At 41.2% G+C, this 114,956-nt stretch overlaps 2 protein-coding genes across 6 annotated transcripts; both read right to left on the reverse strand.

Annotated features, from left to right (window-relative positions):
- Positions 1-26,624: 26,624 nt before the first annotated feature.
- Positions 26,625-55,285, reverse strand: LOC109871174 (G-protein coupled receptor 39-like). The gene is made up of 2 exons (XM_020461999.2): positions 54,044-55,285; positions 26,625-28,571 (listed from the first exon to the last, which is right to left on the reverse strand). The coding sequence occupies exons 1-2, from the start codon at positions 54,828-54,830 to the stop codon at positions 28,069-28,071; spliced, it is 1,290 nt and encodes a 429-aa protein (XP_020317588.1). The 5' UTR covers positions 54,831-55,285; the 3' UTR covers positions 26,625-28,068.
- Positions 55,286-57,508: 2,223 nt separating this feature from the next.
- LOC109871059 (solute carrier family 35 member F5) lies at positions 57,509-90,907 on the reverse strand. 5 transcript variants are annotated; one of them, XM_020461851.2, is made up of 17 exons: positions 89,862-90,137; positions 89,338-89,428; positions 88,839-88,911; positions 88,592-88,733; positions 87,942-88,091; positions 87,709-87,774; positions 87,475-87,556; positions 80,294-80,484; positions 79,620-79,701; positions 79,277-79,364; positions 79,125-79,189; positions 78,633-78,737; positions 64,977-65,136; positions 64,060-64,150; positions 63,443-63,600; positions 63,010-63,110; positions 57,509-60,045 (listed from the first exon to the last, which is right to left on the reverse strand). In XM_020461851.2, the coding sequence occupies exons 4-16, from the start codon at positions 88,724-88,726 to the stop codon at positions 63,029-63,031; spliced, it is 1,455 nt and encodes a 484-aa protein (XP_020317440.1). In that variant the 5' UTR covers positions 88,727-88,733; positions 88,839-88,911; positions 89,338-89,428; positions 89,862-90,137; the 3' UTR covers positions 57,509-60,045; positions 63,010-63,028. The 5 variants fall into 5 exon arrangements, with proteins under 5 accessions (XP_020317440.1, XP_020317441.1, XP_020317443.1 ...); XM_020461852.1 differs by lacking the exons at positions 89,338-89,428; positions 89,862-90,137 and adding an exon at positions 90,439-90,907; XM_020461854.2 differs by lacking the exons at positions 89,338-89,428; positions 89,862-90,137 and adding an exon at positions 90,153-90,907.
- Between the last annotated feature and the right edge of the window lie 24,049 nt (positions 90,908-114,956).

A 114,956-nucleotide genomic window follows, 5' to 3' on the forward strand; every position in this document is an offset into this window, starting at 1 on the left:
AGCTGTTGGGCCCACCCTGCAACCTCATTGGATAACGCAGGGCAGGCCAACTTGTCACTCAAAATCGAGGTGCTGAAGCCAGAACTGGAATTTGCACGTGTGGGAAAATGAAGGGAGAATGGCATGGCACAGCTTCAAGAAAACATACTCTTTCAAACTAGAATTTTTGTGGCTAATTGAGATAAAACACTAATTCTGCTCATGGATTAGGCATGCATGTATGAACTACACATTGACACATCTAGCACAACGCAGGAGGTTTAAAAAAAAAAATTATTAGACGCCAAAGTACCGGAGCAAGATTTTAGATTGGTGTCCACATGAAACATGATATAGTACAGAATATTATTAGTCAAGGACTGAACTACATACATTTAAAACATTTCACACAGCCTACATATTAATACATAATACAGTTCAAATTACAGTACAATATATATAAAATGTTTGAGTCTCTTCACAGTCCCCTTTTTGTGCAGTAAGGTTCTTTAATCTGTTTTTTAAAATCTGGTTTTATTGCTAGTTTGAGTTACCTGGGGTGGTAGAAAGTTACATATAGTCATGTCTCCATTTAATACTGTGCGTTTCCCAGCCTCTGTTCTGGACCTGGGGACTGTGAAGAGACCTCTGGTTGTCATGTGTTGTACCAATGAGTGTCCAAACTGTGTGCTAACTGCTTGAGCAGAAAATTCGGTACCTTCAACACATTGAAACCTTGCACAGAGACCAATAGTGATGCAGTCAATCGCTTCTACACCTGCATTGCTTGCTGTTTGGGGTTTTAGGCTGGGTTTCTGTACAGCACTTTGAGATATCAGCTGATGTACGAAGGGCTATATAAATAAATTTGATTTGATTTGATTCACAACTTTGAGCAAGTAGAGACTGACATGTTCCCTTCGTGTACATCTAAGAGCGATATGTGCTGCTTTGATCTGAACCAACTGCAATTGACCTATGTTCCTTTTTGCTGCACAGTTGGGCAGTAGTCAAGGTAACAAAACTATGGCCTGTAGGACCTGTCTGGTCGACTGAGATGTCAAGAAGGCATCTACGCCCGAGGGTATCATGGACCAACCTCTTACCATTTTAGCAACAATTGAGTCTATATGTTTTGACCATGATTGCTTGCTATCTAGGGTTACACCCAGCAGTTTAGTCTCCTCAACTTGCTCAATCGCCACATTATGCAATAACAGATCTAAATTAAGTGATTTATCCCCCAAAAATATGCTTCTAGTTTTGTAGATATTTAACACCAGCCGATTGTTAGTTACCCATTAACAATAATGGCCCTAGCTGGCTGCCCTACGGTACACCACACTTAACTGAATTTACATGAGAGAGGCTTCCATAACGAAAAGCCTCTGTGTTCTATTAGATCGGTAACTCTCAATCCATAAGAAGGCAGAGAAGGCAGAGTGTGCTCTGGGTGTTCGTAAACTCAGAGTGTTTCGCTCTTGTAGTGTTCAGAGCACACACTGGATGCTCTGGCCGAGGAGTAGGGTTGATCTGAGCGTTCTGACCAGACAGCAGTCAAGCACCCAAGCTAACTGGCTAACGTTGGCTAGCTTGATAGCTATTTCCAGACACAAATAAAAGAACAGCACAAGCTGACCATTTTACTCTCCCTAGCAGAGCTGGTGGGGCAGTTTATATGTTATCCAGAGCGTAACTGTGCTGCTGGCAACAATTTAATTACACTTTTTTTTTACAACGTTTACTGACACCGGCCATATTCAACAGGTGTTGAGCGTTCATAAATTCGTCAGTTATTCTGTGCTCTGGCACACTCAGACGAGACTGCTCTTAGACTAGATAGCCAGAGTGAATTTACCAGCTACGACTATCGACAGTTGTCGCAGTGACATCATGAACATTCTATTGAAATAGTTACTGTCATAGTGGAGTCTGTAAAACAAAATTGCTAGCTAGCTAAACAATGAACCATAATCCCAGCATGAATCTGCAGGTAACTAACCAACCAGGTTCAATGATAGCTAGCTATCTAACATTAGGCTATAACTAGCAATGCAAATGGCTCTTAGATAAGAATAATATTACTACACAGATCATACACGTAACGTTAGCTAGCGAGCCAGTCAGCTAATGTTAGCTAGCTAGCTAACAATACACTTTAACTTGAAATGAAACAACTTTCTGACAAAATTAGAAATATGTCATATCTGAAAATGTAGCTAGCTAGACTATCTTACCCGTTTACATGTGTGGACGCTTCTCCCCATCTGTCTCCGATGCCATGGTTGCCCTTAGTTTGAAGATGTAATCCGGAAACAGGTGTTTTATACAACAGCCTTCTATGTGTTCTATTTTCGACTCCCTCTGCATATTTGCAATCAAACGTCAGAATTTTCTCCATCTCCTTAGCTATCATACTCCAATTCCACTGATTTCAAAACTCATGGCTAGCGGGAAGGTTCTTGTCTTTTTCTGAAACTTGTAATTTAACAATTGTATTCGTATTTACAGATGGCATAAAAGTTTGTTATTAAGGCACACAAAAGTTCACATGTTCCAGAAGGCATTTCTGCCCAAAAACGCATTTTGATAAAAAATGTAAAAAAGGTTTACATTCAAATGGCTCTCCTGTGAAGTAATGACATATGCCTAGTTTCCTGAAATGAATCACAATTTGAATTCAGCGAATCATCAGTCATTTGTGTCAGTTTGCTAAGCACTTGTAACAGGCTAATTGGTCAGCTGTTTGAACCATTAAAGGGTGTTCTGCTCTTCTTGAGTAGATGAGTGACCTTTTCCTCCCTCCATGTCTGAGTCTTCTTGGCTTAAATTGAAGATGTGGCAAACAGGAGTCACAATTTATTTCGCTACCAACCTCAGCAATTTACCATCCAGGTTGTGGAAACCAAACCAGGTGGTTTGTCCTTATTTATAGATAGGAACATTTTTTCCCCCTCTTCCACACCCAAATTGTGGAACTCAAAACTACAGTGTTCATCTTTCATTATTTGGTCCATTATGCATGAATATGAAGGCTCAGCATTTGTTGTTTGCATGTCATGCCTATGTTTGCTAATCTTTCAAAAAAGAAGTTCTTACTGGTAGGTAATATCAAAAGGTTTTGCTATGAACAAGCCACCTGCCTCAATGAAGTATGGAGCCGAGTTTGCTATTTTGCCTAGAATTTCATTTTAAGTTCTCCAGAGCATTCTTTATATCATTTATCTTTGTTCCATAGTATAGTTTATTCGTCTTTTGGTTTAGTTATGTGATTTCTCAATTTACTGTATGTTTGCCAGTCTGCTGTGTTGTCAGACTTATTTGCTATTCCCTTTGCCTCATCCCTCTCAGCCATACAGTTTTTCATTTAATCATCTAGCCATGGGGACTTATCAGTTCTAACAGTGTTTCTTGATGGGCCCATGCCTATCATTAACCGGAAGAAGTAGTTTCATAAATGCTTCAGGTGCAAATTCAGGATGTTCCTCATTACACTCATCAGACTAACAAATATTTTTCACATCTTCGATGTCATTGCAAAATTATAATTTATACACAATTTTAGGCCCCGGCTTTGTAACTCTGGTTGGTTGATTGATAACATGAACCCGATTGCAGATGTTTGAAAGCATAGTGATAACACACTGGAAATTCAACTAACTTTTGACTGTCTTTGGAGTGGATGAATAAAGGTTGCAATCTCATTGATCAACGTCTCAACCAAATATTACCCAATTATCCATGTTGAAATGACGTGGTTTGCCCAGTGGGCTATTACGCTCAGTCTTGAACTTTGGATAACAAAATTAGGCTGTAATGATGAGAGTATAAAACTATTGACTATAAAAGTGCGCTGTTTTGTCGATTTGTACAGTATGTGTCATATCGGCAGGTTGGATTAATTTGCATACAGGGAGGGAACCAGGGAATCTGGTCACAATACGGACTAAATGTTATTACCATGTGTCGAAGCAACAAATCTCAATCAGATAGTGATCGGATCATCTCGTTCGGATTTGAATAATCCTCAAAGCACCGAATGCGTCCCCTTATATTTCAGTCTCATCAGGCTCATTTCCCTTTCGCACCGAAATCGAGCGTGATTCATCGGTTGTGGGAAGGGCCTCCTCAGGGCTGGGAGCTGGAGTGTCCTTAGGAATATGTAAGGTAGTGAACGTAGGCATCTTGAACTCCATGCTCTGAGTCTGAGTAGACCTGCCGCCATGACCACAACGCAGCGACTTTAGCAGGGGCCGCAACGAGCGGGTCAAGTTTTCCTCTGAGCTCCTCAGAGTCCGTTTGTTGACATGCTCAATGGTGAGGCGGCAGCGCAGCACCTGGACAAAGACCTGTTGGAATTGGCTGGAGGAGAGGTTGTACAGGAAGGGGTTAAGCACGGAGCTGAGGTAAAAGAAGGTGTCGGCCACAGGGTGCAGCGCCACATAGCTGCGGAAGTAGGGCATTGTCCAGCTGGACTTGGGCACGGCGGCAGTCATCAGGCGACGCACCTGGTTGGGAAGCCAGCAGACGGTGAGGGAGCCCACTATTAAACCTGAGAAAAGAGGGATGGAGACAGGGAGTGAGAGAGGGGGAAGAAGAGAGAGGGAGAGTAAGTAATTAAGAATAGGGAAGTAGACTAATGAATAATGCTAATAAATGTCAGTGCATGGAGGTCTGTGCTGGTGTACAAAAATCAGCCAGTTAGTTCTTAGGGGATTGCGTTGATTTCAAATTACATTTCAATAATTTAGTTGTATTTATATTCATATTGGCATACTACTAAATGGTCCACTGATTATGAATTGAGGGCTTGAAATGCTGTGAAATCCGAAAATAAATTATGAGCTACGTAAATATTTTATTCAGCCCTGTGTCACAGTGAAGTGGAGTTGAGAGTAGAAGAGGTGCATTATAAGTCGACAGTGAGTAGTCCATTAGAGAGGGTAATTACACATTCTTACTGACTCCTTGATTGTTTTAGTGAATCTCAAGACTACAACAGTACCCATTCTAATGGTAAAAATTATACAACATATAAAGAAAAAACATCAACGGGGAAATGTCTTTTATCCAATTCATATTTTCATTCATGGGGGTGTTATTTGATGTGTAACAATTATTTTAAAAGAAAACCCCAGAATAAAGGCAACTGCTGAAAAACATTGTTTGAACATTATCCTTGCCAAAATAAATAAAATGGGGTTTTAATAAGAATGAAAAAAAAAACATTAATTGAGTGTATAAGTTCTCTGTGATGATGAGGTTCAGGTTCTAGAAACATTCCCCCCTGGCGAATGTTGTATGTACTCTTTGGGGAAAACACTGATGAATAGGTTATACTCTGCATGAAAAAGTGGTAGAATAACTCCCACACACACAGTTACCTATCTTCGTAATTGATTTTTTAGTGTTTAAATTAAATAAGTATTAAACATACTGTAGTGTAACTATTTTTAGGTGTTACAATATATGTTTAACACTGTTTAATTAACTAACACTTTTTAAGTGTTGAAATAATTTAAATTGTTTAGTTTGCTTACCAACATGTACATGAAGTTGTTGATTCTAGACATACATATCTGCACTGTTCTTATTTCGAGTACATACTATGCTGCTTATCTAAAAATGTAAATGCAAATTGGTCAAATCTCACTGCATATGGGTCCCTTTGGCTTATACATCTTTTTTTTGTGCAGACTTGAATGCAGGTTGATCTTCCAAATTCTTCCAAAGTGTGAATGCACCATGAGGCAAAGTCATACAGTAGCAAGTGTCAGTAATGGGTCTCAGAAAACTCAAGACAGAGAAACTTTAAATGTGAAATGTACAGTATGCTATTTATGACTGGAAAGTAGGCTTAGATTATATGGCATCAGCCTGTTATGTCATGTGTATGCTATAGCAGGTGCATAAACCATGAAGCATGGTCTCAGCACATATTTATCATATGCTTTAAGCCTCATGCTAAAGTAGACTAAGCTGACAGTAAAGTATGTGGAGATTAAACTCCAACCCTTGGTGGTAGTGAGATTGGACTCTTATAGCTAAACTATTCTATTACCTACAAACATGCCGGAATTGTGTTGAAGATACAATATTCACACTCAACCATATTTCTAATGCTAAATGAATAATGCTTAGTTCCACATCAACAAATGCCTCCTGAAGAGACACATTCCTGAGAGCATTGATCCACTGCATCACAAACTCAAACGTAACAGGTCGATGGGCTACAATTTCCCAACTGAAATCAAGTTAAGGAAATAGAAATTGGAGGCAAAAAAAAACCATCTGGTTTTACTCAAATATTTTATTAATTTCTCAAACATGTCTCAAGACAATACATGCCTAAAGGGGTAAACAGAAAACTCATAGAGATACTATAAGTCAAATGGAAACTTCTCACAGAATATTGAGCAATGTCATGACTGTCCTGATCAGGTCACAACCCTACAGATTATCTCTCAAACAGAGGAGGAGAGATCTAGGGTTCTGAAGATGTGCGGGTTTTATGACCCTCTCACGGCCATGGTAATCTTAGGCCACAGACAACATTCCTGTGTCCTCTCACTATGGAGAACCAACCTCAGAACATTAAACATGCAATAAAGGGACTTTGGAACAATGGTTTCCGTCAGCCACAATGGATAGATGGAATATGACAATGTATGTCCTTTTTGTTTTGTTATTAAAGGTTAATAGATGACTTTATTGCGAAAACATTGTAACTGTAAGAGTTTTCCTAGGATATGCTTGATGTTTATACATTGTACGTTGTGTGTAAAAATGTCCAAATCAAAGAGAATGTTTTGGTAAAGATGAAATGTGAAGTTAGTTGTCTAAAATTGGATTTGAGTCAAATCTAGACCTTGCCTATTAACTTGGTATGCCCAGAGAATTGCCCTAATGGCGGTTACGCCCACTTCTGACCCGAGGGTATAAGACTGCAGCCGAGGTCTAAAAACTCAATGAACCCAAAACTCAACCCAAGATTGAAGACAAAGAAATATTTTTCTACCCATGCTACTGATGAGTAGCTGTGTCTAAGCAAGTGAATTCAAGCCAGACCACCTAACCTCCACTATCCATCGAATCGTGGTATCTACACAGTTTCATTCCTATGCTGTGAGCCCTGAGCTACAGAGCTGGCTGTCCTCAGAAGAGCCCTCCTGGAGAAAGGGTGAGGAATCAGACCAAAGGGACACTGACATTGTGAGGACGACCAGAGAGTTGCACCCGAGAAGTGCGTCATTGAGAAGCCTAAACGGCCCACGCGGAGCTTCCCATCTGAGACCTCCCACAGAAACTCCTCCCATAGAAACTCAATAAAACTAATTTTCCCATGGTGCCCCAGGTTAATAATTGCTTGATTCAGTTAATCACGCAATTAGAAACCTTTAATCATTCGATGAGCAACAGTCATTAACATTAACTAACATTAACATTAACTAATACAACGCCACGACAGCGGGAACATATGAATATCAAAACTTTCAAAGCAGGATTTGCTTATTTCATCAAAAAGACTCCAATGGTGTTAGAAACTTTCTTACATTTGAATATACACATTATTAATGAATGGATATGAATGCTGTTATGAGTCCTAATGTAAGACAGTTTTGTCAAAATGTGTCAAGTTTTTCAGTGTGTACGGCTGTGCATTAATATTTAAGAGATATCTTGACATTATTATAACAAACATTATGTCCAAGGGTTTTGTGGTAATTTGACGATCAATAATAGATCTGGCTATTTGTTTTCCGCAGACCGAGTTGTTCTTGTGGAAGTTGGCCTTAAAATTAGCTTTATAATCCCGAGAGGTGTTTTTCATTCCTCTCATTCAACTGTCATGTGGTTTGAGCCATATCATTTTTACAGACAAGTAATGAAATTAGAGAACAATGCCTGAACTGGAACGAGTCTAATCTGCTCATAAAAGCCACTACTTGACTTATACTTTCCCTCCTAACAGCAAGGTCCTGAGCTAGTCAACACACAACATGCAGACAGCTACCAAATGCCATCAGTGGCCACCCTTCCAACAATGCAGTAAAGGGACAAATGGGGCTGGAATTAAAGCACTGTATACACTGCTCCTGTGTTTTATTCCTACACATACACACATTACTCATCATACATATGGGACTGGAGCTTGGCATAAGACCCAGTGAAACTGCTGGAGGTGGGTTTTGGGACATGGAAATGCACCACTCTGTGGTACAGGTTTGATGGAACATAATTATTCATTTATTTGATTGTGGAGACATCTATGCAGTCTGAAAATGATTTAACCCCCTTTGTGTGGAATATTTGTTTTTGTTAGTTCTGCACAGGCTATGAATTGCCGCCTATTCAGAACAACATGGCTCTGCCAGTGCCAGGTCCAGGTGTTGGCACACTATTGTCAGACAGAGCCCCTTGGATGTCAACACTGGTTCTCCCTGACAGGTTTACCATTCTTGTAGAATCTATTACGTCTATCCTTCGCATGACCTTTTAACTAATACCATGTCCAAATGTTGAGCAGAGAACCATGAAGACAATTCCCGACAGATATTTGCTCCAAATTCCTGGGGAGGAGATCGATTCGAGTTTGGTTCTTCCTATCCCAAGGCTTCCTCATTCTAGAGTGGCCAGTCACCTGGACAATTGGCATTGGGCCAGCATGGATTGGTGCAGTAAAACCCTAAAATAATTAAACTGTAAAACATTAAAATTTTATAGCTTCCATAATGGTAGTTGTCAATGACTGTTGATTGATGTTTTATTCTTATGTATTTTTTTGTTGTGGGTCTTTGGTTGAATACAGTGTCTAGTATCTGTCTTATGCCATAACAATATAACACATAATGACAAAAACACACACACATACACCTCAAAACATGTGTAGTAAGATTTGGTTGTCAAGGCACACAAAAGGTACACACATGGTGCACATCTACACATCTACACACACACACACACACACACACACACACACACACACACACACACACACACACACACACACACACCACACACACACACACACACACACACACACACACACACACACACACACACACACACACTGTACACCACCACCATTCACCATTATCACCCTTTAAAAGGGGCTGAGTCACTGGCTTGCTGGGGCTCTCTCATGCCGTCCCTGGAGGGGGTGCGTCACCTGAGTGGGTTGATTCACTGTTGTGGTCATCCTGTCTGGGTTGGCGCCCCCCCCTTGGGTTGTGCCGTGGCGGAGATCTTTGTGGGCTATACTCAGCCTTTTCTCAGGATGGTAAGTTGGTGGTTGAAGATATCCCTCTAGTGGTGTGGGGGCTGTGCTTTGGCAAAGTGGGTGGGGTTATATCCTTCCTGTTTGGCCCTGTCCGGGGGTGTCCTCGGATGGGGCCACAGTGTCTCCTGACCCCTCCTGTCTCAGCCTCCAGTATTTATGCTGCAGTAGTTTGTGTCGGGGGGCTGGGGTCAGTTTGTTATATCTGGAGTACTTCTCCTGTCCTATTCGGTGTCCTGTGTGAATCTAAGTGTGCGTTCTCTAATTCTCTCCTTCTCTATTTCTTTCTCTCTCTCGGAGGACCTGAGCCCTAGGACCATGCCCCAGGACTACCTGACATGATGACTCCTTGCTGTCCCCAGTCCACCTGGCCATGCTGCTGCTCCAGTTTCAACTTCCACCTGACTGTGCTGCTGCTCCAGTTTCAACTGTTCTGCCTTATTATTATTCGACCATGCTGGTCATTTATGAACATTTGAACATCTTGGCCATGTTCTGTTATAATCTCCACCCGGCACAGCCAGAAGAGGACTGGCCACCCCCACATAGCCTGGTTCCTCTCTAGGTTTCTTCCTAGGTATTGGCCTTTCTAGGGAGTTTTTCCTAGCCACCGTGCTTCTACACCTGCATTGCTTGCTGTTTGGGGTTTTAGGCTGGGTTTCTGTACAGCACTTTGAGATATCAGCTGATGTACGAAGGGCTATATAAATAAATTTGATTTGATTTGATTTGAAAAGCGAGTAATTGGCGAAACACACACTCATATTCTGGCTCAGGGTCTGTTTTTTCTTCGGCTATCCTGCTGGGCGCTCCTGCTGCCTCACACTGCATATGAAAGAACAGTCTGGACAGCCTGGTCCCCTGACACACACACAGGCATGCACAGGGTTGGGGAGAAACGGATTACATGTAAGTAACTGATTTGCTAAAAAATTTTAATCCAATTACAGACACTTTTTAAAAACTAAATTATTACTTCTAGGATTACTTTATATTCAGAACATTATTTTTCTCTCAATGACATTCAAATCAGCATAAAAAAGGTGCAAGTTTAAGTTTGTTCCACTAGTGTGTTTTATATATATACTAGATGACTGATAGGGAGGTGCTGTGTTGAAGCCACAATGCCTCCATATTAGCAAATCAGTGTAAAAAAATATTTTGGAAGCTATAGAAATGCATTTATTGATGTCTACATTTGTTTTAGCCAAGCGCACCATTCAGCGTGTAACTTGCTAGTGTTGGCATCGAGTAATTGTTCTGGCCCCCTCCCAGTAAGAGGGAGTGGTGAGCTCTACAGCAGCTCAATCGCTGATTGAAAACTGTTTTTTTTTCTGTCCCTCCCAAAAGAGAGAATTTGTAGATAACTGGCCTGCTGAGGAGTGACAGACTCCATCGAAGCTGGAGGGGTGTTCTCATCTTATCTATCAACATATATATGGGTCTAACTCCTATATGGGTCTAGCTCAACAATGATATAGGGTGCAGGCCAGGCAGCAGGCAGTTAGCCAGTCTGCCAGCTTAGTGGAGCCTGCCACTAGCACAGTCATGTAGTCAGCTCAGCTTTCCCCATTGAGACCGTGCCTAAGCCTCGATCTAGGTCGGCAAACTAAACATGGCGGTGTTCGACCTTAACAATCACACTGGAATAAAGACCTCCCTCCATTCCTGTCCATTATTGAAAGAGATTGTGACAATATCTCGCGTCTCAAAATAGGACTACTTAAGTTAGATCCCTCACTTCCAAGGCAGTCAGTCAATTAATTAATCACTGATCACAACCGGATGAGATTGGCCTGACTTGGTTCAAGCCTGATTATTTACTGTGTTAATTGAGGCCTCCCCTCCTGGTTACACTAGTGACCATATCCCACAAAGGCGGAAGTATAACATTTACGACAAGTCATTTTTTTTAATGGACGGTTTTCGTCTTTTGAGCTTCTAATCATAAAATCTATGCAGCCTACTCAATTACTTTTTATATCTACTGTTCAAAGGCCTCCTGGGCCGTATGTTTTGGAGCCATCATCAATTCAGTGGGTTTTGTCCAACATCTACTGTAGTTTTGTCCTGTGGAATAAATATTGTTGTATTTAAATGTTTTTCTCATAATCCTGGACTATTGGATCACAATAACAAATAATCCAACCATGAATTATCAAAAGCTGGGACAACCCAATTCTTGACAACATAAAGATTCCAAGATGCCCTCTTAGACTCCCTCCACCTACCCAAGGACGTCCACATACAAAAAAATCTGTTAACCACCTAACCAAGGATCCAAATTAAACCTTGCGTAATACCCTAGATGCAGTCGCACCTCTAAAAACAAAAACATATGTCACAAGAGATTAGCTCCCTGGTATATAGAAAATAACCGAGCGCGGAGGCAAGCTTCCAGAAAATACTTTTTTTTTTGAAAAATTAGCTGTAGCCAGCTAAAAAATAGAAAAACTAGCTGTAACGTCTGCTTCCAACTCACACTCTCAACACGTAGATCCCCCGAACGCAGCTCACTTTCCAACCCACTTTCCAACTCACACTCTCAAATACATAGATCTCCTGAACGCAGCTCACTCTTCAGATCCCAATCAACTGAATTCTGATCACCTGTTCACACACCTGTATGTCATTATCACACACTATTTAGTTCAGTTCTTTGCACCCCATCATTGTGAGGTATTGTTTGTTTTGTGACACACTTCTATTTAAGAGCGCTGGTTTCCCCATAATACAATCTTCCTGTGTATGATAGTTTTTGCCGCCTCACTAATGACGTCTTTTGCCTATTCCCTGCCTGTACCTTAGCCTATCGGATTTCCTGTTATCAACCTATTGCCTATTCTCCCGGACGACGTTACCAGCCTTTCCCTGCCTGTACTGTGGCTTTGTTGTGTATGACCTTCTGCCTGCCCCTGGACCCAGCTACCTGCCCCCTGTGGTCCTTTACAATATAGCTGCTGCCCTGCGCTTGAAACCAGCTCTCTGTCTCCCATCGTGTTCATTACACTAGCTTGATAAGACAGTACCGTGCAATATCAACAAGCCCTCACTGCTGCTCGATCAGTCTACTTTTTCAACTTAATAAAACTTAATAAAATCAATAAACATTTATTTTTGATACTGTCGCAAGCTAACTAAAAAGCTGCATCCCCCAAGATGGGATGGCCTTCACTTCAGCAGTGATGAATTCATTAATTTCTTTGACGAAAAGATCATGATTATTAGAAGTTATGGACTCTTTGAATCTGTATATGAATCCAAAACTGCGTTGTCCTGAGTCTGCACAGAACTGCCAGGATCTAGAATCAATGGAGACACTCAAGTTTTTAAATTCTGTATCTCTCGACACATTCATGAAAATAGTCATGGCCTCCAACCTTCCAGCTGCCTACTGGACCCTATTCCAACTAAACTACTGAAAGACTACCCTCCTAATTTGACGATAATAACGGGCTCCCTTCCTCCATATGTGTACTAAATTATGGCAGTAATAAACGCCTCTACTGAAAAAGTATAATCTAAGCCTACTTTCCAGTCATAAATAGCATACTGTACATTCACATTTAAAGTTTTCTCGTCTTGAGTTTTCTGAGACCCATTACTGACACTTGCTACTGTATGACTTTGGCCTCATGGTGCATTCACACTTTGGAAGAATTGGAAGATCAACCTGCATTCAAGTCTGCACAAAAAAAAGATGTAAAGCCAAAGGGACCCATATGCAGTGAGATTGACCAATTTGCATTTACATTTTTAGATAAGCAGCATAGTATGTACTCGAAATAAGAACAGTGCAGATATGTATGTCTAGAATCAACAACTTCATGTACATGTTGGTAAGCAAACTAAACAATTTAATTATTTCAACACTTAAAAAGTGTTAGTTAATTAAACAGTGTTAAACATATATTGTAACACCTAAAATAGTTACACTACAGTATGTTTAATACTTATTTAATTTAAACACTAAAAAAATCAATTACGAAGATAGGTAACTGTGTGTGTGGGAGTTATCTACCATTTTCATGCAGAGTATAACCTATTCATCAGTGTTTTCCCCAAAGAGTACATACAACATTCCAGGGGGGAATGTTTCTAGAACCTGAACCTCATCATCACAGAGAACTTATACACTCAATTAATGTTTTTTTTTTCATTCTTATTAAAACCCCATTTTATTTATTTTGGCAAGGATAATGTTCAAACAATGTTTTTCAGCAGTTGCCTTTATTCTGGGGTTTTCTTTTAAAATAATTGTTACACATCAAATAACACCCCCATGAATGAAAATATGAATTGGATAAAAAGACATTTCCCCGTTGATGTTTTTCTTTATATGTTGTATAATTTTTACCATTAGAATGGGTACTGTTGTAGTCTTGAGATTCACTAAAACAATCAAGGAGTCAGTAAGAATGTGTAATTACCTCTCTAATGGACTACTCACTGTCGACTTATAATGCACCTCTTCTACTCTCAACTCCACTTCACTGTGACACAGGGCTGAATAAAATATTTACGTAGCTCATAATTTATTTTCGGATTTCACAGCATTTCAAGCCCTCAATTCATAATCAGTGGACCATTTAGTAGTATGCCAATATGAATATAAATACAACTAAATTATTGAAATGTAATTTGAAATCAACGCAATCCCCTAAGAACTAACTGGCTGATTTTTGTACACCAGCACAGACCTCCATGCACTGACATTTATTAGCATTATTCATTAGTCTACTTCCCTATTCTTAATTACTACTCTCCCTCTCTCTTCTTCCCCCTCTCTCACTCCCTGTCTCCATCCCTCTTTTCTCAGGTTAATAGTGGGCTCCCTCACCGTCTGCTGGCTTCCCAACCAGGTGCGTCGCCTGATGACTGCCGCCGTGCCCAAGTCCAGCTGGACAATGCCCTACTTCCGCAGCTATGTGGCGCTGCACCCTGTGGCCGACACCTTCTTTTACCTCAGCTCCGTGCTTAACCCCTTCCTGTACAACCTCTCCTCCAGCCAATTCCAACAGGTCTTTGTCCAGGTGCTGCGCTGCCGCCTCACCATTGAGCATGTCAACAAACGGACTCTGAGGAGCTCAGAGGAAAACTTGACCCGCTCGTTGCGGCCCCTGCTAAAGTCGCTGCGTTGTGGTCATGGCGGCAGGTCTACTCAGACTCAGAGCATGGAGTTCAAGATGCCTACGTTCACTACCTTACATATTCCTAAGGACACTCCAGCTCCCAGCCCTGAGGAGGCCCTTCCCACAACCGATGAATCACGCTCGATTTCGGTGCGAAAGGGAAATGAGCCTGATGAGACTGAAATATAGGGACGCATTCGGTGCTTTGAGGATTATTCAAATCCGAACGAGATGATCCGATCACTATCTGATTGAGATTTGTTGCTTCGACACATGGTAATAACATTTAGTCCGTATTGTGACCAGATTCCCTGGTTCCCTCCCTGTATGCAAATTAATCCAACCTGCCGATATGACCATACTGTACAAATCGACAAAACAGCGCACTTTTATAGTCAATAGTTTTATACTCTCATCATTACAGCCTAATTTTGTTATCCAAAGTTCAAGACTGAGCGTAATAGCCCACTGGGCAACCACGTCATTTCAACATGGATAATTGGGTAATATTTGGTTGAGACGTTGATCAATGAGATTGCAACCTTTATTCATCCACTCCAAAGACAGTCAAAAGTTAGTTGAATTTCCAGTGTGTTATCACTATGCTTTCAAACATCTGCAATCGGGTTCATGTTATCAATCAACCAACCAGAGTTACAAAGCCGGGGCCTAAAATTGTGTATAAATTATAATTTTGCAATGACATCGAAGATGTGAAAAATATTTGTTAGTCTGATGAGTGTAATGAGGAACATCCTGAATTTGCACCTGAAGCATTTATGAAACTACTTCTTCCGGTTAATGATAGGCATGGGCCCATCAAGAAACACTGTTAGAACTGATAAGTCCCCATGGCTAGATGATTAAATGAAAACTGTATGGCTGAGAGGGATGAGGCAAGGGAATAGCAAATAAGTCTGACAACACAGCAGACTGGCAAACATACAGTAAATTGAGAAATCACATAACTAAACCAAAAGACGAATAAACTATACTATGGAACAAAGATAAATGATATAAAGAATGCTCTGGAGAACTTAAAATGAAATTCTAGGCAAAATAGCAAACTCGGTCCATACTTCATTGAGGCAGGTGGCTTGTTCATAGCAAAACCTTTTGATATTACCTACCAGTAAGAACTTCTTTTTTGAAAGATTAGCAAACATAGGCATGACATGCAAACAACAAATGCTGAGCCTTCATATTCATGCATAATGGACCAAATAATGAAAGATGAACACTGTAGTTTGAGTTCCACAATTTGGGTGTGGAAGAGGGGGAAAAAATGTTCCTATCTATAAATAAGGACAAACCACCTGGTTTGGTTTCCACAACCTGGATGGTAAATGCTGAGGTTGGTAGCGAAATAAATTGTGACTCCTGTTTGCCACATCTTCAATTTAAGCCAAGAGACTCAGACATGGAGGAGGAAAAGGTCACTCATCTACTCAAGAAGAGCAGAACACCCTTTAATGGTTCAAACAGCTGACCAATTAGCCTGTTACAAGTGCTTAGCAAACTGACACAAATGACTGATGATTCGCTGAATTCAAATTGTGATTCATTTCAGGAAACTAGGCATATGTCATTACTTCACAGGAGAGCCATTTGAATGTAAACCTTTTTTACATTTTTATCAAAATGCGTTTTTGGGCAGAAATGCCTTCTGGAACATGTGAACTTTTGTGTGCCTTAATAACAAACTTTTATGCCATCTGTAAATACGAATACAATTGTTAAATTACAAGTTTCAGAAAAAGACAAGAACCTTCCCGCTAGCCATGAGTTTTGAAATCAGTGGAATTGGAGTATGATAGCTAAGGAGATGGAGAAAATTCTGACGTTTGATTGCAAATATGCAGAGGAGTCGAAAATAGAACACATAGAAGGCTGTGTATAAAACACCTGTTTCCGGATTACATCTTCAAACTAAGGGCAACCATGGCATCGGAGACAGATGGGGAGAAGCGTCCACACATGTAAACGGGTAAGATAGTCTAGCTAGCTACATTTTCAGATATGACATATTTCTAATTTGTCAGAAAGTTGTTTTCATTTCAAGTTAAAGTGTATTGTTAGCTAGCTAGCTAACATTAGCTGACTGGCTCGCTAGCTAACGTTACGTGTATGATCTGTGTAGTAATATTATTCTTATCTAAGAGCCATTTGCATTGCTAGTTATAGCCTAATGTTAGATAGCTAGCTATCATTGAACCTGGTTGGTTGTTTACCTGCAGATTCATGCTGGGATTATGGTTCATTGTTTAGCTAGCTAGCAATTTTGTTTTACAGACTCCACTATGACAGTAACTATTTCAATAGAATGTTCATGATGTCACTGCGACAACTGTCGATAGTCGTAGCTGGTAAATTCACTCTGGCTATCTAGTCTAAGAGCAGTCTCGTCTGAGTGTGCCAGAGCACAGAATAACTGACGAATTTATGAACGCTCAACACCTGTTGAATATGGCCGGTGTCAGTAAACGTTGTAAAAAAAAAGTGTAATTAAATTGTTGCCAGCAGCACAGTTACGCTCTGGATAACATATAAACTGCCCCACCAGCTCTGCTAGGGAGAGTAAAATGGTCAGCTTGTGCTGTTCTTTTATTTGTGTCTGGAAATAGCTATCAAGCTAGCCAACGTTAGCCAGTTAGCTTGGGTGCTTGACTGCTGTCTGGTCAGAACGCTCAGATCAACCCTACTCCTCGGCCAGAGCATCCAGTGTGTGCTCTGAACACTACAAGAGCGAAACACTCTGAGTTTACGAACACCCAGAGCACACTCTGCCTTCTCTGCCTTCTTATGGATTGAGAGTTACCGATCTAATAGAACACAGAGGCTTTTCGTTATGGAAGCCTCTCTCATGTAAATTCAGTTAAGTGTGGTGTACCGTAGGGCAGCCAGCTAGGGCCATTATTGTTAATGGGTAACTAACAATCGGCTGGTGTTAAATATCTACAAAACTAGAAGCATATTTTTGGGGGATAAATCACTTAATTTAGATCTGTTATTGCATAATGTGGCGATTGAGCAAGTTGAGGAGACTAAACTGCTGGGTGTAACCCTAGATAGCAAGCAATCATGGTCAAAACATATAGACTCAATTGTTGCTAAAATGGTAAGAGGTTGGTCCATGATACCCTCGGGCGTAGATGCCTTCTTGACATCTCAGTCGACCAGACAGGTCCTACAGGCCATAGTTTTGTTACCTTGACTACTGCCCAACTGTGCAAAAAAGGAACATAGGTCAATTGCAGTTGGTTCAGATCAAAGCAGCACATATCGCTCTTAGATGTACACGAAGGGAACATGTCAGTCTCTACTTGCTCAAAGTTGTGAATCAAATCAATCAAATTTATTTATATAGCCCTTCGTACATCAGCTGATATCTCAAAGTGCTGTACAGAACCCAGCCTAAAACCCCAAACAGCAAGCAATGCAGGTGTAGAAGCGATTGACTGCATCACTATTGGTCTCTGTGCAAGGTTTCAATGTGTTGAAGGTACCGAATTTTCTGCTCAAGCAGTTAGCACACAGTTTGGACACTCATTGGTACAACACATGACAACCAGAGGTCTCTTCACAGTCCCCAGGTCCAGAACAGAGGCTGGGAAACGCACCAGTATTAAATGGAGACATGACTATATGTAACTTTCTACCACCCCAGGTAACTCAAACTAGCAATAAAACCAGATTTTAAAAACAGATTAAAGAACCTTACTGCACAAAAAGGGGACTGTGAAGAGACTCAAACATTTTATATATATTGTACTGTAATTTGAACTGTATTATGTATTAATATGTAGGCTGTGTGAAATGTTTTAAATGTATGTAGTTCAGTCCTTGACTAATAATATTCTGTACTATATCATGTTTCATGTGGACACCATCTAAAATCTTGCTCCGTACTTTGGCGTCTAATAATTTTTTTTTTAAACCTCCTGCGTTGTGCTAGATGTGTCAATGTGTAGTTCATACATGCATGCCTAATCCATGAGCAGAATTAGTGTTTTATCTCAATTAGCCACAAAAATTCTAGTTTGAAGAGTATGTTTTCTTGAAGCTGTGCCATGCCATTCTCCCTTCATTTTCCCACACGTGCAAATTCCAGTTCTGGCTTCAGCACCTCGATTTTGAGTGACAAGTTGGCCTGCCCTGCGTTATCCAATGAGGTTGCAGGGTGGGCCCAACAGCTCAGTGGACACAACAGAGAGAGAGAGAGAGCAATGACGTGGTGCACATATGTGACATGGAATGCAGTGTTCACAGCCAAATTCATATTTATTTTTTGTGCTTTCAACCATTTAAAAGCACATCAAAGTTCAAATGGGAATACAATGTCAGATGTTTTGTTTATTTATGGGATAAACGCCTGCATTACCTTGGAATAATGGATGATGACCGCCTCGTCCCTTTGCGGAGTTCATTTTTCTAAAGTAATGTACAGAACGGTGGCATTTATCACGCTTGTACCACAGTTGCCAAATAAAACAATATGAAAGCACACATTTACTGGTAGAAATACTTTTTATTTATTTATATAAGCAAATTCATACCTTCTTATCTTTTGGTTGCTCGTTCGAATATTTGTGAATGCGACCCAGTCATTCGATCTTTATGTTCCATTGCCATGCTCAGTGGCAATGTTCATATCCCTTGCTTGCTGCTAGCTAGCTACAGTTACACAACTTCTTCAGCCAGAATAGCAGTATATTTTATTCTGTTGCGTTTGTTTAAGCTTTTATCCCGCTTATAACACAGTTGCCAAAGAAAACAATATTATAAGCATACATTTACCAATACAAATAAAACATTCCGTTGATATTTTCATATTTTGGTTGCTTGAGACGTGACCCAGTCGTTTGTTCTAAATATATGGATACAATATCTCTGCAAAAACTAATCTATGTTAGCTAGCTACATTTTTTAGTCGTTGGACCTGTGTTTATAATGTATCCAATTTCAGTTTGTGTGATTGTTGGTTTAGCTTTCTGTAATTTTGTAGCAAGTACGGTCTGCGTGTAGGCGCTTATTGCGTCATGATTGCAAGGTGTCCCAATATGTCCCAATATCTCTTCGAACTGTCCTGTTATCTTGCTTTAATGTACATTCTAGATTACCGTTCTAGCCAATCAGAAACAAGTATTCAACAAAGCGGTCATCAAATAGCAGAACCATGATTGCAGTTGAGATTAAATTAAAATTACATAGTACAAGTGATCATTGTCCTTTGAGATTCTCTACAGATTATTACAGCAATTGTGAAGATCTCCACAGACCTGCGATGACCTATGCATGCTATCGTGAACATGCACGCATTATGAAGAAATTAATAGTTTGAGTGACCTCAAAATGTGTCCATGGATGTGTTACTCATTTAAGGTTGAATGTTACATTAGTCTTAACTTTAGACTATTTTCTGTATTACAAAGTTATATTGAATTGCGTTTGGTTAACACAACCAACTATCAACATTTAAGAAGATGTATCTACTGCTTAGATGGTACCATCTGAGCCACTGGCTTAATCCCATTCTTTAACCTTTGTTTTGGCTAAATTGGAGACGTTAATCCAACAAATAATTGGTTAACAAGTTAGTAGGCTATTTATTGAATTTCATAAGTTATATTGAATTGTGTTTTGTCAATTTAACCAAATATCAACATTTGAAGGAGTCGGACTAAGTCAAATCAAACTTGAAATGCAATTTAAATAAAAGGTTGATTTGATTTAGTGCTATTCTTTAACTGTTGATATTTGGTTGCAGTGACAACCAAACAATAAATATAATTAAATATCCTTCAATTTAAAATCAACCAGAATTTGAAACCCTAGGCCTAGGTTTATTTATAGTTGAATTCTGGGGTGAATTAAACAATAGCTGTTGATGGCTGTGCAAATGCTTTATAGGCCTAAATATACTTTTTTCAAAACCAATACATTTGCTAAGCAGATTCAACGTCACAATGCGTTGACAAATTACTTTCAAACAATGTTGATTCAACCAGTTTGTGCCCAGTGCGAGGCTACTGTCCCGATAACCTCGACCTGTCCACAGCCGTGCAAATAAATATTCAGAGTATCTCTCCCATCCATAAAACAATTCACCACACAGATGAGCTGAGTATCTGGTGTGTGTACAAAGTACAATTACTGCACAGTATAAATAAAATGACATTTAGGACCTAATGCACAGAGTAGAATAGGCTACAAAGTGTATCTCCAAATGACGCAATGCATTATCCAAACAGGTCTGGACAGGTTTGTTCTTTACGGCATGTATGTTTACATACACTACTGTTCAAATTTTGGGGTCACTTAGAAATGTCCTTGTTTTTGAAATAACATCAAATTGATACAGTGTAAACATCGTTAATGTTGTAAATTAGCATTGTAGCTGGAAACGGCAGATTTTTAATGGAATATCTACATTATCATCAACCATCACTCCTGTGCCACGTTGTGTTAGCTAATCCAAGTTTATCATTTTAAAAGTCTAATTGATAATTAGAAAACCATTTGCAATTATGTTAGCACAGCTGAAACCTGCTGTGCTCATTAAAGAAGCAATAAAACTGGCCTTCTTTAGACTAGTTGATTATCTGGAGCATCAGCATTTTTGAGTTCGATTACATGCTCAAATGCCAGAAACAAATAACTTTCTTCTGAAACTCAGTCTATTCTTGTTCTGAGAAATTAAGGCTATTCCATGCGAGAAATTGCCAAGAAACTGAACATCTCGTATAGCGCTGTGTACTACTCCCTTCATAGAACAGAGCAAACTGGCTCTAAGCAGAATAGAAAGAGGAGTGGAGCCTCAGGTGCAAAACTGAGCAAGAGGACAAGTACATTAGAGTGTCTAGTTTAAGAAACTCACAAAGTCCTCGACTGGCAGCTTCATTAAATGTACCAGCAAAAACACCAGTCTCAACGGTCAACAATGAAGCTGCCAGTCGAGGACTTTGTGAGTTTCTTAAACTAGACACTCTAATGTACTTGTCCTCTTGCTCAGTTTTGCACCTGAGGCCTCCCACTCCTCTTTCTATTCTGCTTAGAGCCAGTTTGCTCTGTTCTATGAAGGGAGTAGTACACAGCGCTATACGAGATGTTCAGTTTCTTGGCAATTTCTCGCATGGAATAGCCTTAATTTCTCAGAACAAGAATAGACTGAGTTTCAGAAGAAGTTATTTGTTTCTGGCATTTTGAGCATGTAATCGAACTCAAAAATGCTGATGCTCCAGATAATCAACTAGTCTAAAGAAGGCCAGTTTTATTGCTTCTTTAATGAGCACAGCAGGTTTCAGCTGTGCTAACATAATTGCAAAATGGTTTTCTAATTATCAATTAGACTTTTAAAATGATAAACTTGGATTAGCTAACACAACGTGGCACAGGAGTGATGGTTGATGATAATGTAGATATTCCATTAAAAATCTGCCGTTTCCAGCTACAATGCTAATTTACAACATTAACGATGTTTACACTGTATCAATTTGATGTTATTCAAAAACAAGGACATTTCTAAGTGACCCAAAATTTTGAACAGTAGTGTATGTAAACATACATGCGTAAAGAACAAACCTGTCCAGACCTGTTTTGGATAATGCATTGCGTCATTTGGAGATACACTTTGTAGCCTATTCTACTCTGTGCATTAGGTCCTAAATGTCATTTTTATTTATACTGTGCAGTAATTGTACTTTGTACACCACCAGATACTCAGCTCATCTGTGTGGTGAATTGTTTTATGGATGGGAGAGATACTCTGAATATTTATTTGCACGGCTGTGGACAGGTCGAGGTTATCGGGACAGTAGCCTCGCACTGGGCACAAACTGTTGAATCAACATTGTTTGAAAGTAATTTGTCAACGCATTGTGACGTTGAATCTGCTTAGCAAATGTATTGGTTTTGAAAAAAGTATATTTAGGCCTATAAAGCATTTGCACAGCCATCAACAGCTATTGTTTTAATTCACCCCAGAATTCAACTATAAATAAACCTAGGCCTAGGGTTTCAAATTCTGGTTGATTTTAAATTGAAGGATATTTAATTATATTTAATTGTTTGGTTGTCACTGCAACCAAATATCAACAGTTAAAGAATAGCACTAAATCAAATCAACCTTTTATTTAAATTGCATTTCAAGTTTGATTTGACTTAGTCCGACTCCTTCAAATGTTGATATTTGGTTAAATTGACAAAACACAATTCAATATAACTTATGAAATTCAATAAATAGCCTACTAACTTGTTAACCAATTATTTGTTGGATTAACGTCTCCAATTTAGCCAAAAACAAAGGTTAAAGAATGGGATTAAGCCAGTGGCTCAGATGGTACCATCTAAGCAGTAGATACATCTTCTTTAAATGTTGATAGTTGGTTGTGTTAACCAAACGCAATTCAATATAACTTTTGTAATACAGAAAATAGTCTAAAGTTAAGACTAATGTAACATTCAACCTTAAAATGAGTAACACATCCATGGACACATTTTGAGGTCACTCAAACTATTAATTTCTTCATAATGCGTGCATGTTCACGATAGCATGCATAGGTCATCGCAGGTCTGTGGAGATCTTCACAATTGCTGTAATAATCTGTAGAGAATCTCAAAGGACAATGATCACTTGTACTATGTAATTTTAATTTAATCTCAACTGCAATCATGGTTCTGCTATTTGATGACCGCTTTGTTGAATACTTGTTTCTGATTGGCTAGAACGGTAATCTAGAATGTACATTAAAGCAAGATAACAGGACAGTTCGAAGAGATATTGGGACATATTGGGACACCTTGCAATCATGACGCAATAAGCGCCTACACGCAGACCGTACTTGCTACAAAATTACAGAAAGCTAAACCAACAATCACACAAACTGAAATTGGATACATTATAAACACAGGTCCAACGACTAAAAAATGTAGCTAGCTAACATAGATTTAGTTTTTGCAGAGATATTGTATCCATATATTTAGAACAAACGACTGGGTCACGTCTCAAGCAACCAAAATATGAAAATATCAACGGAATGTTTTTATTTGTATTGGTAAATGTATGCTTATAATATTGTTTTCTTTGGCAACTGTGTTATAAGCGGGATAAAAGCTTAAACAAACGCAACAGAATAAAATATACTGCTATTCTGGCTGAAGAAGTTGTGTAACTGTAGCTAGCTAGCAGCAAGCAAGGGATATGAACATTGCCACTGAGCATGGCAATGGAACATAAAGATCGAATGACTGGGTCGCATTCACAAATATTCGAACGAGCAACCAAAAGATAAGAAGGTATGAATTTGCTTATATAATAAATAAAAAGTATTTCTACCAGTAAATGTGTGCTTTCATATTGTTTTATTTGGCAACTGTGGTACAAGCGTGATAAATGCCACCGTTCTGTACATTACTTTAGAAAAATGAACTCCGCAAAGGGACGAGGCGGTCATCATCCATTATTTCCAAGGTAATGCAGGCGTTTATCCCATAAATAAACAAAACATCTGACATTGTATTCCCATTTGAACTTTGATGTGCTTTTAAATGGTTGAAAGCACAAAAAATAAATATGAATTTGGCTGTGAACACTGCATTCCATGTCACATATGTGCACCACGTCATTGCTCTCTCTCTCTCTCTGTTGTGTCCACTGAGCTGTTGGGCCCACCCTGCAACCTCATTGGATAACGCAGGGCAGGCCAACTTGTCACTCAAAATCGAGGTGCTGAAGCCAGAACTGGAATTTGCACGTGTGGGAAAATGAAGGGAGAATGGCATGGCACAGCTTCAAGAAAACATACTCTTTCAAACTAGAATTTTTGTGGCTAATTGAGATAAAACACTAATTCTGCTCATGGATTAGGCATGCATGTATGAACTACACATTGACACATCTAGCACAACGCAGGAGGTTTAAAAAAAAAATTATTAGACGCCAAAGTACCGGAGCAAGATTTTAGATTGGTGTCCACATGAAACATGATATAGTACAGAATATTATTAGTCAAGGACTGAACTACATACATTTAAAACATTTCACACAGCCTACATATTAATACATAATACAGTTCAAATTACAGTACAATATATATAAAATGTTTGAGTCTCTTCACAGTCCCCTTTTTGTGCAGTAAGGTTCTTTAATCTGTTTTTTAAAATCTGGTTTTATTGCTAGTTTGAGTTACCTGGGGTGGTAGAAAGTTACATATAGTCATGTCTCCATTTAATACTGTGCGTTTCCCAGCCTCTGTTCTGGACCTGGGACTGTGAAGAGACCTCTGGTTGTCATGTGTTGTACCAATGAGTGTCCAAACTGTGTGCTAACTGCTTGAGCAGAAAATTCGGTACCTTCAACACATTGAAACCTTGCACAGAGACCAATAGTGATGCAGTCAATCGCTTCTACACCTGCATTGCTTGCTGTTTGGGGTTTTAGGCTGGGTTTCTGTACAGCACTTTGAGATATCAGCTGATGTACGAAGGGCTATATAAATAAATTTGATTTGATTTGATTCACAACTTTGAGCAAGTAGAGACTGACATGTTCCCTTCGTGTACATCTAAGAGCGATATGTGCTGCTTTGATCTGAACCAACTGCAATTGACCTATGTTCCTTTTTGCTGCACAGTTGGGCAGTAGTCAAGGTAACAAAACTATGGCCTGTAGGACCTGTCTGGTCGACTGAGATGTCAAGAAGGCATCTACGCCCGAGGGTATCATGGACCAACCTCTTACCATTTTAGCAACAATTGAGTCTATATGTTTTGACCATGATTGCTTGCTATCTAGGGTTACACCCAGCAGTTTAGTCTCCTCAACTTGCTCAATCGCCACATTATGCAATAACAGATCTAAATTAAGTGATTTATCCCCCAAAAATATGCTTCTAGTTTTGTAGATATTTAACACCAGCCGATTGTTAGTTACCCATTAACAATAATGGCCCTAGCTGGCTGCCCTACGGTACACCACACTTAACTGAATTTACATGAGAGAGGCTTCCATAACGAAAAGCCTCTGTGTTCTATTAGATCGGTAACTCTCAATCCATAAGAAGGCAGAGAAGGCAGAGTGTGCTCTGGGTGTTCGTAAACTCAGAGTGTTTCGCTCTTGTAGTGTTCAGAGCACACACTGGATGCTCTGGCCGAGGAGTAGGGTTGATCTGAGCGTTCTGACCAGACAGCAGTCAAGCACCCAAGCTAACTGGCTAACGTTGGCTAGCTTGATAGCTATTTCCAGACACAAATAAAAGAACAGCACAAGCTGACCATTTTACTCTCCCTAGCAGAGCTGGTGGGGCAGTTTATATGTTATCCAGAGCGTAACTGTGCTGCTGGCAACAATTTAATTACACTTTTTTTTTACAACGTTTACTGACACCGGCCATATTCAACAGGTGTTGAGCGTTCATAAATTCGTCAGTTATTCTGTGCTCTGGCACACTCAGACGAGACTGCTCTTAGACTAGATAGCCAGAGTGAATTTACCAGCTACGACTATCGACAGTTGTCGCAGTGACATCATGAACATTCTATTGAAATAGTTACTGTCATAGTGGAGTCTGTAAAACAAAATTGCTAGCTAGCTAAACAATGAACCATAATCCCAGCATGAATCTGCAGGTAACTAACCAACCAGGTTCAATGATAGCTAGCTATCTAACATTAGGCTATAACTAGCAATGCAAATGGCTCTTAGATAAGAATAATATTACTACACAGATCATACACGTAACGTTAGCTAGCGAGCCAGTCAGCTAATGTTAGCTAGCTAGCTAACAATACACTTTAACTTGAAATGAAACAACTTTCTGACAAAATTAGAAATATGTCATATCTGAAAATGTAGCTAGCTAGACTATCTTACCCGTTTACATGTGTGGACGCTTCTCCCCATCTGTCTCCGATGCCATGGTTGCCCTTAGTTTGAAGATGTAATCCGGAAACAGGTGTTTTATACAACAGCCTTCTATGTGTTCTATTTTCGACTCCCTCTGCATATTTGCAATCAAACGTCAGAATTTTCTCCATCTCCTTAGCTATCATACTCCAATTCCACTGATTTCAAAACTCATGGCTAGCGGGAAGGTTCTTGTCTTTTTCTGAAACTTGTAATTTAACAATTGTATTCGTATTTACAGATGGCATAAAAGTTTGTTATTAAGGCACACAAAAGTTCACATGTTCCAGAAGGCATTTCTGCCCAAAAACGCATTTTGATAAAAATGTAAAAAAGGTTTACATTCAAATGGCTCTCCTGTGAAGTAATGACATATGCCTAGTTTCCTGAAATGAATCACAATTTGAATTCAGCGAATCATCAGTCATTTGTGTCAGTTTGCTAAGCACTTGTAACAGGCTAATTGGTCAGCTGTTTGAACCATTAAAGGGTGTTCTGCTCTTCTTGAGTAGATGAGTGACCTTTTCCTCCCTCCATGTCTGAGTCTTCTTGGCTTAAATTGAAGATGTGGCAAACAGGAGTCACAATTTATTTCGCTACCAACCTCAGCAATTTACCATCCAGGTTGTGGAAACCAAACCAGGTGGTTTGTCCTTATTTATAGATAGGAACATTTTTTCCCCCTCTTCCACACCCAAATTGTGGAACTCAAAACTACAGTGTTCATCTTTCATTATTTGGTCCATTATGCATGAATATGAAGGCTCAGCATTTGTTGTTTGCATGTCATGCCTATGTTTGCTAATCTTTCAAAAAAGAAGTTCTTACTGGTAGGTAATATCAAAAGGTTTTGCTATGAACAAGCCACCTGCCTCAATGAAGTATGGAGCCGAGTTTGCTATTTTGCCTAGAATTTCATTTTAAGTTCTCCAGAGCATTCTTTATATCATTTATCTTTGTTCCATAGTATAGTTTATTCGTCTTTTGGTTTAGTTATGTGATTTCTCAATTTACTGTATGTTTGCCAGTCTGCTGTGTTGTCAGACTTATTTGCTATTCCCTTTGCCTCATCCCTCTCAGCCATACAGTTTTTCATTTAATCATCTAGCCATGGGGACTTATCAGTTCTAACAGTGTTTCTTGATGGGCCCATGCCTATCATTAACCGGAAGAAGTAGTTTCATAAATGCTTCAGGTGCAAATTCAGGATGTTCCTCATTACACTCATCAGACTAACAAATATTTTTCACATCTTCGATGTCATTGCAAAATTATAATTTATACACAATTTTAGGCCCCGGCTTTGTAACTCTGGTTGGTTGATTGATAACATGAACCCGATTGCAGATGTTTGAAAGCATAGTGATAACACACTGGAAATTCAACTAACTTTTGACTGTCTTTGGAGTGGATGAATAAAGGTTGCAATCTCATTGATCAACGTCTCAACCAAATATTACCCAATTATCCATGTTGAAATGACGTGGTTTGCCCAGTGGGCTATTACGCTCAGTCTTGAACTTTGGATAACAAAATTAGGCTGTAATGATGAGAGTATAAAACTATTGACTATAAAAGTGCGCTGTTTTGTCGATTTGTACAGTATGTGTCATATCGGCAGGTTGGATTAATTTGCATACAGGGAGGGAACCAGGGAATCTGGTCACAATACGGACTAAATGTTATTACCATGTGTCGAAGCAACAAATCTCAATCAGATAGTGATCGGATCATCTCGTTCGGATTTGAATAATCCTCAAAGCACCGAATGCGTCCCCTTATATTTCAGTCTCATCAGGCTCATTTCCCTTTCGCACCGAAATCGAGCGTGATTCATCGGTTGTGGGAAGGGCCTCCTCAGGGCTGGGAGCTGGAGTGTCCTTAGGAATATGTAAGGTAGTGAACGTAGGCATCTTGAACTCCATGCTCTGAGTCTGAGTAGACCTGCCGCCATGACCACAACGCAGCGACTTTAGCAGGGGCCGCAACGAGCGGGTCAAGTTTTCCTCTGAGCTCCTCAGAGTCCGTTTGTTGACATGCTCAATGGTGAGGCGGCAGCGCAGCACCTGGACAAAGACCTGTTGGAATTGGCTGGAGGAGAGGTTGTACAGGAAGGGGTTAAGCACGGAGCTGAGGTAAAAGAAGGTGTCGGCCACAGGGTGCAGCGCCACATAGCTGCGGAAGTAGGGCATTGTCCAGCTGGACTTGGGCACGGCGGCAGTCATCAGGCGACGCACCTGGTTGGGAAGCCAGCAGACGGTGAGGGAGCCCACTATTAAACCTGAGAAAAGAGGGATGGAGACAGGGAGTGAGAGAGGGGGAAGAAGAGAGAGGGAGAGTAAGTAATTAAGAATAGGGAAGTAGACTAATGAATAATGCTAATAAATGTCAGTGCATGGAGGTCTGTGCTGGTGTACAAAAATCAGCCAGTTAGTTCTTAGGGGATTGCGTTGATTTCAAATTACATTTCAATAATTTAGTTGTATTTATATTCATATTGGCATACTACTAAATGGTCCACTGATTATGAATTGAGGGCTTGAAATGCTGTGAAATCCGAAAATAAATTATGAGCTACGTAAATATTTTATTCAGCCCTGTGTCACAGTGAAGTGGAGTTGAGAGTAGAAGAGGTGCATTATAAGTCGACAGTGAGTAGTCCATTAGAGAGGGTAATTACACATTCTTACTGACTCCTTGATTGTTTTAGTGAATCTCAAGACTACAACAGTACCCATTCTAATGGTAAAAATTATACAACATATAAAGAAAAAACATCAACGGGGAAATGTCTTTTTATCCAATTCATATTTTCATTCATGGGGGTGTTATTTGATGTGTAACAATTATTTTAAAAGAAAACCCCAGAATAAAGGCAACTGCTGAAAAACATTGTTTGAACATTATCCTTGCCAAAATAAATAAAATGGGGTTTTAATAAGAATGAAAAAAAAACATTAATTGAGTGTATAAGTTCTCTGTGATGATGAGGTTCAGGTTCTAGAAACATTCCCCCCTGGCGAATGTTGTATGTACTCTTTGGGGAAAACACTGATGAATAGGTTATACTCTGCATGAAAAAGTGGTAGAATAACTCCCACACACACAGTTACCTATCTTCGTAATTGATTTTTTAGTGTTTAAATTAAATAAGTATTAAACATACTGTAGTGTAACTATTTTTAGGTGTTACAATATATGTTTAACACTGTTTAATTAACTAACACTTTTTAAGTGTTGAAATAATTTAAATTGTTTAGTTTGCTTACCAACATGTACATGAAGTTGTTGATTCTAGACATACATATCTGCACTGTTCTTATTTCGAGTACATACTATGCTGCTTATCTAAAAATGTAAATGCAAATTGGTCAAATCTCACTGCATATGGGTCCCTTTGGCTTATACATCTTTTTTTTGTGCAGACTTGAATGCAGGTTGATCTTCCAAATTCTTCCAAAGTGTGAATGCACCATGAGGCAAAGTCATACAGTAGCAAGTGTCAGTAATGGGTCTCAGAAAACTCAAGACAGAGAAACTTTAAATGTGAAATGTACAGTATGCTATTTATGACTGGAAAGTAGGCTTAGATTATATGGCATCAGCCTGTTATGTCATGTGTATGCTATAGCAGGTGCATAAACCATGAAGCATGGTCTCAGCACATATTTATCATATGCTTTAAGCCTCATGCTAAAGTAGACTAAGCTGACAGTAAAGTATGTGGAGATTAAACTCCAACCCTTGGTGGTAGTGAGATTGGACTCTTATAGCTAAACTATTCTATTACCTACAAACATGCCGGAATTGTGTTGAAGATACAATATTCACACTCAACCATATTTCTAATGCTAAATGAATAATGCTTAGTTCCACATCAACAAATGCCTCCTGAAGAGACACATTCCTGAGAGCATTGATCCACTGCATCACAAACTCAAACGTAACAGGTCGATGGGCTACAATTTCCCAACTGAAATCAAGTTAAGGAAATAGAAATTGGAGGCAAAAAAAAACCATCTGGTTTTACTCAAATATTTTATTAATTTCTCAAACATGTCTCAAGACAATACATGCCTAAAGGGGTAAACAGAAAACTCATAGAGATACTATAAGTCAAATGGAAACTTCTCACAGAATATTGAGCAATGTCATGACTGTCCTGATCAGGTCACAACCCTACAGATTATCTCTCAAACAGAGGAGGAGAGATCTAGGGTTCTGAAGATGTGCGGGTTTTATGACCCTCTCACGGCCATGGTAATCTTAGGCCACAGACAACATTCCTGTGTCCTCTCACTATGGAGAACCAACCTCAGAACATTAAACATGCAATAAAGGGACTTTGGAACAATGGTTTCCGTCAGCCACAATGGATAGATGGAATATGACAATGTATGTCCTTTTTGTTTTGTTATTAAAGGTTAATAGATGACTTTATTGCGAAAACATTGTAACTGTAAGAGTTTTCCTAGGATATGCTTGATGTTTATACATTGTACGTTGTGTGTAAAATGTCCAAATCAAAGAGAATGTTTTGGTAAAGATGAAATGTGAAGTTAGTTGTCTAAAATTGGATTTGAGTCAAATCTAGACCTTGCCTATTAACTTGGTATGCCCAGAGAATTGCCCTAATGGCGGTTACGCCCACTTCTGACCCGAGGGTATAAGACTGCAGCCGAGGTCTAAAAACTCAATGAACCCAAAACTCAACCCAAGATTGAAGACAAAGAAATATTTTTCTACCCATGCTACTGATGAGTAGCTGTGTCTAAGCAAGTGAATTCAAGCCAGACCACCTAACCTCCACTATCCATCGAATCGTGGTATCTACACAGTTTCATTCCTATGCTGTGAGCCCTGAGCTACAGAGCTGGCTGTCCTCAGAAGAGCCCTCCTGGAGAAAGGGTGAGGAATCAGACCAAAGGGACACTGACATTGTGAGGACGACCAGAGAGTTGCACCCGAGAAGTGCGTCATTGAGAAGCCTAAACGGCCCACGCGGAGCTTCCCATCTGAGACCTCCCACAGAAACTCCTCCCATAGAAACTCAATAAAACTAATTTTCCCATGGTGCCCCAGGTTAATAATTGCTTGATTCAGTTAATCACGCAATTAGAAACCTTTAATCATTCGATGAGCAACAGTCATTAACATTAACTAACATTAACATTAACTAATACAACGCCACGACAGCGGGAACATATGAATATCAAAACTTTCAAAGCAGGATTTGCTTATTTCATCAAAAAGACTCCAATGGTGTTAGAAACTTTCTTACATTTGAATATACACATTATTAATGAATGGATATGAATGCTGTTATGAGTCCTAATGTAAGACAGTTTTGTCAAAATGTGTCAAGTTTTTCAGTGTGTACGGCTGTGCATTAATATTTAAGAGATATCTTGACATTATTATAACAAACATTATGTCCAAGGGTTTTGTGGTAATTTGACGATCAATAATAGATCTGGCTATTTGTTTTCCGCAGACCGAGTTGTTCTTGTGGAAGTTGGCCTTAAAATTAGCTTTATAATCCCGAGAGGTGTTTTTCATTCCTCTCATTCAACTGTCATGTGGTTTGAGCCATATCATTTTTACAGACAAGTAATGAAATTAGAGAACAATGCCTGAACTGGAACGAGTCTAATCTGCTCATAAAAGCCACTACTTGACTTATACTTTCCCTCCTAACAGCAAGGTCCTGAGCTAGTCAACACACAACATGCAGACAGCTACCAAATGCCATCAGTGGCCACCCTTCCAACAATGCAGTAAAGGGACAAATGGGGCTGGAATTAAAGCACTGTATACACTGCTCCTGTGTTTTATTCCTACACATACACACATTACTCATCATACATATGGGACTGGAGCTTGGCATAAGACCCAGTGAAACTGCTGGAGGTGGGTTTTGGGACATGGAAATGCACCACTCTGTGGTACAGGTTTGATGGAACATAATTATTCATTTATTTGATTGTGGAGACATCTATGCAGTCTGAAAATGATTTAACCCCCTTTGTGTGGAATATTTGTTTTTGTTAGTTCTGCACAGGCTATGAATTGCCGCCTATTCAGAACAACATGGCTCTGCCAGTGCCAGGTCCAGGTGTTGGCACACTATTGTCAGACAGAGCCCCTTGGATGTCAACACTGGTTCTCCCTGACAGGTTTACCATTCTTGTAGAATCTATTACGTCTATCCTTCGCATGACCTTTTAACTAATACCATGTCCAAATGTTGAGCAGAGAACCATGAAGACAATTCCCGACAGATATTTGCTCCAAATTCCTGGGGAGGAGATCGATTCGAGTTTGGTTCTTCCTATCCCAAGGCTTCCTCATTCTAGAGTGGCCAGTCACCTGGACAATTGGCATTGGGCCAGCATGGATTGGTGCAGTAAAACCCTAAAATAATTAAACTGTAAAACATTAAAATTTTATAGCTTCCATAATGGTAGTTGTCAATGACTGTTGATTGATGTTTTATTCTTATGTATTTTTTTGTTGTGGGTCTTTGGTTGAATACAGTGTCTAGTATCTGTCTTATGCCATAACAATATAACACATAATGACAAAAACACACACACATACACCTCAAAACATGTGTAGTAAGATTTGGTTGTCAAGGCACACAAAAGGTACACACATGGTGCACATCTACACATCTACACACACACACACACACACACACACACACACACACACACACACACACACACACACACACACACACACACACACACACACACACACACACACACACACACACACACACACACACACACACACACTGTACACCACCACCATTCACCATTATCACCCTTTAAAAGGGGCTGAGTCACTGGCTTGCTGGGGCTCTCTCATGCCGTCCCTGGAGGGGGTGCGTCACCTGAGTGGGTTGATTCACTGTTGTGGTCATCCTGTCTGGGTTGGCGCCCCCCCCTTGGGTTGTGCCGTGGCGGAGATCTTTGTGGGCTATACTCAGCCTTTTCTCAGGATGGTAAGTTGGTGGTTGAAGATATCCCTCTAGTGGTGTGGGGGCTGTGCTTTGGCAAAGTGGGTGGGGTTATATCCTTCCTGTTTGGCCCTGTCCGGGGGTGTCCTCGGATGGGGCCACAGTGTCTCCTGACCCCTCCTGTCTCAGCCTCCAGTATTTATGCTGCAGTAGTTTGTGTCGGGGGGCTGGGGTCAGTTTGTTATATCTGGAGTACTTCTCCTGTCCTATTCGGTGTCCTGTGTGAATCTAAGTGTGCGTTCTCTAATTCTCTCCTTCTCTATTTCTTTCTCTCTCTCGGAGGACCTGAGCCCTAGGACCATGCCCCAGGACTACCTGACATGATGACTCCTTGCTGTCCCCAGTCCACCTGGCCATGCTGCTGCTCCAGTTTCAACTTCCACCTGACTGTGCTGCTGCTCCAGTTTCAACTGTTCTGCCTTATTATTATTCGACCATGCTGGTCATTTATGAACATTTGAACATCTTGGCCATGTTCTGTTATAATCTCCACCCGGCACAGCCAGAAGAGGACTGGCCACCCCACATAGCCTGGTTCCTCTCTAGGTTTCTTCCTAGGTATTGGCCTTTCTAGGGAGTTTTTCCTAGCCACCGTGCTTCTACACCTGCATTGCTTGCTGTTTGGGGTTTTAGGCTGGGTTTCTGTACAGCACTTTGAGATATCAGCTGATGTACGAAGGGCTATATAAATAAATTTGATTTGATTTGATTTGAAAAGCGAGTAATTGGCGAAACACACACTCATATTCTGGCTCAGGGTCTGTTTTTTCTTCGGCTATCCTGCTGGGCGCTCCTGCTGCCTCACACTGCATATGAAAGAACAGTCTGGACAGCCTGGTCCCCTGACACACACACAGGCATGCACAGGGTTGGGGAGAAACGGATTACATGTAAGTAACTGATTTGCTAAAAAATTTTAATCCAATTACAGACACTTTTTAAAAACTAAATTATTACTTCTAGGATTACTTTTATATTCAGAACATTATTTTTCTCTCAATGACATTCAAATCAGCATAAAAAAGGTGCAAGTTTAAGTTTGTTCCACTAGTGTGTTTTATATATATACTAGATGACTGATAGGGAGGTGCTGTGTTGAAGCCACAATGCCTCCATATTAGCAAATCAGTGTAAAAAAATATTTTGGAAGCTATAGAAATGCATTTATTGATGTCTACATTTGTTTTAGCCAAGCGCACCATTCAGCGTGTAACTTGCTAGTGTTGGCATCGAGTAATTGTTCTGGCCCCCTCCCAGTAAGAGGGAGTGGTGAGCTCTACAGCAGCTCAATCGCTGATTGAAAACTGTTTTTTTTCTGTCCCTCCCAAAAGAGAGAATTTGTAGATAACTGGCCTGCTGAGGAGTGACAGACTCCATCGAAGCTGGAGGGGTGTTCTCATCTTATCTATCAACATATATATGGGTCTAACTCCTATATGGGTCTAGCTCAACAATGATATAGGGTGCAGGCCAGGCAGCAGGCAGTTAGCCAGTCTGCCAGCTTAGTGGAGCCTGCCACTAGCACAGTCAATGTAGTCAGCTCAGCTTTCCCCATTGAGACCGTGCCTAAGCCTCGATCTAGGTCGGCAAAACTAAACATGGCGGTGTTCGACCTTAACAATCACACTGGAATAAAGACCTCCTCCATTCCTGTCATTATTGAAAGAGATTGTGACAATATCTCGCGTCTCAAAATAGGACTACTTAATGTTAGATCCCTCACTTCCAAGGCAGTCAGTCAATTAATTAATCACTGATCACAACCTGATGAGATTGGCCTGACTTGGTTCAAGCCTGATTTATTTACTGTGTTAATTGAGGCCTCCCCTCCTGGTTACACTAGTGACCATATCCCACAAAGGCGGAAGTATAACATTTACGACAAGTCATTTTTTTAATGGACGGTTTTCGTCTTTTGAGCTTCTAATCATAAAATCTATGCAGCCTACTCAATTACTTTTTATATCTACTGTTCAAAGGCCTCCTGGGCCGTATGTTTTGGAGCCATCATCAATTCAGTGGGTTTTGTCCAACATCTACTGTAGTTTTGTCCTGTGGAATAAATATTGTGTATTTAAATGTTTTTCTCATAATCCTGGACTATTGGATCACAAATAACAAATAATCCAACCATGAATTATCAAAAGCTGGGACAACCCAATTCTTGACAACATAAAGATTCCAAGATGCCCTCTTAGACTCCCTCCACCTACCCAAGGACGTCCACATACAAAAAATCTGTTAACCACCTAACCAAGGATCCAAATTAAACCTTGCGTAATACCCTAGATGCAGTCGCACCTCTAAAAACAAAAACATATGTCACAAGAGATTAGCTCCCTGGTATATAGAAAATAACCGAGCGCGGAGGCAAGCTTCCAGAAAATACTTTTTTTTTTTGAAAAATTAGCTGTAGCCAGCTAAAAAATAGAAAAACTAGCTGTAACGTCTGCTTCCAACTCACACTCTCAAACACGTAGATCCCCCGAACGCAGCTCACTTTCCAACCCACTTTCCAACTCACACTCTCAAATACATAGATCTCCTGAACGCAGCTCACTCTTCAGATCCCAATCAACTGAATTCTGATCACCTGTTCACACACCTGTATGTCATTATCACACACTATTTAGTTCAGTTCTTTGCACCCCATCATTGTGAGGTATTGTTTGTTTTGTGACACACTTCTATTTAAGAGCGCTGGTTTCCCCATAATACAATCTTCCTGTGTATGATAGTTTTTGCCGCCTCACTAATGACGTCTTTTGCCTATTCCCTGCCTGTACCTTAGCCTATCGGATTTCCTGTTATCAACCTATTGCCTATTCTCCCGGACGACGTTACCAGCCTTTCCCTGCCTGTACTGTGGCTTTGTTGTGTATGACCTTCTGCCTGCCCCTGGACCCAGCTACCTGCCCCCTGTGGTCCTTTACAATATAGCTGCTGCGCCCTGCGCTTGAAACCAGCTCTCTGTCTCCCATCGTGTTCATTACACTAGCTTGATAAGACAGTACCGTGCAATATCAACAAGCCCTCACTGCTGCTCGATCAGTCTACTTTTTCAACTTAATAAAACTTAATAAAATCAATAAAACATTTATTTTTGATACTGTCGCAAAGCTAACTAAAAAGCTGCATCCCCCAAGATGGGATGGCCTTCACTTCAGCAGTGATGAATTCATTAATTTCTTTGACGAAAAGATCATGATTATTAGAAAGTTATGGACTCTTTGAATCTGTATATGAATCCAAAACTGCGTTGTCCTGAGTCTGCACAGAACTGCCAGGATCTAGAATCAATGGAGACACTCAAGTTTTTAAATTCTGTATCTCTCGACACATTCATGAAAATAGTCATGGCCTCCAAACCTTCCAGCTGCCTACTGGACCCTATTCCAACTAAACTACTGAAAGACTACCCTCCTAATTTGACGATAATAAACGGCTCCCTTCCTCCATATGTGTACTAAATTTGGCAGTAATAAAGCCTCTACTGAAAAAGCCAAACATTGACCCGGAATGTATTAAAAACCCCTAGCGCAGCAACTCACTGCCTTCCCTAAGACAAATAATGTATATGAAATGCTCCAGTCTGGTTTTAGACCCCATCATAATACTGAAACTGCTCTCACGAAGGTGATAAATTACTTTTTAATGGCTTCAGACCAAGGCTCTGCACCTGTGCTCGTAATCCTAGACCTTAGTGCCGCTTTCGACACCATCGATCACTTTATTCTTTTGGAGAGATTGAGAACCCTAATTGGTCTACGCGGACAAGTTCTTGCCTGGTTTTGATCTAGCATCACCACCCTGGATGGTTCCGACCTAGAATATGTGGACATCTATAAGTACCTAGGTGTCTGGCTAAACTGTAAACTCTCCTTCCAGACTCATATCAAACATCTCCAATCTGAAAATCAAATCTAGAGTCGGCTTTCTATTCCGCAACAAAGCCTCCTTCACTCACGCCGCCAAATTTACCCTAGTAAAACTGACTATCCTACCGATCCTCGACTTCGGCGATGTCATCTACAAAATAGCTTCCAACACTCTACTCAGCAAACTGGATGCAGTTTATCACAGTGCCATCCATTTTGTTACCAAAGCACCTTTACCACCCACCACTGCGACCTGTATGCTCTAGTCGGCTGGCCCTCGCTACATATTCGTCGCCAGACCCACTGGCTCCAGGTCATCTACAAGTCCATGCTAGGTAAAGCTCCGTCTTATCTCAGTTCACTGGTCACGATGGCAACACCCACCCGTAGCACGCACTCCAGCAGGTGTATCTCACTGATCATCCCTAAAGCCAACACCTCATTTGGCCGCCTTTCATTCCAGTTCTCTGCTGCCTGTGACTGGAACGAATTGCAAAAATTGCTGAAGTTGGAGACTTTTATCTCCCTCACCAACTTCAAACATCTGCTATCTGAGCAGCTAACCGATCGCTGCAGCTGTACATAGTCTATCGGTAAATAGCCCACCCAATTTGACCTACCTCATCCCCATACTGTTTATATTTATTTACTTTTCTGCTCTTTTGCACACCAATATCTCTACCTGTACATGACCATCTGATCATTTATCACTCCAGTGTTAATCTGCAAAATTGTAATTATTCGCCTACCTCCTCATGCCTTTTGCACACAATGTATATAGACTCTTTCTTTTTTTCTACTGTGTTATTGACTTGTTAATTGTTTACTCCATGTGTAACTCTGTGTTGTCTGTTCACACTGCTATGCTTTATCTTGGCCAGGTCGCAGTTGCAAATGAGAACTTGTTCTCAACTAGCCTACCTGGTTAAATAAAGGTGAAATAAAATTAAAAATTAAAAAAAAAGGTCTGAATACTTACGTGAATAAAGTAATTATATTTACATTTTATTTTATACAATTGCTAAAATGTAAAAAAAACAACCTGTTTTTGCTTATTTAGTATGGGGAGTGTAGATTCATGAGGCATTTAAAAAATATATATTTTAGAATGTGTCTGTAATGTAACAAAATGTGGAATAAGTCAAGGGGTCTGAATTCTTTCACAAATGCACTGCATATGTGTATTTTCTTTTTTTATTCATGTATTTTTTACCCCTTTTTATCCCCAATTTCGTGGTATCCAATTGGTAGTTACAGTCTTGTCTCATTGTTGCAACTCCCGTACGGACTCGGGAGAGACGAAGGTCGAGAGGCCATGCGACCCCCGAAACACAACCCAACCAAGCCGCACTGCTTCTTGACACAATGCACATCCAACCCAGAAGCCAGCCACACCAATGTGTCGGAGGAAACACCGTACACCTGGCAACCTGGTCAGCGTGCACTACGCCCGGCCCGCCACAGGAGTCGCTAGTGCGTGATGAGACAAGGATATCCCTGCCGGCCAAACCCTCCCTAACCCGGACGACGCTGGGCCAATTGTGCGCCGCCCCATGGGACTCCCGGTCGCGGCCGGCTGCGACAGAGCCTTGGCTCGAACCCAGAATCTCTCGATGCAGTGCCTTAGACCACTGTGCCACCCAGGAGGTCATATATGTGTATTTTAACCCAATAATGGTTGAAGTGAAGAAGTTTAAGATGCCTATCAGTCATTGTTTTTGAGACTATTGGACAGCCAGTGAAAAATGTGCTCTTGCAACAGCTGCATAGTGCAGATCCCAGGCTATCGAATAAAGGTACTGTCAAAAATGACCTCGAGTGGGGCTTTTATTGCTCAATCTAATTCGTGCTGAACATACTGAAAACTTGTGCTGTTTTGATACACTTAAACAGCTGCAAATGATCAAGTTATCAAAGTGTTAACAAATGAACGTAAACAAAATGCCGATAGCAAATGCAGCATATGGCATTAATAAAAGCTCAATCAGACCTCCATGACAACAAAATCATAAACAACCGAGTAGGGCAGGCCAATAAGTTCTTTGCTGACTAAATTCACTCCATGGTAGTCAGCGTACAAGTCCATGACTTGGAATGATGGAAATCTCACAGACTTTGTTTTTCAATGTATTATGTTTTTTTAATCATATTATTATTTGTAGTACAATCAATGGGTTAGAAAAAGTAATGCAACATCCATTCAGGGCCAGTTATGAAACTCTAACATTGATTTGTCCTGCAATAGATGTCATTCAATTAGTAATATAGATTTTTGTCTTCTTCTAAAGTGTCTTAAAGGAAGAGTAATCTAAAAGTAAAGTAATCAGATTACGTTACTGAGTTTGGATAATCCAAAAATGATGTTACTGATTACAATGCTGGTTACAAGTAACTAGTAAGTGTGAGGGATTACATTTAGAAAGTAACCTGCCCAACCCTGCACATTAGAGGAGGGTGGTGGGAGGAGCTATAGGAGGACAGGCTCATTGTAATGGTTGGAATGGAATAAATGGAATGGAGTCAAACGTGGTTTCATGCCATTCCAGGCATTACAATGAGTCCATCCTCCTACAGCTCCTCCCAACAGCCCCCTCTGCTGCACACACACACACGACACCACAGAGCCCCGTAAATATGGACAATATGCCAAGCTACTAATTAGAAAGCAATTAAAGCTGATTATTCAACCAATTCATTCCATGTCTCTTCTGTAATTGGAATCTCTGATTGAGCCTTTTGTTTCTATTGTGTGGCCAGACATCGCTCTGTGGTGGTTACACCACAATTGTTACGTACTGCAAACAAGTTATAAAACCTGTAAGCAAATGTGAGGTGCAGAGATGCATGCAAATAACAGTTTGTGTTTAGGCCCTAAAGTTTGTAAGTGCTTGAGTATCACAGTGTAATAAAAAGCATAATATGATATGAAACAGCAAACTCACAGTGTGTGTGTGTGTGTGTGTGTGTGTGTGTGTGTGTGTGTGTGTGTGTGTGTGTGTGTGTGTGTGTGTGTGTGTGTGTGTGTGTGTGTGTGTGTGTGTGTGTGTGTGTGTGTGCGCTTATGCGTGCGTGCGTATGTGTGCGTGCCTGTGTGGGGAAGATAATATGTCTTCATTATATCTAAGTCTATGGATCCAGTAGGGACACTTATAAGCCTGGAAAAATCTCCAGTCTTTTTCAAGTCTGTCAGTCACAAATGTACTGGCTGCCCTAGCTACCGAGTGTGAGCAAATTCATTTGCTAGCTAGTAGAATATCCTCTGTCGTTAAACCACTCGAGCAACTTCATTCATTCCGAAGAGGATATTAGTGATATTGCACTGATCTTTTAAGAGATTTTGACACGCAACTGTTTGTTTTGATAGACCATCACTTTTTGTTCTCTCTATGTTGCATCTTTTCTCCAGACTTACCCAAGCAATGATACTGGACTGCAACGTCCAGAGGCAAACAGAGTTTCTACATTTGCTTTGGCCATGTCCAAAATCTTTCTTGCCTACTACTTACTAAAACGGCATACTGTGCTGTGTAGTAATCGTGATACATATTATTTAGAATGTAATGCTTAGCAGAAAAACGAATACAGCTAGCAACAAATATCAACATGCTACTACGGTCATCCATACTGATAATTTGTATCTAGTGTGCAATTTAATTGATTCCCGCCATTCGTTTGTTTTGAGAACCCTTCCCCCTCTCTGATTATCAGCTGTTTTCAAACATATGTGGGTCTGGAAAGATGATTCTCTTATTTTATAGTGTGCAGAGAATTTTACTTGATGAAGCCGAACTGAGTATGACATCCTGGCATTTAAAGCATACTACATTTTTCAAATTTCACGCTACAAAACATTCTATTTTTGCATGCCCAAAATGTCTACTATTCAGAACGAAAGTACTGGTATTTGGACACGGCCTGTGTGATTTCTTCGGAAGAATCACTAGGCATTGGAAAATTTCTGAATCGGATCTGAAAAGACTGGTAGTGTCATGTCATAAAAGATGTCATACCACATTAAAGTGTTTTTGATCAAGTTTACAACTGGCATAGCAGGCAGGATGTGACTACATAAAAGGTATAATGACAATACTGTCTTATTACAATGCCACAAAGCTGTTTTGTCAAGTTGCCTCAAGCCAATCGAGTTTCCGTGGATTCGGTGGTGCAGCTATATAAAGAAGGGGTACCGGTAGTATCTGTGTCATAGGATCACCAATCACGGCTACTGGCACTGGCACTGACACCTAACTACCTCACACCTCCAAATGAACAGAGAGGAGTAATGGCTCTGTATTAATCATGCTAATGCTGTAGAGGGAATCTGGGCCCTGGCTTCCATTGTTTTTACCCTGATTAAAACAGGAGGCCCATAACAATGCTTTATGGAAAACAATGACTGCGGGTTGCTGCAGTCCAGAGCAAAAAGAAGAATGCCTCCCTTGCTCCATCCATTCATCTCTCAATATGACTCATGCTGGTCCTCAAGGCATTTTACAGCTGAGTGGCAATACGGAACAGATTTTATTTCCAGGTCATTTCACAGTCACAGCCTGAAGGCGAAAGGGATGTCAGGAGCGAGAGAAGGAAAGAAATAAAGAGTGGATAAAAGTTGTTTGTAAGTTTACGGACATCTTGCTAGACGCTTCTGATATGCCAACTGGGAAGCTAAAGGCATACAACACACCTTTTGTCTGTTAAAAGCTTTGACTTCCAGAAGTGCTCTGGTAGGTATGATAAATCTCAACTATAACGCTTTAGGACTAATTGAACATGCCAACAGAAAAATTAGCAAACACTCCTCAATGCTAAGCTACTAACACTGTGGACTGTTCCATGATGCAGAAAATTAGACTATGTTACCTGTTGCATGACTGGAGCTGGCCATCTGCCTCTCTTGACCATATTGATGTGTTTAGTCTCTATTATTTACTCCTTCATATCTGACTAGACGAGATTGATATTCTCAAAAATCTACACACAAAGGAAAAGGCTTGAATCATATCTCTAGGAAAAACACAGCAGGTATACAGGACCCTCTGTTAAAAGAGAATATTAACATATAAGTGTATGTGTCGCCTTTAATAACAAGTAATACTTTTTCCCCAAAAAAGATAGGGGTCAAGATTATTGACACCCCATATGTCAATACTTTTCAATTCCTTACAATGCTTGGATAACGGCCCTGTGCGTTTTTCTCAAATGAGTTGGAGAACACATTGGGAGGGATTTTAGACCATTCCTCCATAGAGAATCCTTCCAGATGCTTGATATCCTTTGTCTGCGCTTATGGACTGCCCTCTTCAATTCAAACCACAGGTTTTCAGTGGGTTTCAAGTTACTGAGAGGATACTGAGAGGGCCAATTATCAACTTCTTTGTGGATTTTGATTTGTGCTTGGAGTTATTGTTTTGCTGGAATAACCAGTTATTCTAAAACCAAGTTTCAACTTCCTGGCAGAGGTAGGGTTGCAAAGGAAGGTTACAGTATATTACTGGAAATTGTATACATTTATAAGTAAACTACGAGAATGTTGGTAACTTTCAAGGAATATATGGAATTTTATTAGAGGACATCTAGTGACCTTTTAGGTACTTCAGAATTTCACTGGTGTCTGTAATTATCTCTGGCCCTCTGTGTGACCTTATCACATGTACAATATATATAGTACCAGTCAAAAGTTTGGACACACCTACTCATTCAAGGGTTTTTCTTTATTTTTTACTATTTTCTACATTGTAGAATAATAGTGAAGACATCAAAAGTATGAAATAACACATATGGAATCATGTAGTAACCAAAAAAGTGTTAAACAAATGTTATATTTGAGATTCTTCAAAGTAGCCACCCTTTTCCTTGACAGTCCATCATTACTTTAAGAAATGAAGGTCAGTCAATCCGGATACATTTTTTTATTTAATTTATTTAGCCTTTATTTAACCAGGAAGGGCTCACTGAGATTTTAAATATATTTTTCAAGAGTTTCCTGGCCAAGATAGGCAGCACCAAGTCATTACACAATTACAATTATTCTTATTTATCTTGCTCTTTTGCACCCCAGTATCTCTACTTGCACATCATCATCTGCACATCTATCACTCCAGTGTTAATGCTAAATCATAATTATTTTGCCTCTATGGCCTATTTATTGCTTTACCTCCCTACTCTCCTACATTTGCACACACTGTACATATATTTGTTCTACTGTGTTATTGACTGTATGTTTGTTTATGTGCAACTTTGTGTAGTTGTTTTTGTCGCAATGCTTTGCTTTATCTTGGCCAGGTCGCAGTTGTAAATGAGAACTTATTCTCAACTGGCCTACCTGGTTAAATAAAGGTTAAATAAAATACATTAAAATAAACAGACAGACAACATGAAAAACTACAAGTAATCTAGTAAAAACCATAGAAATCACAGGGAGCATAACAAAATACGTAAACAACAAATTAAAAACATTTTCCGGTCAAGGAATCAGTTTGGACATTTGAAACAGTTAGCAGGATAAAGTCCTGCGAACAAAGACAATACCCACCACATTTGTGAAGAATAAAAATGCCCAAATAAAATGGTAATAAACCAAATATGGCTTTGTAAATAAAATTATATCAGTGACTGAGCCTACGAGTGACCCAACCCTGGTATATAAAGTGCAGTGGTGCGTAAGGGTTTTGCAGTTTAAAATAAATCTCAATGATCCATGGTAAAAGGTGTCAATTGATCTCAAACACTGAGCGGAATTGTTCATATATAAAATATCACCACAGTCTACAATAGGTATAAATGTACCTAATACTAGCCTCCTTTTGGCTTCAAAAGAAAAACAGGCCTTATTTTTCAAAAACAGACCTCAAGTGCAGTTGCAAGAACCATTAAGTTCAATGATGAAACTAGCTCTCATGAGGACCACCACAGGAAAGGAAGACCCAGAGTTACTTCTGCTGCAGAGGATAAGTTCATTAGAGTCACCAGCTTCAGAAATCGCTGCCCAAATAAATGCTTCACAGAGTTCAGGTAACAGACACATCTCAACATCAACTTTTCAGAGGAGACGGCGTGAATCAGGCCTTCATGGTCAAATTGCTGCAAAGAAACCACTACTAAAGGGTGTGTGCAAAGCTGTCATCAAGGCAAAGGGTGCTTTAGAGAATCTCAAATATGAAATAAGTTTTAATTTGTTTAACACTTTTTTTATGTGTTATTTCATAGTTTTGATGTCTTCTCTATTATTCTACAATGTAGAAAATAGTAAAAAATAAAGAAAAACCCTTGAATGAGCAGGTGTGTCCAAACGTTTTACTGGTACCGTAAATCGAAACACAACAATGTTGTAGTAAAGACCCCTGCCAACTAATATCTACACATTTAGTTTTGGGAAAATTATTCGCCTAAGAAACGTTGCCATGATATTCTGTTACCAAATAATACCCACATATCTTTAAAAATATCTGAAAGTGACTAGGCAACAAGATAGATAATAATTGTACTGTACTGTACATATCTACTTCCCTGTACTATACTCTACTCTAAGATTTGGTCTTGTCGTCTTGTTTGGGGGCTGAACTCATTAAAATAATTGCCAATGTGTTGAACAATACTCAAATATGCAAAAGAAGGATATTGCATATTTCTACCTTAGTGTACCTATTCAGGATACATCACCATGAAGAGAATGACATTCATATCCATAATTATGCATTTCTGTATAATACAGATCAGGGACCCATGATGCAATTCCATTATCTTAATTCTGTTACCGGATGTAACTCCACTTAGCCTACTTCAGTTCAATAACCAAAATAAATGTTTTCTAATTTAAGGTGTCATGTCATCGCTGACACCTCATTCTTTCTGCAGACATCTTTGAATCCTAATTCAGAGTTTTTGGAAAATGTGGTTGCATAAAAAAACTGAGGGAGATTTTATCGTAATTCTGTTACCAAATTTGCATCTGCACAGTTCTTCCAGTACATGTGTTTTTGTGACATTTTCTGTGTTAATTGTTCAAGGTAGTCCTTGTACATAGTTGGTATGGTTTGTTAAACTTTGAAATCATTGGGTTGTTGTTTAGCATACATTTAAATGGAAAAATCTGAGTCAACGTGTAATTTTGTTACCGTGGAATTGCCCTCTACTATAAAAATAATAATATTGAAGCCACCAACTGAGAGAAAGGAATCAAACCAACCACTCTGTATGTCTATGCCTCAAAGCACTTACAGCTTTCACCACTCCACATCTCTATTCGACCAGTGTGAGATAATACACAGAAAGAGAATGTTCACATCAGGGCACGTGTCAAAGGCTAAAGGCGGCAAAACAAAATTTATATTCGTTTCAGATAAGCAAGCTGCCTGTGACTGACAAAAAATATCTAAAGCAATTAACCTTGTGTCCTAGCTGTGATTTGTGAGCAACTTAACAAGGTGGCACACTGCTTTTAATTACTCTCCAAAGTCACAGTCGGCTCGAGATTAAAAGTTATTTTGTAGGTAAAGTGGAACAGTGACAGGGGCGTGACTCGCCCTTTCAGAGATAATTGACAACGGTAATCACCACAGCCAGGGTTTTTTCAGTGAGCTCTTCGAATAACCACATACAGATACATTTTGACTACTCTCACCATCTGAGCTCTTATATAGGCCTTGCCTATACAGTACAAAACATTAAGAACACCTGCTCTTTCAATGACATAGACTGACCAGGTGAAAGCTATGATCCCTTATTGATGTCACTTGTTAAATCCACTTCAATCAGTGTAGATGAAGGGAAGGCAAGACAAAATATTTCAGCAACTCAATATTAGGAAGGTGTTCTTAAAGATTAACCATATTGGCAGTAGTAAGCAAGTTTGCCTACGAGATGGGAGAACTGCATTCGAAACCTGCATGCAGCAATGCGCTTTTACCATTCACTACAATATTGTCATGTCAGCTTGATTAACTTTAGTTGAAATCCTAGCAGAGAAATATACTATGATACACAAAGCTAAAACATATTTAAATGTGTAAGTCTCCTGTAGAAGGATGTCGCTTTGAGTTATAAAAAAAAAATCTACGCAAGCACAAAGTTGGCCCTAAACTCAATAACACTCGATAACACGGAGGAAAATGGTGCAAATGCATCTCTGAATGTATTGCTGCTGCACTTCCTGTCTCTCAATATTAAGCAGTTATGCATTTTATAGTAGCTGAGAGTGATATGATAATTCTATGATGCTGAGGTGAGCGAGGAAAAGCCAGGTGAAGTAGATTGATTAAAATAAGCCGGAGGCAATGGCACCCATTTTTTTTTTTACCCATGGCCATCATTTGCACTGAGGGTCTGTGTAGTGGCTCTTGTAATATTCCAGTTGCTTAATATTGCTTAGTTGCACTTAAGCTGTAAATCCAATTGAATTTCAGCAAAACTTGTTGGATTCAGTATCTTTCTAATTAGCTATGCATAATTTGATTGTTTTGTACTTTGATTCATGGGGAAGAAAGGTACAGATTAAGGCTATTGTAGGCCTATGTGCCACCCATTTAAAATTAAACAAATTACTATACACTGTTATCAACTAATATACAGTACATAGGGCGGTATATATGCCTACATCTTAGTAAAGTAGGCCTAGGAAAAGGCACTAATAAAGACCTACTGATAACATTCACACAAATACATAAGCCTACACATGCATAGACAATTTATATTTTTTCAATTGAAGTTTATTATAGGGAGTTTATTATATCTATTATATCTTCTGGTTAAAAGCAGTCGAGATTGACTAATGCACTATGTTAGTTTATAGGAGCAGAGTAAAGCAAGTCCCTCAACCGCTCAACACAAAACACAGTGATACAGCACAAAAAAAGCATTCTGAATGATTGATCAGTTTACAACGTAAGAGACAAGGTTCAACATCTTTGCACAAGGCAAATTTACACGCCAAAAAAGTCCAACAAATTCTAGTAAAGAATACAAACTTTTTCCCATGCATGAGCTTGACAGAGTATATACAGTAAATTATTTAGCGTATCAGTGGAGAATACTAATGGAGAACTGTTTTGCTCCGGTGCTGTAAATCAAATATACTGAAAACACAACACACTTTAGGGGGAATACATGGTCATGACTTTGCACATATGGCCTATGACTTTTTGTGTGTGTGTGTGTGTGTGTGTGTGTGTGTATTTTTACAGTTTTCTTGCTATTTAAGAGTTAGGCAAACATTAACCCCATTAACCATTTACAACATATAGCCTGGTAAAGAAACAATGGGAGAGAAACAGTGCTCTTCCATGCATTAATTTCAAGGTATGGAACTATACGACTGAACTACAGTATCACTGTAAAAACTTGCTGAAAAGTGGCATAAAATCCTTTTCTAATTTGGTTAAGTGGGGTTTTGCATATTCTCAAACAAACGTCACACATAGCTGTGATTTGCCTGCTGTTCTCTCTCAAGTGGGGGACATTAGTTTGATTGAGTATCTGTTGTAATCTGAATGAGAACAACTGTTCATCTCTGATCTCCACTTGAGAGAATAGTGGTGCTTTTCGAACAATCTCAGAATTCATCAGCCCTAACAAACACTGAGGTTTTGTTCAAAGATTAGATTTCCTGTGAAGTTGATCAGACAGCAATTAATGCAACATACTATTAGGCAACAATAATTGTGTATACTACTGTAATTTAATTTATACTCATAAAATACCATTCTCTTAAATGTGAAGCAGTACAATTAGACCTGCTATAGATTAATCCAAAGTAAACATGCCCAATCTAAGACGACTCCAAAATAAATATTTTACCAGGAATACACCGAACTCATTGACAAAGTTAGTTGTGTCAAAGAAGCATGACAAATGTACAGATCATCACTTAAAATAGGTTCCAGGTCATTTCTCCCCCAATGTCCATCCAACATACTCGTCAGGAGTATGAGTCCAAGAATTTGCCAGAGAGTCAGAGGGGCGATTTGCTTAAGGGACGAGGCTGGAGGCAAAGGCAGTGACTACGGTAAGAGAGGAAGAAGACAAAGGGGCATCATAAAACCGAGGTACCATGCAGGGGAAGAGCAGATTCACTGGCCTCCTCATCACAGTTACAGTATCTGTGGACTGGCCTCCGGTCTGGTGAGAGAGCTCTTCAACGTCAACACCCTGATGAACTGCACAGCTAGTCATAAATTCTACAGCGAGAGCACTGCACTGGCTTCCATCGAAAATGTAGCAGGTTTGGATGGATATTTGGATTTGTAATTTGGATTTGTAATTAGCTGCTATGACTTTTAAGGCAATAGCAGATTGAGAGAATATTCTTACTCATCCTTTTCATTATTTGCTAATTATATATTAAAATGTATAACAATCAGTTTGACTGTAAAAACAAGAAATGTATCATTATGTAAATACATTTGTATGAAATAGTTGATAGATATAGTTTAGTATAAATAATGATATCAGGGATATCATTATTAATACCTAGGGATGCAAAAGGGTAGTTTTGTAATTTCATATTTATTTTAATATGTATTCATATTTTTTTCATGATCTTTATATTTGTGTCCATGTTATCCATGTGTTTCTTATACATAGACCATGTGGTTCAGGGAAAAAAGCCTAAATAATGAAAACAATTCTTTCTGCCACCAGTTCGGCCCCAAAACATTTACAACAAAGATTATGTTGACATAGTAAAATAAAGTTGTGGAAAGTTGATGGGTTATATTTAGGATAATGTTTTACAGCCTTGTGACTATTATTTATTATTACTAAGAATATATTATTTTATATATTTTACATCTTATGGAAACTTCACGTAGTGCATCCAAATTCCGATATATTTGCCTATTAACTTATGATTGGTTTATTATACTTAGAATAAATTAAAGCTGGTGTCAATTTTATATTGTCACCCTTGTCTGTGTAGTTACTGATAAGCAATATTATCTCTACTAACACCGATAATATACTGAAGAAAAATATAAACACAACATGTAAAGTGTTGGTCCCATTTTTTCAAGAGCTGAAATAAAAGATCCCAGAAATTATCCATATGCAAAAAAAGCTTATTTGTCTCAAATGTTGTGCATACATCCATCCACCTGACAGGTGTGGCATATAAAGAAGCTGATTAAACAGCATGATCATTACAGAGGTGCACCTTTTGCTGAGGTCAGTAAAAGCCACTCTAAAATGTGCAGTTTTGTCCCACAACACATTGCCACAGATGTCTCAAGTTTTGAGGGAGCATGCAATTGACATGCTGACTGCAGGAATGTCCACCAGAGCTGTTGCCAGAGAATTTAATGGTAATTTCTTTACCATAAGATGCCTCCAACGTTGTTTTATAGAATTTGGCAGTACGTCCAACTGGCCTCAAAACCGCAGACCATCAATGCCCAGGATCTCCTGCGGGATCATCTGAGACCAGCCATCCGGACAGCTGATGAAACTGGGTTTTCACAATCGAAGAATTTCTTCACAAACGGTCAAAAACCATCTCATGGAAGCCCATCTGCGTGCTCGTAGTCCTCACCAGGGTCTTGACCTGATTGCAGTTTGGCGTTGTAACCGACTTCAGTGAGCAAATGCTCACCTTCAATGGCCACTGGCATGCTGGAGAAGTGTGCTCTTCACGGATGAATCCCGGTTTCAACTATACTGGGCAGATGGCAGACAGCGTGTATGGTGTTGTGTGGGCGAGCGGTTTGCTGATGTCAAAGTTGTGAACAGAGTGCCCTATGGTGGTGGTGGTGGGTTTATGGTAAGGGCAGGCATAAGCAATGGACAACGAACACAATTACATTTTATTGATGGTAATGTGAATGCACAGAGATGTTTCAGCATGAAAATGCATGGCCCCATGTCGCAAGGATCCGTACACAATTCCTGGAATCTGAAAATGTCCCAGTTATTCCATGGCCTGCATACTCACCAAACATGTTTGGTGAGTATGTTTGGGATGCTCTGGATTACATGTACGACAGCATTTTCCAGTTCCTGCCAATATCCAGCAACTTCGCACAGCCATTGACGAGGAGTGGGACAACATTCCACGGGCCACAATCAACAGCTTGATCAACTCTACGCATTGGAGATGTTATTCGTTGCATGAGGCAAATGCTGGTCACACCAGATACGGACTGGTTTTCTGATCTCTACGCCTCTCCTTTTTTAAGGTATCTGTGACCAACAGATGCATATCTGTATTCACAGTCATGTGAAATCCATACATTAGGGCCTGATGAATTGATATCAATTGACTGATTTCCTTATATGAACTGTAAATAATTTTTGATCAGTGTAGTAAGAAAGCCCCAACCTGTTTCAAAAGGTCGTTATCAATAAAAAAGTCACAATAGCATTCAATTTGGCTGCTGGGGGGCATTGAGACCACCAACTCCATTAAAACCAACTATGTGCCATTTTCAAGGGATGGTTAAATAAATCGCATAAATATTTGGTTTTAATATCATCACCTCTTGAAGAGAATAGTCAGAAGTACACATTCCCAATTGAAAAATAAAAAATATAAATATAATATATAATATAATATAAAATATACTATTATATATTGCATAATGCATGTGATATGTGCACATATGAGTGAGCTTGGGGGAAGCTGCTAATACATTTATATTTTTTGCTGAATTAGCTGCACAAGTTTAGGATAAGGTTTTAAAAGAGGATGCAACTGTTAAAACCAATGTGCTACTGTACATCAATGTGTCTGTCTTGTGTTAATACAGTAAAAGCACAAGTGTTTGATACGACAGCATCTTGTTACAGGTAAAGTGGCTAGAAATGGTAGCATTGCACGCTCTACTTAAATCAGCAGGCTGGTTGCATTAGTTATTCTCTCACATTAGCCTAGTTCGTGAGAAACACTGTTGTAGACTGGCTGAGGAATTCTTCCTTCCCCAACTTACTGGGAGGCTGATAAATTACTGAAGCTACTGGCTAAATTGCAGTCAAGCTAATGGAACATTATGTAGTCGAGCCCTTTCTAATGAAAAGAGGGAGCAGATGGTACAAATCCTGACAGGATAAATCATCCCACACAATTAAGACTAGATGAGACAATGAGGGTTTTATGAACACCCCATAGCAAATTTGGGCGGAAGCCCAGACTAGAATTTTACCCAAGACCAGCAACCATCAACCAGGGACTGTTTTACAGTTTTTCCCAAAATGGCACTTACTCCATGACACTGTTTATTTATTTTGACCATAGACTGGTACATAAGCTAACTACATTCTGAGTGGAATACAAACTCAAGGATGCTGTTGCAATACTAGCTGCTGAATACAACCGCACCACTCTGAAAACAAATGCACAGTGAGACCTGTCACTTGTCAAGAGGCAGCAGACCAGCTAGGCACTGAAATCTATACCTTGCAATCAGTTGAAACACAGCTCTTCAGGCACCACTCAATGAGCTGTTAAATCTTCAAGTAGTGATCACTGGGCTAGTAGTGGAATGGAAGCCGAGATGGCACCACCAATTGTGGAGATTGCTGTCGCCTGAAAGGGCTGTGATGGGATTTAGGAATGGAGAAGCCTTAGGATAAACAGGTACAAGGTAACTAAAGAGAATACTAATTTCTAATGTGAACACAATGATGATTTAGCATGGCTTACACAATATGGTTAGCTTGGATGCTACTGTAAGCATAGGCTACATTTGATTTCTTAGAATATTGGACATCCTGCAAACAGATTTAGTTGATTAATTTATAATAGATAAGTGGACAAATATGTTGACACACCGAAACGCAAAATAAGCAGGGATATGTTTTCTGCATTTTAAATATGAATATTTCCACTCTGAATGGGTCGAATAGGTGGTTGAGAAGAGTAGAGAGCAGTTATGAGGAGATATGAGGTTAACAATTCTCCGTCTACATTATCAAGTGCCAAACTTCCCATTTTCATTTAGGTTACACAGCAAGTACCCCCATAGAGAACTACTGAACCTGTAATTTCATACATTATGTTCACATTGGCTTCCGATTCTCTTCGCCATGCGGTAATATTTGCTGTTGGGATAAACTATTGCCTGAAAACCCTGTAACCAATTTAGAGCAAACAGTTTACATTTAAGTACATGCTGATTTGACTGCACGTAGCCGCACATGTTAATCCTATAGACATTGTTAACCTCTAAGGGATCGGTGTCCTTTCAAATGGTATAAAGAATATGCATATCCTTGCTCCAGGTTCTGAGCTACAGGCAGTTAGATTTGGATATGTCATTTTAGGCGAAAATTGAAAAAAAAGGTTGAATCCTTAAGAGGTTGGATTTACAGGCCTCCCATTCTAGACAAATGTCTCGGTCTTTGTGAACAAATGTATACAAGGCTACATGCTACCAATACCCAAGTACTTTACAACAATTCAACACAAGGAAATACAATAATACAGTCCAGAAAAAAATAAGAAATAACTTTGAATACTAAATGTTGTGTAGTATTTACAGTGCATTCGGAAATAATTCAGATCCCTTGACTTTTTCCACATTTGTTATGTTATGTCTTATTTGTTATGTCTTTTTCCACATTTTGTTACAAAGCAAAAACAAGTTTTTAGATTTTTTTGCAAATGGATTAAACCCTAAAAAACTGAAATACCTTATTTACAGAAGTATTCAGACCCTTTGCTATGAGACTCAAAATTGAGCTCAGGTGCATCCTGCTTCCATTGATCATCATTGTTATGTTTCTACAACTAAATTCAATTGATTGGACATGATTTGGAAAGGCTCACACCTGCCTATATAAGGTCTCACAGTTGACAGTGCATGTCAGGACAAAAACCAAGCCATGAGGTCAAAGGAGCAAAGTACATAGAAATCCTTTATGAAAACTTGCTCCAGAGCGCTCAGGACCTCAGACTGGGGCAAAGGTTCAACAGGACAACAACCCTAAGCACACAGCCAAGACAATGCAGGACTGGCTTCGGGACAAATCTCAATGTCCTGAAATGGCCCAGCCAGATCCCAGACTTGAACCCGATCCAACATCTCTGGAGAGACCTGAAAATAGTTGTGCAGCGACGTTCCCCATCCAACCTGGCAGAGCTTGAGAGGATCTGCAGAGAAAATTAGAGAAACTCCCCAAATACAGGTGTGCCAAGCTTGTAGCTTCATACCCGGGAAGACTTGAGGTTGTAATTGCTGCTAAAGGTGCTTCAAAGAAAGTCCTGAGTAAAGGGTCTGAATAGTTATGTAAATGTAATATTTCAGTTAGTTATTTTTATACATTTGCAAAAATGTATAAAAACCTGTTTTTGCTTAGTCATTATGGGTTATTGTGTGTAGATTGATGAGTGGGAAAAAATATTTAATCCATTTTAGATGTAAGGCTGTAACGTCACAAAATGTGGAAAAAGTTTAGGGGTCTGAATAATTTCCGAATGCACTATATTTATTTCCACACGTGAAATCAATATAACATGACCAAAACAAAGAATGTTCTTTGTGTGAGTTCTCTTGAGATTATCTGTGGACGGTAAATGGCACAGACCACCCCAAACAGAAGACGTGTGGGAAATCAATCATTTGAATGGTCATAACATTTCAAAATGGTTTGTTTCAACATGTGTCTTGTGGAGTCAATCAGAGGTTATGGCCCAGAGTGGTGTTTCCACTGTTAAGTAAACAAAGGTGAAGTCAGACAGACATATCTCAACAACTCCAGTTGGAATGCAATGGTGTACACCCCCTTTGTAACACAAACATGTACACGCACTCACACACATTGTGGCCACCAGCTGGCTTAACAAAATGTATCAACATCCATTCCAAATTGCAATCGGTAACATTTTAGATATTTTGGGTAGAGTATATACTGTAAGTGTTAACATACCTAGAAAAAGTATGGTTTGCTTCTTGGCGGCTTTGACCCGGGCACTCTCGTGTTTTGGTGTGCCCTCTGCTCCGTTGACCCCTCCTCCCATGGGCCTCATGGTTTTCTGAAGGACCAGGATCATGCCCCGACACATGACCCCAACGCTGACCAGCACCACTATGTACACGATGAACGCCACAAAGATACTGGCCCTGTACACCCCCCACCTCTCCCTCAGGTTGGTGCAGAATGTCAGGTTCTGGACCGGCCCAACGTCTGGCTCTATGACGTGGCCCTCCATTCCTGTGGTGAACAGCAGCGGGACAGCCACGAACACAGACGTGACCCAGGCGAGAGCAATGAGGCCCCCTGTTCGCTCTCCTGCCAGGGCCTTAAAGCGGAATGGGTGGCAAATGGCCATGTAGCGTTCAAAGCTGAGTGTCGCCACGTTCAAGATGGTGGCATAACTGCAGGCTTCGAACAGGAAATTGTAGATCTTGCAGGAAGCGTCACCCGAGGTGGAGGTGAAGGGGAACCATGTGGCGCTGTAGAGCTCCACGGGCATGCCTATGAGGAGGACCAGAAGGTCGGAGCACGCCAGGCTCACCAGGTGGTCCGTCACGTACTTCTGCATGTAGCCATTATGCTGCAGCACCTGCATCACCTGGATGGTGACTCCATTACCCACAATGCCTGTGAGCAGGATGAGGCTGTACAGGATGGTGAGGAAGATTTTAATGGCATAGTTGGGCTCCAGATCTTTCCAGTCTTTCTCCTTATAAATCTCGGCCTCCCCCTCATTCATAGTAACGGATTTATCTGTTAGAGTTTCGATTTCCAAATATATATACTTAAAAAAAAAAGCTTTTCAGATCAGCAGGGCAGAGTCTTTGTAATGAATTCCAAGAGGAAATCCAATCCAAGCAGCCAGGGAGAAATTTATTTTTCAGAGATAAAATAATAGATTTCAGACAACGTCGTCTAAAACTGTGATTGATTCCAAAAGTAGATTATCCCACGTTTGTTGCGACACAACACATTTCTCACCACGGACCAATTGGTTGCCCAGACAAACTATATCACAGAAGAATATTAGGATCACATTAGCCATACCAGAAAGTTTCTTCCTCATTTCAGGTTTTCCGAGAAACACCCCTGTGAATAAGCCCTCAAAGTGACAGGACTTGAGTTTTGTAGGCAGCCATAGGTGCAGTTCTTCCGTGCAGTTCTTCTTCCAGAAAGTGGATTTACATGGCTTGGACCATGCTTCAAGCTGCACTCTGACAGCAGGCACTGATCTCCTCCCTCCTACTAGTTAAACATTAAACTTCAGAGCAGGGGAGATAGATCACAGCCCTGTTCTGTTATCACTACTCAAGTCTAGTATGGCTCTACTTCAAGGTAGGGTGATTGTGTGTAGGCGGGACCAAGGGTTTCTACACATCTTTTTAGTCATACAGAGTTGTTCCTTACCCGAACATTATCACCTCCCATTTGGGTGAATAGGCCTTAGCCTATATGTAGAGGAGACTACGGGCCAGAACAACTCAACTATGGTCATGTCCTTATTCTTAGGCTTATTTACATACATTTAAACTATACTGAAAAAAGATATAAATGCAACATGCAACAACTTCAAAGATATTACTGAGTTACAGTTCATATGAGTAAATCAGTCAAATGAAATAAATTCATTAGGCTCTAATGTATGGATTTCACATGACTGGGGGAAGAAAATGGGCCTCTGGATCTCTTCAAGGTACACTACATGACCAAAAGTATGTGACCACCTGCTTGTTGAACATCTCATTCCAAAATCATTGGCATTAATATTGACATGCCCCCCCCCCCCCCCCCCCCCTTTACTGATTTAACAGCCTCCCCTCTTCTGGGAAGACTTTCTCAACAGTTTTTACCCCCAAGCCATAAGAGTCCTTATAGGGGGGCACACAATGCAATAATTTGATAATGGCTACCCGGACTATTTGCATTGTGTGCCCCCCCAACCCCTCTTTTTACACTGCTGCTACTCTCTGTTTATCATATATGCATAGTTACATTAACTATACATTCATGTACATACTACCTCAATCAGCCTGACTAACCGGTGTCTGTTTGTAGCCTCGCTACTGTATATAGCCTGTCTTTTTACTGTTGTACCTATTGTTCACCTAATACCTTTTTTGCACTATTGGTTAGAGCCTGTAAGTAAGCATTTCACTGTATGAGCTACACCTGTTGTATTCAGCGCACGTGGATGGATTAGATTGGATTTGATAGTTTTTTTGTTAACAGTAATATTAAAATGCCTAAGTTCTAGATTAATACCATATAATTTTATTTTATTTATTTAGTCAGGAGAAATCAGACTAGGGTCTCATTATCAAAGGTGCCCAAGCAGAGCAATACAACTGTAAAATTATGAAATAAAATAAACAAAACTTTCAAAATTAAAAGTTAGTTAAGAACAAATTCTTATTCACAATGACAGCCTAGGAACAGTGGGTTAACTGCCTTGTTCAGGGATTCGTTCCAGCAACCTTTCGGTTACTGGCCCAACACTCTAACCACTAGGCTACCTGCCACACCAAATTACAACCACAATTTCTTAATTCAGTCAAAACATATGCACCTCTCATTCAACAAATCTAATACTAGTCTCAAATTGCCCTGGCAGCAACAAGGAATCAAGATGCAAGGAGTTCTGCAGGCTATTCCAAGATGAGTCGTCTTCCCCATGAAGGGAATGATTACGCAATCATTGCGAGACAGAGGGAATGTTGGTCCTCAACTCGTGGCTCAGATACTTCTTTCAGGGTAAATGGGGTTAGCCCTGAGTTAACCTGCCGCGGAGCAGGTTAGTTCTGAAGGATTCGTTGCCATATAAAAATGTCTAAAAGGTAAACCACTTTCGTGTCACCAGCTATCCCGAGTTAAAGTCAGTTGACCAAAGTTAGCTCGCTATGACTCTTCTATCTTGTGTACAACACTCGTCCAGGGTTGAGCCTTGGGTCTTTTGTAGGCCGCCCTGTGTCCAGTAACAGAACACCTCACACACAAAATTGAAAAGTGTGAACCAACACACACAACACAAAACTGTGGCTAACAAATCCTAAGCAACCTGCCATGTAGTGAGTACATGTTGTTTGAAGCACAGTAGACCAATATAACTCAGTAATTTAGCAGGTGTCAAAGCTGCTGGAAAACCTTCCTAGTGCATAATGTGAATTTCAGGATGTGATGCTGATTTGAATTTCTTAGCTTTTCCAGCTTTTGACCAGTCAACATTTTTTGTGATTTTATTTAAATAGGTTTATATTTTAAGATCACAATAGTAAATGATATGGCAAAAATAAGTATCTTCATTTAGGCAGAAGGTGGGAATACCAGGACAAAAATCACTATTAAAGACATCATTCTTACAAAAAAAATAGCACTGGCGTCATGCCTACATTGAAAAGACAATTATGGCAGAGACAAGAATGAAAATACATCTTCACATAGTTTTAATAGTGCAGCATAACATTGAAAAGGGACTTACGGAACAACAAAGACAAAAGAAAGATTCACCTTCACCCATTTATTATTATTATTATTTTTTTTACATTGTTTTTGTGCATGATCCCAAGAATAAATAGAACATCGCTCAGAGATGCACAAAAACGATATAACATTCAAAATGGGTGAATCTTCCCATCAAAAGAGCTTGTGATGATACAGTAAACTATGATAATCACACTTTTATAAATCAGCATACATCTTTTAAAAAAGAGATCCATTTATCAAAACAAAATCTGATTGGACAAAGGAAAATAAAGTAAAAGTACCTGAGAAAAAAAGACTTTATACGATATATGCACATTCCGTAAGCACCATTGATTGTTTTTTTTCTTCGATTTTTGAAAACACACATTTTACAAACATAAGTTTTGAAAAAATTACAAACAATGCACTTATGTATCTGGCACCCTGCCCATCGATAAGAATCTCCATAAATGGATGATATGATCATTTGTTTTCATATCTACATTTTAGCTTACCAATTATCATAGGATGTACAGTTCCAGAGTTCCTGTTTTTGCAAATATAAATAGACTACAGGAACCCCATGAATTAAACAACCAAATACATCTCACAGCTGATTTCCTTTGTGCATTAATCACAGCTGATAGTGACAAAAGCTATTGGCTAAGGTATATATTTTTTTTGACAATGTGAAAGTTTAAACTGAGTTAGACAAAGTTAAAGATGGCTCAAGGGGCTGAACTTTTTTTGTTTTTTGTTTTGTTTTACAGGGCAAGTAATTACTTCCTGCAATTATCGCCAGTCATAAAATGTGTCCTATCCACCCGAGTACTGGGAAAACACTCCATAAAGTTCTGTACACAGGTTGACAGTTGATGGAAAAATATTGATAACATGCTCCTTGTCATGGTGTACATCAAGGGTTACGGAGACAAAAAAACTACAAATATATGCTTTTACTCATCAAATTAAATCAGCAGCAGAATAAGAGTGAGTGGGTGATTGATTTGCATTGTAGGTGCTGATCAAACAAAATGTGTCTAAAATACAATTGTTGGACATACAAACATTATCATGGCATAAATTTGACCATTAAAAATAATTGTTGAAAGATAATCAAATCAGATAAAGTCTCCATTCATGGCTCCTAATGCCCACCGAGGAGTGGTAGAAATGATAAAACAGATCATTATTAGGTAATGGTCTCTATTAAGACTAAGGGAACTTAATTGGATGGCAAATAGTGCTTTTGTTAAACATACTGCAAAATCGACTTACTTGGTCTGTCTTAAATCCATGCCACCTTTTTTAGTGTCATAACATAGTTAAGATTTACAAAAACAAGTGGAATAAAACATCTGAGAACATCTAAGCTATTATTTGTATAGAAGGGTCATTATGTGAAATACAAACTAAAGTAACAATTTATTTGCATTTCATGGCATAGTACAGTATTTACACCTGTTTGGAGATGGCATCTGTTTTCAGTTGAAAAGGCAGCAGCATTATAACTTTTGTATTGCAGCTTAGTTTAGGGGTTAGTCTTAGTTCACATTAGAACGCATACAAACGTCTTCATCGCAGATTTCCTTCATGATCTAGCATTGCCTGGCTGCCAGGGGCCAGAGATAGCAGAGATAGAGGGATGTAGAGTATGGGGGAGAAATCAAAGGCGGTAGTCAACAGCTGTGCTCAGCTCTCTTCTAATCTCAAACGCCAGATACTGCTTGTTCACAGTGATTCTGAGCAGGCACTGCACAAATGGACCTGTATTAAAAAAAGTGACCTAGAGTAGCATTGCTGATATAGTGCAAGTCCTCTGTGTCCATATAATCATAGTCATTATGATCTAAAAGGCTAAACAAATCCTATATCAATACTCCTACTCTGAGACCATTTATGAATATGGACAGATCTGTAAATCGGATTCGTAAATCACCTAAACAGCCTGATAATGAAGTACTTGACCAACTTTTTCCACCCATACTATTTCTAGATTAACAGGTCTGAATTGTGCTTGCTCCAAACCCACACCTGTGAACAAGCAGTGAGGCTATAGAAAACCAACAAGAGGATACATCTACATTAGCCAATCAGAGCACTTTTCCCCTCACAACAAAAACAATACCTTTGCTTTTCTCCTTATGGTCTGACTGAAGCCTCTGTCTCATTATTTAAACTTACCAAGTACCATTTCAAGAGGCCACATGACAGTATGAGCCATTGATAAAAGGCTGGCACTTTCAGTACCATAAAGTCCTTCTTTTTACACAACGAAATCCGACATAACAAAACACACACGGTCTCAGTCGACGACGAGTCGCGTCAACGTTGTACAAAGGAAAACGAATTCATCTTGTAGAGATGGATCGGTCATCTCCACACTGCAGAGAATATATAGGTTGAATGAGAGGCACTGGGGGTAAGGTCTCTGTTTGGTCGTTTTGAGATTGTCACTTCACCTTCCGCGCGCTGCTCTGCGCTGTATTCACCATCTGGTGAGAGAAAGACACACATTTGAGGAGTATACCTAGTTTTCTCTATTGGAGACCAATATAAACAGACTCACCCATGCACCGCACATTTTTCTGTAATGGACTTTACTCTGTTATAAAATGGGCGAGATGAGAGACAGCCATTTCGTGTGTCCGTTATTCACTCAAATGATCACATTTTTCATCTTGCCGGTGGTTGGGCTGTTTGATGCCCCAAGAAGGGTACAAATGGATGTACTCCTACATTTTGATCATAATCATAAGTCATAATTTTTGCTATGGAAACCACTGACAGCCTTCAGCTGGTTTCTTTGATAAAAACCTAGCTACATCATTATCAGCATAAATCCAGCAGAATACTAGGAGGGTACTTATCAGACAAATCCTGGATAAGCCTGGAACCGCAGAATAGGATAGGAATAAGTACTCAATATCCTTGGGTAGCTCTAATACAGCATTCACCAATGACACATATATGAGACACCATGTCTTCATTTACAATGTATCGAAAACCAATAACAGGGAAAACAAATAATATATATTTTTTCATGGTAAAATCCAGATTCCTTGGAGTGGGTGGGCGATGGTCTAATCTAAAATATTTACATTATGAACATCCTCTACGTCATGTCCTACCTCTCTCACTCGACACTATGTATAAACATTTAATAAAGTAGGCCTAGATAAATGCATAACAGATGCTCAAAGACAAACAAGTTGTGATTATAAGAAGCGAGTTAATCCAGTGTTTTCCTGATGATGTGGCAAATAGCATTGGACAAAAATAGATAATGTTTGTGTCTCTTACTTTTTTGCCCGCTTTGAGGACAATACAGTGCCACTGACACGGCCTGCAACGAAAACATGCGGTCTCTCCTTCACTGCAGCCGAAGTGAGTAAGACATTTAAACGTGTTAACCCTCGCAAGGCTGCAGGCCCAGACGGCATCCCCAGCCGCGCCCTCAGAGCATGCGCAGACCAGCTGGCCGGTGTGTTTACGGACATATTCAACCAATCCCTATACCAGTCTGCTGTTCCCACATGCTTCAAGAGGGCCACCATTGTTCCTGTTCCCAAGAAAGCTAAGGTAACTGAGCTAAACGACTACCGCCCCGTAGCACTCACATCCGTCATCATGAAGTGCTTTGAGAGACTAGTCAAGGACCATATCACCTCCACCCTACCTGACACCCTTGACCCACTCCAATTTGCTTACCGCCCAAATAGGTCCACAGACGATGCAATCTCAACCACACTGCACACTGCCCTAACCCATCTGGACAAGAGGAATACCTATGTGAGAATGCTGTTCATCGACTACAGCTCGGCATTCAACACCATAGTACCCTCCAAGCTCGTCATCAAGCTCGAGACCCTGGGTCTCGACCCCGCCCTGTGCAACTGGGTACTGGACTTCCTGAGGGGCCGCCCCCAGGTGGTGAGGGTAGGCAACAACATCTCCTCCCCGCTGATCCTCAACACTGGGGCCCCACAAGGGTGCGTTCTGAGCCCTCTCCTGTACTCCCTGTTCACCCACGACTGCGTGGCCACGCACGCCTCCAACCCAATCATCAAGTTTGCGGACGACAGAACAGTGGTAGGCTTGATTACCAACAACGACGAGACGGCCTACAGGGAGGAGGTGAGGGCCCTCGGAGTGTGGTGTCAGGAAAATAACCTCACACTCAACGTCAACAAAACTAAGGAGATGATTGTGGACTTCAGGAAACAGCAGAGGGAACACCCCCCCATCCACATCGATGGAACAGTAGTGGAGAGGGTAGCAAGTTTTAAGTTCCTCGGCATACACATCACAGACAAACTGAATTAGTCCACTCACACAGACAGCATCGTGAGGAAGGCGCAGCAGCGCCTCTTCAACCTCAGGAGGCTGAAGAAATTCGGCTTGTCACCAAAAGCACTCACAAACTTCTACAGATGCACAATCGAGAGCATCCTGGCGGGCTGTATCACCGCCTGGTATGGCAACTGCACCGCCCTCAACCGTAAGGCTCTCCAGAGGGTAGTGAGGTCTGCACAACGCATCACCGGGGGCAAACTACCTGCCCTCCAGGACACCTACACCACCCGATGCTACAGGAAGGCCATAAAGATCATCAAGGACATCAACCACCCGAGCCACTGCCTGTTCACCCCGCTGTCATCCAGAAGGCGAGGTCAGTACAGGTGCATCAAAGCTGGGACCGAGAGACTGAAAAACAGCTTCTATCTCAAGGCCATCAGACTGTTAAACAGCCACCACTAACATTGAGTGGCTACTGCCAACACACTGTCAATGCCACTGACTCTACTCCAGCCACTTTAATCATGGGAATTGATGGGAAATGATGTAAATATATCACTAGCCACTTTAAACAATGCTACCTTATATAATGTTACTTACCCTACATTATTCATCTCATATGCATACGTAGATACTGTACTCTATATCATCGACTGCATCCTTATGTAATACATGTATCACTAGCCACTTTAACTATGCCACTAGGTTTACATACTCATCTCATATGTATATACTGTACTCGATATCATCTACTGTATCTTGCCTATGCTGCTCTGTACCATCACTCATTCATATATCCTTATGTACATATTCTTTATCCCCTTACACTGTGTATAAGACAGTAGTTTTTTTGGAATTGTTAGTTAGATTACTTGTTCGTTATTACTGCATTGTCGGAACTAGAAGCACAAGCATTTCGCTACACTCGCATTAACATCTGCTAACCATGTGTATGTGACAAATAAATTTGATTTGATTTGATTTTTATGCAGCTATTCATCAATACTGTAAATTGACCATTCTCTGTATACTACTTGATTGGAAACACTAGTTTGTAAATAACAGTTCTAAAATAAAAAAATAAACATTCATTATTATTTCACAGGTAACCTCAGATTGTAACAGGACGTAAAAAAACAGGAAGTTGGATGTCTCCTTACCTAGTGATTGGCTGGTGCATCACAAGCAGAAGCTTTCATTGTCATGGGAGACGGTGTGTAAGGGAATAAGGCTTTCACACTGTTCGCAGTCTTCTGGCAATCTGACGGAAGAGGATTATCATGATCATAATCACTACCTGAATGGGAACAACTAGCATTCAGGTTAAAATTGAGGGCCATCATAATAATGCAAATAAATTAACGTCATAAAGGCAAACAAATTTAAATACAACGATCTCCACAAGCCTAAAAGTAACCAACGCTATCCATTGTCCTTGATTCAATGTCAGGGAAGAGACTTTATAACAAAGATTTGGATAATATAAGAGTGATTCTGTGTGTGTGTTTACAATTATTGTGAAAGTAAAATCTTGCATAGCATCGGCCAAGTTAACAGCACAATACAAAGAGTAGCAAGTGGTTTCCCTAGTACCTTTGAATCCGGTGTTTCGAGCGGCATATAAAGGCAAACACTCTTCGTAGCGCCACCATAACAGGGTCCCAGTTGTTGTAGTGACATAACAGAGTGGCGATGAAGAAGGAGAGGAATACGGGAACCGCTCCAGCGAAAAACAGCCAGGAGAAACGCACCTGGGGACAGAAACATAGCAGTGATAGCTGCTTAAATAGCACATTTATAGATGGAAGGGCCAGTTGCCTAACAATGGGTCAGAAACATTATCCGATACTTGCAATGAACTTACGCTTTTAAGAAAAGCTACAGGTATAGCAATCCCAACCATCTCAGGACTGATTCATAGAAGAGTAGTGCATTGTCTTGACATCTCAACTTTTTAAACTATTGCCACACAAAAATATATGCTAATTTGAAACTTTGCCTATACAGACAAAGCTTTCTCATCACATTGCTAGATGATACACTGTCACAAAACAGAATTACGCTAAGTGGCATGTGACATAGCATCCATCACAACCCAGTCCCACTATTAGACCAATTAACCATTTTTACACAACACCTTTGGTAGACCAGTCATGCTAAAGAGTGTGACGGCAACATGTGTGTCCGGCAATAATAGTGCCCCCTCTTACCTTCTGCATGCATATGTCTGCTATGATGGAGAGTGGGATAGTGAGGCTGAGGGCCAGTGTGCCTATTAGGGAGGAGGTGAGAAAGCAGCCCCTATGGAAAGAAGTAACAGACAACATTATAAAGAACACAAGCAATTCAATCAAATGCTAGCCTTAAGCAATAAATCTAATGTTTATGCACAACTCTGCATAACATCCTATAGCAGTCTTCAACCTTTTCTTGGCCAGGGACCCCTTCCCAGGCACACCACATACATTAGCAAAAATAAAACATTCCCGCATCTTGTCTTATCAGGTGAAATGAGCAGAGGGGCGGCAGGGTAGCCTAGTGGTTAGAGCGTTGGACTAGTAACCGGAAGGTTGCAAGTTCAAACCCCCGAGCTGACAAGGTACAAATCTGTTGTTCTGCTCCTGAACAGGCAGTTAACCCACAGTTCCTAGGCCGTCATTGAAAATAAGAATTTGTTCTTAACTGACTTGCCTAGTTAAAGTAAGGTAAAATAAGATACAAATTTGGTAGATAATTTTGACCTCCAAGAAAGGGAACTCCAAACACATTTTCGCTAAGAGCAGCTGTTTAGCTGGTTAAACAAAGCCCATGTAGTGGGTGTAATAGGCTCCAATTGGGGGCCCCAAGGGCTCTCTTGTGGGCCGCAGAACCCCGGTTGAATACCCCTGCCCTATAAACATGGGGCCGAATCTTAACTCGAGATCTGTCCGGGTAACTCGAATTTGTGTGAATATCTCCCATTAAATCAATGCATGACTTACATGCAAGGCCAATTTATGCACACAAATATCAAGTTTGGATTAAAGAAACAGGTTTTTGAACAGTGTGTTTCCACACAGTGTGAATAGCAGAGCGGACAAGGTGTATAATATGTGGCCGTTCAATCCATCCATCAACCGACACGCACCAGAGCCAGAGGAACTCGGAGAGCACGGTACCGATGAGGCCGTTGATGAGGATGTAGATCCACACTAGCTTGCTGGGCAGCTCAAAGGCCTCGAAGCCTGTGTAGTGAAGCACAAGGAACCCTGGCCACAGGAGGAGCAGGTTGAACAAACCCACAAACCCTAAGAGACACAGATAACAGAAAATAACAACTATATTACTACTTATATGTTATTAACATTTAGCACTAGTCACAGGTAAAAATGTTACAAGTTACATATTACTAACATTCAATAATATAATTAGGGCTGCCATAGGATTATTTTTTAAGTATCTAGTTAATCACATGCTTTTCTGTGCGATTAACTCCATCATCCATCTCTTTTTTTAAATTGTTCAAATTTGACCCTTAATTAACGATATTTCAAAAAAAAATATTTACATCCCATTGAGTTGTAGGTACACTGCATTCGGAAAGTATTCAGACCCCTTGACTTTTTCCATACCTTGTTTGACTATTTAATAAATGTTATTTATTTTTCTTTCACCTTCATTTAACCAGGTAGGCAAGTGGAGAACAAGTTCTCATTTACAACTGCGACCTGGCCAAGATAAAGCAAAGCAGTTCGACACATATAACATCAGAGTTACACATGGAGTAAAGCAAACATACAGTCAATAATACAGTAGAAAAATAAGTCTATATACAATGTGAGCAAATGAGGTGAGATAAGGGAGGTAAAAAGGCAATAAATAGGCCATGGTGGCGAAGTAAATACAATATAGCAATTAAAACACTGGAATGGTAGATTTGACAGTAGATGAAGTAGAAGTAGAAATAGAAATACTGAGGTGCAAAGGAGCAAAATAAATAAATACAGTAGGGGAAGAGGTAGTTGTTTGGGCTATTTATAGATGGGCTATGTACAGGTGCAGTGATCTGTGAGCTGCTCTGACAGCTGGTGCTTAAAGCTAGTGAGGGAGATAAGGGTTTCCAGTTTCAGAGATTTTTGTAGTTCGTTCCAGTCATTGGCAGCAGAAAACTGGAAGGAGAGGCGGCCAAAGGAGGAATTGGCTTTGGGGGTGACAAGTGAGATATACCTGCTGGAACGTGTGCTACGGGTGGGTGCAGCTATGGTGACCAGCGAGCAGAGATAAGACGGGACTTTACCTAGCAGGGTCTTGTAGATGACCTGGAGCCAGTGGGTTTGGCGACGAGTATGAAGCGAGGGCCAGCCAACGAGAGCGTACAAGTCGCAGTGGTGGGTAGTATATGGAGCTTTGGTGACAAAACAGATGGCACTGTGATAGACGACATCCAATTTGTTGAGTAGGGTGTTGGAGGCTATTTTGTAAATGACATCGCCAAAGTCGAGGATCGGTAAGATGGTCAGTTTGGCAGCATGAGTGAAGGATGCTTGGTTGGGAAATAGGAAGCCAATTCTAGATGTAACTTTGAATTGAAGATGTTTTATGTCAGTCTGGAAGGAGAGTTTACAGTCTAACCAGACACCTACGTATTTGTAGTTGTCCACATATTCTTAGTCAGCACCGACCAGAATAGTGATGCTGGACGGGCGGGCAGGTGCAGGCAGGTTGAAGAGCATGCATTTAGTTTTACTTGTATTTAACAGCAGTTGGAGGCCACGGAAGGAGAGTTGTATGGCACTGCAGCTCGTCTGGAAGGTTGTTAACAGTGTCCAAAAAAGGGCCAGAAGTATACCGAATGGTGTCGTCTGCGTAGAGGTGGATCAGAGACTCACCAGCAGCAAGAGCGACATCATTGATATATACAGAGAAGAGAGTCGGCCCAAGAATTGAACCCGGTGGCACCCCCATAGAGACTGCCAGAGGCCCGGACAACAGGCCCTCAGATTTGACACACTGAACTCCGTTGGAGAAGTAGTTGGTGCACCAGGCGAGGCAATCATTTGAGAAACCAAGGGTGTTGAGTCTGCCGATGAGGATGTGGTGATTGACAGTCGAAAGCCTAGGCCAGGTCAATGAATATGGCTGCACAGTATTGTTTCTTATCGATGGCGGTTAATGTATTGTTTAGAACGTTGAGCGTGGCTGAGGTGCCTCCATGACCAGCTCTGAAACCAAATTGCATAACGGAGAAGGTATGGTGGGATTCGAAATGGTCGATGATCTGGCTTTCGAAGACCTTAGAAAGGCAGGGTAGGATAGATATAGGTCTGTAGCAGTTTGGGCCAAGAGTGTCCCCCCCATGGAAGAGGGGGATGACCGCAGCTGCTTTCCAATCTTTGGGAATCTCAGACGTCACGAGAGGTTGAAACAGGCTAAGCCTGATGCCCTCAATCTCACACAAATGATCAGGGGTTGAAACAATTTCGGGGGTTGTAACAATTTCGGCAGATCATTTTTAGAATTAAAGGGTCCAGATTGTCTAGCCCGGCTGATTTGTGGGGTTACAGATTTTGCCGCTCTTTCAGAACATCAGCTGACTGGATTTGGGAGAAGGAGAAGTGGGGAAGGCTTGGGCAAGTTGCTGTGGGGGGGGGGATGCTTATCAAAACTCTCAATTATAGTGGATTTATCGGTGGTAACAGAGTTTCCTATCCTCAGTGCAGTGGGAAGAGGTGCTCTTATTCTCCATGGACTTTACAGTGTCCCAGAACTTTTTTGAGTTTGTGTTTTTAGGAAGCAAATTTATGCTTGAAAAAGCTAGCCTTGGCTTTTCTTACTGCCTGTGTATATTGGTTTCTAACTTCCCTAAAAAGTTACATTTCACGGGGGCTGTTCGATGCTAATGCAGAACGCCACAGGATGTTTTTGTGTTGGTTAAGGGCAGTCAGGTCTGGAGAGAACCAAGGGCTATATCTGTTCCTGGTTCTAAATTTCTTGATGAGATCGATATCCTTCCAGGATATGGTCGATTAGAAAGGCCTTCTCGCTGAAGTGTTTCAGGGATCGTTTGATAGTGATGAGTGGATGTCGTTTGACCACTGACCCATTACGGATGCAGGCAATGAGGCAGTGATCGCTGAGATCTTGGTTGAAAATAGCAGAGGTGTATTTAGAGGGCAAATTGGTTAGGATTATATCTATGAGGGTGCCCGTGTTTACGGCTTTGGGGTTGTACCTGGTAGGTTCATTGATAATTTGTGTGAGATTGAGGGCATCACAGTTTAGGTCACCTACCAGCATGACACAATAGCCCTTAATGACAAAGCGAAAACAGTTTGAAATTTTAGCAAATTTATAAAACATTAAAGTAAATGAGACCATTTGCCATTAGACTCTAAATTGAGCTCAGGTGCATCCTGTTTCCAATGATCATCCTTGATGTTTCTACAACTTGATTGGAGTCCACCTGTGGTACATTCAATTGATTGGATACGATTTGGAAAGGCACACAACTGTCTATAAAAAGGTCCCACAGTTGACAGTGCCTGTCACAGCAAAAATCAAGCCATGAGGTTGAAGGAATTGTCCATAGAACAAAAAGGATAGTGTCAAAGCACAGAACTGGGGAAGGGTACCAAATATTCTGCAGAATTAAAGGACAGAGCTCCAGAGTTCCTCTGCTGAGATGGGAGAACCTTCCAGAAGGACAGACAACCATCTTTGCAGCACTCCACCAATCAGGCCTTTATGGCCAGACGGTAGCCACTCCTCAGTAAAAGGCACGACAGGCCACTTGATCTTTGCCAAATCACACCTAAAGGACTCTCAGACCATGAGAAACATGATTTTATGGTCTGATGAAACCAAGACTAAACTCTTTGGCCTGAATGCCATGTCTGGAGGAAACCTGGCACCATCCCCAAAGTGAAGCATGAGTGGCAGCACCATGCTGTGGGATTGTTTTTCAGCGGCAGGGACAGTCAGGATAGCGGGTAAGATGAACAGAGCAAAGTACCGAGAGATACTTGATGAAAACCTGTTCCAGAGCACGCAGAACCTCAAAACTGGGGCGAAGGTTCACCTTCCAACAGGACAACAACCCTAAGCACACAGCCAAGACAACACAGGAGTGGCTTCGGGACAAGTCTCTGAAGGTCCTTAAAGTGACCCAGCCAGAGCTCAGACTTGAAACCGATCCAACATCTCTGGAGAGACCTGAAAATAGCTGTGCAGCGACTCTCCCCATCTAACCTGACAGAGAATGGGAGAATCTGCAGAGAATGGGAGAAACTCCCCAAACACACACTTGTAATGTCATTCCCAAGAAGACTTGAGGCTGTAATCGCTGCCAAAGGGGTTTCAACAAAGTACTGAGTAAAGATTCTGAATACTTTTGTAAATGTGAAATCAGTTCTTTAATTTTTAATACATTTGCAAAAAAACATTTAAACTGTTTTTTCTTTGTCATTATGGGGTATTGTGTGGAGATTGATAAAAAAAAAAAAAAAAAAAAAAAAAAATATTTAATCCATTGTACAATAAGGCTCCAATGTAACAAAATGTGGAAAAAGCATTAGGAACACCTGCTCTTTCCATGACAAACTGACCAGGTGAATCCAGGTGAAAGCTATGATCTCTTATTGAGAGATCTCAACCCCTCCCTGTGCAATTGGGTCCTAGACTTTCTGACGAGCCGCCCCAGGTGTTGAAGGTAGGAAACAACATTTCCACTTTGCTGATCCTCAACACTGGGGCCCCACAAGGGTGCGTGCTCAGCTCTCTCCTGTACTCCCTGTTCACCCACGACTGCGTGGCCATGCCCGCCTCCAACTCGGTCATCAAGTTTGCAGACGACACAACAGTAGTGGGCTTGATTACCAACAATGACGAGGCAGCCTACAGAGAGGAGGTGAGGGCACTCAGAGTGTGGTGTCAGGAACTGTGTCAGTCTCTCACTCAACGTCAACAAAACAACGTCAACAAAACAAAGGAGATGACACATCGAAGGGACAGCAGTGGAGAAGTTGGAAAGATTTTAAGTTTCTCGGCATGGAGGGCAGGTAGTTTGCCCCCGGTGATGCGTTGTGCAGACCGCACCACCCTCTGTAGAGCTGTTGCGCCTTCTTCACCACACTGTCTGTGTGGATGGACCATTTCAGTGGACCATTACGGACAAACTGAAATGGTCCACCCACACAGACAGTGTGGTGAAGAAGGCGCAACAGCTCTCCAGGGGGTGGTGTGGTCTGCACACAGCATCACCGGGGGCAAACTACCTGCCCTTCAAGACACCTACACCACCCAATGTCACAGGAAGGCCAAAAAGATCATCAAGGACAACAACCACCCGAGCCACCTCTTGTTCACACCACTACCATCCAGAAGGCGAGGTCAGTACAGGTGCATCAAAGCTGGGACCGAGAGACTGAAAAACAGCAATCTCAAGGCCACCAGTCTGCTAAACAGTAATCACGAACTCAGAGGGGCTGCTGCCTACATTGAGACCCAATCACTGGCCACTTTAATAAATGGATCACTAGTCACTTTAAATAATGGCACTTTAATAATGTTTACATATATTACATTACTCATATCATATGTATATACTGTATTTTATACAATCTACTGCACCTTGCCTATGCCGCTCGGCCATTGCTCATCCATATATTTATATGTACGTACACCCCTTTTAGATTTGTGTGTATTAGGTAGTTGTTGGGAAATTGTTAGATATTACAACACTGTTGGAACTAGATGCACAACATTTCACTACACTCGCATTAACATCTGCTAACCATGTGTATGTGACCAATATGATTTGATTTGATGATTTGGTTGATACAGTAGCCTATGTATTGAAATATATAAATAAGTAAGTTACGGTACTAAGACTGAACAGGACACGCCTACAGCTCGATGGTGGTTATACAAGGCTACTATACAAAGCCTACTAATGACAACAACATTACTTATTATTATAATGATGATCATAATAATAATTGTAATAATAACAATAAGAAGGAGATCGAGAAAAAGGAGGGTATAGGAGCGAGAGCTGCGTGCTTTTATTGTGTGACAAACAGGCGATGTTAGATTGCCTATTTGGAACAGTGTAAATAACACTAAATAAATATGACCAGTTTGTTCTAATGAAAGCCTTTATTACAGCATAGCATAGAGCAAAAACAGCCAAATCTGTGAAATTGCTTTATCATACATTTTACCGTTGCATGAGGCCTGGTACTCTCGGAATCAGTAGGCTATTAAACAACCACTCAAACAGGCAACAGGTGCAAGATCTGTCTTATTTTTGTAGATATATATGGATGATCATTAAGCCAGGCATATTTACCAGTTAGGGTATTGATTATAGACCTAATTAAGTTTGGTTTTCCTACATTTTCTTAGACAGGCTAAGTCGAGCTGTTTCCTCGCCTGTGCTGCTCTTCCTCCTCCTCACTGTTCTCAATCCCAATATACTGGTTAACTTTGCTATTATGCACATGGCAACGTAAGGAAAGATACCAATGCATTAGCAGCTGGGTCTGGTCTGCTTAGCTCACGTGCTGTAATGTAACCAGACATGTGATGAGTGGAATATCTCTCTTCCGTCTCTGCTGTGTGCGCTCGGTCTCGGCAACTAACAGCTGCTGTATAGCTGTCAGTTTCTCTTGTGATGCTTAAACATCCACTATGCGTGCAGCTTTGAGCAACAATCTTGAACGAAAACGTACAGAAAGTTCATCCATCAGCACATTCCCAGGCATTTCTTTAGATAACAGCAATACTTTTGAAATCCTCGTCACAACTCTAAATTTCCCACAATGATTTTAATCAGAATATCCATTCCATTTAGCTACTTTTTTGTTGTTGTAGTTCCGATGTCAAATGATTTAAGCCAATTATCCCAGTTCTAGTAGTATCATCTTGCAACTAGTGCATGTTGAAGAACATGGATAAGTAGGCTAGATCTATTAATAGTTGTATGATATTTTACAAGAACTTAGACCTGATCTGTTGTTATTGTCTTAGAATAGAGTTTATTTGGTGTTGTTTTCTTCCCCTATAATCAAAAGACAGTGTACAAAACATTAGGGACACCTTTCTAATATTGATTTGCACCCACATGCCCTCAGAACAGCCTCAATTCGTCAGGGCATGGACAACAAGGTGTCGAAAGCATTCCATAGTGATGCTGGCCCATGATGACTCCAATGCTTCCCACAGTTGTGTCAAGTTGACTGGTTATTCTTTGGGTTGTGGACCATTCTTGATACACACAGGAAACTGTTGAGCATGAATAACCCAGCAGTGTTGCAGTTCTTTACACACACAAACCGATATTTTGTCATGCCCATTCACCCTCTGAATGGCACACGTACACAATCCATGTCTGAAAGGTTAAAAATCATTCTTTAACCTGTCTCCTCCCCTTCAACTACACGGATTTTTGTGGATTTAACAGCCTCCAGATTGATGAGCTTGGAGGGTACTATGATGTTGAATGCTGAGCTGTTGTCAATGAACAGCATTCTTACGTAGGTATTCCTCTTGTCCAGATGGGATAGGGCAGTGTGCAGTGTGATGGCGATTGCATCGTCTGTGGACCTGTTGGGGCGGTACGCAAACTGAAGTGGGTCCTAGGGAGGCCGGCAAGGTGGAGGTGATATGATCCTTGACTAGTCTCTCAAAGCACTTCATGATGATAGAAGTGAGTGCTACAGGTGTAGTTAGTTCAGTTATCTTTGCCTTCCTGGGTACAGGAACAAGGGTGGCCATCTTGAAGCATGTGTGACTGGGATAAGGAGTGATTGAATATGTCCGTAAACACACCAGCCAGCTGGTCTGCACATGCTCTGAGAATGCGGGCAAGGGCTGCTGTCTGGGCCAGAAGCCTTGCGAGGTTTAAAATGTTTACATGTTTTACTCACATTGGCCACAGTGGCACTGTATTATCCTCAGAGTAGGGCAAAGAAGGTGTTTAGTTTGTCTGGAAGCATGACGTTGGTGTCCGTGACGTGGCTGGTTCTCTTTGTGTAGTCCGTTATTTCCTGTAGACCTGCCATTTCCTGCAGACCCTGAATTACGACTCCACTTTGTTCCTGCACTTCGCTTGTCTGATTGCCTTGCATAGGGAATAACTACACTGTTTATATTCAGCCATATTTCCAGACCTCTTTCCATGGTTAAATGCGGTGGTTTGCGCTTTCAGTTTTGCGCGAATGCCGCCATCCATCCACGGTTTCTGATTAGGGTAGGTTAAATAGTCACAGTGGGTACAACATCCCCAATGCACTTCTTTATAAACTCACTCTAAGTCAGCGTATAGATCGATGTTGTTATCTGAGGCTGACCGGAACATATCCCAGTCTGCATGATCAAAACAAACTTGAAGCGTGGATTCCGCTTGGTCAGACCAGCATTGAATGGTTCTAGTCACTGGTACAGCCCGTTTGAGTTTCTGCCTATAAGACGGTAGGAGCAAAATGACGTCGTGGTCAGATTTGCCAAAGGGAGGGTGGGGAAGGGCTGTGTATGCATTGTGGAAGTTAGCGTAGCAGTGATCGAGTGCATTAGACACGCGCATAGTGCAATCGATAAACTGATCAAATTTAGGTAGCTTGAAGGGAAATGTAGATGTAACTGACGATAATTATCTTGGAAAATAATATGGCCGGCATTTGATTGTAAGAAATTCTAGGTCAGGTGAGCAGAAGGACTTGAGTTCCTGTGTTGTTATGATTACACCATGAGTTGTTAATCATGAAGCATGATTAACCCTGCCCTTCCTATTCCCAGAGAAGAGTTTCTCTCTGTCGGCACAATGCATGGAGAAGCCCGGTGGCTGAACCGATTCCGACAACATATTCTGAGAGAGCCATGTTTCCGTGAAACAGAGGATGTTACAATCTCTGATGTCTCCCTGGAAGGCAACCCTTGCTCAAATATCTTCTACATTGTTGTCAAGAGACTGGATATTGTCGAGTAGTATACTCAGGAGCGGTGAGCAATGTGCACGTCTATGGAGCCTGACTAGGAGGCCGATCTGTCTGCGGCACCGTTGTTTTGGGGTCGGCTTCTGGGATTAGGTACATTGTCCTGGGTAGTGGTCCAAACAGAGGATCCGCTTTGGGAAAGTCGTATTCATGGTCGTAAAGTGGTCGTAAAGTTGACGTCGGTCTTATATCCAATAGTTCTTACAAGCTATATGTAAAAACACTTCCATTGTTACCATGCCATCACACAGCATACGAGATTCATGATTTGAAATGTAATCAAACATTTTAGTTTTAAAATTAAATAACAAAAAAGGGAGCTTTGAATAATTTGCCTAAACAATAAAAAAAACACAATTCATGAATCCATGCAACTGTTTTTAGTCTGCTGTAATAAAGCCTTTTTTTTTCATCATTAGAACAGACTCCGGTACACAAATTTATTTAGTGTTGTTTACACTGTTCCAAAATGTCAGAATAATATTGTAATCTAACAGCAACTGTTTGGCACGCATAATACTCAAACAACGCTTACTCCTGTACCCTCATTTTTATTGACTACCAGTAGTTTCCACAACTAAGTCAGACGTCTTCCACAGATGACTTCCCCTCCCCCTCCTGAGCAACCAGTAAACATTCTCCCATTGAGTTTATTTTTCACGTCCTCCGCATCCATTTTGCTTTCACGTTACTGTGTTCGGAGTTTGTTATAACCAATTTATTGATGTGATATGATAGGCTATAGGTCAGGTCCTATTAGTTCAGGTCCTATTAAATCACATAAATGTGATGATTGCATGCTTCATGGAGAAAGACCAAGGGTTGAGGGTTTAGGGAAAATGGCGCCGATAGATAGGGAAGCCGTGTTTCTAGCCCCTAGGGAACTTTGCAGCATTTTGATTTTTAATGTGTTATTTCTTACATTATTAGACCAGAATTGTTTTTGTGTTATTACATACCGCCAGATATCAAAGAGGCGATAACTCACCAGCATTACGACCAGGAATACGACTTTCCAAATCAGATCCTTTGTTTGCACTCCCCAGGGCAATTTAACTGATTCCAGAGGCTGATTCAAAACTCTGCCGGCGGAGAAGAGATATTCGGAGTGGACTTCTAGTCCGACTCAGGAGGTGTGCACACCACCAACTGCTTCAGAGTATATTGATCGCTAATGTTGAGTCTCTGGATAATAAAGTTGACGAGCTCAGGGCGAGGATTTCCTTCCAGAAAGACATCAAGGATTGTAAAATACTCAGTTTCACAAACACATGACTCCCTTGGGGTATACTGTCTGAGTCCGTACAGCCAGTTGGGTTCTCAGTTCAGTGCGACAGACAGGCATAAATATCTCTCCGGGAAAAAGGGTGGGGGTGTATGTTTCATGATTAACATCTCATGGTGTGATTGTGATAACATACAGGAACCCTAGAATACATCACAATCAAATGCTGTATTTACTTCCCAAGAGAATTATATTTGGTTATATTCACAGCCAAGTATATTCCCCCTGAAGCAGATAACACAACGTCCCTCAAAATAACTTCACCTGACTTTATGCAAACTGGGGCAATAAATGCTGAGGCCGCATTTATTGTAGCTGGAGATTTTAACAAAGCAAATGGGGAAATGCTACCGCAGTTCTATCAACACATTGACTGTAGTACTCGCGCTGCTAAAACACTCGATCACTGCTACTCCAACTTCCGAGATGCCTAAGGCCCTCCCCCGCCCTCCCTGCGGCAAATCTGATCACAACTCCATTTTGCTCCTCCCTTCTATAGGCAATAACTCAAACAGGAAGTACCAGTGCTAAGGACTAGTCAACACTGGTCAGATCAATCAGAATCCAAGCTTCAAGATTGTTTTGATCACACGGACTGATATATGTTCCGGGTAGCCTCCGAGAATAACATCGACGAATACACTAACACGTTGACTGAGTTTATCAGGAAGTGTATAGGAGATGTTGTACCCACTGTGAATATTAAAACCTAACCTAACCAGAAACCATGGATAGATGGCAGCATTCGCACAAAACTGAAAGCGCGAAGTGACTGGGAATATGGCCGAATACAAACAGTGTAGTTATTCCCTCTGTAAGGCAATCAAACCGTACCCTCTGAAAGGTAAAAAACCTCAGTATAGTGACAAAGTGAAGTCGCAGTTCAACGGCTCAGACACGAACTACAAAGAAAACCAGCCACGTCACGGACACCGACATCTTGCTACCGGACAAGCTAAACACCTTCTCCCACTTTGAGGAGAACACAGTGCCCCCGACGCTACCTGCTATCAAGGACTGTGGGCTCTCCTCCGATGTGAGTAAGACATCTAAGTGTGTTAACCCTCGCAAGGCTACCGGCCCAGATGGCAGCCCTAGCCACGTCCTCAGAGCATGCGCAGACCAGCTGGCTGGAGTGTTTACGGACATACGTGATCTCTCCCTATCCCAGTCTAATGTCCCCACATGCTTCCAGGTGGCCACCATTGGTCCTGTACCCACAAAAGACCAAAGGTAACTTGAAATAATTGACTATTGCCCAGTAGCACTCACTTCTGTCATCATGAAGTGCTCTGAAAGACTAGCCAAGCAAGGATCATATCACCTCTACCTTACCTGACACCCTAGAACCACTTCAATTTGCTTACCATCCCAATTGATCCACAGACAATGCATGAAGCCAATCACATTGCATACTGCCCTATCCCATCTGGACAAGAGGAATACCTATGTAAGAATGCTGTTCATTGACCATAGGTCAGCATTCAAAGTCATACTACTGTCGTGACTTTACTTTCATTAATCTGATGACTGTTATATATTTAATCCACTAACTATGTTTAATTGCTACCCAATTTAAATGAATCATGTAACAACTAACTCATTAGGGATTTGGAGCACCACAGAAGAGGTTGTTTAAAGAGTTTACCATCTCCCGAATTAAACTTTTCCTATTACAATCGATAAACAGTCATCTTATTAATCATTACCTCTTATCATAATTCTGAACAGTCGTAACCTCATGCATCTGCAAAAACCCCAGCCTTACTCATGAATCAGTAGTACACAAATTGGTTGAATTATTTATTTACTAGCTAACTAATTTTAAGAATTTTATAAAGACCTGAGATATGTTACCTGAGAACTAAACTGGAAAATACAATGTTAGAAGCCTCTTATATATGTAACCTGTACTTAAATGAGGCGCTGTCTGTGGCAGAAGTTAAGGTGATTAACCCTGCAAAAAATGGGAACACATTTGGCATTGATGAACAGCCTAACGTCCTATATGATTTGCTCCAAATTTGTTTTGAGTACAGTATACTGCCATCCACTTGGTATAAGTCTGTAGTGAATCACATTCCCAAATCTAAAAATAAAAAAAAGACCCTAAAGTGCCACTGAACAATTGAGGCATAAGTTAATTAAGTACGGTCTATAAACTATATTCATCGATCCCCATTCTAGTGGAAGAACAAAATGTTTTTTGTCAATCCAGAGTATGTATAGATCATATCTTCTCGGTCTGTACAATAATCAGAAATAGATTACATGAAGAGAAGCCTACTTTTGCATTCTTAATTGATTTCCCAATAGCTTTTGATTTTGTAAATATGGATATTTTAGCCTAGAGTTTGTTAAAGTTGATGGGAAATTTTATCACGCAATCCAGTCTCTTTACAAAGTACCAATTGCTTGTGTGCATGTAAATTAATATCATACAGATTGGTTTCCCACACCCTCGGGTGTAAAACAAGGAGACACCTTATCACCATCTTTTTGGGCTGTTTAAACAGCACATTCGATAAGTATTCAGACTTCTAACACATTTTTGTTACGTTACAGCCTTATTATAAAATGGATTAAAAAAATTAAATAGAAAATCCTCAATCTACGCACTACCACATACTGACAAAGCAAAAATAGTTTAGAAATTATTGCAAATTTATAAGAATAAAAAAAATTAATATTACATTTACATAAGTATTCAGACCCTTTACTCAGTACTTTGTTGTGACTCAGTGACTACAGCCTTGAGTCTTCTTGGGTATGACGCTACAAGCTTGGCACACCTTTATTTGGAGAGTTTCTCCCATTCTTCTCTGCAGATCCTCTCAATCTCTGTCAGGTTGGATGGGGAGCGTCGCTACACAGCTATTTTCAGCTATCTCCAAAGATGTTCGATCGGGTTCAAGTCCAGACATTTCTTTTTTGGTACCCTTCCCCAGATCTGTGCCTCGAAACAATCGGGGGCTGGAGCTCTACGGACAATTCCTTCGACCTTATGGCTTGGATTCTGCTGTGACATGCACTATCAACTGTGGGACCTTTTATAGGCAGTTGTTTGCCTTTCCAAATCATGTCCAATTAATTGAATTTACCACAGGTGGAAAATCCAATCAAGTTGTAGAAACATCTCAAGGATGATCAATGGAAACAGGATGCATCTGAGCTCAATTTCGAGTCTCAAAGCAAAGGGTCTGAAAACGTAGGTATTTCTGTTTTCTATGTTTAATACATTTGGTATAATTTCCAAAAACTTGTTTTTGCATTGTCATTATGGGGTATTGTGTGTAGATTGCTGAGGATTTTTATTTATTTAATCAGTTTTAGAATAAGGCTGTAACATTACATTTTGAAAAAATCATGGGGTCTGAATACTTTCCGAAGGCACTGTATATACCTATAATTAATTCAGGATCATTACATAGAGTTATATCAGGAAATAAAAGAGCATCTGAAAATCAGCAGCAGACCAAGTTGACTCGAGTAAGAAAGGTCATAGATATAACTATGATCTACATACCAAAGAACATGGGGATGTCCAGCTTGTCTTCCCGGTCCACCTTTCTCTTGATCATGACGATGTAGACTGCGTACAGAGCAGCCCCAGCCAATGACCACAGAGAGCCTGAACACAACATGACTTCATCATCACGTTACCTTACGCTAATACATCCCTGTATCATGAGTTACAACTCTCATGGTTACACTCCAAAGGGTTTTTCTGCTAGCAATGCAAGCAAACGTGACATTGTGGCATGGCTTGCACTTTCAGAGTAGATTTAATGGTTTAATAATACATTGTTTTATATAGCATATTAAAATGACACAAGGACACGTTAAAGTAGTACATCAAGTACAGTACAAGACATGACAAATACAACCAATATGAAGTGGGATAGGAGGGTAACAGGAGGCAGGAATAAGGAATATAGTGGGAAAAAAAGCCTAACAAAAACAAAATATTTTGAGGAAAGAAGTTTATCATCTGCAGCATTTTTATCTCCCTGGTTACCTATAGTGCCTTTTCCGTCAGGGCTGTCCATGCTGGAGAAACTGACAAGAACCACTCCTCCCATGCTACAGGGAAAGAGACCAGAGAAACAGTGTAACTACAGAGTAGCAACCCAGAGTAACTACAATAATTCAGCTGATGTCAAGGCTTACCTCAGAGCCACAGCTAAGAGCTTGGACAGAGTAAAGCGGTCGCTGCTATTACTGGGAAATATGGCCGCCAGGATGAGGGTGAAGAGACCTGGTGAGGAGGACAATAACAGCGAGACTGTTCACAACACGTCCTGTACAGAGTTCAACCTGTTCAAGGTGAAATGTTTAAATACACATGCTGTGATTTTCCAACATTGGAACATTTATTTGCAACAATGTTATTAAAAAGGCCCATAATGATTGTATTATAAAAAAGTAATAATCATCAGTGTTTTTTCTATTCATTGTAAGATCCTACATGTACATTTCGCCGAGTAAAATCACATTTAGTATTTGGACTCACCTGAAGTGGAGGACAGAATGTTCACTATGGCAACCTGCGTGTCCGACAGAGCCTCTTGGTAGGAGAGGTTTGCTAGGAACCACTGTGAGGGAGAGAAGTAGGAGAGGGAGAAGTGTCAGCATGACACCTCTGATTTGTACCAAAGATGGTAGTTTACTTACTATTACTCATCGTGTGTGTAGTCTACCCTCAGTTCTGGGTCATTGCTCATGTGGGAAATGAGTTATGATACAAAGATTTGTTTACAAGCCCAAAGTTAGTAAGACAAACGAGTTGAAGATTCTACATGCATAATGTGTTAATTTATACTCATTTACACTAATCATGAAGGGAGAAGTCCAAAGCCATGACTTGTTGAGAGTACAGCAAACACACTCTGCAGCAAAATGAGTAGTATCACCAGCAATAACTCAATGATAATAACAGAAAGGTTTTGATTAACTTACCTAGCAAATTGACAGTAATGTCAGTAATGAGAGACATCAAAAAGCTCCCAAATGCAGGTACTCCAAAGACTAATTTTAGATATAATTTGTCCCCACTCCAACTTAATACGGAAGTTCCAAGCTAGTATACAGAATGTCTGAGAGTCTAACAAGTCATATGTCTACACACACTGACAAAAAAAGTTCCCCTCAAACGGATAAAAAATCAAGTTATTTGAATTAACTTACCACAAAGCAGAAGAAGAAGCTGATCTTGGCCACATCGGTGACGGTGAGCTTTCCCACTGTGCGGAGCATGGACTCGTGGTCCTTGGCGGCGGGGTAGGACATGCGCGATAGCTTGGCCTCCAGGGCCTGTGTGGACGGGAGCTGGCGCACCTCCATGATGTTGCTGAAGCGCACCCGTTGCTTTTTAGAGGCTGAGAGGTTGGAGGGAAAGGACAGGGGGTAAAGTGGTAGATGGGTCACAGCATGACCAATAGAATGAACCAGACAATGAAAACTTTAAGTAGAAATAAAGCATGCGTTAGCTTATGTCATTGTTTTAGGAACCAAAACCATGAGAAAATGTTGCAGTCATTCTCTGAAAAGCATCTCATACCCTATACTGTGCTTTAGGCACAATAGCCTGGGATTGAATAAGGCAGCTTTCGAATTAAAACCACAATTACCACTTTCCTCAAAATGTGACCCATCATGTAAACTCAGCCAAAACAGAGATGCTAGTTCTAGGTCCAAACAAAGATCTTGCTGTTGGATCTGACAATAAATCTTGATGGTTGTATAGTCGTCTTAAATAAAACTGAAGGACCTCTGCGTTACTCTTGACCCAGATCTCTCCTTTTTTCATCTTCGTAGCACTGCGGAAAAAGCTAATCCATGCTTTTTGTCACTTCAAGATTAGACTACGTCAATGCTCTACTCATGGCTACTTGGATCAGGCACTAAATAAACCTGTTAGTGCTAAAAATGGCTGCTAGAATGTTAACTAGAAACCAAAAAGTTGATCATATTACTCCAGTGCTAGCCTCTCTACACTGGGTTCCTGTTAAGGTTAGGGCTGATTTCAAGGTTTTACTGCTAACCTACATGGACTTACTCCTACCTATCTCGCCAATTTGGTTCTGCCGTACATACCTACAAGTACACTACGGTCACAAGACGCAAGCCTCCTTATTGTTCCTAGAATTTCTACGCAAACAGCTGGGGGCAGGACTTTCTCCTATTGAGCTCAATTTTTATGGAATGGTCTGCCGATCCATGTTAGAAATGCAGACGCGGTTTCAACCTTTAAGTATTTAGTGAAGACTCATCTCTTTAGTCAAATAAAATATAATTGTATTTGTCACATGCCGAATACAACAGGTTACAACCTTACAGTGAAATGCTTACTTACAAGCCCTTAACCAACAATGCAGCTTTAATAAAATATCTCTTACTTTTTTGGGGGGTAAGAATAACAAATTATTAAAGAGCAGCAGTAAATAACAATAGTGGGGCTATATACAGGGGGTACCGGTACAGAGTCAATGTGCGGGGCACCTGTGTCCAGGTAATTGAGGTAATATGTACATGTGGTAGAGTTATTTAAGTGACTATGCATAGATAATAACAGAGTAGCAGCAGTGTAGAAGGGGAGGGGGGGGGGGATGCAAATAGTCTGGGTAGCCCTTTGATTAGCTGTTCAGAGGTCTATTGGCTTGGGGGTAGAAGCTGTTTCGAAGCCTCTTGGACCTAGACTTGGCACTCCGGTACTGCTTGCCGTGCGGTAGCAGAGAGAACAGTCTATGACTAGGGTGGCTGGAGTCTGACTATTTTTAGGGCCTTCCTCTGCCACCGCCTGGTATGGAGGTCTTGGATGGCAGTAAGCTTGGCCCTGGTGATGTACTGGGTCGTAAGCACTACCCTCTGTAGTGCCATGCGATCGGAGGCAGAGTAGTTGCCATACCAGGCAGTGATGGAACCCGTCAGGATGCTCTCGATGACGCAGCTGTAAAACCTTTTGAGGATCTGAGGACCCATGCGAGGGTTAATAGGTTTTATCGTGCCCTCTTCAAGACCGTCTGGTGTGCTTGAACCATGTTAGTGATGTAGACACCAAGGAACTTAAAGATCTCAACCTGCTCCACTACAGCCCCGTCAATGAGAAGAGGGGCGTGATTGGTCCTCCTTTTCCTGTAGTCCACAATCATCTCCTTTGTCTTGATCACGATGAGGGGGAGGTTGTTGTCCTTGCACAACACGGTCAGGTTTCTGACCTCCTCCCTCTATAGGCTGTCTCATTGTTGTCGGTGATCAGGCCTACCATGTTGCGTCATCAGAAAACTTAATGATGGTGATGGAGTCGTGTCTGGCCATGCAGTCAGACAGGGACAGGGAGTACAGGAGGGGACTGAGCACGCACCCTTGAGGTGCCCCCGTGTTGAGGATCAGTGGCGGATGTGTTGTTACCCACCCTTACCACCTGGGGGCGGCCAGTCAGGAAATTAAGGATCCAGTTGCAGAGGGAGGTGTTTAGTCCCAGGGACCTTAGCTTAATGATGAGCTTTGAGGGCACTATGGTGTTGAACATTGAGCTGTAGTCAATGAATAGCATTCTCACATAGGTGTTCCTTTTGTCCAGGTGTGAAGGGCAGTGTGGAGTGCAATACAGATTGCATCTGTGGATCTGATGGTGCGGTATGCAAATTAGTGTGGGTCTAGGGTTTCCGGGATAATGGTGTTGATGTGAGCCATGACCAGCCTTTCAAAGCATTTCATGGCTACAGACGTGAGTGCTACCAGCCTAGTCATTTAGGCTGGTTACCTTAGTGTTCTTAGGCACAGGCATTATGGTGGTCTGCTTGAAACATTTTGGTATTACAGAGAGAGGTTGAAAATGTCAGTGAAGACACTTGTCAGTTGGTCAGTACATGCTCGGAGTACACATCGGTAATTACCGTACACAGACGGTAATCCGTCTGGCCCTGCGGCCTTGTGAAAGTTGACCTGTTTAAAGGTCTTACTTAGATCGGCTGCAGAGAGCATGATAACACAGTCGTCCGGAACAGACGAAGTCCTCAATGCACTTATTGATAAAGCCAGTGACTGATGTGGTGTACTCAATGCCATCGGAAGAATCCCAGAACATATTCCAATCTGTACTAGCAAAACAGTCCTGTAACTTAGTATCTGCTTCATCTGACTACTTTTTTATAGACTGAGTCACTGGTGCTTCCTGCTTTAATTGTTGCTTGTAAGCAGGAATCAGGAGGATAGAATTATGGTCAGATTTGCCAAATGGAGGGCAAAGGAGAGCGTTGTATGTGTCTCTGTGTGTGGAGTAAAGGTGGTCTAGAATTGTTTTCCTCTGGTTGCACATTTAACATGCTGATAGAAATGAGGTGAAACTGATTTAAGTTTCCCTGCATTAAAGTCCACGGCCACTAGGAGCTCCGCCTCTGGATGAGCGTTTTCCTGTTTGCTTAGGGTGGTATACAGCTCATTGAGTGTGGTTTTAGTGCCAGCATCGATCTGTAGTGGTATGTAGACAGCTACGAAAAATACAGATGAAAATTCTCTAGGTAGATAGTGTGGTTCGTCCTATTTATTGTCCAGTGATTGAACGTTGGCTAGCAGGACGAAAGGCAAAGGCAGATTAGCCACTCCCTGGTTGATCCTCACAAGGCACCCTGATCTTTATACGCAAAATCTCAATTTCTACCTCCAGCGAATGACGGGGTTCTGGGCCTGGTCGGGTGTCTGTAGTATATCCTTCCCGTCTGACTCATTGAAGTAAAACTGTCTAATCTGAAGTAAGTAATCACAGTTCTGATGACCAGAAGCTCTTTTAGGTCATAAGAGATGGTAGCAGCAACATTATGTACAAAACAAGTTACGAACAACACGAAAAAACTAACAAAATAGCATGGTTGGTTGGTTAAGAGCCGATAAGACTGCAGCCATCCCCTCCAGCGCCCTCATAAACATTTGTAGTAGGTCCTATGATTGAGTGCAGTATGGCCCAGGGGTGCGAAGGTGAACGGCAAGGCACTAAAGTGACGAACCACCCTTGCTGTCTCTGCCAGGCCGGCTCCCCTCGGATTCTCTGACCCTATTACAAGAGTCACTGGCTTGCTCGTGCTCTCCCATACTTCCTGTCCTCAGGCTTGTGCGGTGGGGGAGATCTTTGTGGGCTGTAGTCGGCCTTGTCTCAGGGTAGTAAGTTAGTGTGTTGATCCCTTTGGTGGTATGGGGGGGCTGTGCTTTGGCAAGTGGTGGGGTTATATCATGCCGGGTTACCCTGTCCGGGGTTAACTTTGGATGGGGCCAGTGTCCTCCAACCACCCCTGTCTCAGTCCCCAGTACCTATGTTTTAATAATGTCATATCTGGTGTAATACTCCCGGAGATCCTGAGCCCTAGCTAGGACCATTTCTCAGGACAACCTGGCCAGACGACTCCTGGCTGTCCCCAGTCCACCTGGTTGTGCTGCTGATCCAGTTTCTGCTGTTCTGCCTGTGGCTATGGAACCCTGACCAGTTCACCGGTCGTGCTACCTTGTCCTGGACCTGCTGTTACGACCCTCCTCTGCTGGTCATCTATGTATGTTTGAACATCTTGAAGAACGATCTGGCCTTAATGGCCATGTACTCTTATAATCTCCACCTCAGCACACCCAGAAGAGGACTGACCACACCTCAGAGCCTGGTTCCTCTCTCAGTTTCATCCTTGGTTCCTGCCTTTCTAGGGAGTTTTTCCTAGCCAATGTGCTTCTACATCTTCATTGCTTGCTCTTTGGGGGTTTTAAGGCTCAGTTTATGTATAAGCACTTGGTGACAACTGCTGATGCAAAAAGGTCTTTATAAATAAATGTGAATTGATTGATTGACTTGAATGTGTGAGACCCCTAGAGGTCTTTGCGGGACTGATTTATTCCTGCAGCTTTTCATACATCGCCCGCCCGCCCGCTCCCGATGGCTTTTTGTCTGACTCCCACCCACACCCACAAAAACAGGTTTCACAGTCCTGCAAATGTTATTTTAGGTGTATCTGACTCAGCTCGCTTGGCAGCTTTGGTCCCAGCAATTTTGGGCCTTATATGCGCAAACATAACTTAAGAAACACAAGAATTACCAGAGATTATCGCTCAGCCCATTGTATTAAGCTATCGGTATTAGGCCTAATGGGCTATATCAGCCAATAAGCTAAACATAGTTCGAAAGAGAGCCAAAGTTGGAGGAGAGCGGACATTTGCACTTTCTCTTGAGCTACGTTTTGCATATAGCCTACCTTTTAGGAGTGGGATGATTTAGCCTAATCAAGTTTATGAAGTACATGGAAAGATAACTGTCCCGTGCTTCACCACCCATACATAGCCTAGTGCCGATAGGTCTATTCTATTGAATTACGACCCAGTACATCACCAGGGCCAAGCTTACTGCCATCCAAGACCTCCATACCAGGCGGTGGCAGAGGAAGGCCCTAAAAATAGTCAGACTCCAGCCACCCTAGTCATAGACTGTTCTCTCTGCTACCGCACGGCAAGCAGTACCGGTCCCGCCTGCAGCATGAAAAATTATGACCGCGCCACAATGATCTCTGTCAGGGCAGCCCTCTAGCGACATACTGTAATCAGCCAATATCGATCAGCAAAGACAGAGAAATATGAAATCCTGTCATTGTCTCATAGAAAACTAAGCTCCAGTGTCACTCAATGGTCAGACAGAGTTCTCATGAGACAACCTTTCCTTTCACATTGTTTATTGACTCTCTCCTGAGTCAAACCTGGGAGGGCCATCACATCGAACAGCTCAACAGCCCCCTCTGTTGGTCAACACCGCAAAGTGTATTTTCCATTCTACAACTTCATTATTTGCTATGGTCTTTACATGTTTTTTCCTAGGAAACCCTATAATTTTTTATGCTTGCATGAAATGTTATGAAATAAATCAAATACCAAGACAGTTCACAGGATTCCTATTCTCCAACGTGATAAAAAAAGTATTATTGAAGGGTTTCTTTCAACAATATTCATTATAAAAGTAAAAATTTGCTTTAAGGTCCCTCAGTCGCATAGTGACCAGGGAGGTTTCCAATGCCTCGCAAAGAAGGGCACCGATTGGTAGACGGGTAAAAAAATATATTAAAAAAGTAATAGACAGTGAATATCCCTTTCAGCATGGTGAAGTTATTAATTGGGCTTTGGATGGTGCATCAATAGACCCAGCCACTAAAGATACAGGTGCCATTCCTAACTCAGTTGCCTGAGAGGAAGGAAACTGCTCAGGGATTTTACGATGCGCCAAAAGTAATTGTAAAACAGTTACATCGCTTAATGGCTATGATAGGACAAAACTGAGGGTGGATCATGAACATTGTAGTTACTCCACAATACTAACCTAAAAGACAGACTGAAAATAAGGAAGCCTACACAGAATAAAAATATTCCAAAAACATACATCCTGTTTGCAACAAGGCAGTAAAGTAATACTGCAAAGAATGTGGCAAATAAAGTTACTTTTTATCCCGAATACAAAACATTGAAAGACGGATCCAGAATTCTAAATAATGTCACGGGTCTGTGTCGGATCTGATTGTCACGGGTATCGGGTATGTGGAATTTTAACTGACTTGTCCAGAAGGGCCCGTACAGATCCGAACAAGACTACTGCAGTAGACAGAGATGCTCTTGCTTTTCAAGAGAGTGAAGTGTGGTGCGTGTAGCTTGTTGTTGTTGTTGGCTAATCATAAAGCAGCAATAGGCTACAGTCACAGACAGGTACTACATAATTATATTTGATTATAAATAACCTATGGCAGCTATTAGTCTAGTATAGTGCTAATCGGCTTGGTTGGTTGCTGTCTCGTCTCTCCCTCCCTCCTCCCTGTGTCACTCACTCACAGTTCGGCCCCTCCCCCACATGCTTGAGTGGCACCTCTCTCCCTCCTCTCGCACTTTATCAGCTCCTATTCATAAAGTAGCTTAAAAAAATAACTTTTCTGCTCCTTCCCGCACTTGGATCAGGTCTGGATCTGACAAGGTCTATACGGAACGGGTCTAGTTGTCACCTCTAGTCCAAAGCTCTGAAAGAGACTTACCAAAAAAGACTTACACCTATAATTGCTGCCTAACATGTATTGACTCTGGGGGCTGAATACTAATCAAGTTATATGAGTGTTACTTTTATTTTTTCCCACTTTGACATTTTGTGTATATCGTTGACCAAAAAATTACAATTAAATCCATTTGAATCCAGCTTTGTAACAAAAACAAAAGGCTTTCCGAATGCTTTCCGAATGCACTGTATCAGTTTGAAAGCTTAATTGACTAGCAGAAAAAGGCAATACATTGCATTATTTATAGATCAGTCTGTTGGTTAGTCTTCTAAAGATGTTATTTCTCAATTTTTTTAAAGTTGTAATACTCACTGGAATCACAATCTCCAATGGCACAGTTTGTCTGTTCAGTCGGAAGATCCTGAAACTTCACTGGAACATACAAGGGTTCACTCTGAAGAAAGAAATATAGAGTTCAACTAATGCACTCAACTAAAAGCATTACTTATCATCCCATTTATTTTCATTACAGTATTTTCAGCCAGCCAACAGTAAAATCAAATTGAGAGTAAGAGAGAATACAAAAAGCAAATCAATTATACTCACTAGAGTATGGTCATTCAAACTGGTGTCATTGATACAGGGGGTAAAGTAGGCCTCGGCATCAGCAAACTGTGGAGAGAGGCGCTATAGATTAGACTGGGCTGTTTTATCATAGCAAATCAACATAGTATCAACGACCACTACTAAGATACTGCACTAAGCAACAATTCATCTTTAGATGGAAACAACAATGTATCGTTGCCCCCCCCCCCCCGAGACATCAGTGCTAGACGTACAAAGGCTGCGTGTCGTCCCCGGAGACTGCCCGTGCACTGCTGCCTCCATGGCCGCCACAGCAGGAACCCCAGCAGGTACAGCACAAACATGGAGGTCTTGGTGAACGTGCTGAAGAAGGGCTTGTTATACTCCTGCCGCTTGAATATGTACTGGGGGGGGGATAGAGAAAATACTCATGACTTACTGTATGAATGGCTTTTTTTTTTTAAATAGAGAGGTCACTTTGAAACTAATGAGATGTGACTAATCCAAGTACTCAAAACTGCCACCTAGTCCCTACTTGTGTAGTTCTGCAAAGGCTGGACAGATATTATTAGCAACATAGTGAAACCATGACCCCACTGGAAGGCAAGGTGAAGCTACTACCATATTCTTATTCAATCCTTTTAAATCCATCAGGTAGGGGTTAGGGGTCAAGCATTGTCTTATAATTGAGCACTAGTCTTAAGCTTTAGCATATTAGCCAAAATAAGGGTTGCCTAACCCAGGCCATCCAGTTCTGCAGTGTTGCTGGTTTTCATGTCTCCCTGTGCACCCTCTGTCTGGAGAGTGCCCCTGACAATCAGTTCCAAGCTAAAATGCAAATACAAGAATAAGTAGGCCTGTGGCCTGCGGAACCAGGGGACTACAGGAAGTGCTAGTGTCTTACTGAGGTGAGCTCAGAGGAGACAACCCAGATGATGTCCACCAGCAGGAGGATGACCACCCCCAGGGCCATGCGTCTCCGCTGGGCCACTGTGCTGCCCTGAGACCCCATGCGGTTCATGAGGAACACCCACACCATCTGGACACTGCTTGACAAACACACAAACTCATTATCGCACAAACTTTTCACAAACTGTTATACCAAAAACCAAAATGTTAGATGTTTTTCAGATGTGACACAGTGACAGTACCCGGAAATCCTAATACAGGATTCTTCAGCGTTTTGGACGTTCTGACTCTCCTCAGTCAGGCAGGAATCTGAAACTGTGTCAAAGTAGATGAGAAAAATTGTGCAACAGTCATCCTATCTGCTGTGCACAGAGCTCATCACCTGCAATCTCTTATCAATTAATATTGTTATGTAACGCTGAACATTGCTGTTGGGGTGAAAATCCATATGGACATCTGGAAACCAGAAAGATGACATAGGCTAGGCCTAATTGTTTGGTGAAAACAGTTTCCCAGGACACACAAATGTGGCTTTTGTTCAGAGCAACATCAACCAAAGCTACTGTCTTTTTTGTGACATTACAAACTCAATTTAACACATTATTTTCACATATATTCAATTGCTCGTTTGAACTGGTTTCCCCACAAATAAATACATGGTCCTAAGTGAGGAACGCCCAGACCCCACTCTATCCCTGTCAGGCGGCGTATCACATTTAGAACCTTCGTACACTTTCTCACCAGTCTCTCGATGCGTTCTGCCCAGGTTGGCCTAGTGTCAAAGTACACCTCTAGGAACCCGATCGTCTCCACCCTCAGGCGTACCTTCAGTCTGATAAAGAACACTGGGTGTCTGGGTTATCTATAGAAAACCTGATTCTCCACTTCAACGATTGCTTTCTGTACCTCCCTGACAGCGTATGGTACATGTATTCCCTTCTAACCATAAGGCCCCATCATCTTCAAATTAAGACCTTTCGATACCTAACGTGAGCTAGCAAGAGCAACAATTTCTTCCTCTGCTCACCACGACTCACAAGCTTGTTAGCATCTGTCTAATTTGCATGTAGCTAACTAGCTAGTTTACAATATAGCTAGCAATGTCTTTTTTGTTGCAATATAGGACCTGTAGTACTGTAGAAACATACGGAGGCCATTGTTAGCTAGCTAATGTTAGCTATCTCGAAGTTTAACGTTACAGCTAACTTAGCAGGCTAAATTGGCTAGCTAGCCGGCAACATCAACAACAAACCATTCGTATTTACCTAGCTACCGTTAGATGGAAGTAGGCTTCGTTCTTTTTGACGTGGTCGTTACTTCTTCGCCTTTGCAGAAAAATACAACTGCTGGATCATCAGTAATAAACGTACAGTATGCGATGATAACGCCAATATCTAAACTGGTTTGGATGTAAACATGAACGCTTCTTCTCTTCTTCTATGGTATATTATTGGCGATCACAGAATGTCATGTGCATCCCGCCATCTACTATGCGGGATGGAAACAGGATTCCCCTTCTGTTAATAAAAATTAAACAAAACAGATCGGATACCTACACAGGCTCAAGGGGAACCTGGGAGTGCAGTTTTTCCGGTCTTCAAATGTAAAATCCTTAAATCCCAAAAACGTTTCTGCTGCAGCCACAATAATGTCCAGTTTTTAGACTCCTTTGAGACTTGTGATATACTGTTTATAACTGTGGCGAAATTATTATTGTGGCTTTCCGGCAGACTAGACGCTGTGTTGCATATTGCTTTCTTTCGCAGGTCAGAGTGCGAATTGCACATTTCGGTCACATTTCAGTCCTCTACTCTCTTCACTGCCTCAGCATAGGAAACGTACCCTCTCAAACTCTGGTAATCTCAACCGGTGTCTCTCTCACAGGGCACTTTGGATCCCCAGCTTCATGGGCACGCCAACAGTTGACACGCGTGCTTTCTCATTCCAACTGTAATGGTTCCTCTAACTATGCCCTCCTGCACATTTCTCACATCGTGGGAACCTAATGCACCGTAGCCAGTTCGGAACATAGGACCCGACAGAATAGAAAATATAACCTAACCTGACTTTATCGGGTAAAAACTCTCTGTCAACGCTCAACAAGAGAGACGGTATTCTCAGTTGCGCCATTGCCACCGGGTCTACATCTCACCAAACGGCAGGTGTCACAAACACTAGGAATATTCCTTTTCATTTGATCCACTCGACGCTATGGTCTGGGACCCAGCAGAATCACACTACTACACCCTGTCTCTCGATTCTTCATAACATTAATGCCTCCCATTAACACTCCTAATTCTTCTTCTTGTTCTATGATAATATGGCAGTCCCCAAGCATACGTTAGAGGTGCATGTCGCCAACCTGTGTGGGCTGTGTGTCCGCCTATCGTTCTGGAGTGTGGAATTAGTTCATTACACTTTGTGACACAAAAAGGGTAGGGAAAAAATGATTTAAAAAAAAATCCCTACCAACTAACCCTACATCCATTAAAACCTCACCACTATTCCACTACTTTGGCCCTTCTGATCCTAGGACACTATCATTCAATACAATTTGTCATTAAAGGTAGATTAGGCAGAATTACGTTGCCACGAGCAGCACCGCAGATATTGAGATTAGCAAGATGCAAGACTTCGCTCTCATTAGCTAGGTTTCCATCCAATTTGAAACAGAATATGTGAATATTCAAAAATCGGCATAAAACAACATGCCCATTTTCCACCAGAGATGTTTTTCCATCCAACTGACTTTTTGCGGTTAACGGATAAAACGCTGTGCGCGATGACGTGGTGCATTAAATTCCATGTACTGAATGAAAAATACAAGTTAAATGGATTTCCATCACATTTTCAAATCTACTGATGGTTTTGTCACAAAAACGGTTGCGTTATATAGCAAATGTGCCCACTCTGGTCTTGGCACGCTTTAAACAACAGCCTGCATGTACAGTGCAGGTAGGCTACCTACATTATGAGATTATTAAGGATAAGAGCGATATTATTTGTATTTGTCAAACTGCAGCCAAGCATCGATCATCATGTCACCAGAATAAGATCCTCAATATTTAGGAGCATCAAACTCATCCCCTTTATCTCCCTATGAAGGTCATCATAATTGGTTTAATCTGTAGTTTAAAGGAAAACTTCACAAAAAAACGATATTTTGGTATTTATTTAATTAGACCATTGTTGACATAGTCTTGCAGTATTATATGATGCAAAATGCATCATACAGAGATGATTTCTGTATGTTCAAAGTTACGTATCTTGAAAACTTGATTGCTGGCAAGCAAAACATTTTGGGACTATGTCAACAATGGACAAATACCAAATTATAGTTTTGGGTTGAGTTTTCCTTTAATAAAGGCATGCTTTCCAAAGTCATAGTGACCCTACAACATATCACCATTTCTTGCATTATACATTTTACCGACACAAAAAGATCCCACCATATCAAATTAACAAATGTTCTGTCGGCATTTAATGTTTACATCAGCCCGATCCTTACTTTTTTCATGTGTTAGGTAATTCATCCGCATGAAATGGTTGGATGGAAACATGGTTACAGTAACGCACAGGTTCGCTTCATGCTGTTCACAGCGTGAACAGGGCACCAAAACAGCAGAGAAGCTGAGCTTTGCGCTTCAACGATCTTAGTGGTTGCAGAAATTTACCCACTATGCTGTTTACTTCCTGCAGCTACATCATTCTTCTTCTTCTTTGAAGTTTAACGGCAGTTGGCATAAAAATATGTTGCATTACCTCAACGAACTAGAGAATAATATAAATATATTATACTTTGTGATACCAAATGTCAAAAGGGAAAAATAAAACCAAAACCAAAGAACTGGGAGGATGGGACACCATCACTCAACACACCCTGTAACTCTTCTGAAGTCTTCTGAACTCATCCCATCCTGGCCCATCCTCCTCTACTTTCTTCACGGCCTCAGCATGTGACACCTTCTGCACTACTCTGACTAGCCTCCTGTGATAGAAAAATTACACATTTACCTAATTTGTTTTAAATGAATAGTTAGCGATTAATACTTACCAAGTAGGGGGATATGTCTGTCCTGTTAGTGTCTGTGTTTTTATGGTCTCCACTCTAGTTCCCTGCAGCTTATCTGGGCGTATGGTCACTAGAGATGGCTTGAGCTGACAAATGAGTTAAAGACTGAATTACATAGACAAGATGTGGTGGGTGTGATAGAGATAGCCAGGAGGAGTTTAGAGAAATTCCTCATTCTCTCGAAATCATCCTTGCATCTGGGAAACTAAGCCAGGGTGGGGTTTAGACGACAACCCATGTGCAGATAATGACAGGATGAACCCAGAGTGGCTAATGATGCTCCTTGGTCTGCATAAGGGGGGTTGAACCAACCATGACTGAGCATTGTTAGTGTCAGCTATATATAGTATTCTGCATTTGTGTAAAGGTTAGGTTACTCGGTCCAACACTCAAGGGTGGGGGGTCAACCAGCCTCATTATTGCAATAAGTAATCGATATTAAATATAGATGATTGTTTGAAGAAATTACACAAATTTTCTCAGTACTGAATTCCCACAACAGACCTCAACCTACGTCTCCCTCACCGGACACTTCCAATCCCCAGCAACATAGGCACCCCTACAGTTGACACACACAACTTTATCCACCAAAACTACACAATCCTCTATCCCATGGCCTCCTGAACACTTCCCACATCTTGGAATCTCCCTCCTACAAACTGCTGAGACATGACCATAAACGCTGCACCAGAAGCAGCGCAGGAGATTTGGCACAAAAGCTCTAACATGACACTTGATATATCCTAACATGATTTTGTCGGGTAAAGACTCTGCCTCAAAACTCAAAGGGACTGACAGTGACTATGTTTCACCACGCTCACCACCGGGTCTGCGTTTGCACAAAACGGCGAGCATCAAATACACCAGGAATATTCAACTTCAATTGCCCCACCTCCACACTTAACGCTACCCTAGAAAGCACTTATTTCAATGGTGCCCTGTTCCTAAGAGCAAAGCAAGAAACAGCAAAGCATGAAACAGATCTTGACCCAAGTTGCATGACACAGAGCTCCCTCTGGTCAGAAGAAACACAAACAAATATCACAAGTCCACTACAGGTTACCTTCACTCCTCTCTTCTATCTTATGCTGTCTTCCTCCTATCCCTAACTTTTCTCTGTATTTAAAAGAGATGCCTGCCAATAGTGTCTTGATCTATTCCACTGCTCCTGCCATCTCTGTAACACCACTGTCCATATCAGGCAATTTGCCTTTGCCTTGCTCAGGGTTGCATGTTTAGTAACCTCCTGTACTCCCTGTTCACCCACGACTGCATGGCCGCGCACGATTAGGTTTGCAGATGACACGATGGTGGTATGCCTGATCACTGACGACGATGAGACAGCCTATATCGAGGAGGTCAGAAACCTGGCAGTGTGGTGCCAGGACAACAACCTCTCCCTCAACATCAGCAAAACAAAGGAGCTGATTATGGACTACAGGAAACGGATGGCCGATCACACCCCCATTCACACCGATGAGGCTGTAGTGGAGCGGGTCGAGAGCTTCAAGTTCTTTCGGTGTCGACATCATTAAGGAATTATCATGGTCCAAACACACCAACACAGTCGTGAAAAGGGCACAACAACGCCTCTTCCCCCTCAGGAGGCTGAAAAGATTTGACATGTGACCTCAGAACCTCAAAAAGACACACACATACACACACTACATATGCTCACACACACACACAAATTCATATTGATGCCACACACACACACAATCAATCAAATTTATTTTGAATGCCCTTTTTACATCAGCCAATGTCACAAAGTGATAAACAGAAACCCAGCCTAAAACCCCAAACAGCAAGCAATGCAGATGTAGAAGCACAGTGGCAATTAAAAACTCCATAGAAAGGTAGAAACCAAGGAAGAAACCTAGAGAGGAACTAGACTCTGAGGGGTGGCCAGTCCTCTTCTGGCTGTGCCGGGTTGAGATTATAAGAGTACATGGCCAAGATGTTCAAACGTTCATAGATGACCAGCAGGATCAAATAATAATCACATTGGTTGTATAGAGGGTGCAACAGGTCAGCACCTCAGGAGTAAATGTCAGTTGGCTTTTCATAGCCGAGCATTCAGAGTTAGAGACAGCAGGTGTGGTAGAGAGAGACAGTCGAAAACAACAGGTCCGTGGCAAGGTAGCACGTCCGGTGAACAGATCAGGGTTCCATAGCCGCAGAAGGAACAGTTGAAACTGGAGCAGCAGCACGACCAGGTGGACTGGGGACAGCAAGGAGTCATCAGGCCAGGTAGTCCTGAGGCATTTGGTCCTCCGGGAGGGGAGGGAGAGGAAGAGAGAATTAAAGGGAGCATACTTAAATTCACACAGGACACCGGATAAGACAAGAGAAATACTCTGCATATAACATATTGACCCTAGCCCCCCAACACGTAAACTATTGCAGCATAAATACTTGAGGCTGAGACAGGAGGGGTCGGAAGACACTGTGGCCCCATCCGACGATATTTGGACAGGGCCAAATAGGCAGGATATAACTCCACCCACTTGCCAAAGCACAGCCCCCACACCACTAGAGGGATATCTTCAAACTACCAACTTACTACCCTGAGACAAGCTGAGTACGGGACGAAACCGAGAGAGGCGCCAAACCCGGACAGGAAGATCACATCAGTGACTTAACCCACTCAAGTGAGGCACCCCTCCTAGGGATGGAATGGAAGAGCACCAGTAAGCCAGTGACTCAGCCCCTGTAATAGGATTAGAGGCAGAGAATCCCAGTGGAGAGAGGGGAACCGGCCAGGCAAAGTTTGTTGCTCCAGTGCCTTTCCGTTCACCTTCACACCCCTGGGCCAGACTACACTCAATCTTTAGGACCTACTGAAGAGATGAGTCTTCAGTAAAGACTTAAAGGTTGAGACCGAGTCTGCATCTTTCACATGGATAGACAGACCATTCCACAGAGATCAGGGTCCAGAGTAACGCTGAGGTCCTTCACAGTTTTATTTGAGACGACTGTCAGATCCAACAGAAGTTTTCCTTGTTTCTTGGGACCTAGAACTAGCATCTCGGTTTTGTCCGAATTTAAAAGTAAAACATTTGCCACCATCCACTTCCTTATGTCTGAAACACAGGGAGGGAACGTTTGGGGCTTCACCATGTTTCATCAAAATGTACAGCTGTGTATCGTCCACATAGCAGTGAAAGTTAACATTATGTTTCCGAAACATCACCAAGAGGTAAAATATATATTGAAAACAATAGTGGTCCAGAACCTTGAGGAACACCGAAACTTACAGTTGATTTGTTAGAAGACAAACCATCCACAGAGACAAACTAATATATTTTCGACAAATAAGATCTAAACCAGGCCAGAACTTGTCCATGTAGACCAATTTGGGTTTCCAATCTCTCCAAAATAATGTGGTGATGGGTTGTGTCAAAAGGTCTAGCACAAGGACAGATGCAGAGCCTTGGTCTGACACCAGTAAAAAGGTCATTTTACCACCTTCCCGAGGGCAGTCTCAGTGCTCTGATGGGGTCTAAAACCAGACTGAAGCATTTCGTATACATTGTTTTGTCTTCAGGAAGGCAGTGAGCTTTTTCAGAAATGTTTGTGAGGAATGGGAGATTCAATATATTTTTTTATATTTTTGGGGTCAAGGTTTGGCTTTTTCAAGAGAGGCTATTTTATTTATTACTGTCACACTTAGTGAGTTCGGTACACAACCGGTGGATAGGGAGCCGTTTATTATGTTCAACATAGAAGGGCCAAGCACAGGAAGCAGCTCTTTCAGTAGTTTAGTTGGAATAGGGTCCAGTATGCAGCTTGAAGGTTTAAGCCATGAATATTTTCATGAATGTGTCAAGAGATATAGGATTAAAAAACTTGAGTGTCTCCCTTGATCCTAGGTCTTGGCAGTGTTGTGCAGACTCAGGACAACTGAGCTTTGCAGAAATACTAATGATTCTAATGATCATGATCTTTTTGTCAAAATTGAAAGCCATCATCTCTTGGGGAATGCTTTTTAGTTAGCTTTGCGACAGTATCAAAAATACATTTTGGATTGTTCTCTTTCTCTTCAATTAAGTTGGAAAAATAGGATGATCGATATTGCACTGTACTGTCTTTTCATTCTAGTCGGGAAGACTTCCAGTTTGGTAGAGCGCCATTTCCATTCCAATTTTCTGGAAGCTTGCTTCAGGGCTTGGCTATTTTCTGTATACCAGGGAGATATAACAAATGTTTTTTTGTTTTTAGGGGTGCGACTACATCTATGGTATTACGCAAGGACGCAAGGTTACATTTAGTTCCTCAGTTAGGTCATTTGGAACTACCCCTCCCTGATCCGGGAGAATTGTCATCAACTACACTAATTAGCATAGCGCAACGGTCAAAAAATATTCCTAGAAAATATTAATATTCACAAGTGAAATATTGTGAAACACAGCTTAGCCTTTTGTTAATCACCCGGCCCAGGAGTTCATCACATTTTGAAATGATGCTTTACAGCCAAAGCAAGACAAGCGTTTGTGTAAGTTTATCGATAGCCTAGCATAGCATTATGTCCAGCTAGCAGCAGGAAGCTTGGTCACGAAAATCAGAAAAGCAATCAAATGAACCATTTACCTTTGATGATCTTTGGATGTTTTCATTGACGAGACTCCCAGTTAGACAGCAAATGTTCCTTTTGTTCCATAAAGATGATTTTTATACCCAAAATACCTCCGTTTGTTGGTCACGTTAATGTTCAGAAATCCACCGGAAATAGCAGTCACGACGACCCCGAATAAAAATTCCAAATTATATCCATAGTATATACAGAAACATGGCAAACGTTTTTTATAATCAATCCTCAAGGTGTTTTTCAAATATCTATTCGATAATATATCAACCAGGACAATTGGCTTTTCAGTAGGAGCGAGAGGAATATTTACTACCTCTGTCTTTTACGCAAGAATCACTCTGAGAGCCCTCAGCTGGCCACTTATGCAATGTAGTCATTTACGCTCATTCTTCAACATAAAGGCGTGAAACTACATCAAAATGCTGTAGACACATTAGGGAATACGTAGAAAAAGGAATCTGGTTGATAACCCTTTCAATGGCCAATAGGGGTGCATAGGAACACAACGGTTTCAAAAGAGTCACTTCCTGATTGGATTTTTCTTAGGCTTTCGCCTGCAATATCAGTTCTGTTATACTCACAGACAAAAAATTTACAGTTTTGGAAACTTTAGAGTGTTTTCTATCCTAAGCTGTCAATTATATGCATATTCTAGCATCTGGTCCTGAGAAATAGGCCGTTTACTTTGGGCATGTTATTTTTCCAAAAATGAAAATAGTGCCCCCTAGCTTAACCGATTTTTGTACTGCAACCTCCTTGGGTAGGTGGAGGGAGTCTGGAAGGGCATCTGGGAATCTTTCGCTTGTCCGAGAATTTATAGCATGGCTTTTAATGATCCTTGGTTGTGTTTAAGCAGATTATTTGTTGTGATTGCAAACGTAATAAATTGGTGGTCCGATAGTCCAGGATTATGAGGAAAAACATTAAGATCTGCAGTATTTATTCCACGGGACAAAACTAGGTGCAGAGTGAGTAGGTTTGGAGACAAGTTGGACAAAACCCACTGAGTCAATGATGGCTCCGAAAGCCTTTTGGAGTGGGTCTGTTGGCTTTTCCATGTGAATTTTAAAGTCACCAAAAATGTGAATATTATCTGCCATGACTACCTGGTCAGGAATTCAGGGAACTCAGTGAGGAATTCAGGGAACTCAGTGAGGATCGCTGTATACGGCGCAGGAGGCATGTAAACAGTATCTATAGAAAGTGATTGAGTAGGCTGCATAGATTCCGACTGAAAAACAGCTTCTATCTCAAGGCCATCAGACTGTTAAACAGCCTTCACTAACATTGAGTGTCTGCTACCAATATACTGACTCAAATCTCTAGCCACTTTAATAATTAATAATGGGACGTAATAAATCTATCACAAGTCACTTTAAACAATGCCACTTTATATAATGATTACATACCCTACATTACTCATCTCATATGTATATACTGTACTCTATACCATCTACTGCATCTTGCCTATGCCGTTCGGCCATTCCTCATCCATATATTTTTATGTACATATTGTTATTCATTCCTTTACACTCGTGTGTATAAGGTAGTTGTTGTGAAGTTGTTAGATTAATTGTTAGATATTACTGCATGGTCAGAAGTAGAAGCACAAGCATTTCGCTACACTCACATTAACATCTGCTAACCATGTGTATGTGACCAATAAAATTGTATTTGATTTGAAGAGGTCTCTTCACTGTCCCCAGAACAGACTATGGGAGGCACACAGTACTACATAGAGCCATGTCTACATGGAACTCTATTCCACATCAAGTAACTGACGCAAGCAGAAAATGTTGATTTAAAAACAGATAAAAACCCCCTAATAGAACAGCGGGGACTGTGAAGCAACACAAACATGGGCACAAACACACACACACACACACACACACTCACACACACACACACACACACGATAACATACGCACTATACATACACATGGATTTAGTACTGTAAATATGTGGTAGTGGTGGAGTAGGGGCCTGAGGGCACACAGTGTGTTGTGAAATCTGTGAATGTATTGTAATGTTTTTAAAATGGTATAAACTGCCTTAATTTTTCTGTACCCCAGGAAGAGTGGAGATTCATAATAAATGCAAATACAAATACAAATTGCATGACTAGAAGCTCAAAAGACAAAAACGCTGTCATTTTTGGTGGGGAATTGAAATGTTCTATCGTAAATGTTAGCAACACCTCCGCCTTTGCGGGATGTGCAAGGGATATTGTCACACCCTGACCATAGTTTGCTTTGTATGTTTCTATGTTTTGTTTGGTCAGGGTGTGATCTGAGTGGGCATTCTATGTTACATGTCTAGGTTGTCTATTTCTATGTTTGGCCTGATATGGTTCTCAATCAGAGGCAGGTGTTAGTCATTGTCTCTGATTGGGAACCATATTTAGGTAGCCTGTTTGGTGTTGGGTTTTGTGGGTGATTGTTCCTGTCTCTGTGTTTGTTTTCACCAAATAGGCTGTTTAGGTTTTCTCACGTTTATTGTTTTGTTAGTCTATTCATGTATAGTTTCTTTATTAAAGAACCATGAATAATAACCACGCTGTGTTTTGGTCTGCCTCTCCTTCAACTCAAGAAAGCTGTTACAGATATGGTCACTCGTGTAACCAGGAGGAGAGGCCTCATTTAAGCAAGTTCATCAGGCTTAAGCCATGTTTCAGTCAGGCCAATCACATCAAGATGATGACTTGCCTAGTTAGATGAAGGTGAAAAAATTAAATGTAAAAAATTAAATGATCAGTAATTAGTTCACTGACTATAACTGCTTTGGAAGTGAGGGATCTAAGATTAAGTAGCCCTATTTTGAGAAGTGAGATATAGAATGGAGGAGGTCTTTATTCCAGTGAGATTGCTTAGGCGAACACCGCCATGTTTAGTTTTGCCCAACCTAGATCTAGGCACAGACACGGTCTCAATTGGGATAGCTGAGCTGACTATACTGACTGTGCTAGTGGCAGACTCCACTAAGCTGCCAGGCTGGCTAAAAGCCTGCTGCCTAGCCTGCACCCTATCTCATTGTGCAGCTAAATGAGTTAGAGCCCTGTCTTTCACACTCTTTCACACATGCAGCGGCTAATCAGTTTATTATCTATCCTGATTGTCTAGTCACGTTTACCCCCTTTTACCCCTCCATGTACATATTACCTCAATTACCACAACTACCTCGTACCCCCGCACATTGACTCAGTACCGGTACTCCTTGTATATAGCCTCGTTATTTTATTGTGTTACTATTTCCTTTTATTTAGCACATTTTGCTTAACTTTTTAACTCGCATTGTTGGGAAAGGACTTGTAAGTAAGCATTTCATGGTAAAGTCTACAACTGTGACAAATAACATTTGATTTGATTTAAAACTTTAAAGTCCACCTCCTCACTGTTGAGGGCCTATTTAGCTAGTACATCAGCTGCCTCATTCCCCTCTACGAACACATAGGCTGGGACCCAAGTAAATCTTGTCTGTATACTCATCTGTCTCATCCAGCCTTGGGTTTGTAGTACCTCATAAAGCAGGTATTGTCTGCTACGAGTACTAAAGGACTGCATACTCATCAATACTGCACGAGTCAGAGCAAATAACTACTATGTCCAGCTTGACTTCCTCCACCCACTGCAAGGCCAACAGTGCGGCCATTAGAGCTGTCCAGAATGTCTCTTATGCTGAGGTGGCAAAAGAGTGAAAGAAAGTGGGAGTGTGTCGGTTGCCATGGTCAAGGCATGGGCAGGATCCAGAAACCCTTGGAATTTATTGCTATGGAGATGAACTGCACTGCTGGAGTGGATAAGAATTCAAGAAAGATTTATACCATCATATCTGCAGCTGCTCTTCTTGGGTTTGAAGAATGTCACAGGCGAGGAGCTACATGGAATACTGGCTGGAGCAGTTCAGTCCTCTCAGGTACCTAGATCTGTGTAGGGCTATGAGTGAATTTCAATGACAGAATTACTTTTGGGGTTTTGTTTTGTATGATGTTTTTCCGATGTTTGATGGGTTTTTCACTCTCTTAGATTTCCCCCCTTTTGTTTTCTGCATCCAATAGATGCAGTCTGCCCTAAAATTCCACCAAAGAAGAAGAAAACCATTCGAAGACGAAGACTGAGTGAGCTTGCTCGTGAACTACTATAATATAGATATTGGACCTGGAAGTGCTGGGGATTTTAATTCCCAGGTGTGCCTGTATGATGGCCGAGGGACCAGGATTGAGGTAGCCACAGGGAAAGACTGCCTTGGACCTCATTCTGGTATCTAGTGTCTGTCAGTTGGAGGTCAGGCAGTCTGTCAGTTGGAGGTCATTCTGTCAGTTGGGGGTATGGGAGAAGTCGACAGTAGGGAGTGATCATTACTGTATGCACAGTAGTGGATCAGTGGATAGAGTAGGCAGGTGAGTGTTTGGAAGGGCAAATTGGGATCATTTTCAGGAGTTGGGTGAGCAGGTGATGGCTCGTGTGGATATGAGAGGAGATGTGGATAGTATGAATAACTGGGTGAGAACACCAGACCCTGGTGGGGAGAACTATTCGTCAGGCAAAGAGGTCATGTTGGCGTTGGTTTTGTGACACCATTGGAATTGCGACACCTGTGGGAGAAGTGTGGGGAATGATTAAGAGGATGAGTGGGGTCAGAGGGGAGTGGGATTATCCAGTGTTGACGAGTGGGAAGGATGTGGCAGTAACAGATGAGGAAAATGCAGAGATGATGGCCAAAGCGTTTGTCCAAGGGCATAGCTCGGCAAATTTGTCAGAGGAGTGGCAGAGGGTGAGAGAGAGAATGAAAGAGGAGCATCCTGGAGTGCTGGAGAGGAGGGAGGATGTAAATGATGCGTTGAATTCACCATTTACCATGGCAGAGGTGAAAAGGGCAATAGGTAAGGCAGGGTTAACTTCACCTTGGAAAGATGAAGTGTGCTATGTTATGTTGGCCCATCTTAGTGATGAGGCACTGGATAAGGTATTGGTGTGGTACAACAGAGTGTGGGAGGAGGGGAAATTACCAGGCAGCTGGAAGAAGGCAGTAGTTGTACCAATCCGGGAGCCAGGGAAGGATCCAACAAGGTCAACAAGCTATCGACAAATAGCTTTAACATCAAATGTATGTAAGATTATGGAATGTATGATTACGGCGAGGCTAACTTACTTCCTGGAGAGAGGGGGGCTAGTATCTCCACATCAGAGTGGGTTCAGGAAGGGGAGGGGAACTATGGACCCAGTACTCTGCTTAGAAGCAGAGGTCAGGAAGACTCAGGTGAACAAGGAGACTGTTGTAGCTTTTTTGATGCGGAGAAGGCATATGATATGATGTGGAATGGGGGGTTGTTATTCAAGCTTGATATTATGGGGGTAGGAGGAAGGATTTCCTGTTTGGAAATCTGCTATTATCCTGCTACCTGGTGGATAACCGTACAGGGGAGCGTGATTAGTCCTCTGTTTTTCTCAATCATGATCAATAATGTTTACTCTCAGGTACGGTCGGATATTGGGAGGTTGTTATTTGCAGATGATGGGGCCTTATGGAAGTGGGGAAGAAATATGCCATACATAGTCAGGAAGGTACAGAAAGCAATTGATGAGGTAGAGCAATAGGCATTAATGTGGGGATCCAGGTTCTCTGTAGAGAAAACTCAGATTTCTTTACCAGAAGGAAGGTGGGAGATGAGGTATGCTTGAGGTTATATGGGAGAAACTTGGAGAGCATGGGGGCCTTCAGGTTCCTTGGGGTAAACTTTGTTACTAGACTGACCTGGGCAGAACACATAGAGAGAATGGTGGGCAAGTGTAAGAAGGTGCTAAATGTGATGTGCTGTCTGATGGGGAAGGAGTGGAGGGCTGGGCGTTCCTCATTGAGGACCATGTATGTTGCATTGATCCAATCTGTAATAGACTATGGCAGTATAGCGTATGGTTGGGCACCCCGGACCTCATTGGAAAGACTAGAAGTCATACAGGGGCAAGGACTCAGAATATGTAGTGGGGCGTTTCAGACTTCCCCAGTTGATGCGCTACAGGTGGACATAGGGGATATGCCATTGCAGATTAGGAGACAGCAGCTGGCAATGAATTATTGGGTTAACCTTAAGGGACATGGTGTGTCTCATCCTGCGAAAGGGATTTTACAGGAATGCTGGCTACATGAGAGAAGACAGAATGCAAGCTTTGGGTGGGTGGGTAATACCCAGCCGAAGGAGATGGGACCGTATGGAAGGGAGTTTAGTCCAATTGTAGCTATTCCTGTAAATCTATCATGGCTACTCCTGCCTCCAGTAGTTGATCTAGAAGTGTTGGAGAGACTAAAGAAAGATAGGGAGGGTGTTGATCCACCTGATTTGTTTAAGAGACGTCTGGATACTGTGTATCAGGATGTTGTGGCCATTTACACAGATGGTTCAAAAGATCCAAGGACAGGACGTACTGGGTCAGCATTTGTAGTGCAAGAATGTAGGGTGGCAGTCAGGAAACGTATTACAGATAATCTGGCTGTATATATGGCGGAGCTGATGGCCATATTGTTGGCCTTGCAGTGGGTCGAGGAAGTCAAGACAAACAGATAAGTTATTTGCTCTAATTCATGTGCAGTGTTGATGAGTCTCCAGTCCTTTAGCTCACATAGCAGACAAGACCTGCTTTATGATGCGCTACAAGAGTAGGTGGCGGTAATGCACCATAACATTGGTTGCCAACCACCGATATACCCCACCGAAGAAAAAGAGCTTGCTGGTGGCACACGTTTCGAATAAGCAAACAATCATACTAGCAAACATTACTCGGTGCGGCGTCAGTTTGGCACGGCAGTGCTGTGACTGAGTCAGAGGTAGATTATAGTGATAGAGTAAACAAAGCCCGTATGTAGCATAGTGGTACAAGTAAATGGGGGAATGGGAAACAGAAAAAGAAAGAGGGAGAGAGAGGTCTATGGAAGCGGAGATATTGAAGACAGCAACGTAGTTTCCACTGCCAGCAGATGCAATTTGGAGGTAGAGAGTGGCAAGGAGGAAGGGCAAGGTACGCCAAGAGGAGATCAATAAAGTGAGCACAAAGTTACTGAAGTTCATGGAGGAAGGGGCAGGGAGTTGGGGATCTGAATCTGATTTAGGTTGATGAATGTGATAAAAGAACTGATTGGGGAAGTTGTAAATGCTAGTGTTAAGAAATGGGAGCTTTTTGGTGTAAGGACAAGGTGCATAGGGAAAAGCCCTCAAAGTAAAGCAAGTAGGGAAGAAAAAGGTGTTTAACAGAGGGGTGACAACACTTAGACTTCAGCTTATACATACTTATACATACTGTTTTTAGTCCCATCCTTCAGCTCCACTCAAACCCTCCCATCTATTTTTGAGTTCTATTTGCCATATATTTTTCAGCTGTGATATTTCACAAAAAGTTCTGAACCTTTCTATTCTCATAGATTCTACATATTGTAAATAAAAAATATACTTTTTGCTAAGAGTTATTATATCATTGATTGACTATGACTTTTTAAATCACCAACCAGTGCTATTTGCAGATGGGGACATAACATGGCAGGGGATCTGGGGGCCATAACATTTCTTTGGGCATCTAAAACACATTTCTTGCATTTCTACACAATCTAATATGACCAATGGCCCTTCTAGCCGTCTCTATTTAGAACAACAAAAAGTAAGCAAAAATTCCCACTGTCGTCAAGCTAGGTAAGAGATTATTAAATATTTTTAGGTGATTGATAAGACTGAACTAGATCCATGATAATTAAATGATCAATATTGTTTTGCACCTTTAACAAATAGCCTAACAAATGAACAACTCTAAATAAAGTACAAAGACAATTTTTTATTTACTTTAAGGCATCCTCTATATCAAATTTCAGACAGACCGCCCACCCAACTGAGCCGCCTACACGCCTGACCCCCACCAGTCTATTCAATAACTCAACTCTCTCCCCAAGACAATTTCCTTCCCATCTTTGAAAAACAAAAGTTGAATGAAAACACACATACAGCAGTTCTTCCTTTAAAAGTTGTGTCGTATTGCAGCACAGCTTGCGGGTTGCCACAGAATTCTATGGCACGTTATTAAGTGTCAGCCATTGTTGCCCATTAATGCTAGTTAGTGCTAGTTTGACCACCAGGGGGCATCTTTGAGTAGCATTTGATTTGACTGTTTTTAATATTGGCTGTACTAGAGAATTTAAAACCTTTTTTGTAAGAACATAATGTATGGGATAGATTTTTAGAAATGTAGTTTAATTAATTGTATTAATATTATGGTGTTTCTATTCCAAGAAAAACATAAATGCATTTTACAGTAGACTATATACAGTAGCCCTCAGGGATTCCGTTAGGAAAATCTGATGCTGTACAACGTGACCGGTTGGGATAGGCCTAGGCTACTAAGTGACTGCGAGTGAAGAGCAAAATAATCCTCACATTTCAAACCCTAATTGTAGACTAACCAATATCCAAACGAGGATTCAGTGAAAATAAAAAATATTGTTGATTTATCAAGACCAGTCCCCATGTTTCTCTCAGAGCAGTACAAAACGGTGCTGAAATAGTTGACCACATGCGGGTATACTATTGCTTCAAATCCTATTATAATAATTGGATGACTTTGGGTGTTCCATTAAGCAACAATTTGTTGCCTTCATTAGCCTACTTTATTCCAATATTTCTGTCATTCAGTGATATTTATTCCTATAGTAATTCGTTATGGATCCATCCAGAGGTGGTTAAAAAACAATGCATTTGGTGGGCTATGCAAAAGCGATGGAGTAGTAACATGCCTCACAAACATCCATCAATACGTTTAAAGTCCCTAAACTCGGAAAGAGTCTATTGTCCTGCTGATAGCCCATCAAGGGTGGATGGCTTCTTTTGTATTCTTAAAATAACTCCAGCACAGAGAAGAGAAAGCACCCTTGAATAATTAAACATGTCGGTAAAATACTGTTCGATTTAGGGATTATGGTCACGAACAGTGCAATTTGCAAACACTTTCATCAGGTGCCTGTGTTACAGGAAAATGAACAGGTACAGTAGCCTGCAAAACTGTAAAGTAGGCCTAATAATGCTAAAAAATAATGCTTAAATAAATCTACTGCTGGTCATTACTGTATGCTGCACATTTTTACATTGTATTCCATTTCCAGCGAGACTATTCAAGCCATCGACTCACTGATGGTTGAAGATGATGAGCGATCGGCAAAGGCCATCGAACCTGCTGGCATCACGACACAACATCAACTTTGCTCTAATCACAGTCAGAAGACAGTTGAAGAGGGGCCTCCCGGGTGGCGCAGTCTAGGGCACTCCATCGCAGTGCTAGCTGTGCCACCAGAGACCCGGGGTTCGCACCCCGGCTCTGTCGCAGCCGGCCTAGCTTCGTCCTGGTTAGGGAGGGTTTGGCCGGTAGGGATATCCTTGTCTCATCGCGTACTAGCAACTCCCGTGGGCGCAGTGCGCGCTAACCAGGTTGCCAGGTGCACAGTGTTTCCTCCGTCACATTGGTGCAGCTGGCTTCCGGGTTGGGTTGTGTTTCGACCTTCATCTCTCCCGAGCCCGTATGGGAGTTGTAGCGATGAGACAAGATAGTAACTACTAAGAATTGGGGAGAAAAGGGGGTAAAAAAAATAAAATAAAGATGACTGAGTGGACTTATGGAAGACATTCTTTTTTTCTCCCCCAGAACATTAACCACATGTGGTAGTTACTATCTTGTCTCATCGCTACAACTCCCATACAGGCTCGGGAGAGATGAAGGTCGAAACACAACCCAACCCGGAAGCCAGCTGCACTGTTCTGTAGTTTCGACACAATGATTTGTCTGACAACCAAAGAACTACTAAAGAACTACCAAAGAACTTTGCGTAGTGCAGGCCCAGGCATGGATCAAAGCTGGTGAGACATTCAATGACATCATCAAGAGATATGCTGGACCATATGTCAGAGAAGTGTTTTTGGGACCACATAGTTTCTTTCAAGGTAGATTTATGTTATGTTATGTTTAGGCCTATTTACATGTATATTTCTATTATTTTACCTAATGTTGACTATTAGGCTAATGTCATTTTTTTCTCTCCAAATGACAATGACCCAAAACACACTGCCGCCCGGGTTTGCATTGCAAATGAGTGCATAAACTGGGTCAAGACGCCAGCAGAGTAAGTAGACGTACAACACTTTTAACAGGACATTACTCAACACTAGTGAGACTCACAGCACCTACAGTAGGCCTAAAGTATATCTCAAATTAGTTTTTTTCATATCTACATGTAGTTCTCCTGATTTAAACCCAATCTAATTTGTTTGGCATCAGCTGAAAACATTCATCTCTGCCAAACCTACAAGCAAAGATGAACTGGTGAAGGCCATAAAGACTTTTTGGCTTGAGAAACTGATGATACAACAATGCAACAAATACATCGATCATTTCAGAAAGGTTACATGTGGAGCAACTAAAATGTAGCTGAAATGTAAAGTAGTTGAAATAAACATCTGCATTTTGAAATAGTATTTTTATAATTATTTTATTAACGAAATAATAAATTATATGCCTTGTCCGACATTTTGCAGTTGCATTGAGGTTTGGAGAAAACCTCAATGCAAAAAAAAAATTTTTTTTTCACACCTAGCAAGGTGAGAATCCTTTAGTAGATAAATGGAGGTATGAAGAGTCTATTGCTTGCTAGTAGCCCATCATCGGAACGTTATTTGCAGAGTTCACAACCTGCTACACTTGTGAAAAACTGTCATGCCCTGGTCTTAGTATTTTGTGTTTTCTTTCTTTATTTGGTCAGGCCAGGGTGTGACATGGGTTTATTTTGTGGTGTGTTTTTGTATTGGGGTTTTTCGTAGGTTTTGGGATTGTGGCTTAGTGGGGTGTTCTAGCAAAGTCTTTGGTTGCCTGAGGCGGTTCTCAATCAGAGGCAGGTGATTCTTGAACCATATTTAGGCAGCCATATTCTTTGAGTGTTTCGTGGGTGATTGTTCCTGTCTCTGTGTTAGTTTCGCCAGATAGGCTGTTTCGGTTTTCACGTTACGTTTATTGTTTTTGTATTGTTCGTGTTTATTCATTTATTAAAGATGTATCGAATGAACCACGCTGCATTTTGGTCCGACTCTCTTTCACCGCAAGAAAACCGTAACAAAAACAAGTGTTTGAAAACATGTTTTCAAAATGCCTTCAGCTGTCACTACTGTAAATAAAAACAGCATCTACAGTGATACAAATATGTTATTGAATTCGATTGAAAAAAAATCTGTTATACTATGGTGAATAAATCCAATTATATTTGGTGTGACACGGCTCTTAAGAGGCGGCTTCTAAATGAAAATCAATAAAATGTTCCTGTAGATCTAATTACATTTAGAGAATTGGAGGATTCTAAATTAATATCAAAGGGGATTTTATACAATAATAATGCAGGGTTAATAATAATAATAATAATTGTTGGATAACAAATCGGCACTCGGAACTCAATAAGACGTGGCTTCTAGCTTCAAAAGAATCTGCAGAGCTGGGAAGGTTGTATCCCCCATATATATATAAACATTCTATTGGTTGCAAGAATGTTGTATAATAAAATTCTGAGTTTTAAATCCGGTGTCATTTTGCGTGTCAATTCATGTAACATTTATTTATTAACTAGGCAAGCCAGTTAAGAACAAATCAAATCAAATCAAATTTATTTATATAGCCCTTCGTACATCAGCTGATATCTCAAAGTGCTGTACAGAAACCCAGCCTAAAACCCCAAACAGCAAGCAATGCAGGTGGAGAAGCACGGTGGCTAGGAAAAACTCCCTAGAAAGGCCAATACCTAGGAAGAAACCTAGAGAGGAACCAGGCTATGTGGGGTGGCCAGTCCTCTTCTGGCTGTGCCGGGTGGAGATTATAACAGAACATGGTCAAGATGTTCAATGTTCATAAATGACCAGCATGGTCGAATAATAATAAGGCAGAACAGTTGAAACTAGAGCAGCAGCACAGTCAGGTGGAAGTTGAAACTGGAGCAGCAGCATGGCCAGGTAGACTGGGGACAGCAAGGAGTCATCATGTCAGGTAGTCCTGGGGCATGGTCCTAGGGCTCAGGTCAGTTGAAACTGGAACAGCAGCATGGCCAGGTGGACTGGGGACAGCAAGGAGTCATCATGTCAGGTAGTCCTGGGGCATGGTCCTAGGGCTCAGGTCCTCCGAGAGAGAGAAAGAAAGAGAGAAGGAGAGAATTAGAGAACGCACACTTAGATTCACACAGGACACCGAATAGGACAGGAGAAGTACTCCAGATATAACAAACTGACCCCAGCCCCCCGACACATAAACTACTGCAGCATAAATACTGGAGGCTGAGACAGGAGGGGTCAGGAGACACTGTGGCCCCATCCGAGGACACCCCCGGACAGGGCCAAACAGGAAGGATATAACCCCACCCACTTTGCCAAAGCACAGCCCCCACACCACTAGAGGGATATCTTCAACCACCAACTTACCATCCTGAGACAAGGCTGAGTATAGCCCACAAAGATCTCCGCCACGGCACAACCCAAGGGGGGGGGGGGCGCCAACCCAGACAGGATGACCACAACAGTGAATCAACCCACTCAGGTGACGCACCCCCTCCAGGGACGGCATGAGAGAGCCCCAGCAAGCCAGTGACTCAGCCCCTGTAATAGGGTTAGAGGCAGAGAATCCCAGTGGAAAGAGGGGAACCGGCCAGGCAGAGACAGCAAGGGCGGTTCGTTGCTCCAGAGCCTTTCCGTTCACCTTCCCACTCCTGGGCCAGACTACACTCAATCATATGACCCACTGAAGAGATGAGTCTTCAGTAAAGACTTAAAGGTTGAGACCGAGTCTGCGTCTCTGACATGGGTAGGCAGACCGTTCCATAAAAATGGAGCTCTATAGGAGAAAGCCCTGCCTCCAGCTGTTTGCTTAGAAATTCTAGAGACAATTAGGAGGCCTGCGTCTTGTGACCGTAGCGTACGTATAGGTATGTACGGCAGGACCAAATCAGAGAGATAGGTAGGAGCAAGCCCATGTAATGCTTTGTAGGTTAGCAGTAAAACCTTGAAATCAGCCCTTGCTTTGACAGGAAGCCAGTGTAGAGAGGCTAGCACTGGAGTAATATGATCAAATTTTTTGGTTCTAGTCAGGATTCTAGCAGCCGTATTTAGCACTAACTGAAGTTTATTTAGTGCTTTATCCGGGTAGCCGGAAAATAGAGCATTGCAGTAGTCTAACCTAGAAGTGACAAAAGCATGGATTAATTTTTCTGCATCATTTTTGGACAGAAAGTTTCTGATTTTTGCAATGTTACGTAGATGGAAAAAAGCTGTCCTCGAAATGGTCTTGATATGTTCTTCAAAAGAGAGATCAGGGTCCAGAGTAACGCCGAGGTCCTTCACAGTTTTATTTGAGACGACTGTACAACCATTAAGATTAATTGTCAGATTCAACAGAAGATCTCTTTGTTTCTTGGGACCTAGAACAAGCATCTCTGTTTTGTCCGAGTTTAATAGTAGAAAGTTTGCAGCCATCCACTTCCTTATGTCTGAAACACATGCTTCTAGCGAGGGCAATTTTGGGGCTTCACCATGTTTCATTGAAATGTACAGCTGTGTGTCATCCGCATAGCAGTGAAAGTTTACATTATGTTTTCGAATAACATCCCCAAGAGGTAAAATATATAGTGAAAACAATAGTGGTCCTAAAACGGAACCTTGAGGAACACCGAAATTTACAGTTGATTTGTCAGAGGACAAACCATTCACAGAGACAAACTGATATCTTTCCGACAGATAAGATCTAAACCAGGCCAGAACATGTCCGTGTAGACCAATTTGGGTTTCCAATCTCTCCAAAAGAATGTGGTGATCGATGGTATCAAAAGCAGCACTAAGGTCTAGGAGCACGAGGACAGATGCAGAGCCTCGGTCCGATGCCATTAAAATGTCATTTACCACCTTCACAAGTGCCGTCTCAGTGCTATGATGGGGTCTAAAACCAGACTGAAGCATTTCGTATACATTGTTTGTCTTCAGGAAGGCAGTGAGTTGCTGCGCAACAGCCTTCTCTAAAATTTTTGAGAGGAATGGAAGATTCGATATAGGCCGATAGTTTTTTATATTTTCTGGGTCAAGGTTTGGCTTTTTCAAGAGAGGCTTTATTACTGCCACTTTTAGTGAGTTTGGTACACATCCAGTGGATAGAGAGCCGTTTATTATGTTCAACATAGGAGGGCCAAGCACAGGAAGCAGCTCTTTCAGTAGTTTAGTTGGAATAGGGTCCAGTATGCAGCTTGAAGGTTTAGAGGCCATGATTATTTTCATCATTGTGTCAAGAGATATTGTACTAAAACACTTGAGCGTCTCTCTTGATCCTAGGTCCTGGCAGAGTTGTGCAGACTCAGGACAACTGAGGTTTGGAGGAATACGCAGGTTTAAAGAGGAGTCCGTAATTTGCTTTCTAATAATCATAATCTTTTCCTCAAAGAAGTTCATGAATTTATCACTGCTAAAGTGAAAGTCATCCTCTCTTGGGGAATGCTGCTTTTTAGTTAGCTTTGCGACAGTATTAAAAAGGAATTTCGGATTGTTCTTATTTTCCTCAATTAAGTTAGAAAAATAGGATGATCGAGCAGCAGTAAGGGCTCTACGGTACTGCACGGTACCGTCCTTCCAAGCTAGTCGGAAGACTTCCAGTTTGGTGTGGCGCCATTTCCGTTCCAATTTTCTGGAAGCTTGCTTCAGAGCTCGGGTATTTTCTGTGTACCAGGGAGCTAGTTTCTTATGAGACATTTTTTTTGTTTTTAGGGGTGCAACTGCATCTAGGGTATTGCGCAAGGTTAGATTGAGATCCTCAGTTAGGTGGTTAACTGATTTTTGTCCTCTGGCGTCCTTGGGTAGGCAGAGGGAGTCTGGAAGGGCATCAAGGAATCTTTGTGTTGTCTGTGAATTTATAGCACGACTTTTGATGTTCCTTGGTTGGGGTCTAAGCAGATTATTTGTTGCAATTGCAAACGTAATAAAATGGTGGTCCGATAGTCCAGGATTATGAGGAAAAACATTAAGATCCACCACATTTATTCCATGGGACAAAACTAGGTCCAGCGTATGACTGTGACAGTGAGTGGGTCCAGAGACATGTTGGACAAAACCCACTGAGTCGATGATGGCTCTGAAAGCCTTTTGGAGTGGGTCTGTGGACTTTTCCATGTGAATATTAAAGTCACCAAAGATTAGAATATTATCTGCTATGACTACAAGGTCCGATAGGAATTCAGGGAACTCAGTGAGAAACGCTGTATATGGCCCAGGAGGCCTGTAAACAGTAGCTATAAAAAGTGAGGCTGCATAGATTTCATGACTAGAAGCTCAAAAGACGAAAATGTCATTTTTTTTTTTGTAAATTGAAATTTGCTATCGTAAATGTTAGCAACACCTCCGCCTTTGCGGGATGCACGGGGGATATGGTCACTAGTGTAGCCAGGAGGTGAGGCCTCATTTAAAACAGTAAATTCATCAGGCTTAAGCCATGTTTCAGTCAGGCCAATCACATCAAGATTATGATCAGTGATTAGTTCATTGACTATAATTGCCTTTGAAGTAAGGGATCTAACATTAAGTAGCCCTATTTTGAGATGTGAGGTATCATGATCTCTTTCAGTAATGACAGGAATGGAGGTGGTCTTTATCCTAGTGAGATTGCTAAGGCGAACACCGCCATGTTTAGTTTTGCCCAACCTAGGTCGAGGCACAGACACGGTCTCAATGGTGATAGCTGAGCTGACTACACTGACTGTGCTAATGGCAGACTCCACTATGCTGGCAGGCTGGCTAACAGCCTGCTGCCTGGCCTGCACCCTATTTCATTGTGGAGCTAGAGGAGTTAGAGCCCTGTCTATGTTGGTAGATAAGATGAGAGCACCCCTCCAGCTAGGATGGAGTCCGTCACTCCTCAGCAGGTCAGGCTTGGTCCTGTTTGTGGGTGAGTCCCAGAAAGAGGGCCAATTATCTACAAATTCTAACTTTTGGGAGGGGCAGAAAACAGTTTTCAACCAGCGATTGAGTTGTGAGACTCTGCTGTAGAGCTCATCACTCCCCCTAACTGGGAGGGGGCCAGAGACAATTACTCGATGCCGACACATCTTTCTAGCTGATATGCACGCAGAAGCTATGTTGCGCTTAGTGATTTCTGACTGTTTCATCCTAACATCGTTGGTGCCGACGTGGATAACAATATCTCTATACTCTCTACACTCGCCAGTTTTAGCTTTAGCCAGCACCATCTTCAGATTAGCCTTAACGTCGGTAGCCCTGCCCCCGGGTAAACAGTGTATGATCGCTGGATGATTCGCTTTAAGTCTAATACTGCGGGTAATGGAGTCGCCAATGACTAGAGTTTTCAATTTGTCAGAGCTAATGGTGGGAAGCTTCGTCGTCTCAGACCCCGTAACGGGAGGAGTAGAGACCAGAGAAGAATCGGCCTCTGACTCCGACCCGCTGCTTAATGGGGAAAACCGGTTGAAAGTTTCTGTCGGCTGAATGAGCGACACCGGTTGAGCGTTCCTACAGCATTTCCTTCCAGAAACCGTGAGAAAGTTGTCCGGCTGCGGGGACTGTGCCAGGGGATTTACACTACTATCTGTACTTACTGGTGCCACAGACGCTATTTCATCCTTTCCTACACTGAAATTACCCTTGCCTAACGATTGCGTCTGAAGCTGGGCTTGCAGCACAGCTATCCTCGCCGTAAGCCGAGTACAGCGGCTGCAATTAGAAGTCATCATGTTAATGTTACTACTTAGCTTCGGCTGTTGGAGGTCCTGACGAATCGTGTCCAGATAAAGCGTCCGGAGTGAAAAAGTTGAGGAAAAAATAAATAAATATATGAACGGTAATTAAAAAGTGAAAACCGTAAAGTTGTCAGGTAGCAAAACAGGTTAGCAACAAAACGCACAGCAACTCGAAAACAAGCCTGCAAGTTGTGACCGGAAATGACGTCAATGACAGATACTCAGAGCTAGAGCTGTGTCTTGCTATTTGGATTATCCCATGTCAAGAACAAATTCTCATTTACAATGATGGCATACACCGACAAAACCCAGACGACGCTGGGCCAATTGTGTGCTGTCCTATGGGATTCCCAATCATGGCTGGGTTGGTGCCATGAAATCGGTACATCGAAAATCTCTTCCCAACTATTTTGCAATCTACATGGCACAACTGTCAATTTTTTGGTCCTTGAATGTACTGGTATATATTTTTATTCAACACAATTTTCTTAACCAATTTTGGTCTTTGATGCAAGGACGACAGCCAAGTTCCTTACTTTTCCCCCCTTCCACTTTCCTCTTCCATTTTTGCGGTAATGCTGCAATTAGTTGGTTATAACTTTGGGTAGAGCAGACATTTCCATATATTTGTGTTAGCTGTATGTGTGACATAACTCCACCAGTCCTACATATGATATCATTTACAAAGATTATACCTTCTTTCTTTTTTTAATAACAAAATTGTTTTTTTTATCAATTTGTGTATTTGAGTTTAACCACAAGTATTTTATGTATTATTTGTTCTGTCTTTTCTGGTGGATTAAACTGAAATGGCAATCAAGTTTCTATGGCTTGTTTACAAAATAACGATATTTTGGAGCTTATTTAGTTTTCAAATAACGAAAGTGAGTGATTGTTATCTGAATAAAGGGAAAAAGGCATTTC

Source organism: Oncorhynchus kisutch, linkage group LG26, assembly GCF_002021735.2.
Source record: "Oncorhynchus kisutch isolate 150728-3 linkage group LG26, Okis_V2, whole genome shotgun sequence".
NCBI lineage: Eukaryota > Metazoa > Chordata > Actinopteri > Salmoniformes > Salmonidae > Oncorhynchus > Oncorhynchus kisutch.

Coding starts and splice junctions, on each gene's coding strand:
- LOC109871059 (XM_020461852.1), bottom strand. CDS start 88,726: ATGGTGTGGGTGTTCCTCATGAACCGCATGGGGTCTCAGGGCAGCACA. Junction 87,775..87,941: donor GGGGACGACACGCAGCCTTT/GTACGTCTAGCA, acceptor CTCTCTCCACAG/TTTGCTGATGCCGAGGCCTA. Junction 79,365..79,619: donor CATTCTGTCCTCCACTTCAG/GTGAGTCCAAAT, acceptor CCTCCTCACCAG/GTCTCTTCACCCTCATCCTG.
- LOC109871174 (XM_020461999.2), bottom strand. CDS start 54,830: ATGAATGAGGGGGAGGCCGAGATTTATAAGGAGAAAGACTGGAAAGAT. Junction 28,572..54,043: donor GCAAACCATACTTTTTCTAG/GTATGTTAACAC, acceptor CTCTTTTCTCAG/GTTTAATAGTGGGCTCCCTC.